This window comes from Dryas octopetala, chromosome 3 (genome assembly GCF_963921425.1).
Source record: "Dryas octopetala chromosome 3, drDryOcto1.1, whole genome shotgun sequence".
Lineage (NCBI taxonomy): Eukaryota > Viridiplantae > Streptophyta > Magnoliopsida > Rosales > Rosaceae > Dryas > Dryas octopetala.
Window position 1 is genome coordinate 19,217,283 of NC_141368.1, and position 143,371 is coordinate 19,360,653.

Here is a 143,371-nt window from a genome sequence, read left to right on the forward strand (position 1 = left end):
AGCCAATCTAAATACCCAAGACGTGTAACCCGATTCCTTCGGCGCAATGTCTCATGTCATGTTGTCTCATTAGGAAACTACTAGGAATTTAATTAAGTGGCCAATTCTAAATCCCGGCCGCACAACAACAACGTTGACTTAAGTGGCCAAAAAAAAAAAAAATCAACAACAACAACGTTGACTTCATTTACTACAGTAGAAGGTAAAGCAGAAGGAAATTAAGCTCCCAAGTCCCAAGTTTTGTGGTCAGGAAACAAAGTGATAATTCCATTTATTTATTTGTAGATTGCATTTAGTATACGTTTCCGCACACTACAACAAATATGGCCAAAGACCTCTATTTTTTGCACCCATAAATGTGAGGGTGCCTATTGACGAATGAGGTGTCACTAATATCAGTTGAACACCAATATCTTTAATCTTTTAAATTTGATATTTATACAGGTATATACATCGAAATAACAAATAAAATCGATATCTAATGTGTACATTTATGGTTAAGAAGCTTCACAGTGCTGATGGTCATGATCCACCGGCCTTTTTTGATATAATGATTCATTTAATGATACATTTACCGCAAGAGGCAATTCTTGCTGGGCCGGTCAGTTATCGGTGGATGTACCCAATAGAAAGGTAACAATTTCTAAACTATTTCATTACTATTCTCCAAGTTCAGCTCTATGTTATTCATAAAAGTTTTCTCACTATGTAATTACATTTGCAGAATGTTGGGTAATTACAAAAGGTACGTCTGAAACCGGGCACGCCCCGAAGGCTCCATAGCAGAGACATACATTGCAAATGAATCCATCACGTACTGTGCAATGTACCTCAGCAGTGTTGAGACGTCATTCAATCGCCCCCAACGCAACGACGACGGTGGTGAAAAAAATGAGACACTTTCTGTCTTTTCTCAAATTACACGACCATTTGGCGAAGCCCCTAAATCAGCTGTTGAATTCTCGAAACACGATATGGAGGTGGCTCATTGGTTCATACTCAACAATTGCGAAGAAGTTGACTCTTTACGCATTGAGCATGAGGAACTAATGAAGCGCGACTATCCATGATGGGACATGGAACGTGTACAGAAAAAGCATCGGGAATTGTTTCCTAAATGGTTTAAGGAACATGTAAGTGATTACTGACAATAATGATCAGTTCGTTCATGTGTTTGTAAATTTTTTGTAATATATTAATTCCATTGTCTTTTAACAGATGGAAAAGCTGACTGATGATAATTCGCCGTTATACAAGGAGTTAATGAGTTTGGCGAGTGGTATTCAATGGGTTGAAACGTTTTCCGGATGTAATGTGAATGGAGTCAAGTTTTTAACTGTAGAACGAGATGCCATCTTGAGCACTCAAAATAGCGGGGTTTGTGTAGAGAACTTGGACACTGGCACGGTTGATTTCTACGGCAAGCTGACGAGTGTACATCAAGTCTTGTACTCGCATCGCTTTCAAGTTGTGTTATTTAAGTGTGATTGGTTTAATACAGACCCGAATAGGAACAACAATATTAAACTCGATTACGACTTAATATCTGTGAATACAAACACTCGATGGTATGAGAATGATCCATTTATTCTTGCCACAATGGCAAAACCAGTATGTTATCTGGATGACCCTAAGGCGGGTGTGGGTTGGAAAGTAGCTCAGATGATTCAGAATCGAAATATATGGGATATTCCAGAAAAAGAAAATCAGGATGACGTGGCCTATCAAGAGGATTCATCTTCGACCATACCTAATCCATACAACAATGATGTTATCATACAACAAGTCGAGATACATGACGTTCCTCCAATTGAGATCGATGCCTTATCAATTGATCTTGGGCCACTTCCCCGAATTGATGTTAATGATTTCATCGATGATGATGATGATGATGATGAAGATGATGAAGATGAAGATGAAAATGAAGATGAAGATGAAGATGAATATGAAGATGATGATGTTGATGGTATCGATGATGATGATGATGAAATGAGTATTTCTAGTGGTGATTCAGATTAGTAATTGATAATGATGATTCATATTAGTAAGTGATAATGATGATTCAGATTAGTAAGTTATTACTTTAGTTTTCTTTTTTACTAACATAAATATTTATTGAATTGTGCAGATGAGTTTGATCTCGAACAGGGGTGGATCTCGGAGGTCCACTTTAGCATCTATGTCCGCCCCTGCAGCCCAGCCCGACCTCATAGCCCAGGGCGACTCGACCCCGGCGATATCCCCAGATCTCTCATCTAGTACTGGGTCTGGGATTCAGTCGGCACGGAGGGCCCGACGGGGTCACCGTTATGGTGCATATGATAATGTTGCATCATCCACTCGTACTGCCTCATCATCAGAGAGTAAGAAAAATGTTTTCACATCACTTGTGTTAAATGTTTTCACATCACTTGTGTTTATGTTTAATTTTATTTAGATGTTATAAGATTACTGTGAAATTAATATGTTATATTTGCTTTTCTAGGTACCAAAACCACGAGGGGGATAAGTAGAGGGTTGAAGGCGTCGCGAATCACTCGCACGACGAACGAGAGGATTCGAATCGTTATTGAGCAAGGTCACCTACGACCGAGCAAGGAGGTCCATAGTACTTTCGCTTCCTTTGTCGGATCGATTATCCGTGGTGAATGCCCCATGCTTTTTCCCAGTTGGGAAAAGGTTGATGACGCCATCAAGAGGAGCATTATGGGCTCCATTTCTGTGAGTATATTTCGATTAATATAAAATAATTAATTTGATCATTCCTAACAATTTGATAATTGCATTTTTTTCAGGTAAACTATGACATTTGGATGGAGGATCCGGATGTAGCTAGGTATATGGAGAAGTTATTGAGAAAAGTGTACGCACAATGGAAGCACGAGCTGCACAAAGAATATAACATGTTTGGATCGGCAGATGAGGCATTGGCCAGCCCTCCTCCGGAGATGGCAGCTCGGCTTGATCAGTGGCAGTGGTTGTGCACTCATTTTCAGAGTCCGGAATTTTTGGTATGTTATATCATTTTAGGACTTCAAAATTATTTTTTCTTATGTTATTCCTTTATTGTGTATACACTAATATGTGCATTTCCAATTTGCTTCATATTTAACAGAGGAAGTCGAATGCCAATCTTCAGAACCGGAAAGCGCCCGCAAGGATTGATCATCATGGTGGTTCCATGCCCTTCTCATACCGGGTGGAGTCATATCGTCAGATGCGCTATTATTTAATTTAATATATATATATATTCCTTAGTATTGTTTGAGTTTTTGTCAACATTACATTCTTTTTCAGGCTGGTTCGCAATTTCCGGAGGTCGACAACTACGGAGATGTTTATGCCCGACCCGGCAACGACAAGGGCAAGGCGAAGCACGTTAGTTTTTTATATTTTAGTTTTATTTCACAAATTTAAATTTTTGTATTTGATTTCTTAATTCCTAACTTGTGTATAATATTTTGAAGGCTGAGATGCTCGCCAAGAAGGCGAGTTATTTGGAGGAGGTGGCCAGCCAGTACCCTCCGGACACTCCGTTGGAGACGATCTCAGTCCCCGATCCCGATGCCGGTCTTCGTATTATGACGGAGACACTGGGTGTTAGGCGTGGTAGGGAGATACGCGGAATGGGAGCGGGTTGGGTTCGTGATCTCAGCGCCGGGTCTTCATCTCAGCCATCTGCAGATATAGTCAACCTGACCACTGAAGTGCAGTTGTTGAAGGGTCAGCTAGAAGAATCGAGAGCGGCATATGCGGAGCAGACGAGTAAGGTGCAGCAGATGCAGCAGATGTTTGGCCAGTTGGCCAGGATTGTACCTGGGTTTGTGCTGCCGCCCAACATTGACCAGTGCATGCCAGACTCCTCCACCGGTGTCGATGATGCTACTGACCTAGGGGGCCATTAGTTATTTGTATGTATGTATTAATTAAATTGTTTCTACTTTGTATGGATATTTTGGATATATAAATTTATTAATTTTGTTTTATATAATTTTTGAATAAAGATTTTTTTTTAATATTAAATTTATATATATAATTTAAATAAAAATTTTTTTTTAAATAAAATACGTTTGGGCGACGGACAAATTTCGTCGCCCAAAGCATGTTTAGGCGACGGAAAAATTTCGTCGCCCAAAGAGGGTTTGGGCGACGAACACCCTTATTCGTCGCCCAAAGATGGTTTGGGTGACGACATTTATCCGTCGCCCAAACCCTTTTTGGGCGACGAATAAGGGTGTTCGTCGCCCAAAGCACGTTCCAGCGAGGAAATTAGCTATTCCTCTCCCAAATCTTGTTTAGGCGACGGATAATTTCGTCGCCCAAAGAGGGTTTGGGCGACGAATATGTGTGTTCGTCGCCCAAACCCTCTTTGGGCGACGAAATTTTTCCGTCGCCTAAACATGCTTTGGGCGACGAATTTTATGTTTTGGGAGACAAAAAAATTCGTCGCCCCAGGTGTCTTTGGGCGACGAAATTTATGGGTTCGTCGCTCAAACTCTTGGGCGACACATTTTGGGCGAATAATTTCTCGACGAACCAATTTCGTCGCCCAAAAGTTTGGGCGACGAATTCCGTTCCTCTCCCAAACCCTTTTTTCTTGTAGTGTTTGCATTGCAAGCTACACTGTATAAGCCAATAACTACAAGGACTATGCATATTGGTGCCGGAAAGGGTACTCTCCCTGCAAACATGGTGAGAGAGAGAGAGAGAGGGCGTTCCACAAAAGAGAATAGAGAAATTTTGTTCCACCCAAGGATATGGAGAAATTTTGTGGTCAGGAATTAAGCAACATTGTCAACTTCATTTAATTATCAATGCGGAAAAGAGAATTTATTTCTCTTAACTTGTAGAATACTGCAACTGGCCGGGACCATTTCATTTGGAAAAAAGAGTCATTAGAGTTGGGCCCAATTTAATTTTATCGGTTACTTGAAAAAGTGAAGAAAAAGTGTTTGTGGGAAATTAAGACCATATATCGTATTTAGATAAGACTAGCATATATCTAGATCAAGAGAAAACAAAATTCAAGATGATTCCCAAGGAATAAGATCAAAATAAGGGCTAGTTATATAAATAAATCACTAAATATTTTCATATTTACAAATTACACCATCTACCTTTTTGTAATTTTATTTTAGTCACCATTAACTAAAATGGAAAAAGATAAATTATGATACATTAATAAACATACACTACTATGCAAATTTAGAATTGTACTAGATTTGTAATGGGCTGCTACGTATGTAGCACAATTACTTATGATTTAGCTCTCGGGTCCGTTCAAAACCAATGACCTAAACCCCCTGAGGATTTCCGTGTTTTTATATACACCCCATGAGGTTTCTAAAATTACAGCGAGACCCCTTGAGGTTTTTAATCGTTTTCACATAACACCTTTGATCTGTTAAAATTCTGTCAAAAAAGTATGTCCAAATAACAAATTTGACCTTAGGGTTCATTTACACTAACACCCCCTAAGGTTTATGTGAAAACGATTTAAAACCTTAGGGGGTCTTGCTGTAATTTTTTAAATTTCAAGGGGTGTATGTGAAAACACGAAAATCCTCTAGAGGTGTTAATTTGTGAAATTAAAATTATAGAAAATTTGGACTTAACACCAAATACCAATAGTTTTCAACCAAACAGTAAGACACTAATTTTTTTAGTTTAGGTGGTAATTTAGTGCAAGACATTTGGATTAGGTCACAAACTTGTACAAAATGTGAAATTTTTGACACCAATCGATCGACCAAAGTGTCGAGATCTTGGTGGTTTTTCGTTGGTTTTTTTTTTTTTTTTTTGGTTTGCTATATAGCTGTGACTATCAAACAGTATGAAATTCATAAAAATTCAATGTTTATAACTGTATGAAATTCATAAAAATTCAATGTTTATAAGGGATTAATGCTATTGATTTAGGCTTAAGTGATGAAGTCCTACAACCTAGAGATTAAACATTAATGTTTAAGCCTAGCATACACTAAAAAAAGAATAAATCAATAAAAAAGTTGAGACTGTTGTACAGTCACAGTTGAGTGTGTTAAAAAATAAAAAGTTCTCTCGAGCGGTCGGTGATCGAACAATGCCGAGTTCTTGGTGGAAGCACGTTTTTTAAAGTTGGTAGCTAAACTAAAATGTAGTATCTAGAGTGAAATAATCACATAAAATTTTTAGTAGTTAAAATGAAAACACATTGAAATTTGGTACCTAAAATTTGGAGCTAGAATTTTGATCTTGGGGGCTCATTCTTAGATAATCATTATCACTCCAAAATTATATTCATTATGCATGGAATATACACAAGTCAGTTTCATACAATTCAATTGAGCCTAGCGTGAACACAACCCTAGCCGCCGAAAAAAAATCTCTTTTCTCTCTCCTCAACTGTAAGACCCCGAAAGTTTTGCGTATTTTATTTTTCAGTTTGTTAAGTTTTATTCTTAGAATTGACAAATTTTTCTAAAGACCAAATGACTAAGGTTAGACCTTAGTAGTGTAGAGATCATTTTTCTGAGTTTAACGATGTGTGGTTCGTTGAAATTGGAGTTCAGATGAAGGAGTTACGAATTTTTGAAGTTGGATAATTATTTTAGGCCATTATTTGATTTTTTGGAATATTATTTGGAGAAGTTGGATTTTTCATAAAAATTCTAGAGATAAAAATAATGTTTTCATGTCATAGATAATTAGTACTCAGTCTTACGAATCCGTAGGAATTTTTGAAGCTCGTTTGTATTTTTTGTGAATTTTTGAAGTTGGGAGAATTTAGAAAAATTTGAATTGCTGACGAGGCGCTGACACGGACCGACACGCTGACGTGGCGAGATGCTATTCGTGAGAGACGCTGATGGTGGGCCTACTCAGCGCTGACGCCCTAAAACGGCCCCAAAACGGCGTTGTTTTGATGCGAGGATCCCACTAAGGATCTGGACGCGACTGAACCCGTGCGCGACCTAACCCATCCGCCCCACTTCGTTTCTTCTCACATTCTGACTCGTGCGTCTACCCACGGGTACCGCATGACCCGGTTTGGATTTAACCCTTTTGTTAGTGCTTTTTAGTGTATTTTGTCTCACATTGAAGGTTTAGAGAAACTTCCCAATCCCTTGTGCCTATAAATAAAGACCCTTTATCCTTTTTTTCTCTTCACACCTTAAGCTTTCCAAAGCTTTCTTGAGACAAGTCACTTGTTGAGAGTCTCTTAATTAAGTTTAAAATATTTATTTGGTTGTTTTCTTGAGTGCCTAGAGGATTTAATTTGCACCTAGGAACATCACCATCTAATGATTTTGGAAATTTGTGGGGAAACTCTGCCAAGTTTTCTGCTCGCTTAGGTAAGGTCTTTAGGTAAGACTCTTGAGCTTGATTAAGTTATTTTAATTTAAGGTTAATTACTTATTAGGCTTTAATTTTTGTTTTAACAATTCTATTTGTGGAGATTAAGCTAAGGAGATCTATAACTAAGTATTTAATATCTACTTTCTCTTTAAGAATGCATGAATAATTAGTTAAGTTAGATTTATACTTGTGAGAATCAAGCCGAGCTTTGGACTCCAGGTAGGGAGAAGCTCACATCCTGCTAGAGACCCTTTTATTGCATGTATTATGCTAAGTAAATATTGATGCATGTAAAAGTTGCATTAATTGTTTTTGGTTACCATCTATTGCATGGCTTTTATCCGTTATATATTGTGATAAATGATTTGTTAGATGACGTAAGAGTAAAGGGTCACATTATTGATGACCTTGGATTTTGATCCCTAAACCTTCGGAGGTGGTTTTACAATTAGGCTGGTAGATATCAGTTTTGGCTTCCGATCTAAAGTTGTTATAGCCAGGAATGAATACTCTTACTACCAGTTTAGTTTTTACTGATAAACCAGGTAGGTTGGTAGTTGGCCTGTGACGCTCCAAAACCCGAGTTTATTACAGCAGCATCTACCTTGAGAATACTGGAAACTACAATACTCAAACCTCGGGTATTATACTCCCAAAAATTCTCAAAGTAGGTAAGCCATATTAATTATAAATAAAACAGGTTGGATTAGAGTTAAATTGCCAGTGGAAATGCAAAATGTAAATAAAGTGTTTACATTTAAACTAACTCGCCAAGGTTACAGATAAGTTCAAAAGTAACCTTGAGGAACAATCAAACATAGATGTTCGATAATTTGCAGAAGTACCAACTTGAAGATAGTTGTTTGATAATTTACAAAACAAACCAAAAGATAACAACACGCTAATTTACAAGGAAAAAATGATCCACAATGATCATAACCGACCTGCCCAGAAAGAAAGGATCAAAATCCGACAAAACGGAGAGTTGACAAGTAGCAAGGCCGCACCCTCAGTCAAAGTCTTCAACTAGTACGTTCTCTGCACTCAAAGAGCACAATAGGGGGTAAGCATTACATACGATAATAGCTTCCCCTCATGTGACCCTGGCTAACTTTTAAAATAGTACGAACATATTTACTACTAAATAGCCAGTAAAATATATTAAAATAGCACATTGCATAACCAGAGAACCAATATCAGTTTGAAATCATTTACTTGCTCAAACAATGATTCAAAACATTTAGGAACATTCCTAATACTTTACCTGATGACCGAACTCATAATTGGTCAACTACCACCCTATTTGGATTATCAGTAAAAACTGATTTGGTAACAGAGTATTCATTCCTGGTTACTACAACCTTAGACTAGATGCCAAAATAAATTGACTGCTACTAGCCTAACTGCATAACCCCTCCGGAGATTTAAGGGATCGAAATCCAAGGTCAACACTATAGTGACCTCTTACTCTCAAGTCATCCTAACAATTCAGTTATCACAATATCGAATAAAAACTACGCCACAGATGACAATATCGAATAAAAACTACGCCACAGATGACAATCACAAAATTATGCAAATTTCTCATGCATTCAATATATACTAGCATAATACATGCAGTAAAATAGGGCTACTAGCAGGGTGTGAGTTTCCCCCTATCTGAAATCCTTCGCTCAATTTGATTCCCACAACAAAATGTCCAATATACAGCTTCTCTTACTTCACCGGGTCCATTTATTGGGAAATTGGAGTAATCCTTAGTTAACCTCCACTAAGGAATAAATTAAAAACTAATTAAAATTAGAACTTATCAGAAATCATAAACTAAACCGAAATAATATTAAAACCTTAATTAGAAACTAATATAGCTAAAATAAGATGTAGTTTCTTACCAAGGATTGAATAATCAATCCAAGTCCTAACCAACATCCTCTACCGAATTCTCTTAAGGTAAGGAAAGATAAGGGTTAATCAAAGTGAATAAATTAATTCAAGCTTTAGTCGAATTCTCTTTAACAAGAGAGAAATGATTAATCAAATACCCATCTATTTCCGAATTCTCCTTTACCCAAAGAAGTGATTAATCAAAAAATAGATTAATCAAAGTGTACAACCCAAAGTTTCAGCCGAAACTTCCTTGACAAAAGAGAGATGATTAATTAAAATGGAGAGATGAGTTGGCTTTGTGGATGAAAAGGTAAGAGAGTTTGTGATTAATATAAGGATGGTTGGAGTTTGTGGAAGAGAAAAGAGAGTTACGGAAGTGAGAGAAATGGAAGAGATGAAATGAAATGAAAGTGAGAGAAATGAGAGAGGTTTCGGATGCATGCAGGTGAGAGAGAGTTACAAAAATCTGAAATGAAAAAGTAACCAAGCCAAATGATTAATCAAACTTGACTTTGATTAATCCACCGCGCGCCTCCCACCTATCTCACTAACCTTCCACAAGCTTCTTTTCTTCACGTGTCGGTCTCTTTTTCCCTCTGCTGGAAACTTTCCAACTATGAGATTAAAATCATTAAATCCAAATTAATGGCCAAGATTAATCCACATGTTCATCTCCCAATTTTCAACTTTAACAATTCATCAAAAATATATTCGGGTTCCAAAAAATGTCCCGAAAAATACTACGTACTTGTAGCGATGAATACTAATTTCCTATAAATTCAAAACAAACTTTTTGATTTCTAGAATTTCTATTAAAAATCTTAACACTTCCAAAAAAGAAATTCAAAGTAACCTCAGAAAAATAAATAACTCAAGAAATAAAATATAAAACAATAATGCTAGTTATCCCACATTTTTTTTCTCACATTTGTATCCCACCTGATGTGTCATTACTTTACTGGAAGAGTATTTCCTTTTTCTTTTTTAGGTTTTATTTTTTAATTTGTAGTGTCCAATGTATGAATGTCATGTAAGATGATATGAGATTGTGGTATAAAAATGTGGTAAGTGTAGCATTACTGAATATAAAAAAGTGCACTCTATCCCCAAGAAATCTACCTTGTCACCTCTTCTTTAGAAGATCCTAAAATTCCTTTCCAACCAAATCGCCTAAAACACAGCCAACAGAGCATGGGTCACAAAACTTTCACCTTTTGCCAAAAGCACAAAAATTCTCAATATTTAGAGAAACACAAGCCAGAATCACCCAACTTAACCTTGCCAGAAGCTTTTTATGCAGATTGAATACCTAATATTTTTTAGGGAGACTTAGAGTTCAGTCCATTTTATGAGTCTTTATTAGACTAAAATCGGTAGTGATTTAGAGTTTTTAATCAATTCCTTTTATTTTTCTTTTTTGACGGCTTTATGTTAGGTTTTAACTCCAGTTCCGGAGTTAAAATATAACATGCAACCTTTTCAAAGCCCATTCTACACCTTACGAGAGGAAATACCTTTCAAATCAAGGGAGGACTTTATTATAAATTAAAAGGATTTTCTTATAAATTAAAATGACTTTATTATGAATTAAAAAAATTTTCTTATAAATTAAAGGACTTTATTATGAATTAAAAAGATTTTTTTATAAATTTTAAAATACCACCAGTCTCCATCTAAAAACTATTTTTTTTAAAAACCCGAGCATAATTATCTCTATTTTATATCTCCTGAAGAACCTCACTGAAAACTAAGATTATCTACTTACCCTTTTAGCACACTCAACTGTGTTGTGTTTATGTAGTTGCATTTTTTTGTCAAAAAAAAAAAAAGGTTTGTACCAGATGCAATTGCCAAATATCATGTGGCCCCAATTATCAGTTATCAAAAGTCAAATCTAATTGGTCTAATTTTTTAATATTTATGCAAAAGTAGTATGCCTGATTCCATTGTAAGTACATTGACCAAGGGATGTTTAAAATCATATACCAGCTTTAATTTTGGTCTTGCTTTTAGTCCTAAAGGAAAGAAAATACAAAAAATTAAAAGGATATGGGCTTGCTCTATATTTATAATAAATTCCTATTGGTTAGTTGTCATGCACAATGTATGTGAACTTCTGGAACATCAACTATCTCGTGCAAAATTACACGTCTTTTTAGGCAAAATTACTCGTCTTTTTAAACCAAATAATATAAGCCCTGGAGCGGTAGTGGATGATGTTTCCGAGTCAAAAGAGTTATTGAAGGAAAGTATCAATGCCCCTGTTGAATCTGATGCAGCAGTTCGAAATTTTGACCTGAATGCCAATGTAAATGAGAATGAGGACACAAAAGCTGCCGCAACAGCAGCCCAAGCCTCAGCAACAGCAGCCCAAGCCTCATCAACAACAGCTAAAGCCTCATCAGCTGGACCTACTTCTGAGACTAAACATGAAGAATACCCTGGATGGTCTCTTTCTGATGTGGACAAAATGGCCATTGACCCTCTTCAACTCGCACATCTGAGCACAAGGCTAGATGAGGATGAGGAGGACTACGACGAAGAGGGCTAAATTCCAGTTGGTGGAGGCTTATTGTCCCAAAATAAGCTACTGAGATCAAGATCAATGGGAAGCTGTTGAAGGAAACTTAAATGAAAGTGTACAAAAGCTGGAGTAGTGACCTATTCATTGGAGATGAAATGGCCTATGCACTTGTCCCAATGAGGACTTGGAATTTCTTTTCCGATCAAATGTTACTATCCTAGCATTTGCTAACATCCGTTCCAGAGGTAGCTTTTCCTGACAATGGCAGAGAGGTTAGTCTCTGCACTTGACTCTTTGATCAGTGTATGAAGAATATGGCACCCTGGGATAGTGGTGGATTGCCCTATGAGTGGTTTTCCTTTTTAATTTATTATTTTGTAGACTTTAGTACAAGTAGGTAATCTTATGGCAGTTCTCTTATGGAAGGTAATAGTTCTGTGGGGCTTTCTAATTTATATTCTGACCTCTTTATGGGTTATTAATGATTTCCGTAAATTCAATGAAATTGGATGGGGATGGAATGACTGCAATGATGTCTGATTGAGTGGGAATTGTTCTGTGTGCATGACATTCTTGATTCTTCCATGGCTGATTGAGTTTCTTTACATCAAAGGAAATTTCGGGAGACTCCTTGTGGGCTTAGTACGAATAATGACACAGAAGTGCATACCTTAAGGACCTATATTGAGACAAGTGATGGATATTGTATTGCTTGACAAGGAGAGTTTAGAATTTCTCCAAATTCATCCAAGTTTGCTCACATATTTCCTTTTGAAACGATACATATATTTAGGATACTAAGATACCAATTATATTTAGGATTAATTACAAATATCACCTCTAAACCATACCATGATTGACAGTTTGTCCTTAGATTAAAATTTTTGAGACTTTAGTTCCCAAATTTAATTCTCCAATAAACACTTTATCCTAAAATCATTAAAAAAAAATCAATTTCTCCATTATCTATGCACATCTGGTGCCACATGACATTCTGAAGCTAAATATGACAAAAGACATTGCATAACATAAGGCAAAAGTATCGTCCTGCATGCATATCCACATTTCTTTTTTGGGTGAGCAAATCCACGTTCATATTATTGCAATCCCAACGTGTGGATTGTCTTGTAACTAATGCATATTGCACAATAGCACTATATAAACACTTTTCAAACGTACTATAGAAATCATAGAATAAAGTTACATAAAGTTACTCTTAAATATTACAAGATTGATATTTGTCCTACCAAATAGGAAAGAACAATTCCTCGCACAGAGTGGCAATGTTAGCTTTCCCTTGTACATAACAGACTAACTAGTGGTACATATCTCTTCACCTGCTTTTTCAATTAAAATAATCGACTCTTCAACATCATCATTTGATGTTGATGACCATGTTGTTTTTGAATTGTCTTCATCAACTGCCACTGCATTCTCTCGTGGATATAGGAAAGGCTTTGGAGGCATATGAAGGCATTCAATTTCTCCTTCAAGCATCTTTACCACTTTGTGCATTGAAATAGGACGGTCACTAGGCTTCATTTGTATGCACCATAACGCAACTATAAGCATCTTCTTTGTCATTTTATTTTCATCCACTGTGGCATCTTCTATTTCTATTTCATTTCCTTCACTGAATTGATCATAAACCCATGAAGGAAAGTAAATTTGGCTCGAGTGGGCAGCGATTGCATTCAAATTCTTCCTTTTGCCTGCAATTTCCATCAACAACATCCCGTAACTATAAATGTCAGCTTTGTATGACACACCTCCAATACTTTTGTAAAACAATTCTGGAGCTATGTATCCAATGGTTCCCCTTGCTGCAGTCAAAATCAAACTTCTATCATCTAATGGGCATAATCTTGCCAGCCCAAAGTCAGAAATTTTTGGAACAAAATTCTCATCAAGAAGAATGTTGTGAGGCTTGATATCAAAATGCAAAATTCGCATGTCACATCCTTTATGTAGATAGTCAATACCACATGCCACTCCTAGGGAAATTTCAAATGATTTCTTGCAACTTAAGGAGGTGGGTCCTTCTTTAGAAAATAGGTATTTATCAAGAGATCCATTTGACATAAACTCGTATACAAGAGCACGCTTTGATCCCTCAGCACAATAGCCAATTAGTTGCACCACGTTCACATGATGTATCCTTCCAATCGTGGCAACTTCATTGATAAAATCTTGCCCATTAGCTTTGGACTTATCCAACATCTTAATTGCTACAAAGCGGCCGCTTCGAAGCTTTCCTCTATATACAGAGCCATAACCTCCTTCACCCAATTTTTCCTTGAATCCTTTTGTCATTTTCTTGATATGTGAGTAGGAGTACCTTATTGGCATGAGGTTGTTGTGACTTTGTAAAAATTCTTCAATAAGGCCATACATTGATAAGTGTCGCCTCTTCAATTTATAGATTAGAAGCACAATCACACATGGAATCCCGATTACAGGTTTTATTGCAACCCACGCCATTACTGTAAAGGAAATAAAAAAAATAAAAAATTATGACAATTGTATTTTACTATTTTTTTGATGCGGCTATTTGAAACTGTGTTTTTTATATTAGACCATGTATGTGATTTTCATCTCGTGGAAAGAGCCAAATTATTTTATCACATCATGCAAACTATATAACCTGAAACTCACCTGTTAAGCGAACTATCTCAAGGGAAACTGCAAGAAACGAAAAAAAAAAACAAAATACAGAGAGTTAAAAAAAAGTTGATTTAGATATTTTGGGCAGGAATATTGGATCACTGAAAAGACAAATGAAAACGATCCTCACACAATCGAGAGCCGTACGAGTAACTAAATAAAATGAAAATTATAAGATAAGAGAGTCCTCACTTTTTAGAGTCCAGGATAGAAAAGATTCTTCTGCATGATGAAAGACATAATAATTAATATCAACTCATCTTGACATGTCTGAATTCGATCAAATAAATGTAAAGAGGGAGAGAGAGTAACGCTACCACAAATTGATTTGTTGGTTTCATCATCGATGTAGGATTCTATATAATGAAACCATCTTCGATTTCTCTCGTAGCTCTGCAACCATGAAAGTTCAAATCCATAGAGCAGCTCATTATGGATGTCTATGTAGGAAAGGTTCATATTCTTCGTACCCGGGCGCGATGTGATCAAAACCATAAGCTCTATACGGCACGAATCCCTCAATTCCGAGACATTTAAATGGCCAACCTTAACGAAAGAATGGCCACTGGAATGGGATGAAACAGAACTTGAACTACTCATAGAATCATTGATGCAAGGAGCAGTATCCACATAGAGAGGCGAATTCACTGGCGTTTCAGTACAGGTGATGAAAATTACAGGCTTTGACAAATATTCAAGGTCACAATCAAAGTAAACATACGTCCTGTTATGAAATCTTTTTTTTTGATAAATGCGATATGGATCATCCCTCAGAAAACTGAAGTTATAGTTTGCCAGCGAATAACGGGGGATTGAAGAGCAGTTACCCTTTTGAAGATTGGCATCCGCAACCCGGATTGTGCAGTTATCATAATTGATTGACTGTACGTAGAAAATTCCAGAATACAAGTGTAGTACTGTGCGGTTGTTCTCACAAGACAGTTCATATTTCGGGTCACCGCAGTTGACTGGATCCTGTTTTAGTCGAAAAGGGTAACTTATGTTACGGATGTTGCCACAGGAAGAAGCTTCACACTGATGATGATCCTTAGCATTGCAAGTTCCACAACATAAGACAACAACTACAAGGACGACTATGCATAATCGTCCTACAACAACAGGAACTCTTCCAGCTGCAACCATGGTGAGAGAGAGAGAGAGAGAGAGAGAGAGAGAGAGAGAGAGAGAGAGAGAGAGAGAGAGAGAGGGCTAGGGTGTTCAACACAAGTGCAGCTTCCTCAGTTCCACACAAGGATATAGAAAAAATATTTAGAGAGAGAGAGAGAGGGTGTTGAACACAAGTGCACCTTCCTCAGTTCCACACAAGGATATAGAAAAAATATTTTGTGGTGAGGAAGGAAAACGTGCAGATTTAATTTTCATTTTTAAAAATGGAAAAAGAGAATTTATTTGTCTTAACTTGTAGAATACTGCAACTCTGTCCTATCATTTGGAAAAGAAAAGTCATTAACACTGGGGCCCTAATTTGAAAAATGTGAAAAAAGAAAGGATTTGGAGAACTCTTGTAGTCTTGTGTAATATTATAGTCAAAGTTCTCAGGAAGTATCTCAGGAAGTACATATGTGACGAACACCGAGATAGGAAAAGAAAGAAATAGAGAGAATATTTGATGAATTAGTCATCACCACTAAAAGATATTTCATCAATAAAAAAAAAAAAACTTACAATGCATGAACTCTATTTATATATTCTCAAAAAAATCTACTAAAAAAAATAACAACACATAATATCAAGAAATGCTAAAAGTGTTAGCTAGCTAGCTGGCAAGGCAGGAGCAGCTACTATAAACTCTCAAGCCATCTTATTTGCCAAAAGGCCCAGTAAAACTATCATAGCCCACTCCAAAGCATATCCAAGACCCTTTCAATAAGCCCAAAGAATTACCCATTGGGTCTTTAATATGATCCAATCCCATGCCTTACTGGGACTAGAGCCACCGAATGTTTCAGATGTTTCCATTGACAGATTTCTTATTTCCTATTGAACCAAAATGTATGGTATAAATTGATAAGGTGAATAGTAATTTCCTTTGGGGAATTTTGGGGAGATTACGAAACCCCATTTGGTGTGTTGGGTATCAAGAAGGCTGTCCTTGCTAAATTAACAAAGGTTGGGTTGGAAATCTGCTTGTATGAAGAGTGCTTACTCACTCAACTTCCCAACTGATGAATTTCCTGACATCAGTTGGTCTTGTATATGGACAGTCAGAATTCCCCGTAAAGTCAGGTATTTCCTTTGGATTTTCTCACCTATAAGGCAAGCTTTTGACCAATGACCAAAGAATAAGAAGGCATATGATCCTTGTAGAATACTGCAACTGGGTCCTTTCATTTGGAAAAGAAAAGTCATTATAACACTGGGGTTCTGATTTAATTTTATGGGTTTATTTCATATTTAGTACCTAAACTTTGACCCTTGTCTTAATGTGGTACCTAAACTTTTATTTGTCCCAATTGAGTACCTAAACTTTTATTTTGTGTCTAATAGGTACCAAAATGAATTTTTGTTAAAATTGTCAATAAAAATTAGGGGCAATATAGTCAAAGTATATTTTAATTATTTTCTTTATATGTTTAAAATTATTAAAAAAAAACACACAACAAACAAAAAAAATTAAAAATTAAAATTAAAATATAAATTTTTTGAAGTGACTATATTGCCCCTAACTTTTGTTGATAATTTTAACAGAAATTCATTTTGGTACCTATTAGACACAAAATAAAAGTTTAGGTACTCAATTGGGACAAATAAAAGTTTAGGTACCACATTAAGACAATGGTCAAAGTTCAGGTACTAAATATGAAAAAAAAACCTAATTTTATTGTATGATTCCTTCAAAAATGTGAAAAAAGAAAGGCTACGGAGAACTCTTGAGATTTGACAGTGAGAGGACTCTTGTGTAATATTGTAGTCAAAGCTTTCAGGAAGTACATATGTGATGAACACCGAAATAGGAAAAGAGGGAAATAGAGAGAATATTTGATGAATTAGTCATCACCACTAAAAGATATTTCATTAATAAAAAATAAAAAAAAAACTTACAATGCGTGACCTCAATATTTATATATTCTCAAAAAAATCTACAAAAAAAAATAAATAACAACTCATAATATCAAGAAATGTTAAAAGTGTTAGGATAATTTAATTAAATAGTCCAATTTAATCACTGTTAAGTTTTTTTGACCCCTTAGCCCCTTAGGTCCAAAATTTACTTTAATAGCTCTTTTTAATGTGAAATGTCCATAACACCCCTTATATAAAACTATTAAAAAGTTTTTATTATTATCTTTTAAATCTATTATAGCCCACTTCAAAGCATATCCAAGACCCTTTCAATTAGCCGAAAGAATTACCCATCGGTTCATGGGGAAACCAGGTATTCATGATCATCAATATGATCCAATCCCATGCCTTATTGGCCGGGACTAGAGCCACCAAATGTTTCAGATGTTTCCATTGACAGATTTCCCATTTCATATATATTGAACCAAAATGTATGATATTGTTATGGACAAAAATGTTTCAGATGTTTCCATTGACAGATTTCCCATTTCATATATATTGAACCAAAATGTATGATATTGTTATGGACAAAAATGTTTCACTCATGGATTGGGCTAAGATTGGATCTATATCACTTAGTTAGTCTGGGCTAAAGGGCGTGCCACCAAGTAATAATGTATTTGGAACAGTTTAAAAATGAAATAGAAAATAAAGTAAGAGCGAATTGGATCAAATGATTGTGCTAATTATTTTTATGCCTGGACATTCCAGGACTTGAGTGCTAAAGGTTCTAAAGTGCTAAACTTATTTGTTTCAAGATGTGTTCATGTTGCTCTCGGCGAGTGGTTAAATAAGGTAAGTAAATAAATAAACAAAAAATTTCAGAAATTAACTATCTTAGGATCCATATCCGACAAAAGTGCCCATTGGAATCACAAGTCATGAATATAAATTATAAGATTCAAGCAAAGAAAGGAAAATGGGCTGATAGTAAATACTCAATGATTGAGAAAATAAATACTTCCTTGATTAATTCTCAATTTCCAAAGGAGAATACTTTAAATTCCAGAAATAAATACAAGAAGAGAGTAGTAAATAAGGCTATTAAATATGGAAGAACAAAAGGTTGCAATAAAAGAAATGAGATCAACACATTAAAATTAACGCAAGCATAACGAGCAAAAAAAATGAATGATCAAGTCATTTGACAAAGAATTTTTAGAAATATATCTGGGTTTTGTGTGTTGTCTCCCAAAACCCTAGGTAGTCTTCCCTTGGATAGTTGACACGTGTATGGCTTTGAACAAACCTAAGATTCTGGTGCTTATCCCCTTGACAACTACAACCCAATTTTTGACTACTTTATGAGTCCACATGGCATTGCACTACTGGCCTTATGCTCCATTAACCCTGAATACATGGTATAGCTGAAAGGGTTGTTTGCCGGGGTGCTTTCGTTCACTTAGGCCATCCTGGGCTTGCACATGATGGGCCATTGAATTGGGACGACTGTCCAACCTTTCTCATTGGGCCTGAGTCTTTGTGGATCAATGCTAGGTGGCATCCCTTAAAAGTCTGTTACAAACATATATAAATTGATAAGGTGAACATGAATTTCCTTGGGGGAATTTTAGGGAGATCAAAAAACCCCATTTGGTGCGTTGGGTAACAACAAGGTTGTCCTTGCTAAATTAACAAAGAGTGGGTTGGAAATCTGCTTGTATGAAGAGTGCTTACTTAGTGGGGTGTATTGTATATAGATTTTAAAAGACTTTTGTGAAGTTTAAAAGTCATGTTGTATTCAATTAAGATTTTTAAAGACTTTAAAAAAGTTCGTAAAAATCTATATGTATTCAATTAAGAATTTTAAGGAGTCTATAAAAGTCATGTTGTATTCAATTAAAACTTTTAAAGACTTTTAAAAAGTCTGTAAAAATCTATGTGTATTTAAAAAGTCATTGACTTTTATGGAATTCATTTAATGATGGATTTTAATAGACTTTGAAAGACTTATATTGAGGAAATTACAGATTTGGTCCACTTATTTTATACCTAGTTCAATTTTGGTCCACGATCTTTTTTAAGTTCTGTTTTGGTCCATTAATTGTTTCATTTGTTCAATAAAAGTCCAGATTTGTGACTTTAAATCTTTTGGGTTGTGTTTTCTTCAATTATAATTGAAGTATAAGTTATATTTTATCATTTCTTAGTTATAAAAACAAATTTGGAGTATTATAATCTAAGAGAATTGAGATTTGGTGAAATTTGAAAAATTGGCAGTTTTGGGTACCCTACTTTAGGGTCAATTATCTTGAGTTTTAGAACTCCAATTTGAATGATCTTTATATGATTGTAAAGAAGAAATGCATAGCTTTAAAACAAGTATATATTTGCTGAATTTGGGTGAGATTTGATAGGGTAAAAAGCAGGCCAAATTTGAGAAAACAAATCTGGACCTTTATTGAACAAGTCAAACAATTAGTGGACCAAAACAGAACTTAAAAAAGATTGTGGACCAAAATTGAACTAGATATAAAATAACTGGACTAAATCTGTAATTTTCTCTTTATGTATATTTCAAAGTCATTATAAATCCGACCTCTCCCCTGCAGATTTTTAAGGATTTCTATAGACTCTATAGAACTTAATAGAACTCTGTGAAAATTTGTAAATTCTGTAAAAGTCTATCACTTAAAAAAAGTCTACAAAAGTCTTTATAAATCTATATATACTACACCCCCTTTTGTCAACTTCCATGGAAAGTCAGAATTTCCCATAAAGTAAGGTATTTCCTTTGGATTTTCTTTTTAAAGTCAGGTATTTCCTTTGAAATTTCTCACCTATAAGGCAAGCTTTTGACCAATAACCAAAGAATAAGAAGGCATATGATCCTATTTGCTCCATCAGCAATCCATTTCCAAGCCTTTGCATCTTCAATACAACCAGTTCAATGTATTTTCCTTGTGGCTTCACTGTAATTACTTAAAATTGAAAGAACTTTTAGACTGGCATCCTCCATTACATATAACTCATTAGGTACAAACAACCGAACTGAGGCATATAATTCCAACACTTTGTTAAAGTTAATGCCCTTTTACTTAACTGACCTTATTTTAGTTGTTAAGCCTTTTGTTAGAGTTTAGTATTTTAATATTACTTTGACTTTTGGTGTATGGTTAATATTAAACCACATGAGTCTTTTGTGTGTGGCTAGTATATATTATCACTGCAGTTGTTCAAGTCTTTGCAGATGTACTAAGTAATTTGATATATATGAAATATTAAGTGGTGTGAGCTGCGTCAGTTCAGCCCCCAAAACACTCTCTCTAATTTTTCTCTTCCCCTGCAACTCTTCTTCAATCTATTGTTTATATTCTTGAGTGTTTGAGTGCAGGTGAGTTAAAGTTAAATCCAACAGTTGGTATCAGAGCTTTAGTCTGATCATATCAGTTTCGGCGTTGTGAATCTGAAAGGGAAAAACAATTCCTCACCAAAAAAAAAAAAAAAATGGCAAACTCAAATAGCAACAACGATCGAAACTTATCTTCTCCAATCTTTGATGGTGATCACTATGACTACTGGAGGGTCAAGATGAGAACTCTTTTTGTCTCTCATGGTCTTTGGAAATTTGTAGATGTTGGGTTTGAAGAACCTGATGCAGAGAAGACCTTGTCTGTGGCTGAGAAGGTGCTACTAGAAGACTCTATCAAGAAAGATGCCAGAGCTCTTCATCTTATTCAATTGGGGCTATCATATGATATCTTTCCAAAGATCAATAATGTTATCAATCAAATAAAGTCTTATGTGGAAAACTATTAAAAGTCCTAAGAAGTGACAGAGGGGGAGAATATAACTCAAATGAGTTTGGGAAATTCTGTGAAGACATAGGACTTGAAAGGCAATTGACTGTTGGCTACACTCCACAACAAAATGGAGTAGCTGAGAGGAGAACAAGACAATTGTAGAAATGGCAAAGTCTATGCTACATGAAAAAGGGGATGCCTCAATCTTTTTGGGCTGAAGCAGTGCATACTGCAATTTATGTGTTAAATAGATGCCCAACAAAAGCTGTGGAAGGCATGCCACCCTTTGAAGCATTGAGTAGCAAAAAACCCTACAATTTGTTTTGCTCTTGTTCCAAAGGAGCTGAGACAAAAACTTGATGAATAAAGTGACAAATGTGTGTTTGTGGGTTATAGCAATCAAACAAAGGGCTATAGACTCTACAATCTTAAGAAAAAGAAGATTGTGATCTTTGATGGGAAAGCCTCCTAGCATTGGAAACAAAAGTCAATCCAAGGACAATCTGCATAATTCAGAGAAGATGGAGAAAATTCATATGAGGTAGAGCAAGAAACTCCCTTGCAGCAGTCCCTAACTACTAGCCCTCAATCAAACTCTCCTACAGCCTCAACTCCTAGTTCAACACCAATAAGAATGAGGAGTTTGAGTGATGTCTATGCAAGCTGCAACTTCTGTGTTGCTGAACCAGAAAACTTTGAAGAAGCAATCAAAAGTGAAGCCTGGAAGAAATCTATGGAGGAAGAAATCTATGGAATTGACTACAATGAGACCTTTGCTCCAGTGACTAGACTTGATACAATCAGGGCATTAATCTCCTTAGCAGCTCAAAAGGGTTGGTTTCTATACCAAATGGATGTGAAGTCTGCCTTCTTAAATGGAGTCTTGAGTGAAGAGGTCTTTGTACACCAACCTCAAGGTTTTGTTGTAAGAGGAGAAGATATGAAGGTGTACAAGCTAAGGAAGGCTCTCTATGGCTTGAAACAAGCACCTCGAGTATGGTATGGGAAGATTGATTCCTATTTCATCAAGAAAGGATTTCAAAGAAGCAAAAATAAGCCAACTCTGTACACAAAGATTGAAGGTAATACTGATATGCTTATTGTCTCTCTTTATGTTGATGATTTAGTATTTACTGGAAGTAATAAGAAGTTGATCATGCAATTTAAGAAGGAGATGATGGAAAAATATGAAATGAGTGACTTGGGATTGTTGCATCATTTTTTGGGGATTGGAATCAGTGAAAATGAGAATGGAACTTTTATCTCTCAAAAGAAATATGCAAAAGTTCTACTTGAAAAATTCAAAATGGGAGGCTGCAATCCAGTAGCTACTCCTTTGGTATTCAATGTGAAACTTCAAAAAGAAGATGGAAGTAAGGAAGAAGATGGAAGTAAGGAAGAAGATGCAACTCTATATAGAAGCTTAGTTGGAAGCCTTCTCTACTTAACTGCTACAAGGCCAGACATCATGTATGCTGCTAGTCTATTATCAGGATTTATTCACATGCCTACTCAGATACATCTTGGTACTACAAAGAGAGTCTTGAGATATATTCAAGGTTCAATTGATTTTGGCATTATGTATGAGAAAAATATTGAGCCAAAGTACGTTATTTGGATTTTGTGACAGTGATTGGGGAGGTAGTGTAGATGATTTGAAGAGCACGTACTTCTGGATATGCATTCTATTTTGGCACAGGTGTATTCTCTTGGGCATCCAAAAAGCAACAAACTGTTGCTCAGTCTACTACAAAGGCAGAGTATGTATCTGCATCTTTGGCAACTTCTCAAGCAATGTGGCTGAGAAGAATCCTAGAAGATTTTGGTGAAAAACAAGGAGAAGCAACTCCAATCTTATGTGATAACAAATCTGCAATAGCTATGACTAAAAATCCTGTCTACCATAGTCGATCCATGGAAAACAAACACTTCTATGAACCTGCATGAGATGCTGGATCAGGAGGCCGAGCATAAGATCGATTCCTGGATTACACAGCTCTATTCAAAAAACTAAGAATACAAGGAGCAAGTTGAATAAGTTTCTTTGAATAATGACATGAAACAGAATGCATGGTTTTGAACGGTAGATTGGATCCCCTGCCTCATAATTTTTGCCAATCTAAAGTAAAATGTAATATTCATAAACCCTCTTTAAGGAATGCCTACATACATATACATGACAATATATACATATCAAAACCATCTAAATGCATATCTTACATACACAATACTTACTTTTAGGATTACCAAATTGCAATTCACGATATATATATATACTCATAATTTAGGTAGCAACACACAAATGTACCTGAATTATACCATTTATCCTCCAAAAATGCAGATCATCGGGTTGAAGTGCTTCAATCTCCTTCCTGACCTCCTGAACTCCCACATTGTGATCAGTGGACAAGCGTTCTGCCACCACCAGATTGTGAAACACTCTCTGGTTGACGACTGCTCGGGAGTCCCCAAGATTCTCCGCATACAAAACTACATTTCAAATTTCAGAAATTGTTGTTGTTGAGGCTTTAATGGCATTTGTAATCGTTTCTGTTGTTGTGGAGATTTTAGTGTTTTGAAAGATTTCTGAAGCCTTTTTTAGAGTGCATCCTATTTAACCCAGATTTTTCTCATTTTCTCCAAGCATCATGATACATTTTCCAAGAAGTATTTTCCATGCAATGCTTCAAATTTACAATCTATATATGGAAGGAAACTGAAGCAGCAAGGCAATAGTAATTAAAATAACCAGTAATGGTATGAACATATGGAGAGACAAGTTGCAACACATAACCAGGATGAACAGAGGAGATAATTTTGGACATTTGGATAGCTTTTAATGTTGGTCTTACAACAATTTCAAGTGCATTTTTGGAGCCAGCCAAAGTAGACCATTCCAGGTAACTAACTAGTGAAAGAATGGTTACAGTTCAAATCCTGAAAAGTTTCATGTTTAGATAAAGAAAGAAGTTCATGAACATCAATTTTTCTTTATCTTTTTAATTTAAATGAATAATAATTTAAATGATTAATAACTAAGTATCTTCGCTTGACAAAATTTGTCAAAAATAGTTTTTTAAAATTTATGGTCAGAATAATCATAAAAAAAAAATATAGTTGTCTTTCAAGTTGAAAATAGTTCTTGATGAATTTCCACCAAGATAATCTCCAAAAGCCCTCAATATTATTGTTGAATCCGAATGTGCGGATGTCTTGTATCTAATACATATTGCACAATAGCACTATATAAATACTTCTCAAACGTATTATAGAAATCATAGAATAAAGTTACATCTCTCAAATATTACATGACTGATATTTGTCCTACCATATAGGAAAGAACAATTCCTTGCACAGAGTGGCAATGTTAGCCTATTCCCTTGTACATAACAGACTAACTGGTGGTACATATCTCTTCATCTACAGTTTCAATTAAACTAATGGACTCTTCAACATCATCATTTGATGGTGTTGATGACCATGTTGTTTTTGAATTGTCTTCATCAACTGCCACTGCATTCTCTTGTGGATATAGGAAAGGCTTTGGAGGCATATGAAGGCATTCAATTTCTCCTTCAAGCATGTTTACCACTTTGTGCATCGAAATAGGACGGTCACTAGGCTTCATTTGTATGCACCATAATGCAACTATAAGCATCTTCTCTGTCATTTTCTTTTCATCCTCTGAGGCATCTTCCATTTCTATTTCTTTTCTTTCACTAAATTGGTCATAAACCCATGAAGGAAAGTAAATTTGGCTTGAATGGGCTGCAACTGCATTCAAATTCTTTCTTTTGCCTGCAATTTCCATCAACAACATTCCAAAACTATAGATGTCGGCTCTGAATGACACACCTCCAATATTTTTGTAAAACAATTCTGGAGCTATGTATCCCATTGTTCCTCTTGCTGCAGTCAAAGTCAAACTGCTATCATCTAATGGGCATAATCTTGCTAGTCCAAAGTCAGAAATTTTTGGAACAAAATTCTCATCAAGAAGAATGTTGTGAGGCTTGATATCAAAGTGCAAAATTTGCATGTTACATCCGTTATGTAAATAGTCAATACCACAAGCCACTCCTAGGGAAATTTCAAATGATTTTTTGCAACTTAAGGAGGTGGGTCCTTCTTTACAAAATAGGCTTTTATCAAGAGATCCATTTGACATAAACTCGTATACAAGAGCACGCTTTGATCCCTCAGCACAATAGCCAATTAGTTGCACCACATTCACATGATGTATCCTTCCAATCGTAGCAACTTCATTGATAAAATCCTGCCCATTAGCTTTGGACTTATCCAACATTTTAATTGCTACAAAGCGGCCGCTTCGAAGCTTTCCTCTATATACAAAGCCATAACCTCCTTCACCCAATTTTTCCTTGAATCCTTTTGTCATTTTCTTGATATGTGAGTAGGAGTACCTTATTGGCATGAGGTTGTTGTGACTTTGTAAAAATTCTTCAATATGGCCATACATTGATAAGTGTCACCTCTTCAATTTATAGATTAGAAGCACAATCACACATTGAATCCCGAGTACAATTTTTGTTGCAACCCACGCTATTACTGTAAAGGAAATAAAAAAAATAAAAAATTATGACAACTGTATTTTTGGATGCGGCTATTTGAAACTTTGTTTTCTATATTAGACCATGTATGTGATTTTTATCTCCTGGAAAGAGCCATATTATTCTATCACATCAAACTATATAACCAAGGTCGCAGGCGAAGAAAAAAAGAATAAGAAAAAAAGAAAAACTCACCTGTTAAGCAAGATATCCAAAGGACAACTGCAAGAAACCAAAAAAAAAAACAAAATACAGAGAGTTAAAAAAAAGTTGATTTAGATATTTTGGACAGGAATATTGGATCACTGAAAAAACAAATGAAAACGATCCTCACACAATCGAGAGCTGTACGAGTAACTAAATAAAATGAAAATTATAAGATAAGAGAGTCCTCACCTATTAGATCCCAGAAAACAGGAAGAGAATCTTCTGCATAATGAAAGACATAATAATCAATATCAACTCATCTTGACATGTCTGAATTCGATCAAATAAATGTAAAGAGGGAGAGAGAGTAACGCTACCACAAATTGATTTGTTGGTTTCATCATCGATGTAACATTTTATATACTGACCCCATCTTCGATTTCCGTCGTAGCGCTGCAACCATGAAAGTTCAAACCCATAGAGCAGCTCATTATGGATGTCCATGTAGGAAAGGTTCATATTCTTTGTACCGGGGCGCGATGTGATCAAAACCATAAGCTCTATACGGCACGAATCCCTCAATTCCGAGACATTTAAAGCGCCAATCTTAACGAAAGAATGACCACTGGAATGGGATGAAACAGAAGTTGAACTACTCATAGCATTATTAATGCAAGGAGCAGCATCCACATAGAGAGGCGAATTCACTGGGGTTTCAGTACAGCTGATGAAAATTACAGGCTTTGAAAATTCAAAGTCATAATCATATGTCCCGTTATGAAATTTCCTTCTTTGATAAATGCTATATGGATCATCCCGAAAACTGAAGTTATATTTTGCCAGCGAATAACGGGGGAGTGAAGAGCAGTTACCCTTTTGAAGATTGGCATCCGCAACTCGGATTGTGCAGTTATCATAATTGATTGACTGTACATAGAAAATTCCAGAATACAAGTGTAGTACTGTGCGGTCGTTCTCACAAGACAGTTCATACTTCGGGTCACCGCAGTTGACTGGATCCTGTTTTAGTCGGAAAGGGTAACTTATGTTACGGATGTTGCCACAGGAAGAAGCTTCACACTGATGATGATCCTTAGCATTGCAAGTTCCACAGCATAAGACAACAACTACAAGGACGACTATGCATAATCGTCCTACAACAACAGCAACTCTTCCAGCTGCAACCATGGTGAGAGAGAGAGAGAGAGAGAGAGAGAGGGTGTTCAACACAAGTGCAGCTTCCTCAGTTCCACACAAGGATATAGAAAAAATATTTTGTGGTGAGGAAGGAACAACGTGCGTGCAGATTTAATTTTCAATATGGAAAAAGATAATCTATTTGTCTTAACTTGTAGAATACTGCAACTGTGTCCTTTCATTTGGAAAAGAAAAGTCATTATACTGCAACTGGGTTCTAATTTAGTTTTATTGTTTGATTCCTTGAAAAATGTGAAAAAAGAAAGGCTACGGAGAACTCTTGAGATTTGACAGTAAGAGGACTCTTGTGTAATATTGTAGTCAAAGCTCTGAGGAAGTACATATGTGATGAACACCAAAATAGGAAAAGAGGGAAATAGGGAGAATATTTGATGAATTAGTCATCACCACTAAAAGATATTTCATTAATAAAAAATAAAAACTTACAATGCGTGACCCCAATATTTATATATTCTCAAAAAAATCTACAAAAAAAAAAAAATAAATAACAACTCATAATATCAAGAAAGGTTAAAAGTGTTAGGATAATTTAATTAAATAGTCCAATTTAATCACTGTTAAGCTTTTTTGACCCCTTAGCCCCTTAGGCCCAAAATTTACTTTAATAGCTCTTTTTAATGTGAAATGTCCATAACGCCCCTTATATAAAAACTCAAATTTTTGTACTATAATTTCTCTCTCTCTCTCTCTCTCTCTCTCTCTCTCTCTCTCTCTCTCCTTCCCTCCTTGATCGAAGGCTGGAAGAAAATAAAAAAAGAGCAAATTATCCGTAAATACTTCAATTATACACTAATTTTCAACTTAGTACCCCAACTTTGAAAACTTGACAAAAAGTATCTTAACTTTTATTTTGTGTCAAAATAGTATCTCCATTAGTTTTTCTGTCAAATAAACTGTTATCTGCTGACGTGGCAGGGGTATTTTCGTCTTTTTTCCCTCATTTAAAAGATAATAATATTTTTAAAAGAGCAAATTACAATTTAGTACATTAACTATACACTGACTTTCAATTTAGTACCCCAACTTTGAAAACTTGACAAAAAAATAACTCAACTTTCATTTTGTGTCAAAATAGTATCTCCGTTAGTTTTTCTGTCAAATGAACCGTTATCTGTTGACGTGACAGTGGTATTTTCATCTTTTTCCTCACATTTAAAAGATAATAATATTTTTAAAAACTTTTGAATAAAAAAAAATCTTAAAAAGTTAAAACTTTTAAAATTAAAAAAATTTTGGGGGATGGGTAAGGAGGGTCGGGGTTGGGTAAGGGGGGATGAGGGGGCTGGGTTGGGGTTGGGGTGGGTCGGGGAGGGGCTGGGGGTTGGGGGGAGGGGTGCGACGGGACTGAGGATGGGTCGAGCAGGGAGAGGTGGGAGGATGGGTGGGGGCTGGGGTGGGGTGAGAGGGTGGGTTGGGCAGGGAGAGCTGGGAGGATGGGTGAGGGCTGGGGTGGGGGGCAGAGGGTGGGTTAGGCAGGGAGTGGTGGGAGGATGGGTAGGGGAGGGGAGGGGAGGGGAGGGGATGGGTGGGGGCGGGAAGGGGAGAGGATGGGTGGGGGAGGGCTGGGGTAGGAGGGAGAGGGTGGGTCGGGCAAGGAGAGGGGCTGGCTGGGGGAAGGGGGTGCGATAGGGTTGGGTGCGACGGGACTGGGGTAGGGGGAGAGGGTGGGTCGGGCAGGGAGAGGGGCTGGTGTGGGGGCTGGCTGGGGTAGGGGAGGGGAAGGGAGGGGGACGAGGCTGGGGCTGAGAGGTGATGCTGTATGGGGCAAGGTTGGGGAAGGGGGAGGGGGAAAGGTTTTTATTTTAAGAAATTTTTTTATTTTAATTTTTTTAAGAAATTTGTTTATCAAAAAGTTTTTTAAAATAATATTATCTTTTAAATGTATGGAAAAAAACAAAAATACCTCTGCCACGTCAGCAGATAACGGTTCATTTGACAAAAAAACTAACGGATATACTATTTTGACACAAAATGAAAGTTGAGGTACTTTTTTGTCAGGTTTTCAAAGTTGGGGTACTAAGTTAAAAGTCAGTATATAGTTAAGGTACTAAATTGTAATTTGCTCTTTTAAAAATATTATTATCTTTTAAATGTGGGAAAAAAGACAAAAATACTTTTGCCACGTCAGCAGATAACGGTTTATTTGACAGAAAAACTAACGGAGGTACTATTTTGACACAAAATGAAAGTTAAAGTACTTTTTGTCAAGTTTTCAAAGTTGGGATACTAAGTTGAAAATCAGTGTATAATTGAGGAACTTACGGATAATTTGCTCATAAAAAAATCAGGAGAATTGAAGATTTTCTGCAAACCTCTCTTAGTGTTTCTTCTCTTTCATCATTTTGTTTGTTAATTTTAAACAAAAAGGCTGCAACAAAATAGATCTTAATTGAACTAAAAAATCTGGGAAGAAGAAAATCTGGAGAATGATGAAGAAGAAGAAAAAGATCTGGATTTTAACACAAATTAATTTTCAAAAAGATCTGCTATCAAGATATATTAATTTTAACAGATGCAAAGAGATCTATTAATGTAATTACTACAAATAAATATGATAAAGCAAGCAATTGATCCTAGCTAGTTTATTGTTAATCGATCCCCATATTGCTTTTAATCAACGTACCCACAAATTGATGAATGAGTTTTTAATCAACCCATCGTAAAATAAGGGGAAAAAAATTGATGAATGTGTTTTTAATCAACCCACCGCTCACCGCTCACCGCCCACTGCTCGCCCAAAACCAAATTTGGATTCAATGGAGAAGAAGAAGATGCGATTGATGGTCGACACAATGCGGTGGAATTTTCTGTGGACACGATTTTTTGGTGAACTTTCTGGTCGACACGTAAAGTTTTTTCGGTGGAATTTTTGGTCGACACAAATGAAAGGAGAGGATTGATCTATTTGGACACACTGGATTGTATATTCGCTAGCTGTGATGGCTCACTCATTAATCAAATCAATGATCTATTGCAGATCTTTCAAATATCAATCTTGCTCAAACGAATTGCCCAAGCGATTATCTCATAAGTCATAATAAAAAGGTTAAAATTAATATATCTTGATGACAAAGGTATAGAACATTGCATATCAACATGATTATTATGAATGGATTGATTAAATCATATCCCATCAATTTAATAGATCCAATTATTTTCTCATAAGTCATAATAAAAAGGTTAAAATTAATAAATCTTGATGGCAAAGGTATAGAACATTGCATATCGAAATAGATCGATATATTCAATCACATCGAAAGTAGCGAAGATCTTTTCTTCTTTTTCTACTATGTCAAAGATCAATGATCTATCTATATCGAAATAGATCTGCAATTGCTTTAAGCCATGGGTTCCTAGCAGCAGCCTTCGATCAAGGAGGGAGGGAGAGAGAGAGAGAGAGAGAGAGAGAGAGAGAGAGAGAGAGAGAGAGATGAGATTAGGAAGAGAGAGAATTAAAGAAGGTGGACGTTCTGTTCTACTGGTGGAGTTCCCGGTCTATAAAGTATATATATAGAAGAATATTTTAGTCACTGAAAATACAAAAGAGATATAAAAGTAAGTTTTGGACCAAGGGGGTCAAAAAGCTTAACATGAATTAAAAGGGGCTAACCCTTTCAATAAGCCCAAAGAATTACCCATCGGTTCATGGAGAACCAGGTATTCATCAATATGATCCAATCCCATGCCTTATTGGTCGGGACTAGAGCCACCAAATGTTTCAGATATTTCCATTGACAGATTTCCCATTTCCTATATATTGAACCAAAATGTATGATATTGTTATGGACAAAAATGTTTCACTCATGGATTGGGCTAAGATTGTATCTATATCACTTAGTTAGTTTGAGGCTAAAGGGCGTGCCACCAAGTAATAATGTATTTGGAACAGTTTAAAAATGAAATAGAAAATAAAGTAACAGTGAATTGGATCAAACTATTGTGCTGATTATTTTTATGCCTGGGCATTCTAGGACTTGAGTGCTAAAGGTTCTAAAGTGCTAAACTTATTTGTTTCAAGATGTGTTCATGTTGCTCTCAGCGAGTGATTAAATAAGGTAAGTAAATAAATAAACAAAAAATTTCAGAAATTAACTATCTTAGGATCCAGATCCGACAAAAGTGCCCATTGGAATCACAAGTCATGGATATAAATTATAAGATTCAAGCAAAGAAAGGAAAATTGGCTGATAGTAAATACTCAATGATTGAGAAAATAAATGCTTCCTTGATTAATTCTCAATTTCCAAATGAGAATACTTTAAATTCCAGAAATAAATACAAGAAGAGAGTAGTAAATAAAGCTATTAAATATGGAAGAACAAAAGGTTGCAATAAAAGAAATGAGAGCAACACATTAAAATTAACGCAAGCGTAACGAGCAAAAAAAAATGAATGATCAAGTCATTTGATAGAGAATGTTTAGAAATAGATCTGGGTTTTGTGTGTTGTCTCCCAAAACCCTAGGTAGTCATCCCTTGGATAGTTGACACGTGTATGGCTTTGAACAAACCTAGGATTCTGGTACTTATCCCCTTGACAGCTACAACCCAATTTTTGATTGCTTTATGAGTCCACCTGACATTGCATTACTGGCCTTATGCTCCATTAACCCTGAATGCATGATATAGCAGAAAGGGTTGTTCGCCGGGGTGCTTTCGTTCACTTAGGCCATCCTGGGCTTGCACATGATGGGCCATTGAATTGGGCCTACGACTGTCCAACCTTTCTCATTGGGCTAGAGTCTTTGTGGATCAATGCCAGGTGGCATCCCTTAAAAGTCTGTTACAAACATATATAAATTAATAAGGTGAACATGAATTTCCTGGGGGGAATTTTAGGGAGATTAACAAACCCCATTTGGTGTGTTGGGTATGAAGAAGGTTGTCCTTGCTAAATTAACAAAGGGTGGGTTGGAAATCTGCTTGTATGAAAAATGCTTACTTAGTGGGGTGTATTGTATATAGATTTTAAAAGACTTTTGTGGAGTTTAAAAATCATGTGGTATTCAATTAAGACTTTTAAAGACTTTAAAAATGTCCATAAAAATCTATATATGTATTTAATTAAGAATTTTAAGGAATCTATAAAAGTCATGTGATATTCAATTAAGACTTTAAAAACTTTTAAAAAGTATGTAAAAATCTATGTGTATTTAAAAAGTCATTGACTTTTATGGAATTCATTTAATGATGGATTTTAATAGATTTTGAAAGACTTTGATGTGTATTTCAAAGTCATTATAAATCCAACCTCTTCCCTACAGATTTTTAAGGATTTCTATAGATTCTGTAGAACTCAATAGAACTCTGTGAAAATTTGTAAATTCTATAAAAGTCTATCTCTTAAAAAAAATCTACAAAAGTCTTTATAAATCTATATACACTACACCCCTCTTTGTCAACGAATTTCATGACAACAGTTTGTCTTATATGGAAAGTCAGAATTTCCCATGAAGTCAGGTATTTCCTTTGGATTTTCTCACCTATAAGGCAAGCTTTTGACCAATGACCAAAGAACAAGAAGGCAAATGATCCTATTTGCTCCATCAACAATCCATTTCCAAGCCTTTGCATCTTCAATACAACCAGTTCAATGTATTTTCCTTGTGGCTTCACTGTAATTACTTAAAATTGAAAGAACTTTTAGACTAGCATCCTCCATTACATATAACTCATTTGGTACAAACAACCGAACTGAGGCATATAATTCCAACACTTTGTTAAAGTTAAGAACAATACTTGGGTCACCCCTTGGGGGTACCCCAAGGTCACCCCATCCCCTCAAATTTTAATTTTAGCAATGTCGATGTATGATCAGAACCGTTCACTTTTTAGATAACATATTAAAGATCATCTCTGCAAAAAATTAAATCAATCGAAAATCATTTGATTATATAACTGTTGTTAATTAAATAGAAAAAATAAATGGTTTTCAATTAAACAATGATTTTTTTACTAAACTGTTGATTTTTTTTATTTAATCGACAACAATTATATAACTAAACGATTTTCGATTGAGTTAATTCTTTGTAGAGAAGATCTATAATAAGTTATCTAAAAAGTAAACAGTTCCGATTATGCGCCGGTATTGTCAAAATCAAAATTTGAAGGAGTAGGATGACCTTGTGGTACCCCCCAGAAGGTGACTCAAATATTGTTCTAAAGTTAATGCACTTTTACTTAACTGACCTTATTTTAGTTGTTAAGCTTTTGTTAGAGTTTAGTATTTTAATATTACTTTGACTTTTGGTGTATGGTTAATATTAAGCCACATGAGTCCTGGCCATAAAAATATTAAGCAATATGAGTTAATATTCAGTAGTGCTAGATATACCATATTTTTATACCATAATTTCATACCACCTTATGTGGCAACTTACATGGCATTCATACATTGGATACTAAAAAATAAAATGAAAAACCCAAAAAGAAAAAGAAAAACTTTGTCCAATAAAGTAATGACACGTGAGATGGTATAAGAATGTGGTATAAGAAATGTGGTAAGAATAGCATTATTCGTTAATATTATCACTGCAGTGTTCAAGTCTTTGCAGCTGTACTAAGTAATTTGATATATATGAAATATTAAGTGGTGTGAGCTGCGTCAGTTCAGCCCCCAAAACACTCTCTCTAATTTTTCTCTTCCCCTGCAACTCTTCTTCAATCTATTGTTTATATTCTTGAGTGTTTGAGTGCAGGTGAGTTAAAGTTAAATCCAACAGTTGGTATCAGAGCTTTAGTCTGATCATATCAGTTTCGGCGTTGTGAATCTGAAAGGGAAAAACAATTCCTCACAAAAAAAAAAAAAATGGCAAACTCAAATAGCAACAACGATCGAAACTTATCTTCTCCAATCTTTGATGGTGATCACTATGACTACTGGAGGGTCAAGATGAGAACTCTTTTTGTCTCTCATGGTCTTTGGAAATTTGTAGATGTTGGGTTTGAAGAACCTGATGTGGCTGAGAAGGTGCTACTAGAAGACTCTATCAAGAAAGATGCCAGAGCTCTTCATCTTATTCAATTGGGGCTATCATATGATATCTTTCCAAGGATCAGTAATGTTATCAATCAAATAAAGTCTTATGGTGAAGTGATTACAGATCAAAGAATTGTTGAGAAAATTCTGATTAGCTTACCTAAAAAATATGACTCTATTGTGAGTGTTATTGAGGAAACTAAGGATTTAGTTACATTGACTATTCAAGAATTAAAAGGATCAATTAAAGCTTTTGATCAAATATTGGATAGACATGTTGAAAACTCTACTAAGAGTGCCTTTCAATCTCTCAGTGTAGGTTCAAAAGAAAAGGAAAAAAAACAATCAAGCTTTTATCAAGCCAAATCGGAATCCTCTAAAGGTGGAAAGGATTGGAAAGAAAAAAATCAAAATGGAAAGGGAAGAATACCTTTGAGAGAAAGACAAATGCTGAGATTAGTACATCTTAAACAAAATGCAAGATTTGTGACAGGAAGAGTCATACAGAAGACGAGTGTTGGTTGAAGGGCAAGCCTAAATGCAATAATTGCAACAAGTTTGGGCATATTCATAAAGATTGTAGGCTCAAAGGCAATCAACAAGTAAATTTCACTGAAGAGCAGGGCAATGAAACAAATATGTTTTATGCTTGTCAAGCAGCAACGCGTTTGGTTTCTAGACAGTGGCTGCAGCAATCACATGACAGCAATTCTATTTGACATTGATACCTCAATGGTCTCCCAAGTTAAGATGGGAAATGGGGCATTAGTGGAAGCAAGAGGAAAAGGCACACTTGCAATTGAAACAGACAAAGGCAGAAAATTCATCAAGGATGCGTTGCTGGTTCCAGAACTTCAACAAAATCTCTTGAGTGTTGGGCAACTTCCTGAACATGGATACTATATCCACTTTGAAGAGAACTCCTGCAAGATTTTTGAGAAATGAGATACTTGTTAAGCTATCACAAAGATCAAAATGGAGAAAAACAAAAGCTTCCCTCTATCGTTTCAATACTCAAAACATATGGCATTGAAAGTGGATGTTTTGGACAACTCTTGGCTATGGCATAGGAGACTAGGACATTTGAACTTTCAAAGCTTCAAGGACCTACAGCAAAAAGAAATGGTGCATGGACTACCTACAATACAAGAAGTGACTGATGTATGTGAAGGTTGTGCACTGGGAAAGCAACATAGAGTTCCATTTCCAAAAGCTAGGCAAGGCTTGGAGGGCAAAATCACCTCTGGAACTAGCACACACAGATGTTTGTGGGCCTATGAAAACTCCTACTCAAGCTGGAAATAGGTACTTTCTTACCTTTATAGATGACTACACAAGACAAACTTTGGTTTATTTCCTAAGACAAAAGTCAGAAGTGTTTGTTGTATTTAAAAAGTTTCAAATGATGGCTGAAAGACAATGTGGAAAACTATTAAAAGTCCTAAGAAGTGACAGAGGGAGAGAATATAACTCAAATGAGTTTGGGAAATTCTATGAAGACATAGGACTTGAAAGGCAATTGACTGTTGGCTACAGTCCACAACAAAATGGAGTAGCTGAGACGAAGAACAAGACAATTGTAGAAATGGCAAAGTTTATGCTACATGAAAAAGGGGATGCCTCAATCTTTTTGTGCTGAAGCAGTGCATACTGCAATTTATGTGTTAAATAGATGCCCGACAAAAGCTGTGGAAGGCATGACACCCTGTGAAGCATGGAGTAGCAAAAAACCCTACAATTTGTTTTGCTCTTGTTCCAAAGGAGCTGAGACAAAAACTTGATGAATAAAGTGACAAATGTGTGTTTGTGGGTTATAGCAATCAAACAAAGGGCTATAGACTCTACAATCTTAAGAAAAAGAAGATTGTGATCTATGGAGATGTGATCTTTGATGAGAAAACCTCCTAGGATTGGAAACAAAAGTCAATCCAAGGACAATCTGCATAATTCAGAGAAGATGGAGAAAATTCATATAAGGTATGAGAAAAATATTGAGCCAAAGTTATTTGGATTTTGTGACAGTGATTGGGGAGGTAGTGTAGATGATTTGAAGAGCACGTACTTCTGGATATGCATTATATTTTGGCACAGGTGTATTCTCTTGGGCATCCAAGAAGCAACAAACTGTTGCTCAGTCTAGTACAGAGGCAGAGTATGTATCTGCATCTTTAGCAACTTCTCAAGCAATGTGGCTGAGAAGAATCCTAGAAGATTTTGGTGAAAAACAAGGAGAAGCAACTCCAATCTTATGTGATAACAAATCTGCAATAGCTACGACTAAAAATCCTGTCTTCCATAGTCGATCCAAGCACATAGTTATCAAGCATCACTTCACTAGAGATGCAGTGGAGGACAATGAGATTGAGGTTAAGTATTGCAGAACTGAAGATCAAGTTTCAGACATATTCACTAAAGCCTTGTCAAAATTCAAGTTTCAGTACCTCAAAGGACTTCTGGGAGCTAAGCAACAAGGCATTAAGGGGGAGTGTTAAAGTTAATGCCCTTTTACTTAACTGACCTTATTTTAGTTGTTAAGCCTTTTGTTAGAGTTTAGTATTTTAATATTACTTTGACTTTTGGTGTATGGTTAATATTAAACCACATGAGTCTTTTGTGTGTGGCTAGTATATATTATCACTGCAGTTGTTCAAGTCTTTGCAGCTGTACTAAGTAATTTGATATATATGAAATATTAAGTGCTGTGAGCTGCGTCAGTTCAGCCCCCAAAACACTCTCTCTAATTTTTCTCTTCCCCTGCAACTCTTCTTCAATCTATTGTTTCTATTCTTGAGTGTTTGAGTGCAGGTGAGTTAAAGTTAAATCCAGCACACTTTACACCAGAAGAAAGAAACCACATGTTCGCAATCTCAAAAAATTTACACAGAGTTAAATCAAAAGTAAATTCCCTATATGATTTTGGGAGTCTACATGTACATCTAATGCATGGAAAACAAACACTTCTATGAACCTGCATGAGATGCTGGATCAGGAGGCCGAGCATGAGATCGATTCCTGGATTACACAGCTCTATTCAAAAAACTAAGAATACAAGGAGCAAGTTGAATAAGTTTCTTTGAATAAAGACATGAAAAAGAATGCATGGTTTTAAACGGTAGATTGGATCCCCTGCCTCATAATTTTTGCCAATCTAAAGTAAAATGTAATATTCATAAACCCTCTTTAAGGAATGCCTACATACATATACATGACAATATATACATATCAAAACCATCTAAATGCATATCTTACATACACAATACTTACTTTTAGGATTACCAAATTGCAATTCACCATATATATATATATATATATATATATATATATACTCATAAGTTAGGTAGCAACACACAAATGTACCTGAATTATGCCATTTATCCTCCAAAAATGAAGATCATCGGGTTGAAGTGCTTCAATCTCCTTCCTGACCTCCTCAACTCCCACATTGTGATCAGTGGACAAGCGTTCTGCCACCACCAGATTGTGAAACACTCTCTGGTTGACGACTGCTCGGGAGTCCCCAAGATTCTCCGCATACAAAACTACATTTCAAATTTCAGAAATTGTTGTTGTTGAGGCTTTAATGGCATTTGTAATCGTTTCTGTTGTTGTTGTTGTTGCTGTGGAGATTTTAGTGTTTTGAAAGATTTCTGAAGCCTTTTTTAGAGTGCATCTTATTTAACCCAGATTTTTCTCATTTTCTCCAAGCATCATGATACATTTTCCAAGAAGTATTTTCCATGCAATGCTTCAAATTTACAATCTTTATATGGAAGGAAACTGAAGCAGCAAGGCAATAGTAATTAAAATAACCAGTAATGGTATGAACATATGGAGAGACAAGTTGCTACACATAACCAGGATGAACAGAGGAGATAATTTTGGACATTTGGATAGCTTTTAATGTTGGTCTTACAACAATTTCAAGTGCATTTTTGGAGCCAGCCAAAGTAGACCATTCCAGGTAACTAGTGAAAGAATGGTTACAAGTTCAAATCCTGAAAAGTTTCATGTTTAGATAAGGAAAGAAGTCCATGAACAGCAATCTTTCTTTATCTTTTTAATTTAAATGAATAATAATTTAAATGATTAATAACTAAGTATCTTCACTTGACAAAATTTGTCAAAAATAGTTTTTTAAAATTTATGGTCAGAATAATCATAATAAAAAAATATAGTTGTCTTTCTAGTTGAAAATAGTTCTTGATGAATTTCCACCAAGATAATCTCCAAAAGCCCTCAATATTATTGTTGAATCCGAATGTGCGGATGTCTTGTATCTAATACATATTGCACAATAGCACTATATAAATACTTCTCAAACGTACTATAGAAATCATAGAATAAAGTTACGTCTCTCAAATATTACATGACTGATATTTGTCCTACCATATAGGAAAGAACAATTCCTCGCACAAAGTGGCAATGTTAGCCTATTCCCTTGTACATAACAGACTAACTGGTGGTACATATCTCTTCATCTGCATTTTCAATTAAACTAATCGACTCTTCAACATCATCATTTGATGGTGTTGATGACCATGTTGTTTTTGAATTGTCTTCATCAACTGCCACTGCATTCTCTTGTGGATATAGGAAAGGCTTTGGAGGCATATGAAGGCATTCAATTTCTCCTTCAAGCATGTCTACCACTTTGTGCATCGAAATAGGACGGTCATTAGGCTTCATTTGTATGCACCATAACGCAACTATAAGCATCTTCTTTGTCATTTTCTTTTCATCCTCTGTGGCATCTTCCATTTCTATTTCATTTCCTTCACTGAATTGGTCAAAAACCCATGAAGGAAAGTAAATTTGGCTTGAATGGGCTGCAACTGCATTCAAATTCTTTCTCTTGCCTGCAATTTCCATCAACAACATTCCAAAACTATAGATGTCGGCTCTGAATGACACACCTCCAATATTTTTGTAAAACAATTCTGGAGCTATGTATCCCATGGTTCCTCTTGCTGCAGTCAAAGTCAAACTGCTATCATCTAATGGGCATAATCTTGCTAGTCCAAAGTCAGAAATTTTTGGAACAAAATTCTCATCAAGAAGAATGTTGTGAGGCTTAATATCAAAATGCAAAATTTGCATGTCACATCCTTTATGTAGATAGTCAATACCATGAGCCACTCCAAGTGAAATTTCAAATGATTTTTCACAACTTAGGGCGATAGACTCTTCTTTAGGAAATATGTATTTATCAAGAGACCCATTTGGCATGAACTCGTATACAAGAGCACGCTTTGATCCCTCAGAACAGTAACCTATTAGTTTCACCACATTTACATGATGAATCCTCCCAATGGTGGCAACTTCATTGATAAAATCTTGTCCATTAGCTTTGGAGTTACCCAACATCTTAATTGCTACAAGGTGGCCGCTACGAAGCTTTCCTCTATATACAGTGCCATAACCTCCTTCTCCTAATTTATCCTTAAATCCTTTTGTCATAGTCTTGACATTTGAGTAAGAGTACCTTATTGGCATGAGGTTGTTGTGACTTTGTAAGAATTCTTCTATAGGGCCATACATTGACAAGTGTCGCCTTTTCAATTTATAGATCAAAAGTACAATGACACATGGAATTCCCAGTATAGGTTTTGCTGCAATCCACGCCATTACTGCAATGGATCAAATAGGAAATCATGACTATAATTTAGGCTGTTCCTACTTGAAACTATAAAGATTAATTGTTTACCACAAGAGATCTGAACTGTTTGGCCCCTGTATGATTTTTATATATTGGAAAGAGCCATATTATTCGCTCACGTACATTAAAAGGAAAAAAAACTCACCAGGGTGGCCAAAGATAAGTAAAATCCCTGCAAGTAACAAAAAAAATAAAATTAACAGAGAGTTAAGACTGAGAGTTGATTAAGTTGTTTTGGAAATTAAGCATAACTGAAAAAAGTGAAAACGATAAGATTGAGAGACTCCTCACAATATAATACGTCAGTCAGAAGGGGGAAGTTCCTGGTGCCTGCATCATCCAAGACAACAATAATATCAACTCATACATCTTGACACGTTTAATCTGAAACGAATAGTGGAGAGAGAGAGAGAGAGAGAGAGAGAGGGAGACTAATGCATGCTAATAAAGAGGGAGATTGAGTCTTCCCATGTAAAGAAGTACGTACCACAATAAGGTTTGTTGATTTCAACTGGGACGTAGCAATAAGAATTATTCCACCTAATAGGATCTCTCTCGTAGCTGGTCAAAAATGAAAGTTCAAACCCGTAGACCAGCTCATTGTAGATGTCTATGTACGACACGATCTTGTCCTTTGTAGCGGCGCGCGATGTGATCATAACCATAACCTCTATACGGCACAAGTCCCTCAAATCTGAGGCATTTAAATGACCAATCTTAACAAACGAATGCCTACCGGAACTGCTCATAGCATCAATAATGCAAGGACTAGTATCCACATAAAGATGAGGAGAATTCACTGGGGTTTTGGTACAGGTCATGAAAATTATAGGCTTTGTCAGTTGAGAGAACTCGACCGTCCCATTATGAAGTTTCCTGAATTGATAAATGCTATATGGATCCCGATCACTGAAGTTATAGCTTGCCAACGAATAACGGGGGATTGAAGAGCAGTTACCCTTATGGACGACATTAGGATCCACAACTCGGATTGTGTAGTTATTATAATTAATTGACTGTACATAGAATTTTCCAGAATGCAAGTTGAGTAGTGTACGGTTGTTCTCACAAGACAGTTCATACCTTGGGTGACCGCAGTTGACTGGATCCTGTTTTAGTCGGAAAGGGTAACTTATGTTACGGATGTTGCCGCAGGAAGAAGCTTCACAGTGCTGATGGTGATCCTTTGCATTGCAAGTTCCGCAGCATAAGACAGCAACTACAAGGACGACTGTGCATAATCGTCCTACAACAACAGGAACTCTTCCAGCTGAAACCATGGTGAAAGAGAGAGAGAGATCGAGATCGAGAGAGAGAGAGAGAGAGAGGGTGTTCAACACAAGTGCACCTTCCTCAGTTCCACACAAGGATATAGAAAAAATATATGGGGAGCTTCGCTTAATTTTGTGGTCAGGAAGCAACATATATGGGGAACTTCGCTTAATTGTCAACATGGAAAAAAGAATATATTGGTATCAAGACGTGTAACCCGATTCCTTCGGCGCAATGTCTCATGTCATGTTGTCTCATTAGGAAACTACTAGGAATTTAATTAAGTGGCCAATTCTAAATCCCGACCGCACAACAACAACGTTGACTTAAGTGGCCAAAAAAAAAAAAAAATCAACAACAACAACGTTGACTTCATTTACTACAGTAGAAGGTAAAGCAGAAGGAAATTAAGCTCCCAAGTCCCAAGTTTTGTGGTCAGGAAACAAAGTGATAATTCCATTTATTTATTTGTAGATTGCATTTAGTATACGTTTCCGCACACTACAACAAATATGGCCAAAGACCTCTATTTTTTGCACCCATAAATGTGAGGGTGCCTATTGACGAATGAGGTGTCACTAATATCAGTTGAACACCAATATCTTTAATCTTTTAAATTTGATATTTATACAGGTATATACATCGAAATAACAAATAAAATCGATATCTAATGTGTACATTTATGGTTAAAAAGATTCACAGTGCTGATGGTCATGATCCTTTGCATTGCAAGCTACACTGTATAAGCCAATAACTACAAGGACTATGCATATTGGTGCCGGAAAGGGTACTCTCCCTGCAAACATGGTGAGAGAGAGAGAGAGGGCGTTCCACAAAAGAGAATAGAGAAATTTTGTTCCACCCAAGGATATGGAGAAATTTTGTGGTCAGGAATTAAGCAACATTGTCAACTTCATTTAATTATCAATGCGGAAAAGAGAATTTATTTCTCTTAACTTGTAGAATACTGCAACTGGCCGGGACCATTTCATTTGGAAAAAAGAGTCATTAGAGTTGGGCCCAATTTAATTTTATCGGTTAGTTGAAAAAGTGAAGAAAAGTGTTTGTGGGAAATTAAGACCATATATCGTATTTAGATAAGACTAGCATATATCTAGATCAAGAGAAAACAAAATTCAAGATGATTCCCAAGGAATAAGATCAAAATAAGGGCTAGTTATATAAATAAATCACTAAATATTTTCATATTTACAAATTACACCATCTACCTTTTTGTAATTTTATTTTAGTCACCATTAACTAAAATGGAAAAAGATAAATTATGATACATTAATAAACATACACTACTATGCAAATTTAGAATTGTACTAGATTTGTAATGGGCTGCTACGTATGTAGCACAATTACTTATGATTTAGCTCTCGGGTCCGTTCAAAACCAATGACCTAAACCCCCTGAGGATTTCCGTGTTTTTATATACACCCCATGAGGTTTCTAAAATTACAGCGAGACCCCTTGAGGTTTTTAATCGTTTTCACATAACACCTTTGATCTGTTAAAATTCTGTCAAAAAAGTATGTCCAAATAACAAATTTGACCTTAGGGTTCATTTACACTAACACCCCCTAAGGTTTATGTGAAAACGATTTAAAACCTTAGGGGGTCTTGCTGTAATTTTTTAAATTTCAAGGGGTGTATGTGAAAACACGAAAATCCTCTAGAGGTGTTAATTTGTGAAATTAAAATTATAGAAAATTTGGACTTAACACCAAATACCAATAGTTTTCAACCAAACAGTAAGACACTAATTTTTTTAGTTTAGGTGGTAATTTAGTGCAAGACATTTGGATTAGGTCACAAACTTGTACAAAATGTGAAATTTTTGACACCAATCGATCGGCCAAAGTGTCGAGATCTTGGTGGTTTTTCGTTGGTTTTTTTTTTTTTTGGTTTGCTATATAGCTGTGACTGTCAAACAGTATGAAATTCATAAAAATTCAATGTTTATAAGGGATTAATGCTATTGATTTAGGCTTAAGTGATGAAGTCCTACAACCTAGAGATTAAACATTAATGTTTAAGCCTAGCATACACTAAAAAAAGAATAAATCAATAAAAAAGTTGAGACTGTTGTACAGTCACAGTTGAGTGTGTTAAAAAATAAAAAGTTCTCTCGAGCGGTCGGTGATCGAACAATGCCGAGTTCTTGGTGGAAGCACGTTTTTTAAAGTTGGTAGCTAAACTAAAATGTAGTATCTAGAGTGAAATAATCACATAAAATTTTTAGTAGTTAAAATGAAAACACATTGAAATTTGGTACTTAAAATTTGGAGCTAGAATTTTGATCTTGGGGGCTCATTCTTAGATAATCATTATCACTCCAAAATTATATTCATTATGCATGGAATATACACAAGTCAGTTTCATACAATTCAATTGAGCCTAGCGTGAACACAACCCTAGCCGCCGAAAAAAAATCTCTTTTCTCTCTCCTCAACTGTAAGACCCCGAAAGTTTTGCGTATTTTATTTTTCAGTTTGTTAAGTTTTATTCTTAGAATTGACAAATTTTTCTAAAGACCAAATGACTAAGGTTAGACCTTAGTAGTGTAGAGATCATTTTTCTGAGTTTAACGATGTGTGGTTCGTTGAAATTGGAGTTCAGATGAAGGAGTTACGAATTTTTGAAGTTGGATAATTATTTTAGGCCATTATTTGATTTTTTGGAATATTATTTGGAGAAGTTGGATTTTTCATAAAAATTCTAGAGATAAAAATAATGTTTTCATGTCATAGATAATTAGTACTCAGTCTTACGAATCCGTAGGAATTTTTGAAGCTCGTTTGTATTTTTTGTGAATTTTTGAAGTTGGGAGAATTTAGAAAAATTTGAATTGCTGACGAGGCGCTGACACGGACCGACACGCTGACGTGGCGAGATGCTATTCGTGAGAGACGCTGATGGTGGGCCTACTCAGCGCTGACGCCCTAAAACGGCCCCAAAACGGCGTTGTTTTGATGCGAGGATCCCACTAAGGATCTGGACGCGACTGAACCCGTGCGCGACCTAACCCATCCGCCCCACTTCGTTTCTTCTCACATTCTGACTCGTGCGTCTACCCACGGGTACCGCATGACCCGGTTTGGATTTAACCCTTTTGTTAGTGCTTTTTAGTGTATTTTGTCTCACATTGAAGGTTTAGAGAAACTTCCCAATCCCTTGTGCCTATAAATAAAGACCCTTTATCCTTTTTTTCTCTTCACACCTTAAGCTTTCCAAAGCTTTCTTGAGACAAGTCACTTGTTGAGAGTCTCTTAATTAAGTTTAAAATATTTATTTGGTTGTTTTCTTGAGTGCCTAGAGGATTTAATTTGCACCTAGGAACATCACCATCTAATGATTTTGGCAATTTGTGGGGAAACTCTGCCAAGTTTTCTGCTCGCTTAAGTAAGGTCTTTAGGTAAGACTCTTGAGCTTGATTAAGTTATTTTAATTTAAGGTTAATTACTTATTAGGCTTTAATTTTTGTTTTAACAATTCTATTTGTGGAGATTAAGCTAAGGAGATCTATAACTAAGTATTTAATATCTACTTTCTCTTTAAGAATGCATGAATAATTAGTTAAGTTAGATTTATACTTGTGAGAATCAAGCCGAGCTTTGGACTCCAGATAGGGAGAAGCTCACATCCTGCTAGAGACCCTTTTATTGCATGTATTATGCTAAGTAAATATTGATGCATGTAAAAGTTGCATTAATTGTTTTTGGTTACCATCTATTGCATGGCTTTTATCCGTTATATATTGTGATAAATGATTTGTTAGATGACGTAAGAGTAAAGGGTCACATTATTGATGACCTTGGATTTTGATCCCTAAACCTTCGGAGGTGGTTTTACAATTAGGCTGGTAGATATCAGTTTTGGCTTCCGATCTAAAGTTGTTATAACCAGGAATGAATACTCTTACTACCAGTTTAGTTTTTACTGATAAACCAGGTAGGTTGGTAGTTGGCCTGTGACGCTCCAAAACCCGAGTTTATTACAGCAGCATCTACCTTGAGAATACTGGAAACTACAATACTCAAACCTCGGGTATTATACTCCCAAAAATTCTCAAAGTAGGTAAGCCATATTAATTATAAATAAAACAAGTTGGATCAGAGTTAAATTGCCAGTGGAAATACAAAATGTAAATAAAGTGTTTACATTTAAACTAACTCGCCAAGGTTATAGATAAGTTCAAAAGTAACCTTGAGGAACAATCAAACATAGATGTTCGATAATTTGCAGAAGTACCAACTTGAAGATAGTTGTTTGATAATTTACAAAACAAACCAAAAGATAACAACACGCTAATTTACAAAGAAAAAATGATCCACAATGATCATAACCGACCTGCCCAGAAAGAAAGGATCAAAATCCGACAAAACGGAGAGTTGACAAGTAGCAAGGCTGCACCCTCAGTCAAAGTCTTCAACCAGTACGTTCTCTGCACTCAAAGAGCACAATAGGGGGTAAGCATTACATACGATAATAGCTTCCCCTCATGTGACCCTGGCTAACTTTTAAAATAGTACGAACATATTTACTACTAAATAGCCAGTAAAATATATTAAAATAGCACATTGCATAACCAGAGAACCAATATCAGTTTGAAATCATTTACTTGCTCAAACAATGATTCAAAACATTTAGGAACATTCCTAATACTTTACCTGATGACCGAACTCATAATTGGTCAACTACCACCCTACTTGGATTATCAGTAAAAACTGATTTGGTAACAGAGTATTCATTCCTGGTTACTACAACCTTAGACTAGATGCCAAAATAAATTGACTGCTACTAGCCTAACTGCATAACCCCTCCGGAAATTTAAGGGATCGAAATCCAAGGTCAACACTATAGTGACCTCTTACTCTCAAGTCATCCTAACAATTCAGTTATCACAATATCGAATAAAAACTACGCTACAGATGACAATCACAAAATTATGCAAATTTCTCATGCATTCAATATATACTAGCATAATACATGCAGTAAAATAGGGCTACTAGCAGGGTGTGAGTTTCCCCCTACCTGAAATCCTTCGCTCAATTTGATTCCCACAACAAAATGTCCAATATACAGCTTCTCTTACTTCACCGGGTCCACTTATTGGGAAATTGGAGTAATCCTTAGTTAACCTCTACTAAGGAATAAATTAAAAACTAATTAAAATTAGAACTTATCAGAAATCATAAACTAAACCGAAATAATATTAAAACCTTAATTAGAAACTAATATAGCTAAAATAAGATGTAGTTTCTTACCAAGGATTGAATAATCAATCCAAGTCCTAACCAACATCCTCTACCGAATTCTCTTAAGGTAAGGAAAGCAATAATGCTAGTTGTCCCACATTTTTTTTCCCACATTTGTATCCCACCTGATGTGTCATTACTTTATTGGAAGGGTATTTCCTTTTTCTTTTTTAGGTTTTATTTTTTAATTTGTAGTGTCCAATGTATGAATGCCATGTAAGATGGTATGAAATTGTGGTATAAAAATGTGGTAAGTGTAGCATTACTGTAAGGAAAGATAAGGATTAATCAAAGTGAATAAATTAATTCAAGCTTTAGTCGAATTCTCTTTAACAAGAGAGAAATGATTAATCAAATACCCATCTATTTCCGAATTCTCCTTTACCCAAAGAAGTGATTAATCAAAAAATAGATTAATCAAAGTGTACAACCCAAAGTTTCAGCCGAAACTTCCTTGACAAAAGAGAGATGATTAATTAAAATGGAGAGATGAGTTGGCTTTGTGGATGAAAAGGTAAGAGAGTTTGTGATTAATATAAGGATGGTTGGAGTTTGTGGAAGAGAAAAGAGAGTTACGGAAGTGAGAGAAATGGAAGAGATGAAATGAAATGAAAGTGAGAGAAATGAGAGAGGTTTCGGATGCATGCAGGTGAGAGAGAGTTACAAAAATCTGAAATGAAAAAGTAACCAAGCCAAATGATTAATCAAACTTGACTTTGATTAATCCACCACGCGCCTCCCACCTATCTCACTAACCTTCCACAAGCTTCTTTTCTTCACGTGTCGGTCTCTTTTTCCCTCTGCTGGAAACTTTCCAACTATGAGATTAAAATCATTAAATCAGAATTAATGGCCAAGATTAATCCACATGTTCATCTCTCAATTTTCAACTTTAACAATTCGTCAAAAATATATTCGGGTTTCAAAAAATGTCCCGAAAAATACTACGTACTTGTAGCGATGAATACTAATTTCTTATAAATTCAAAACAAACTTTTTGATTTCTAGAATTTATCTTAAAAATCTTATCAGTTCCAAAAAAGAAATTCAAAGTAACCTTAGAAAAATAAATAACTCAAGAAATAAAATATAAAACAATAATGCTAGTTATCCCACATGTTTTTTCTCACATTTGTATCCCACCTGATGTGTCATTACTTTACTGGAAGAGTATTTCCTTTTTTTTTTTAGGTTTTATTTTTTAATTTGTAGTGTCCAATGTATGAATGTCATGTAAGATGATATGAGATTGTGGTATAAAAATGTGGTAAGTGTAGCATTACTGAATATAAAAAAGTGCACTCTATCCCCAAGAAATCTACCTTGTCACCTCTTCTTTCAAAGATCCTAAAATTCCTTTCCAACCAAATCGCCTAAAACACAGCCAACAGAGCATGGGTCACAAAACTTTCACCTTTTGCCAAAAGCACAAAAATTCTCAATATTTAGAGAAACACAAGCCAGAATCACCCAACTTAACCTTGCCAGAAGCTTTTTATGCAGATTGAATACCTAATATTTTTTAGGGAGACTTAGAGTTCAGTCCATTTTATGAGTCTTTATTAGATTAAAATCGGTAGTGATTTAGAGTTTTTAATCAATTCCTTTTATTTTTCTTTTTTGACGGCTTTATGTTAGGTTTTAACTCCAGTCTCGGAGTTAAAACATAACATGCAACCTTTTCAAAACCCATTCTACACCTTACGAGAGGAAATACCTTTCAAATCAAGGGAGGACTTTATTATGAATTAAAAGGATTTTCTTATAAATTAAAATGACTTTATTATGAATTAAAAAAATTTTCTTATAAATTAAAGGACTTTATTATGAATTAAAAAGATTTTTTTATAAATTTTAAAATACCACAAGTCTCCATCTAAAAACTATTTTTTTAAAAAACCCGAGCATAATTATCTCTATTTTATATCTCCTGAAGAACCTCACTGAAAACTAAGATTATCTACTTACCCTTTTAGCACACTCAAATGTGTTGTGTTTATGTAGTTGCATTTTTTTGTCAAAAAAAAAAAAAAAAAGGTTTGTACCAGATGCAATTGCCAAATATCATGTGGCCCCAATTATCAGTTATCAAAAGTCAAATCTAATTGGTCTAATTTTTTAATATTTATGCAAAAGTAGTATGCCTGATTCCATTGTAAGTACATTGACCAAGGGATGTTTAAAATCATATACCAGCTTTAATTTTGGTCTTGCTTTTAGTCCTAAAGGAAAGAAAATACAAAAAATTAAAAGGATATGGGCTTGCTCTATATTTATAATAAATTCCTATTGGTTAGTTGTCATGCACAATGTATGTGAACTTCTGGAACATCAACTATCTCGTGCAAAATTACACGTCTTTTTAGGCAAAATTACTCGTCTTTTTAAACCAAATAATATAAGCCCTGGAGCAGTAGTGGATGATGTTTCCGAGTCAAAAGAGTTATTGAAGGAAAGTATCAATGCCCCTGTTGAATCTGATGCAGCAGTTCGAAATTTTGACCTGAATGCCAATGTAAATGAGAATGAGGACACAAAAGCTGCCGCAACAGCAGCCCAAGCCTCAGCAACAGCAGCCCAAGCCCAAGCCTCATCAACAGCAGCTAAAGCCTCATCAGCTGGACCTACTTCTGAGACTAAACATGAAGAATACCCTGGATGGTCTCTTTCTGATGTGGACAAAATGGCCATTGACCCTCTTCAACTCGCACATCTGAGCACAAGGCTAGATGAGGATGAGGAGGACTACGACGAAGAGGGCTAAATTCCAGTTGGTGGAGGCTTATTGTCCCAAAATAAGCTACTGAGATCAAGATCAATGGGAAGCTGTTGAAGGAAACTTAAATAAAAGTGTACAAAAGCTGGAGTAGTGACCTATTCATTGGAGATGAAATGGCCTATGCACTTGTCCCAATGAGGACTTGGAATTTCTTTTCCGATCAAATGTTACTATCCTAGCATTTGCTAACATCCGTTCCAGAGGTAGCTTTTCCTGACAATGGCAGAGAGGTTAGTCTCTGCACTTGACTCTTTGATCAGTGTATGAAGAATATGGCACCCTGGGATAGTGGTGGATTGCCCTATGAGTGGTTTTCCTTTTTAATTTATTATTTTATAGACTTTAGTACAAGTAGGTAATCTTATGGCAGTTCTCTTGTGGAAGGTAATAGTTCTGTGGGGCTTTCTAATTTATATTCTGACCTCTTTTTTTGGGTTATTAATGATTTCCGTAAATTCAATGAAATTGGATGGGGATGGAATGACTGCAATGATGTCTGATTGAGTGGGAATTGTTCTGTGTGCATGACATTCTTGATTCTTCCATGGCTGATTGAGTTTCTTTACATCAAAGGAAATTTCGGCAGACTCCTTGTGGGCTTAGTACGAATAATGACACAGAAGTGCATACCTTAAGGACCTATATTGTATTGCTTGACAAGGAGAGTTTAGAATTTCTCCAAATTCATCCAAGTTTGCTCACATGTTTCCTTTTGAAACGACACATATATTTAGGATACTAAGATACCAATTATATTTAGGATTAATTACAAATATCTCCTCTAAACCATACCATGATTGACAGTTTGTCCTTAGATTAAATTTTTTGAGACTTTAGTTCCCAAATTTAATTCTCCAATAAACACTTTATCCTAAAATCATTAAAAAAAATCAATTTCTCCATTATCTATGCACATCTGGTGCCACATGACATTCTGAAGCTAAATATGGCAAAAGACATTGCATAACATAAGGCAAAAGTATCGTACTGCATGCATATCCACATTTCTTTTTTGGGTGAGCAAATCCACGTTCATATTATTGTTTCAATCCCAACGTGTGGATTGTCTTGTAACTAATGCATATTGCACAATAGCACTATATAAACACTTCTCAAACGTACTATAGAAATCATAGAATAAAGTTACATAAAGTTACTCTTAAATATTACAAAGATTGATATTTGTCCTACCAAATAGGAAAGAACAATTCCTCGCACAGAGTGGCAATGTTAGCTTTCCCTTGTACATAACAGACTAACTAGTGGTACATATCTCTTCACCTGCTTTTTCAATTAAAATAATCGACTATTCAACATCATCATTTGATGTTGATGACCATGTTGTTTTTGAATTGTCTTCATCAACTGCCACTGCATTCTCTTGTGGATATAGGAAAGGCTTTGGAGGCATATGAAGGCATTCAATTTCTCCTTCAAGCATCTTTACCACTTTGTGCATAGAAATAGGACGGTCACTAGGCTTCATTTGTATGCACCATAACGCAACTATAAGCATCTTCTTTGTCATTTTATTTTCATCCTCTGTGGCATCTTCGATTTCTATTTCATTTCCTTCACTGAATTGGTCATAAACCCACGAAGGAAAGTAAATTTGGCTTGAATGGGCTGCAACTGCGTTCAAATTCTTTCTTTTGCCTGCAATTTCCATCAACAACATTCCAAAACTATAGATGTCGGCTCTGAATGACACACCTCCAATATTTTTGTAAAACAATTCTGGAGCTATGTATCCCATGGTTCCTCTTGCTGCAGTCAAAGTCAAACTGTTATCATCTAATGGGCATAATCTTGCTAGTCCAAAGTCAGAAATTTTTGGAACAAAATTCTCATCAAGAAGAATGTTGTGAGGCTTGATATCAAAATGCAAAATTTGCATGTCACATCCTTTATGTAGATAGTCAATACCACATGCCACTCCTAGGGAAATTTCAAATGATTTCTTGCAACTTAAGGAGGTGGGTCCTTCTTTAGAAAATAGGTATTTATCAAGAGATCCATTTGACATAAACTCGTATACAAGAGCACGCTTTGATCCCTCAGCACAATAGCCAATTAGTTGCACCACGTTCACATGATGTATCCTTCCAATCGTGGCAACCTCATTGATAAAATCCTGCCCATTAGCTTTGGACTTATCCAACATCTTAATTGCTACAAAGCGGCTGCTTCGAAGCTTTCCTCTATATACAGAGCCATAACCTCCTTCACCCAATTTTTCCTTGAATCCTTTTGTCATTTTCTTGATATGTGAGTAGGAGTACCTTATTGGCATGAGGTTGTTGTGATTTTGTAAAAATTCTTCAATAAGGCCATACATTGATATGTGTCGCCTCTTCAATTTACAGATTAGAAGCACAATCACACATGGAATCCCGAGTACAGTTTTTATTGCAACCCATGCCATTACTGTAAAGGAAATAAAAAAAATAAAAAATTATGACAACTGTATTTTACTATTTTTTGATGCGGCTATTTGAAACTGTGTTTTTTATATTAGACCATGTATGTGATTTTCATCTCGTGGAAAGAGCCAAATTATTTTATCACATCAAACTATATAACCTGAAACTCACCTGTGAAGCAAACTATCCCAAGGGAAACTGCAAGAAACGAAAACAAAAAAAAAAACAAAATACAGAGAGTTAAAAAAAAGTTGATTTAGATATTTTGGGCAGGAATATTGGATCACTGAAAAAACAAATGAAAACGATCCTCACACAATCGAGAGCCGTATGAGTAACTAAATAAAATGAAAATTATAAGATAAGAGAGTCCTCACTTGTTAGAGGCCTGAAAACAAGAAGAGAATCTTCTGCATGATGAAAGACATAATAATTAATATTAACTCATCTTGACATGTCTGAATTCGATCAAATAAATGTAAAGAGGGAGAGAGAGAGAGTAACGCTACCACAAATTGATTTGTTGGTTTCATCATCGATGTAGCAATATTTGCGATTTCTCTCGGAGCTCTGCAACCATGAAAGTTCAAACCCATAGAGCAGCTCATTATGGATGTCTATGTAGGAAAGGTTCATATTCTTTGTACCGGGGCGCGATGTGATCAAAACCATAAGCTCTATACGGCACGAATCCCTCAATTCCGAGACATTTAAATGGCCAACCTTAACGAAAGAATGGCCACTGGAATGGGATGAAACAGAACTTGAACTACTCATAGAATCATTGATGCAAGGAGCAGTATCCACATAGAGGGGCGAATTCACTGGCGTTTCAGTACAGCTGATGAAAATTACAGGCTTTGGCAATTCAAAGTGATAATCAAAGTAATCATACGTCCCGTTATGAAATTTCCTTCTTTGAGAAATGCGATATGGATCATCCCCAAAACTGAAGTTATATTTTGAGAGCGAATAACGAGGGAGTGAAGAGCAGTTACCCTTTTGAAGATTGGCATCCGCAACTCGGATTGTGCAGTTATCATAATTGATTGACTGTACATAGAAAATTCCAGAATACAAGTGTAGTACTGTGCGGTCGTTCTCACAAGACAGTTCATACTTCGGGTCACCGCAGTTGACTGGATCATGTTTTAGTCGGAAAGGGTAACTTATGTTACGGATGTTGCCACAGGAAGAAGCTTCACAATGATGATGATCCTTAGCATTGCAAGTTCCACAGCATAAGACAACAACTACAAGGACGACTATGCATAATCGTCCTACAACAACAGCAACTCTTCCAGCTGCAACCATGGTGAGAGAGAGAGAGAGAGAGAGAGAGAGAGAGAGAGAGAGAGAGAGGGGCTAGGGTGTTCAACACAAGTGCAGCTTCCTCAGTTCCACACAAGGATATAGAAAAAATATTTTGTGGTGAGGAAGGAACAACGTGCGTGCAGATTTAATTTTCAATATGGAAAAAGATAATCTATTTGTCTTAACTTGTAGAATACTGCAACTGGGTCCTTTCATTTGGAAAAGAAAAGTCATTATACTGCAACTGGGTTCTAATTTAGTTTTATTGTTTGATTCCTTGAAAAATGTGAAAAAAGAAAGGCTACGGAGAACTCTTGAGATTTGACAGTAAGAGGACTCTTGTGTAATATTGTAGTCAAAGCTCTGAGGACTCTTGTGATGAACACCAAAATAGGAAAAGAGGGAAATAGGGAGAATATTTGATGAATTAGTCATCACCACTAAAAGATATTTCATTAATAAAAAATAAAAACTTACAATGCGTGACCCCAATATTTATATATTCTCAAAAAAATCTACAAAAAAAAATAAATAAATAACAACTCATAATATCAAGAAATGTTAAAAGTGTTAGGATAATTTAATTAAATAGTCCAATTTAATCACTGTTAAGCTTCTTTGACCCCTTAGCCCCTTAGGCCCAAAATTTACTTTAATAGCTCTTTTTAATGTGAAATGTCCATAACACCCCTTATATAAAACTATTAAAAAGTTTTTTAATTTTAAAAGTTTTAATTTTTTTAAGAAATTTGTTTATTAAAAAGTTTTTTAAAATATTATTATCTTTTAAATGTGGGGAAAAAACACGAAAATACCTCTGCCACGTCAGCAGATAACGGTTCGTTTGACAGAAAAACTAACGGAGATACTATTTTAACACAAGATGAAAGTTGAGGTACTTTTTTGTCAAGTTTTCAAAGTTGGGGTACTAAGTTGAAAGTTAGTGTATAGTTAAGGTACTAAATTGTAATTTGCTCTTTTAAAAATATTATTATCTTTTAAATGTGAGGAAAAAGACGAAAATACTCATGCCACGTCAGCAGATAACGGTTTATTTGACAGAAAAACTAACGGAGGTACTATTTTAACACAAAATGAAAGTTGAGGTACTTTTTGTCAAGTTTTCAAAGTTTAGATACTAAGTTGAAAATCAGTGTATAATTGAGTTAGGTACTTATGGATAATTTGCTCATAAAAAAATCAAGAGAATTGAAGATTTTCTGCAAACCTCTCTTACTGTTTCTTCTCTTTCATCATTCTGTTTGTTAATTTTAAACAAAAAGGCTGCAAGCCTGCAACAAAATAGATCTTAATAGATCTTAAAAAATCTGGGAAGAAGAAGATCTAGAGAATGATGAAGAAGAAGAAGATCTAGATTTTAACACAAATAAATGATCTATTGCAGATCTTTCAACGATCAATCTTGCTCAAACGAATTGCCCAAGCGAATTATCTCATAAGGCATAATAAAAAGGTTAAAATTAATAGATCTTGATGACAAAGGTATAGAACATTGCATATCAACATGATTATTATGGATGGATTGATTAAATCATATCCCATCAATTTAATAGATCCAATTATTATCTCATAAGTTATAATAAAAAGGTTAAAATTAATAAATCTTGATGGCAAAGGTATAGAACATTGCATATCGAAATAGATTGATATATTCAATCACATCGAAAGTAGCGAAGATCTTTTCTTCTTTTTCTACTATGTCAAAGATCAATGATCGATCTATCCATATCGAAATAGATCTGCAATTGCTTTAAGCCATGGGTTCCTAGCAGCAGCCTTCGATCAAGGAGAGAGAGAGAGAGAGAGAGAGAGAGAGAGAGAGAGAGAGAGAGAGAGAGAGAGAATTAAAGAAGGTGGACGTTCTGTTTTACTGGTGAAGTTCCCGGTCTATAAAGTATATGTATATAGAAGAATATTTTAGTCACTGAAAATACAAAAGAGCTATAAAAGTAAGTTTTGGACTAAAGGGATCAAAAAGCTTAACATGAATTAAAAGGGGCTATTAATTTAATTAAAGGCTTAATTGTGTTTTTACCACCCAAAGTTTACATTGATTCCCACTTTACCACCCAGAACTTTATTTGTCCCACTTTACCACCCAAAGTTTACATTGATTTCCACTTTACCACAAAAAACTATTTTTCGTGTCCCAGTTAACATTTTTCCGTCTATTCTGTCACTCTAGATTCAGGGGGTAAAGTAGGAATCAATGTAAATTTTGGGTGGTAAAGTGGGAATCAATGTAAACTTTGGGTAGTAAAGTGGGACAGATAAAGTTCTGGGTGGTAAAGTGAGAATCAATGTAAACTTTGGGTGGTAAAGTGAGACAAATAAAGTTCTGGGTGGTAAAGTGGGAATCACCCCAAACTTTGAGTGGTAAAAACACAATTAAGCCTTAATTAAATTACCCAAAGTGTTAACTAGCTAGTTGGCAAGGCAGAGCAGCTACTATAAACTCTCAAGCCATCTTATTTGTCAAAACGCCAAGTAAATCTATTATAGCCCACTTCAAAGCATATCCAAGACCCTTTCAATAAGCCCAAAGAATTACCAATCGGTTCATGGGGAAACCAGGTATTCATCAATATGATCCAATCCCATGCCTTATTGGCCGGGACTAGAGCCACCAAATGTTTCAGATGTTTCCATTGACAGATTTCCCATTTCCTATATATTGAACCAAAATGTATGATATTGTTATGGACAAAAATGTTTCACTCATGGATTGGACTAAGATTGGATCTATATCACTTAGTTAGTCTAGGCTAAAGGGCGTACGTGCCACCAAGTAATAATGTATTTGGAACAGTTTAAAAATGAAATAGAAAATAGAGTGACAGTGAATTGGATCAAACGATTGTGCTAATTACTTTTATGCCTGGACATTCCAGGACTTGAGTGCTAAAGGTTCGAAAGTGCTAAACTTATTTGTTTCAAGATGTGTTCATGTTGCTATCGGCGAGTGGTTAAATAAGGTAAGTAAATAAATAAACAAAAAATTTCAGAAATTAACTATCTTAGGATCCATATCCGACAAAAGTGCCCATTGGAATCACAAGTCATGGATATAAATTATAAGATTCAAGCAAATTAAGAAAGGAAAATGGGGCTGATAGTAAATACTCAATGATTGAGAAAATAAATACTTCCTTGATTAATTCTCAATTTCCAAAGGAGAATACTTTAAATTCCAGAAATAAATATAAGAAGAGAGTAGTAAATAAGGCTATTAAATATGGAAGAACAAAAGGTTGCAATAAAAGAAATGAGATCAACACATTAAAATTAACGCAAGCATAACGAGCAAAAAAAATGAATGATCAAGTCATTTGACAGAGAATTTTTAGAAATATATCTGGGTTTTGTGTGTTGTCTCCCAAAACCCTAGGTAGTCTTCCCTTGGATAGTTGACACGTGTATGGCTTTGAACAAACCTAAGATTCTGGTGCTTATCCCCTTGACAGCTACAACCCAATTTTTGACTACTTTATGAGTCCACATGTTATTGCAATACTGGCCTTATGCTCCATTAACCCTGAATACATGGTATAGCTGAAAGGGTTGTTCGCCGGGGTGCTTTCGTTCACTTAGGCCATCCTGGGCTTGCACATGATGGGCCATTGAATTGGGCCTACGACTGTCCAACCTTTCTCATTGGGCTTGAGTCTTTGTGGATCAATGCTAGGTGGCATCCCTTAAAAGTCTGTTACAAACATATATAAATTGATAAGGTGAACATGAATTTCCTTGGGGGAATTTTAGGGAGATTAACAAACCCCATTTGGTGTGTTGGGTATCAACAAGGTTGTCCTTGCTAAATTAACAAAGGGTGGGTTGGAAATCTGCTTGTATGAAGAGTGCTTACTTAGTGGGGTGTATTGTATATAGATTTTAAAAGACTTTTGTGGAGTTTAAAAGTCATGTTGTATTCAATTAAGACTTTTAAAGACTTTAAAAAAGTCCGTAAAAATCTATATGTATTTCATTAAGAATTTTAAGGAGTCTATAAAAGTCATGTAGTATTCAATTAAAAATTTTAAAGACTTTTAAAAAGTCTGTAAAAATCTATGTGTATTTAAAAAGTCATTGACTTTTATAGAATTCATTTAATGATGGATTTTAATAGACTTTGAAAGACTTTTATGTGTATTTCAAAGTCATTATAAATCCGACCTCTCCCCTGCGGATTTTTAAGGATTTCTATAGACTCTGTAGAACTCAATAGAACTCTGTGAAAATTTGTAAATTCTGTAAAAGTCTATTACTTAAAAAAAGTCTACAAAAGTCTTTATAAATCTATATACACTACACCCCCCTTTGTCAACTTCCATGGAAAGTCAGAATTTCCCATAAAGTAAGGTATTTCCTTTGGATTTTCTTTTTAAAGTCAGGTATTTCCTTTGGAATTTCTCACCTATAAGGCAAGCTTTTGACCAATAACCAAAGAATAAGAAGGCATATGATCCTATTTGCTCCATCAGCAATCCATTTCCAAGCCTTTGCATCTTCATTACAACCAGTTCAATGTATTTTCCTTGTGGCTTCACTGTAATTACTTAAAATTGAAAGAACTTTTAGACTGGCATCCTCCATTACATATAACTCATTAGGTACAAACAACCGAACTGAGGCATATAATTCCAACACTTTGTTAAAGTTAATGCCCTTTTACTTCACTGACCTTATTTTAGTTGTTAAGCCTTTTGTTAGAGTTTAGTATTTTAATATTACTTTGACTTTTGGTGTATGGTTAATATTAAGCCACATGAGTTCTGGCCAAAAAAATATTAAGCCACATGAGTCTTTTGTGTGTGGCTGGTATATATTATCACTGCAGTTGTTCAAGTCTTTGCAGCTGTACTAAGTAATTTGATATATATGAAATATTAAGTGGTGTGAGCTGCGTCAGTTCAGCCCCCAAAAAACTCTCTCTAATTTTTCTCTTCCCCTGCAACTCTTCTTCAATCTATTGTTTCTATTCTTGAGTGTTTGAGTGCAGGTGAGTTAAAGTTAAATGCAGAACACTTTACACCAGAAGAAAGAAACCACATGTTCACAATCTCAAAAAATTTACACAGAGGTAAATCAAAAGTAAATTCCCTATATGATTTTGGGAGTCTACATGTACATCTAATGCATGGAAAACAAACACTTCTATGAACCTGCATGAGATGCTGGATCAGGAGGCCGAGCATAAGATCGATTCCTGGATTATACAGCTCTATTCAAAAAACTAAGAATACAAGGAGCAAGTTGAATAAGTTTCTTTGAATAAAGACATGAAACAGAATGCATGGTTTTAAACGGTAGATTGGATCCCCTGCCTCATAATTTTTGCCAATCTAAAGTAAAATGTAATATTCATAAACCCTCTTTAAGGAATGCCTACATACATATACATGACAATATATACATATCAAAACCATCTAAATGCATATCTTACATACACAATACTTACTTTTAGGATTACCAAATTGCAATTCACCATATATATATATATATATATATATACTCATAATTTAGGTAGCAACACACAAATGTACCTGAATTATGCCATTTATCCTCCAAAAATGCAGATCATCAGGTTGAAGTGCTTCAATCTCCTTCCTGACCTCCTCAACTCCCACATTGTGATCAGTGGACAAGCGTTCTGCCACCACCAGATTGTGAAACACTCTCTGGTTGACGACTGCTCGGGAGTCCCCAAGATTCTCCGCATACAAAACTACATTTCAAATTTCAGAAATTGTTGTTGTTGAGGCTTTAATGGCATTTGTAATCGTTTCTGTTGTTGTTGTTGTTGTTGTGGAGATTTTAGTGTTTTGAAAGATTTCTGAAGCCTTTTTTAGAGTGCATCCTATTTAACCCAGATTTTTCTCATTTTCTCCAAGCATCATGATACATTTTCCAAGAAGTATTTTCCATGCAATGCTTCAAATTTACAATCTATATATGGAAGGAAACTGAAGCAGCAAGGCAATAGTAATTAAAATAACCAGTAATGGTATGAACATATGGAGAGACAAGTTGCTACACATAACCAGGATGAACAGAGGAGATAATTTTGGACATTTGGATAGCTTTTAATGTTGGTCTTACAACAATTTCAAGTGCATTTTTGGAGCCAGCCAAAGTAGACCATTCCAGGTAACTAGTGAAAGAATGGTTACAAGTTCAAATCCTGAAAAGTTTCATGTTTAGATAAGGAAAGAAGTCCATGAACAGCAATCTTTCTTTATCTTTTTAATTTAAATGAATAATAATTTAAATGATTAATAACTAAGTATCTTCACTTGACAAAATTTGTCAAAAATAGTTTTTTAAAATTTATGGTCAGAATAATCATAATAAAAAAATATAGTTGTCTTTCTAGTTGAAAATAGTTCTTGATGAATTTCCACCAAGATAATCTCCAAAAGCCCTCAATATTATTGTTGAATCCGAATGTGCGGATGTCTTGTATCTAATACATATTGCACAATAGCACTATATAAATACTTCTCAAACGTACTATAGAAATCATAGAATAAAGTTACGTCTCTCAAATATTACATGACTGATATTTGTCCTACCATATAGGAAAGAACAATTCCTCGCACAGAGTGGCAATGTTAGCCTATTCCCTTGTACATAACAGACTAACTGGTGGTACATATCTCTTCATCTGCATTTTCAATTAAACTAATCGACTCTTCAACATCATCACTTGATGGTGTTGATGACCATGTTGTTTTTGAATTGTCTTCATCAACTGCCACTGCATTCTCTTGTGGATATAGGAAAGGCTTTGGAGGCATATGAAGGCATTCAATTTCTCCTTCAAGCATGTTTACCACTTTGTGCATCGAAATAGGACGGTCACTAGGCTTCATTTGTATGCACCATAACGCAACTATAAGCATCTTCTTTGTCATTTTCTTTTCATCCTCTGAGGCATCTTCCATTTCTATTTCATTTCCTTCACTGAATTGGTCATAAACCCATGAAGGAAAGTAAATTTGGCTCGAATGGGCTGCAACTGCATTCAAATTCTTTCTTTTGCCTGCAATTTCCATCAACAACATTCCAAAACTATAGATGTCGGCTCTGAATGACACACCTCCAATATTTTTGTAAAACAATTCTGGAGCTATGTATCCCATGGTTCCTCTTGCTGCAGTCAAAGTCAAACTGCTATCATCTAATGGGCATAATCTTGCTAGTCCAAAGTCAGAAATTTTTGGAACAAAATTCTCATCAAGAAGAATGTTGTGAGGCTTAATATCAAAATGCAAAATTTGCATGTCACATCCTTTATGTAGATAGTCAATACCATGAGCCACTCCAAGTGAAATTTCAAATGATTTTTCACAACTTAGGGCGATAGACTCTTCTTTAGGAAATATGTATTTATCAAGAGACCCATTTGGCATAAACTCGTATACAAGAGCACGCTTTGATCCCTCAGCACAGTAGCCTATTAGTTTCACCACATTTACATGATGAATCCTCCCAATGGTGGCAACTTCATTGATAAAATCTTGTCCATTAGCTTTGGAGTTACCCAACATCTTAATTGCTACAAGGTGGCCGCTACGAAGCTTTCCTCTATATACAGTGCCATAACCTCCTTCTCCTAATTTATCCTTAAATCCTTTTGTCATCGTCTTGACATTTGAGTAAGAGTACCTTATTGGCATGAGATTGTTGTGACTTTGTAAGAATTCTTCTATAGGGCCATACATTGACAAGTGTCGCCTTTTCAATTTATAGATCAAAAGTACAATGACACATGGAATTCCCAGAATAGGTTTTGCTGCAATCCACGCCATTACTGCAATGGATCAAATAGGAAATCATGACTCTAATTTAGGCTGTTCCTACTTGAAACTATAAAGATTAATTGTTTACCACAAGAGATCTGAATTGTTTGGCCCCTGTATGGTTTTTATATATTGGAAAGAGCCATATTATTCGCTCACGTACATTAAAAGGAAAAAAAAACTCACCAGGGTAGCCAAAGATAAGTGAAATCCCTGCAAGTAAAAAAAAAAAAAAATTAACAGAGTGAAGACTGAGAGTTGATTAAGTTGTTTTGGAAATTAAGCATAACTGAAAAAAGTGAAAACGATAAGATTGAGAGACTCCTCACAATCTAATATGATAGTCAGAAGGGGGAAGTTCCCAATCCTGGTCACTGCATCATCCAAGACAACACTAATATCAACTCATACATCTTGACACGTTTAATCTGAAACGAATAGTGGAGAGAGAGAGAGAGAGAGAGAGAGAGAGAGAGAGAGAGAGAGAGAGAGAGAGAGAGGAGACTAATGCATCCTAATAAAGAGGGAGATTGAGTCTTCCCATGTAAAGAAGTACGTACCACAATAAGGTTTGTTGATTTCAACTGGGACGTAGCAATAAGAATTATTCCACCTAATAGGATCTCTCTCGTAGCTGGTCAAAAATGAAAGTTCAAACCCGTAGACCAGCTCATTGTAGATGTCTATGTACGACACGTTCTTGTCCTTTGTAGCGGGGCGCGATGTGATCATAACCATAACCTCTATACGGCACAAGTCCCTCAAATCTGAGGCATTTAAATGACCAATCTTAACAAACGAATGCCTACCGGAACTGCTCATAGCATCAATAATGCAAGGACTAGTATCCACATAAAGATGAGGAGAATTCACTGGGGTTTTGGTGCAGGTCATGAAAATTATAGGCTTTGTCAGTTTCCTGAATTATAGAACTCGATCGTCCCATTATGAAGTTTCCTGAATTGATAAATGCTATAACTGAAGTTATAGCTTGCCAACGAATAACGGGGGATTGAAGAGCAGTTACCCTTATGGACGACATTAGGATCCACAACTCGGATTGTGTAGTTATTATAATTGATTGACAAGAATTTTCCAGAAAACAAGTTGGCTATTGGGTGACCGCAGTTGACTGGATCCTGTTTTAGTCGGAAAGGGTAACTTATGTTACGGATGCTGCCACAGGAAGAAGCTTCACAGTGCTGATGGTGATCCTTTGCATTGCAAGCTACACTGTATAAGCCAACAACTACAAGGACTATGCATATTGGTGCCGGAAAGGGTACTCTCCCTGCAAACATGGTGAGAGAGAGAAAGAGAGAGAGAGAGAGAGAGAGAGAGTGAGAGAGAGGGCGTTCCACAAAAGAGAACAGAGAAATTTTGTTCCACCCAAGGATATGGAGAAATTTTGTGGTCAGGAATTAAGCAACATTGTCAACTTCATTTAATTATCAATGCGGAAAAGAGAATTTATTTCTCTTAACTTGTAGAATACTGCAATTGGCCGGGACCATTTCATTTGGAAAAAAGAGTCATTAAAGTTGGGCCCAATTTAATTTTATCGGTTACTTGAAAAAGTGAAGAAAAAGTGTTTGTGGAAATTAAGACCATATATCGTATTTAGATAAGACTAGCATATATCTAGATCAAGAGAAAACAAAATTCAAGATGATTCCCAAGGAATAAGATCAAAATAAGGGCTAGTTATATAAATAAATCACTAAATATTTTCATATTTACAAATTACACGATCAACCTTTTTGTAGTTTTATTTTAGTCACCATTAACTAAAATGGAAAAAGATATGATACATTAATAAACATACACTACTATGCAAATTTAGAATTGTACTAGATTTGTAATGGGCTACTACGTATGCAGCACAATTACTTATGATTTAGCTCTCGGGTCCGTTCAAAACCCATGACCTAAACCCCTTGAGGATTTCCGTGTTTTTACATACACCTCATGAGGTTTCTAAAATTACAGCGAGACCCCTTGAGGTTTTTAATCGTTTTCACATAACCCCTTTGATCTGTTAAAATTCTGTCAAAAAGGTATCTCCAAATCACAAATTTGACCTTAGGGTTCATTTACACTAACACCCCTTAAGGTTTATGTGAAAACGATTTAAAACTTCAGGGGGTCTTGCTGTAATTTTTGAAATTTCAAGGGGTGTATGTGAAAACACGAAAATCCTCTAGAGGTGTTAATTTGTGAATTATAGAAAATTTGGATTTAATACTAAATACCAATAGCTTTCAGCCAAACAGTAAGACACTAATTTTTTTAGTTCAGGTGGTAATTTAGTGCAAGACATTTGGATTAGGTCACAAACTTGTACAAAATGTGAAATTTTTGACACCAATCGATCAGCCAAAGTGTCGAGATCTCGGTGGTTTTTCGTTGGTTTTTTTTTTTTTGGTTTGCTATATAGCTGTGACTGTCAAACAGTATGAAATTCATAAAAATTCAATGTTTTTAACTGTATGAAATTCATAAAAATGCAATGTTTATAAGGGATTAATGCTATTGATTTAGGCTTGGGCGATGAAGTCCTACAACCTAGAGATTAAACATTAATGTTTATGTCTAGCATACACTAAAAAATGAATAAATCAATAAAAAAGTTGAGACTGTTGTACAGTCACAATTGAGTGTGTTAAAAAAAAAAAGTTCTCTCGAGCAATCGGTGATCGAACAATGCCGAGTTCTTGGTGGAAGCACGTTTTTTAAAGTTGGTAGCTAAACTAAAATGTAGTATCTAGAGTGAAATCACATAAAATTTTTAGTAGTTAAAATGAAAACACATTGAAATTTGGTACCTAAAATTTGGAGCTAGAATTTTGATCGTGGGGGCTCATTCTTAGATAATCATTATCACTCCAAAATTATATTCATTCATTATGCATGGAATATACAGAAGTCAGTTTCATACAATTCAATTGAGCCTAGCTAGCGTGAACACAACCCTAGCCGCCAAAAAAAAATCTATTTTCTCTCTCCTCAACTGTAAGACCCCGAAAGTTTTGCGTATTTTATTTTTCAGTTTGTTAAGTTTTATTATTCTTAGAATTGACAAATTTTTCTAAAGACCAAATGACTAAGGTTAGACCTTAGTAGTGTAGAGATCATTTTTCTGAGTTTAACGATGTGTGGTTCATTGAAATTGGAGTTCGGATGAAGGAGTTACGAATTTTTGAAGTTCGATAATTATTTTAGGCCATTATTTGATTTTTTGGAATATTATTTGGAGAAGTTGGATTTTTCATAAAAATTCTAGAGATAAAAATAATGTTTTCATGTCATAGATAATTAGTACTCAGTCTTACGAATCCGTAGGAATTTTTGAAGATTGGTTGTATTTTTTGTGAATTTTTGAAGTTGGGAGAATTTAGAAAAATTCGAATTGTTGACGAGGCACTGACACGGACCAACACGCTGACGTGGCGAGATGCTATTCGTGAGAGACGCTGATGGTGTACCTACGCAGCGCTGACGCCCTAAAACGGCGTTGTTTTGATGCGAGGATCCCACTAAGGTTCTGGACGCGACTGGACCCATGCGCGACCTAACCCATCCGCCCCACTCCGTTTCTTCTCACATTCTGACTCGTGCGTCAACCCATGGGTACCGCATGACCCGGTTTGGATTTAACCCTTTTGTTAGTGCTTTTTAGTGTATTTTGTCTCACATTGAAGGTTTAGAGAAACTTCCCAATCCCTTGTGCCTATAAATAGAGACCCTTTATCCTTTTTTCTCTTCACACCTTAAGCTTTCCAAAGCTTTGTTGAGACAAGTCACTTGTTGAGAGTCTCTTAATTAAGTTTAAAATATTTATTTGGTTGTTTTCTTGAGTGCCTAAAGGATTTTATTTGCACCTAGGAACATCACCATTTAATGATTCTGGCAATTTGTGGGGAAACTCTGTCAAGTTTTCTGCTCGCTTAGGTAAGGTCTTTAGGTAAGACTCTTGAGCTTGGTTAAGTTATTTTAATTTAAGGTTAATTACTTATTAGGCTTTAATTTTTGTTTTAACAATTCTATTTGTGGAGATTAAGCTAACGAGATCTATAACTAAGTATTTAATCTCTACTTTCTCTTTAAGGTTTTAATGCATGAATAATTAGTTAAGTTAGATTTATACTTGTGAGAATCAAGCCGAGCTTTGGACTCCAGGTAGGGAGAAGCTCACACCCTGCTAGAGACCCTTTTATTGCATGTATTATGCTAAGTAAATATTGATGCATGTAAAAGTTGCATTAATTATTTTGGTTACCATCTATTGCATGACTTTTATCCGTTATTGTGATAAATGATTTGTTAGATGACGTAAGAGTAAGGGGTCACATTATTGATGACCTTGGATTTCGATCCCCTAAACCTTCGGAGGTGGTTTTACAGTTAGGCTGGTAGATGTCAGTTTTGGCTTCCGATCTAAAGTTGTTATAACCAGGAATGAATACTCCTTCTACCAGTTTAGTTTTTACTGATAAACCAGGTAGGTTGGTAGTTGGCCTGTGATGCTCCAAAACTCGCGTTTATCACAGCAGCATCTACCTTGAGAATACTGGAAACTACAATACTCAAACCTCGAGTATTATACTCCCAAACATTCTCAAAGTAGGTAAGGCATATTAATTATAAATAAAATAGGTTGAATCAGAGTTAAATTGCTAGTGGAAATACAAAATGTAAATAAAGTATTTACATTTAAACTAACTCGCCAAGGTTACAGATAAGTTCAAAAGTAACCTTGAGGAACAATCAAACATAGATGTTCGATAATTTGCAGAAGTAACCAACTTGAAGATAGTTGTTTGATAATTTACAAAACAAACCAAAAGATAATAACACGCTAATTTACATACAAAAAGTGATCCACAATGATCATAACCGACCTGCCCAGAAAGAAAGGATCAAAATCCGACAAAACGAAGAGTTGACAAGTAGCAAGGCCGCACCCTCAGTCCTAGTCTTCAACCAGTACGTTCTCTGCACTCAAAGAGCACAATAGGGGGGTAAGCATTACATACGATAATAGCTTCCCCTCATGTGACCCTGGCTAGCTTTTAAAATAGTACGAACATATTTACTACTAAATAGCCAGTAAAACATATTAAAATAGCACATTGCATAACCAAAGAACCAATATCAGTTTGAAATCATTTACTTGCTCAAACAATGATTCAAAACATTTGGGAACATTCCTAATACTTTACCTGATGACCGAACTCATAATTGGTCAACTACCACCCTACCTGGATTATCAGTAAAAACTGATTTGGTAACAAGAGTATACATTCCTGGTTACTACAACCTTAGACTAGACGCCAAAATAAATTGACTACTACTAGCCTAACTGCATAACCCCTCCGGAGATTTAAGGGTTCGAAATCCAAGGTCAACACTATAGTGACCTCTTACTCTCAAGTCATCCTAACAATTCAGTTATCACAATATCAAATAAAAACTACGCCACAGATGACAATCACAAAATTATGCAAATGTCTCATGCATTCAGTATATACTAGCATAATACATGCAGTAAAATAGGGCTACTAGCAGGGTGTGAGTTTCCCCCTACCTGAAATCCTTCGCTCAATTTGATTCCCACAACAAAATGTCCAATATACAGCTCCTCTTACTTCACCGGGTCCACTTATTGGGAAATTGGAGTAATCCTTAGTTAACCTCTACTAAGGAATAAATTAAGAACTAATTAAAATTAGAACTTATCAGAAATCATAAACTAAACCCAAATAATATTAAAACCTTAATTAGAAACTAATATAGCTAAAATAAGATGTAGTTTCTTACCAAGGATTGAATAATCAATCCAAGTCCTAACCAACATCCTCTACCGAATTCTCTTAAGGTAAGGAAAGATAAGGATTAATCAAAGTGAATAAATTAATTCAAGCTTTAGTCGAATTCTCTTTAAAAGAGAGAAATGATTAATCAAATACCCATCTATTTCCGAATTCTCCTTTACCCAAAGAAGTGATTAATCAAAAAATAGATTAATCAAAGTGTACAACCCAAAGTTTCAGCCGAAACTTCCTTGACAAAAGAGAGATGATTAATTAAAATGGAGAGATGAGTTCGCTTTGTGGATGAAAAAGTAAGAGAGTTTGTGATTAATATAAGGATGGTTGGAGTTTGTGGAAGAGAAAAGAGAGTTACGGAAGTGAGAGAAATGGAAGAGATGAAATGAAATGAAAGTGAGAGAAATGAGGGAGGTTTCGGATGAAATGAAATGAAAGTGAGAAAAATAAATAAGTCAAGAAATAAAATATAAAAAAGTGCACTCTATCCCCAAGAAATTTACCTTGTCACCTCTTCTTTCGAAGATCCTAAAATTCCTTTCCAACCAAATTGCCTAAAACACAACCAACAGAGCATGGGTCACAAAACTTTCACGTTTTGCCAAAAGCACAAAAATTCTCAATACATAGAGAAACACAAGCCAGAATCACCTAGCTTAACCTTGCCAGAAGCTTTTTATGTAGGTTGAATACCTATATTTCTTAAGGAGACTTAGAGTTCAGTCCATTTTATGAGTCTTTCTTAGACTAAAATCGGTAGTGATTTAGGGTTTTTAATCAATTCCTTTTATTTTTCTTCTTTGACGGCTTCTTGTTAGGTTTTAACTTCAGTCCCGGAGTTAAAACATAATATGCAACCTCTACAGGGAAAATACCCTTCAAATCAAGGGAGAACTTTATTATGAATTAAAAGGATTTTCTTATAAATTAAAATGACTTTATTATGAATTAAAAAAAATTTCTTATAAATTAAAGGAACTTTATTATGAATTAAAAAGATTTTTTTATAAATTTTAAAATACTACCAGTCTCCATCTAAAAACTGTTTTTTAAAAAAACCCGAGCATAATTATCTCTATTTTATATCTCCTGAAGAACCTCACTGAAAACTAAGATTATCTACTTACCCTTTTAGCACACTCAAATGTGTTGTGTTTATGTAGTTGCATTTTTTTGCCAAAAAAAAAAAAAAGGTTTGTACCAGATGCAATTGCCAAATATCATGTGGCCCCAATTATCAGTTATCAAAAGTCAAATCTAATTGGTCTAATTTTTTAATATTTATGCAAAAGTAGTATGCCTGATTCCATTGTAAGTACATTGACCAAGGGATGTTTAAAATCATATACCAGCTTTAATTTTGGTCTTGCTTTTAGTCCTAAAGGAAAGAAAAAACTAAAAATTAAAAGGATATGGGCTTGCTCTATATTTATAAATTCCTATTGGTTAGTTGTCATACACAATGTATGTGAACTTCTGGAACATTAACTATCTTGTGCAAAATTACACAATGTATGTGGGCTAAATTCCAGTTGGAGGCTTATTGTCCCAAAATAAGCTACTGAGATCAAGATCAATGGGAAGCTGTTGAAGGAAACTTAAATAAAAGTGTACAAAAGCTGGAGTAGTGACCTATTCATTGGAGATGAAATGGCCTATGCACTTGTCCCAATGGGATTTGGAATTTCTTTTCCGATCAAATGTTACTATCCTAGCATTTTCTAACATCCATTCCAGAGGTAGCTTTTCCTGACAATGGCAGAGATGTATTTGTTCTGTCAGGAAACCACCGGGTGATGAATGCATTGACAGTGATGAAGAGTTGAAGAGGAGCAAGATGGTAACTGTAGTAGCTCCCAACAAAAGTCATTCCTTTTATGTTCTTAATTTTTTTCATATAACAATATGCCAAGTTTTATATGTCTCCATAACATACAACCAACTTCTGTGCTCGTTAAATCACTTGAGTTATAGAGATCTCTCTGATTTCTCTGGTTCACTATTTGTGCTATTTCATGGCCGGAACACTTTCTGTGACGATTTTTCTGGCTTCGTTAGGATGTTTGAGTTGAGGCTGGACTTGAATATATCTTCTGACTATCTGAAACAAGTTTGTTATCAGCCTATCAAAAAAAGAAAGTTTGTTATGCGGATTTTGGTGTTGCTTTCTTGTTACTTGGATTGAATGAGCTGATAACTTATTATTATATATATGGAATGCAAAGAGTTTGACTGATGGTGAAACTTCTTTTTACTTCTTCCCTGCAGCTTGAGTTGAACCATGGCAGCAGCAGTGGCAGAGGAAGAGGCCGGGGCCGAGGACGAGGCCGTGGACGTGGTGTTCGAACAACTGAAAGAGAGACTTTGCGCCATGAGACTGAATCTGAACCCTGCACATCTCTTCAGCACAGCACCAAACCAAATAATATAAGCCCTGGAGCGGTGGTGGATGATGTTTCCGAGTCAAAAGAGTTATTGAAGGAAAGTATCAATGCCTCTGATGAATCTGATGCAGCAGTTCGAAATTTTGACCTGAATGCCGATGTAAATGAGAATGAGGACACAAAAGCCTCAGCAACAGCAGCCCAAGCCTCATCAACAGCTGCCCAAGCCTCATCAACAGCAGCTCAAGCCTCATCAGCTGGACCTACTTCTGAGACTAAACATGAAGAATACCCTGGATGGTCTCTTTCTGATGTGGACAAAATGGCCATTGACCCTCTTCAACTCGCACATCTGAGCACAAGGCTAGATGAGGATGAGGAGGACTACGATGAAGAGGGCTAAATTCCAGTTGGTGGAGGCTTATTGTCCCAAAATAAGCTACTGAGATCAAGATCAATGGGAAGCTGTTGAAGGAAACTTAAATAAAAGTGTACAAAAGCTGGAGTAGTGACCTATTCATTGGAGATGAAATGGCCTATGCACTTGTCCCAATGAGGACTTGGAATTTCTTTTCCGATCAAATGTTACTATCCTTGCATTTGCTAACATCCAGTCCAGAGGTAGCTTTTCCTGACAATGGCAGAGAGGTTAGTCTCTGCACTTGACTCTTTGATCAGTGTATGAAGAATATGGCACCCTGGGATAGTGGTGGATTGCCGGTTTTCCTTTTTAATTTATTATTTTGTAGACTTTAGTACAAGTAGTTCCCTTGTGGAAGGTAATAGTTCTGTGGGGCTTTCTAATTTATATTCTGACCTCTTTATGGGTTATTAATGATTTCCGTAAATTCAATGAAATTCGATGGGGATGGAATGACTGCAATGATGTCTGATTGAGTGGGAATTGTTCTGTGTGCATGACATTCTTGATTCTTCCATGGCTGATTGAGTTTCTTTGCATCAAAGGAAATTTCGGCAGACTCCTTGTGGGCTTAGTACGAATAATGACACAGAAGTGCATACCTTAAGGACCTATATTGAGACAAGTGATGGATATTGTATTGCTTGACAAGGAGAGTTTAGAATTTCTCCAAATTCATCCAAGTTTGCTCACATATTTCCTTTTGAAACGACACATATATTTAGGATACTAAGATACCAATTATATTTAGGATTAATTACAAATATCTCCTCTAAACCATACCATGATTGACAGTTTGTCCTTAGATTAAATTTTTTGAGACTTTAGTTCCCAAATTTAATTCTCCAATAAACACTTTATCCTAAAATCATTAAAAAAAATCAATTTCTCCATTATCTATGCACATCTGGTGCCACATGACATTCTGAAGTTAAATATGGCAAAAGACATTGCATAACATAAGGCAAAAGTATCGTACTGCATGCATATCCACATTTCTTTTTTGGGTGAGCAAATCCACGTTCATATTATTGTTTCAATCCCAACGTGTGGATTGTCTTGTAACTAATGCATATTGCATAATAGCACTATATAAACACTTCTCAAACGTATTATAGAAATCATAGAATAAAGTTACTCTTAAATATTACAAATTTTAATATTTGTCCTACCAAATAGGAAAGAACAATTCCTCGCACAGAGTGGCAATGTTAGCTTTCCCTTGTACATAACAGACTAACTAGTGGTACATATCTCTTCACCTGCTTTTTCAATTAAAATAATCGACTCTTCAACATCATCATTTGATGTTGATGACTATGTTGTTTTTGAATTGTCTTCATCAACTGCCACTGCATTCTCTTGTGGATATAGGAAAGGCTTTGGAGGCATATGAAGGCATTCAATTTCTCCTTCAAGCATCTTTACCACTTTGTGCATAGAAATAGGACGGTCACTAGGCTTCATTTGTATGCACCATAACGCAACTATAAGCATCTTCTTTGTCATTTTATTTTCATCCTCTGTGGCATCTTCGATTTCTATTTCATTTCCTTCACTGAATTGGTCATAAACCCACGAAGGAAAGTAAATTTGGCTTGAATGGGCTGCAACTGCGTTCAAATTCTTTCTTTTGCCTGCAATTTCCATTAACAACATTCCAAAACTATAGATGTCGGCTCTGAATGACACACCTCCAATATTTTTGTAAAACAATTCTGGAGCTATGTATCCCATGGTTCCTCTTGCTGCAGTCAAAGTCAAACTGCTATCATCTAATGGGCATAATCTTGCTAGTCCAAAGTCAGAAATTTTTGGAACAAAATTCTCATCAAGAAGAATGTTGTGAGGCTTGATATCAAAATGCAAAATTTGCATGTCACATCCTTTATGTAGATAGTCAATACCACATGCCACTCCTAGGGAAATTTCAAATGATTTCTTGCAACTCAAGGAGGTGGGTCCTTCTTTAGAAAATAGGTATTTATCAAGAGATCCATTTGACATAAACTCGTATACAAGAGCACGCTTTGATCCCTCAGCACAATAGCCAATTAGTTGCACCACGTTCACATGATGTATCCTTCCAATCGTGGCAACTTCATTGATAAAATCTTGCCCATTAGCTTTAGACTTATCCAACATCTTAATTGCTACAAAGCGGCCGCTTCGAAGCTTTCCTCTATATACAGAGCCATAACCTCCTTCACCCAATTTTTCCTTGAATCCTTTTGTCATTTTCTTGATATGTGAGTACGAGTACCTTATTGGCATGAGGTTGTTGTGACTTTGTAAAAATTCTTCAATAAGGCCATACATTGATAAGTGTCGCCTCTTCAATTTATAGATTAGAAGCACAATCACACATGGAATCCCGATTACAGGTTTTATTGCAACCCACGCCATTACTGTAAAGGAAATAAAAAAAATAAAAAATTATGACAACTGTATTTTACTATTTTTTTGATGCGGCTATTTGAAACTGTGTTTTTTATATTAGACCATGTATGTGATTTTCATCTCGTGGAAAGAGCCAAATTATTTTATCACATCATGCAAACTATATAACCTGAAACTCACCTGTTAAGAAAACTATCTGAAGGGAAACTGCAAGAAACGAAAAAAAAAAAAAAAAAACAAAATACAGAGAGTTAAAAAAAAGTTGATTTAGATATTTTGGGCAGGAATATTGGATCACTGAAAAAACAAATGAAAACGATCCTCACACAATCGAGAGCCGTACGAGTAACTAAATAAAATGAAAATTATAAGATAAGAGAGTCCTCACTTGTTAGATACCAGAAAACAGGAAGAGAATGTTCTGCATGATGAAAGACATAATAATTAATATCAACTCATCTTGACATGTCTGAATTCGATCAAATAAATGCAAAGAGGGAGAGAGAGTAGCATTTTATACCATGTAACCATGCAAGTTCAAATCCATAGAGCAGCTCATTATGGATGTCTATGTAGGAATAAAGGTTCATATTCTTTGTACCGGGGCGATTTGTGATCAAAACCATAAGCTCTATACGGCACGAATCCCTCAATTCCGAGACATTTAAATGGCCAACCTTAACGAAAGAATGGCCACTGGAATGGGATGAAACAGAACTTGAACTACTCATAGAATCATTGATGCAAGGAGCAGTATCCACATAGAAAGGCGAATTCACTGGCGTTTCAGTACAGCTTATGAAAATTACAGGCTTTGACAATTCATAAATGCGATATGGATCATCCCGCAGAAAACTGAAGTTAAAGTTTGAGAGCGAATAACGAGGGAGTGAAGAGCAGTTACCCTTTTGAAGATTGGCATCCGCAACTCGGATTGTGCAGTTATCATAATTGATTGACTGTACATAGAAAATTCCAGAATACAAGTGTAGTACTGTGCGGTCGTTCTCACAAGACAGTTCATACTTCGGGTCACCGCAGTTGACTGGATCCTGTTTTAGTCGGAAAGGGTAACTTATGTTACGGATGTTGCCACAGGAAGAAGCTTCACAATGATGATGATCCTTAGCATTGCAAGTTCCACAGCATAAGACAACAACTACAAGGACGACCATGCATAATCGTCCTACAACAACAGGAACTCTTCCAGCTGCAACCATGGTGAGGGTGTTCAACACAAGTGCAGTTTCCTCAGTTCCACACAAGGATATAAATATTTTGTGGTGAGGAAGGAACAACGTGCGTGCAGATTTAATTTTCAATATGGAAAAAGATAATCTATTTGTCTTAACTTGTAGAATACTGCAACTGGGTCCTTTCATTTGGAAAAGAAAAGTCATTATAACACTGGGGTTCTAATTTAGTTTTATTGTTTGATTCCTTGAAAAATGTGAAAAAAGAAAGGCTACGGAGAACTCTTGAGATTTGACAGTGAGAGGACTCTTGTGTAATATTGTAGTCAAAGCTCTCAGGAAGTACATATGTGATGAACACCAAAATAGGAAAAGAGGGAAATAGAGAGAATATTTGATGAATTAGTCATCACCAATTCACCACTAAAAGATATTTCATTAATAAAAACAAAAAAACTTACAATGCGTGACCCCCAATATTTATATATTCTCAAAAAAATCTAAAAAAAAAAAAAAATAACAACTCATAATATCAAGAAATGTTAAAAGTGTTAGGATAATTTAATTAAATAGTCCAATTTGATCACTGTTAAGCTTTTTTGACCCCTTAGCCCCTTAGGCCCAAAATTTACTTTAATAGCTCTTTTTAATGTGAAATGTCCATAACACCCCTTATATAAAACTATTAAAAAGTTTTTTAATTTTAAAAGTCTTAATTTCTTTAAGAAATTTGTTTATTAAAAAGTTTTTAAAAATATTATTATCTTTTAAATGTGGGGAAAAAAGACGAAAATACCTCTGCCACGTCAGCAGATAACGGTTTATTTGACAGAAAAACTAACGGAGATACTATTTTGACACAAGATGAAAGTTGAGAGAGGCTAGGGAACACAAGTGCAGCTTCCTCAGTTCCACACAAGGATATAGAAAAAATATTTTGTGGTGAGGAAGGAACAATGCGTGCAGATTTAATTTTCAATATGGAAAAAGATAATTTATTTGTCTTAACTTGTAGAATACTGCAACTGGGTCCTTTCATTTGGAAAAGAAAAGTCATTATAACACTGGGGTTCTAATTTAGTTTTATTGTTTGATTCCTTGAAAAATGTGAAAAAAGAAAGGCTACGGAGAACTCTTGAGATTTGACAGTGAGAGGACTCTTGTGTAATATTGTAGTCAAAGCTCTTAGGAAAAGAGGGAAATAGAGAGAATATTTGATGAATTAGTCATCACCGGTAAAAGATATTTCATTAATAAAAAAAAAAAAAAAACTTACAATGCGTGACCCCAATATTTATATATTTTCAAAAAAATCTACAAAAAAATTAATAAATAACAACTCATAATATCAAGAAATGCTAAAAGTGTTAGGATAATTTAATTAAATAGTCCAATTTAATCACTGTTAAGCTTTTTGACCCCTTAGCCCCTTAGGCCCAAAATTTACTTTAATAGCTTTTTTAATGTTAAATGTCCATAACGCCCCTTATATAAAAACTCAAATTTTTGTACTATAATTTCTCTCTCTCTCTCTCTCTCTCTCTCTCTCTCTCTCCTTCTCTCCTTGATCGAAGGCTGCAAGAAAATAAAAAAAGAGCAAATTACCCGTAAATACTTCAATTATACACTAATTTTCAACTTAGTACCCCAACTTTGAAAACTTGACAAAAAATATCTTAACTTTTATTTTGTGTCAAAATAGTACCTCCATTAGTTTTTCTGTCAAATGAACCGTTATCTGTTGACGTGACAGTGGTATTTTCGTCTTTTTCCTCACATTTAAAAGATAATAATATTTTTAAAAACTTTTGAATAAAAAAAAATCTTAAAAAGTTAAAACTTTTAAAATTAAAAAAATTTTGGGGGATGGGTAAGGAGGGTCGGGGTTGGGTAAGGGGGAATGAGGGGGCTGGGTTGGGGTTGGGGTGGGTCGGGGAGGGGCTGGGGGTTGGGGGGAGGGGTGCGACGGGACTGAGGGTGGGTCGAGCAGGGAGAGGTGGGAGGATGGGTGGGGGCTGGGGTGGGGTGAGAGAGTGGGTTGGGCAGGGAGAGGTGGGAGGATGGGTGAGGGCTGGGGTGGGGGGCAGAGGGTGGGTTAGGCAGGGAGTGGTGGGAGGATGGGTAGGGGAGGGGAGGGGAGGGGAGGGGAGGGGATGGGTGGGGGCGGGAAGGGGAGAGGATGGGTGGGGGAGGGCTGGGGTAGGAGGGAGAGGGTGGGTCGGGCAAGGAGAGGGGCTGGCTGGGGGAAGGGGGTGCGATAGGGTTGGGTGCGACGGGACTGGGGTAGGGGGAGAGGGTGGGTCGGGCAGGGAGAGGGGCTGGTGTGGGGGCTGGCTGGGGTAGGGGAGGGGAAGGGAGGGGGACGAGGCTGGGGCTGAGGGGTGATGCTGTATGGGGCAAGGTTGGGGAAGGGGGAGGGGGAAAGGTTTTTATTTTAAGAAATTTTTTTATTTTAATTTTTTTAAGAAATTTGTTTATCAAAAAGTTTTTTAAAATAATATTATCTTTTAAATGTATGGAAAAAAACAAAAATACCTCTGCCATGTCAGCAGATAACGGTTCATTTGACAAAAAAACTAACGGAGATACTATTTTGACACAAAATGAAAGTTGAGGTACTTTTTTGTCAGGTTTTCAAAGTTGGGGTACTAAGTTAAAAGTCAGTGTATAGTTAAGGTACTAAATTGTAATTTGCTCTTTTAAAAATATTATTATCTTTTAAATGTGGGAAAAAAGACAAAAATACTTTTGCCACGTCAGCAGATAACGGTTTATTTGACAGAAAAACTAACGGAGGTACTATTTTGACACAAAATGAAAGTTAAGGTACTTTTTGTCAAGTTTTCAAAGTTGGGATACTAAGTTGAAAATCAGTGTATAATTGAGGAACTTACGGATAATTTGCTCATAAAAAAATCAGGAGAATTGAAGATTTTCTGCAAACCTCTCTTAGTGTTTCTTCTCTTTCATCATTTTGTTTGTTAATTTTAAACAAAAAGGCTGCAACAAAATAGATCTTAATTGAACTAAAAAATCTGGGAAGAAGAAAATCTGGAGAATGATGAAGAAGAAGAAAAAGATCTGGATTTTAACACAAATTAATTTTCAAAAAGATCTGCTATCAAGATATATTAATTTTAACAGATGCAAAGAGATCTATTAATGTAATTACTACAAATAAATATGATAAAGCAAGCAATTGATCCTAGCTAGTTTATTGTTAATCGATCCCCATATTGCTTTTAATCAACGTACCCACAAATTGATGAATGAGTTTTTAATCAACCCATCGTAAAATAAGGGGAAAAAAATTGATGAATGTGTTTTTAATCAACCCACCGCTCACCGCTCACCGCCCACTGCTCGCCCAAAACCAAATTTGGATTCAATGGAGAAGAAGAAGATGCGATTGATGGTCGACACAATGCGGTGGAATTTTCTGTGGACACGATTTTTTGGTGAACTTTCTGGTCGACACGTAAAGTTTTTTCGGTGGAATTTTTGGTCGACACAAATGAAGGGAGAGGATTGATCTATTTGGACACACTGGATTGTATATTCGCTAGCTGTGATGGCTCACTCATTAATCAAATCAATGATCTATTGCAGATCTTTCAAATATCAATCTTGCTCAAACGAATTGCCCAAGCGATTATCTCATAAGTCATAATAAAAAGGTTAAAATTAATATATCTTGATGACAAAGGTATAGAATATTGCATATCAACATGATTATTATGAATGGATTGATTAAATCATATCCCATCAATTTAATAGATCCAATTATTTTCTCATAAGTCATAATAAAAAGGTTAAAATTAATAAATCTTGATGGCAAAGGTATAGAACATTGCATATCAAAATAGATCGATATATTCAATCACATCGAAAGTAGCGAAGATCTTTTCTTCTTTTTCTACTATGTCAAAGATCAATGATCTATCTATATCGAAATAGATCTTCAATTGCTTTAAGCCATGGGTTCCTAGCAGCAGCCTTCGATCAAGGAGGGAGAGAGAGAGAGAGAGAGAGAGAGAGAGAGATGAGATTAGGAAGAGAGAGAATTAAAGAAGGTGGACGTTCTGTTCTACTGGTGGAGTTCCCGGTCTATAAAGTATATATATAGAAGAATATTTTAGTCACTGAAAATACAAAAGAGATATAAAAGTAAGTTTTGGACCAAGGGGGTCAAAAAGCTTAACATGAATTAAAAGGGGCTAACCCTTTCAATAAGCCCAAAGAATTACCCATCGGTTCATGGGGAACCAGGTATTCATCAATATGATCCAATCCCATGCCTTATTGCCCGGGACTAGAGCCACCAAATGTTTCAGATATTTCCATTGACAGATTTCCCATTTCCTATATATTGAACCAAAATGTATGATATTGTTATGGACAAAAATGTTTCACTCAAGGATTGGGCTAAGATTGTATCTATATCACTTAGTTAGTTTGAGGCTAAAGGGCGTGCCACCAAGTAATAATGTATTTGGAACAGTTTAAAAATGAAATAGAAAATAAAGTAACAGTGAATTGGATCAAACGATTGTGCTAATTATTTTATGCCTGGGCATTCTAGGACTTGAGTGCTAAAGGTTCTAAAGTGCTAAACTTATTTGTTTCAAGATGTGTTCATGTTGCTCTCAGCGAGTGATTAAATAAGGTAAGTAAATAAATAAACAAAAAATTTCAGAAATTAACTATCTTAGGATCCAGATCCGACAAAAGTGCCCATTGGAATCACAAGTCATGGATATAAATTATAAGATTCAAGCAAAGAAAGGAAAATTGGCTGATAGTAAATACTCAATGATTGAGAAAATAAATACTTCCTTGATTAATTCTCAATTTCCAAATGAGAATACTTTAAATTCCAGAAATAAATACAAGAAGAGAGTAGTAAATAAAGCTATTAAATATGGAAGAACAAAAGGTTGCAATAAAAGAAATGAGAGCAACACATTAAAATTAACGCAAGCGTAACGAGCAAAAAAAAATGAATGATCAAGTCATTTGATAGAGAATTTTTAGAAATAGATCTGGGTTTTGTGTGTTGTCTCCCAAAACCATAGGTAGTCATCCCTTGGATAGTTGACACGTGTATGGCTTTGAACAAACCTAGGATTCTGGTACTTATCCCCTTGACAGCTACAACCCAATTTTTGATTGCTTTATGAGTCCACCTGACATTGCATTACTGGCCTTATGCTCCATTAACCCTGAATGCATGATATAGCTGAAAGGGTTGTTCGCCGGGGTGCTTTCGTTCACTTAGGCCATCCTGGGCTTGCACATGATGGGCCATTGAATTGGGCCTACGACTGTCCAACCTTTCTCATTGGGCTAGAGTCTTTGTGGATCAATGCCAGGTGGCATCCCTTAAAAGTCTGTTACAAACATATATAAATTAATAAGGTGAACATGAATTTCCTGGGGGGAATTTTAGGGAGATTAACAAACCCCATTTGGTGTGTTGGGTATGAAGAAGGTTGTCCTTGCTAAATTAACAAAGGGTGGGTTGGAAATCTGCTTGTATGAAAAGTGCTTACTTAGTGGGGTGTATTGTATATAGATTTTAAAAGACTTTTGTGGAGTTTAAAAATTATGTGGTATTCAATTAAGACTTTTAAAGACTTTAAAAATGTCCATAAAAATCTATATATGTATTTAATTAAGAATTTTAAGAAATCTATAAAAGTCATGTGATATTCAATTAAGACTTTTAAAGACTTTTAAAAAGTCTGTAAAAATCTATGTGTATTTAAAAAGTCATTGACTTTTATGGAATTCATTTAATGATGGATTTTAATAGATTTTGAAAGACTTTGATGTGTATTTCAAAGTCATTATAAATCCAACCTCTTCCCTACAGATTTTTAAGGATTTCTATAGATTCTGTAGAACTCAGTGAAAATTTGTAAATTCTGTAAAAGTCTATCTCTTAAAAAAAATCTACAAAAGTCTTTATAAATCTATATACACTACACCCCTCTTTGTCAACGAATTTCATGACAACAGTTTGTCTTGTATATGGAAAGTCAGAATTTCCCATAAAGTCAGGTATTTCCTTTGGATTTTCTCACCTATAAGGCAAGCTTTTGACCAATGACCAAAGAATAAGAAGGCATATGATCCTATTTGCTCCATCAGCAATCCATTTCCAAGCTTTTGCATCTTCAATACAACCAGTTCAATGTATTTTCCTTGTGGCTTCACTGTAATTACTTAAAATTGAAAGAACTTTTAGACTGGCATCCTCCATTACATATAACTCATTTGGTACAAACGACCGAACTGAGGCATATAATTCCAACACTTTGTTAAAGTTAAGAACAATACTTGGGTCACCCCTTGGGGGTACCCCAAGGTCACCCCATCCCCTCAAATTTTAATTTTAGCAATGTCGATGTATGATCAGAACCGTTCACTTTTTAGATAACATATTAAAGATCATCTCTGCAAAAAATCAAATCAATCGAAAATCATTTGATTATATAACTGTTGTTAATTAAATAGAAAAAATAAATGGTTTTCAATTAAACAATGATTTTTTTACCAAACTGTTGATTTTTTTTATTTAATCGACAACAGTTATATAACTAAACGATTTTTGATTGAGTTAATTTTTTGTAAAGAAGATCTATAATAGGTTATCTAAAAAGTAAACAGTTCCGATTATGCGCCGGTATTGTCAAAATCAAAATTTGAAGGAGTAGGGTGACCTTGAGGTACCCCACAGGGTGACTCAAATATTGTTCTAAAGTTAATGCACTTTTACTTAACTGACCTTATTTTAGTTGTTAAGCTTTTGTTAGAGTTTAGTATTTTAATATTACTTTGACTTTTGGTGTATGGTTAATATTAAGCCACATGAGTCCTGGCCATAAAAATATTAAGCAATATGAGTCTTTTGTGTGTAGCTGGTATATATTATCACTGCAGTGTTCAAGTCTTTGCAGCTGTACTAAGTAATTTGATATATATGTTGTAAATATATTGTTTTATGTGGCTATCCCTGTAATTAGTTGTAGGGGCATACTAGTAAATATACAAAACCTAGTAAACCCTACTTCTATATAAGGATATTTATAACATGAATAAGATAGACTGATCATATTCTCTCTGCCTCCTCTCTTCCACAAACCCTAATTTTCACATACTTTTACAACACGTTATCAGCACGAAAAGCTCTTTGGATTGTGGATCGCCAAACAAAAGAGGATCATCATTCAATCCGTTCTTCAATCAATCAAGCACGAGAAGCTCTTTGGATTGTGGATTGTGGATCGATAAACGAAAGAGGATCATCCTTCAATTTGTTCTTCAACCAAGTAGGTTTTATAAAATAATTTTATGTTCATGGTTATTTAACCTTGATTGATTGAAAAATCCTCATGAAGCATGAACCCTAGATTTATGTGATTGATTTATGTGGGTTTATATATTTTATACATGCTTTCTTGGATTGAATGATTAAAATAAAAAGAGGAAGAATTTTTGGGTGATCGGGAAACCACCCCGAGCAGCAGCCCCGCGCTTCCAACTCCCGCTGCCTGCAGCAGCCCGCAGCAGCCTTGCTGCCCTCGCTGCCTGCAGCAGCCCGCAGCAGCCTTGCTGCCCTCGCTGCCCTCGCTGCCTGCAGCAGCCTTGCTGCCCTCGCTGCCCGCAGCAGCCTTGCTGCCCTCGCTGCCCGCAGCAGCCTTGCTGCCTGCAGCAGTCCCTCGCGCGCGTAGCACACCACCTCCTGTGCTGCCAGCAGCCAGCCAGCAGCCCCTCGCTGCCCACTAGGCAGCCCACGCAGGCGCAGCCTCGCTGCCATCGCAGTAGCCTCGCGCAGCAGGCCCTCTATCGCGCAGCCAGCCTTGCTGCTGCCTTGCAGCCCAGCAGGCCTTGTAGCCTTGCAGCAGCCCAGCAGGCCTTGCTGCAGCCCAATCAATCTGCTGCCAGCCCAGCAGGCCAGCAGCCTTGCTGCCCACCAGGCCCACGGCCCAACTGGCCAGCAGCCCAGGCCCGCCACGTCACTGCCACGCAGGCAGCCACGTCAGTCGCCACGCAGGCGCCATGTCAGCTCCACGCATGCGCCACCAAGCTGCCACGTCAGCGCCAATCCCACGCTGACACATGGCGAACCTCCTGAAACTTTGTAAAAAGGAAATGTTAATTCTTGCCATGCCTGAGATTTGAACCTAGGACCTCTTGTGCACCACCTTGCACCTTAACCACTGTGCTGTTGATGGTTTATTGTTAGTATGCAAACCATTTAATATATATACCCTAAATGTCAGAAACTTTTATTCAAATAATTTTGTGATATTTTTCTGTTCTACTTGGGTATATGAATATTTTACTTGTTTAAATTTTTGCACTAGAATATATGTGTAGAAATTGCAGGTAATTAATGAACCAGTAGTTCATACATAAATATTGAACTTGTAGTTTCAATAATGCCATATATGGAACCTGAAGTTTCCTTTATAAAATTCACCATACATGATAAAACCAGTAGATTTTACATGTCTATACCATGTTATAGAACTTGAAGTTCTTATTTGTTGCTTATGGATGTTATTGCCCAAAGCATTAATTATGGTTATTTGTTCCTTTCAACCAAAGAATGTCAAATCTCAATAAGCTTGATTTTGTGGTTTTGGAAGTTTCCGGAAGAAACTATCTAAAGTGGACTCAATATGTTAAGCTTCATTTGACTGCCAAGAAGATGAGGTCGACAATTAATGCTGACAATGTTGTCGCAGAGTCCCTTAAGGAAAGTGCCATGATCTTCATTAGGAAACATATGAAGGAAGCACTCCAAGTTGAGTACCTCGCTGAAGAGGATCCACGAGCTCTTTGGGTTGCTCTGGAAGAGCGGTTTGACCATCAGAAGACCATTTTCTTGCCTGAAGCAAGATATGATTGGCAGAACATCCGTTTCCAGGATTTCAAATCCGTGAATGAGTATAATTCGGAGATCTGCCGGATCCGGTCACTCCCTAAATTTTGTGGGGAGAAGCTCACTGAAGCTGACCTATTGGAGAAGACTTTCTCCACCTTCCCTACCTCCTGTTTGGTCCTGCAGTAACAATACAGGGAGATGAATTTTACTAAGTTCTCGGCATTGATCACTATTTTATTGTTCGCTGAAAAGAACAACAACTTATTAATGAGAAATGATCAAGCCCGACCTGTCGGTACTAAAGCAGCACCATTGCCTGAAGCAAACGCTGTTACTTATCGCGATTCAAACCGCGAAAGAGGATACCGAGGTCATGGAAAGGGCACAAAGTCTGACCGCCCGAGATATGGAAGGAAAGGTTCTCAGAGGAATGGCCTGTATGACGGAGGCCAATGTGGCCATGGCCCACGTGGTAGAAACCACGGTCCCTCGGCCCTAAGAACTCGAAATGAGAGGAACACTGGTCCAGTCCGTCGCGACCAGAATCAGAATCAGAATGATCTCTGTTACCGATGTGGAGGAACTGATCACTGGTCCCGCACCTGCCGTGCATCAGCGCAAGCTGTAAATGAGTATCATGCCAGTCGCGGAACTCGAGAGACCAACCTCATTGAGGGATCATTTCCTATGGATACCACCTTAGAGGTCACTGATTTCCAGACTGCTACTGGACACTTCGAGGACTAGAAACTCGATGACATGGATATGATCGGCGCTTGTGCCGTATTTATTTTCTGAATAATGTTTTTCTTATTCGGATTATTTTGGTGATTTATGATTTGGATTATTTGTTTTGAAAATTTGGTTATGCTCGAATATTATTTAATTCAATCAAGTTATTTTCATACATGTGATCTATTGAATTAAATTTATGAATAAGCATGTTTAGTGGGGAAGTTTGTTGTCTGGCAGACAGTGCTACTACGCACACCATACTTCAAGATCGGAAGTATTTTTCAAACTTATTGCTTACTCATACCTCTGTGACAACCATATCAGGCCAATCCAACCTGATAGAGGGCCATGGCAAAGCCCATTTTTATGTTGTCCAATGGTACTGAATTACCATTAATGAGGCCTTATATTCTCCAAGTTCCAGAAGAACGTTGTTGAGTTATAAGGATATTCGAGCCAACGGTTATCACGTTGAAACCACTGAGGAAGATGGAGTGGAATATCTTTGCATAACCTCCAATTTGTATGGCCAGAAGCGTACATTGGAGAAATTGAAATGCCTATCGAGCGGTCTCTATATGACCACCATTAGATCGATTGAGGCAAATCACATAGTTAACCAGAAGTTAACCAATTTGAGCAGTTTCTTTCTATGGCATGACCGGTTGGGATACCCAGGTCAAAGTATGATGCGCCGTATCCTCAATTCATCACACGGGCATCCCCTTACTAATAAGGATCTTGTGTTTAGTGACACATTATGCCAAACTTGCTCGCTCAGAAAGTTGAATACTAGACCATCATATGCAAAGACTGGTAAAGACTCCATCCTTTTCCTGCAAATGATACAAGGGAATATTTGTGGACTTATCCAACCACCATGCGGACCATTTAAATATTTCATGGTTTTGGTTGATGCATCGACAAAGTGATCACATGTTACACTATTGTCCACAAGAAACGCTGCTTTTGCTAAACTTCTCGCCCAGAAGGCTCACCACACGGATTATCCTATAAAGTCCAGAAGATTTGATAATGCCGGAGAGTTTACATCGAAAACTTTCGATGATTATTGCATGCCCCTTGGGATTAATGCTGAACATCGAGTTCCCCATGTTCACACCCAGAATGGTCTCGCAGAAGCGTTCATTAAAAGATTACAAATGATCGCACGAACCTTGGTTATGCGCACCAAGCTTCCAATTTCTGCGTGGGGCTATGCAATCTTGCATGCAGCCATGTTGGTCCGGTTGAGGCCCACTGCTACCCAACCTTACTCCGCGTTACAGCTGGTGACTGGGTACGAACCTGACGTTTCGTACTTACGCGTATTTGGGTATGCAATTTACGTGCCAGTTGCGCCGCTACAACGTACCGAAATAGGTCCTCAACGAACGATGGGCATATATGTCGGTTATGAATCCCCATCCATTATATGCTTTTTAGAGCCCTTGACAGGCGATCTCTTTACCGCCAGATTTGCGGATTGTCACTTTGATGAGACAGTCTTCCCGCCGTTAGGGGGAGATAAGAACGTCACCGTTCCAGAAGAACAACGTGAATTGACGTGGAATGTCCCCACTATGTCTCATCTCGATCCCTGAACCGCACAATGTGATAGCGAAGTGCGGAGAATTCTAGATCTACAGAGTATAACACATAATATGCCAGAAGCATTCTCTGATCTAGCTAAAGTGACGAGATCACATATACCTGCTGCAAACGTGCCTGCAAGGATATTCGTCCCCGAAGGACGTGTCGTCCCAGGAGGACGTGTCGTCCCAGATGGACGAGGTACAGCAATAGTGGCTAACCAGTCATATGTCCCTGCCCAGAAGTGAGGTTGACCACTAGGTTCGATGGACTCTTATCCCTGGAAGAGGATACATTTGGCACAAACGAGTCCCCTTGACATCGCGATCTCAATCGATCCATCTCACGAAATAGTTCCGGATTATGGGTCCGTCCCAGAAGAGACGGCGTTGGGGGACGCTCCAACGTTAGAACCTACTCCCGAGAACATAGAGATCTCTATAAATTATGCATGCTTAAGTGAGCTCTGGAATCGAAAAGAGATTATCATCGATGATATATTTGTATTCGCGGTAGCTACCGAAATCATAACTAGCGATGACATCGAACCTCACTCCGTTGATGAATGTCAACGTCGAGACGACTGGCCAAAATGGAAAGAAGCAATCCAGGTCGAATTAGATTCCTTGACAAAGAGAAAGGTGTTTGGGCCTGTCGTTCCTACACCTTCCCCATGTTAAACCTGTAGAATTTAAATGGGTATTTGTAAGGAAGCGTAATGAGAAAAACGAGATTGTGAGATACAAGGCTCGTCTAGTGGCGCAAGGATTTTCTCAACGCCCTGGGATTGATTACGAGGAAGAGTATTCTCCCGTAATGGACGTCATAACGTTCCACTACCTTATCAGTTTGGTAGTTTCCGAAAAACTGAGTATGCAGCTTATGGATGTGGTCACTGCTTATCTCTATGGGGATCTTGATACAGAGATATATATGAAAGTTCCCGTAGGACTTAAGACACTCGATGCAAATAGTTCCAGACCACGGAACACGCTCTCCATTAGTTTGAGGCGTTCACTTTATGGATTGAAACAATCCGGACGGAGGTGGTATAACCGTCTAAAGTGAGTATTTGATCGAGATGGGATATGTGAATAATGTTCTATGCCCTTGCGTGTTTATTAAGAACAAGTTCCGGTTTTACTATTGTAGTTGTTTATGTCGATGACATGAATCTAATTGGTACTTCTGAAGAGATCAAGGAAACAACTAAACACCTGAAGTTGAAATTCGAGATGAAAGATCTTGGGAGAACGAATTTCTGTCTCGGCCTGGAGCTCGAGCACCGTGCAGATGGAATTTTAGTCCATCAATCGAATTACATCCAGAAGATGTTAAGGCGCTTTAATGAGGATAAAGCGAAGCCTTCTAGCACGCCCATGATCGTCCGTAGTCTAAATCCTAAGAAGGATCCGTTTCGTCCCGCAGATGATAACGAAGAGATATTGGCACCAGAAGTCCCATATCTAAGTACAATAGGCGCATTATTGTACTTGTCTCAATTTACTAGACCGGACATCTCATTCGCTGTGAACTTGTTAGCTAGATGTAGCTCTGCGCCAACACGCCGCCACTGGAATGGCATAAAAGACATTTTCCGCTACCTTAGAGGTACGACGGATATGGGCTTATTCTATCCCTATGCATCAAGGAATGGATCGAACCCCCTCGATCCTCGGAATGATGCCCGCCTTTTTGGATATGCTGACGCAGGGTATCTATCAGACCCGCATAAGGCGCGTTCTCAAACTGGTTATGTCTTTACCATTGAGAATACAACAATATCTTGGAGGTCTACGAAACAGACCTTTGTTGCTACCTCTTCGAATCATGCTGAGATTCTAGCCCTTCACGAAGCAGTTCGTGAATGTATATGGCTAAGAGCAGTTTCCAAGCATGTTCGAACTACGTGTGGGCTGAATTCCACCACTGATGAACCAACGATTATCTATGAGGATAATGCCGCTTGCATCCAGCAGATGAAGACAGATTTCATCAAAGGAGACAACACCAAGCATATTGTACCGAAGTTCTTCTTCAGTCAACAGCAACAAGAGCATCAGATGATTGAAGTCAAGCAGATCCGATCTCAAGACAACCATGCAGACCTCTTTACCAAGTCACTGTCAAAGTCCACGTTCTTGATGCATGTTTGAGGTATTGGGTTGCGTAGATTGGCTGATTTACCTAATATGTAGTCTTCAGGGGGAGTCGACATTAGGGGGAGTATCCCGAAGCATACTCGCTTGACCATCGTGTACTCTTTTGTCCTTCGTCCAGGGTTATTTTGTCCCACTGGGTTTTGTTACCTGGCAAGGTTTTAATGAGGCACATCTTGGCATGGTCACCCTACTCATACTACATCCTGAAGATGTGTTGATCTGATATATATGCATTTGCTCATCTTTTCCCTTCGACCACGGGTTTTTCCCATTGGGTTTACCGGGCAAGGTTTTGGTGTAGCAACTCTAATGCACCCCGCTCCCATAGACATACTATCTGCTCATGATCCAGAAGATATGACTTCACCTACTTTCGAGGTTCTGATGCGACTACTCTACACTCACGCGCGTTGCACTCTTTTTCCTTCGACCAGGGTTGTTTTTGTTCCCACAGGGTTTTTATTACTTGGCAAGGTTTTAACGAGGCAACTTAGAAGCGCATAGCAGAGACAACACTAATGACATGGAATATCCAAGGGGGAGTGTTGTAAATATATTGTTTTATGTGGCTATCCCTGTAATTAGTTGTAGGGGCATACTAGTAAATATACAAAACCTAGTAAACCCTACTTCTATATAAGGATATTTATAACATGAATAAGATAGACTGATCATATTCTCTCTGCCTCCTCTCTTCCACAAACCCTAATTTTCACATACTTTTACAACAATATATGAAATATTAAGTGGTGTGAGCTGCGTCAGTTCAGCCCCCAAAACACTCTCTCTAATTTTTCTCTTCCCCTGAAACTCTTCTTCAATCTATTGTTTATATTCTTGAGTGTTTGAGTGCAGGTGAGTTAAAGTTAAATCCAACAGTTGGTATCAGAGCTTTAGTCTGATCATATCAGTTTCGGCGTTGTGAATCTGAAAGGGAAAAACAATTCCTCACAAAAAAAAAAAAAAATGGCAAACTCAAATAGCAACAACGATCGAAACTTATCTTCTCCAATCTTTGATAGTGATCACTATGACTACTGGAGGGTCAAGATGAGAACTCTTTTTGTCTCTCATGGTCTTTGGAAATTTGTAGATGTTGGGTTTGAAGAACCTGATGCAGAGAAGACCTTGTCTGTGGCTGAGAAGGTGCTACTAGAAGACTCTATCAAGAAAGATGCCAGAGCTCTTCATCTTATTCAATTGGGGCTATCATATGATATCTTTCCAAGGATCAGTAATCTTATCAATCAAAGGAAGTCTTATGGTGAAGTGATTACAGATTGAAGAATTGTTGAGAGAATTTTGATTAGCTTACCTAAAAAATATGACTCTATTGTGAGTGTTATTGAGGAAACTAAGGTTTTAACATTGACTATTCAAGAATTAAAAGGATCAATGAAAGCTTTTGATCAAATATTGGATAGACATGTTGAAACTCTACTGAGAGTGCCTTTCAAATGATTGGAAAGAAAAAAATCAAAATGGAAAGAGAAGAATACCTTTAAGAGAAAGACAAATGCTGAGATTAGTACTTCTCAAACAAAATGCAAGATATGTGACAGGAAGAGTCATACAGAAGACGAGTGTTGGTTGAAGGGCAAGCCTAAATGCAATAATTGCAACAAGTTTGGGCATATTCAGAAAGATTGTAGGCTCAAAGGCAATCAACAAGTAAATTTCACTGAAGAGCAGGGCAATGAAACAAATATGTCTTATGCTTGTCAAGCAGCAACGGTGCAGAACAATGACAATGTTTGGTTTCTAGACAGTGGCTGCAGCAATCACATGACAGCAAACAAGTCAATTCTATTTGACATTGATACCTCAATGGTCTCCCAAGTTAAGATGGGAAATGGGGCATTAGTGGAAGCAAGAGGAAAAGGCACACTTGCAATTGAAACAGACAAAGGCAGAAAATTCATCAAGGATGTGTTGCTGGTTCCAGAACTTCAACAAAATCTCTTGAGCGTTGGGCAACTTACTGAACATGGATACTATATCCACTTTGAAGAGAACTCCTGCAAGATTTTTGAGAAAGGAGATGCTTGTTAAGCTATCACAAAGATCAAAATGGAGAAAAACAAAAGCTTCCCTCTATCGTTTCAATACTCAAAACATATGGCATTGAAAGTGGATGTTTTGGACAACTCTTGGCTATGGCATAGGAGACTAGGACATTTGAACTTTCAAAGCTTCAAGGACCTACAGCAAAAAGAAATGGTGCATGGACTACCTACAATACAAGAAGTGACTGATGTATGTGAAGGTTGTGCACTAGGAAAGCAACATAGAGTTCCATTTCCAAAAGCTAGGCAAGGCTTGGAGGGCAAAATCACCTCTGGAACTAGCACACACAGATGTTTGTGGGCCTATGAAAACTCCTACTCAAGCTGGAAATAGGTACTTTCTTACCTTTATAGATGACTACCCAAGACAAACTTTGGTTTATTTCCTAAGACAAAAGTCAGAAGTGTTTGTTGTATTTAAAAAGTTTCAAATGATGGCTGAAAGACAATGTGGAAAACTATTAAAAGTCTTAAGAAGTGACAGAGGGGGAGAATATAACTCAAATGAGTTTGGGAAATTCTATGAAGACATAGGACTTGAAAGGCAATTGACTGTTGGCTACAGTCCACAACAAAATGGAGTAGCTGAGAGGAAGAACAAGACAATTGTAGAAATGGCAAAGTTTATGCTACATGAAAAAGGGGATGCCTCAATCTTTTTGTGCTGAAGCAGTGCATACTGCAATTTATGTGTTAAATAGATGCCCGACAAAAGCTGTGGAAGGCATGACACCCTGTGAAGCATGGAGTAGCAAAAAACCCTACAATTTGTTTTGCTCTTGTTCCAAAGGAGCTGAGACAAAAACTTGATGAATAAAGTGACAAATGTGTGTTTGTGGGTTATAGCAATCAAACAAAGGGCTATAGACTCTACAATCTTAAGAAAAAGAAGATTGTGATCTATGGAGATGTGATCTTTGATGAGAAAACCTCCTAGGATTGGAAACAAAAGTCAATCCAAGGACAATCTGCATAATTCAGAGAAAATTCATATAAGGTATGAGAAAAATATTGAGCCAAAGTTATTTGGATTTTGTGACAGTGATTGGGGAGGTAGTGTAGATGATTTGAAGAGCACGTACTTCTGGATATGCATTATATTTTGGCACAGGTGTATTCTCTTGGGCATCCAAGAAGCAACAAACTGTTGCTCAGTCTAGTACAGAGGCAGAGTATGTATCTGCATCTTTGGCAACTTCTCAAGCAATGTGGCTGAGAAGAATCCTAGAAGATTTTGGTGAAAAACAAGGAGAAGCAACTCCAATCTTATGTGATAACAAATCTGCAATAGCTACGACTAAAAATCCTGTCTACCATAGTCGATCCAAGCACATAGTTATCAAGCATCACTTCACTAGAGATGCAGTGGAGGACAATGAGATTGAGGTTAAGTATTGCAGAACTGAAGATCAAGTTTCAGACATATTCACTAAAGCCTTGTCAAAATTCAAGTTTCAGTACCTCAAAGGACTTCTGGGAGCTAAGCAACAAGGCATTAAGGGGGAGTGTTAAAGTTAATGCCCTTTTACTTAACTGACCTTATTTTAGTTGTTAAGCCTTTTGTTAGAGTTTAGTATTTTAATATTACTTTGACTTTTGGTGTATGGTTAATATTAAACCACATGAGTCTTCTGTGTGTGGCTAGTATATATTATCACTGCAGTTGTTCAAGTCTTTGCAGCTGTACTAAGTAATTTGATATATATGAAATATTAAGTGGTGTGAGCTGCGTCAGTTCAGCCCCCAAAACACTCTCTCTAATTTTTCTCTTCCCCTGCAACTCTTCTTCAATCTATTGTTTCTATTCTTGAGTGTTTGAGTGCAGGTGAGTTAAAGTTAAATCCAGCACACTTTACACCAGAAGAAAGAAACCACATGTTCGCAATCTCAAAAAATTTACACAGAGTTAAATCAAAAGTAAATTCCCTATATGATTTTGGGAGTCTACATGTACATCTAATGCATGGAAAACAAACACTTCTATGAACCTGCATGAGATGCTGGATCAGGAGGCCGAGCATGAGATCGATTCCTGGATTACACAGCTCTATTCAAAAAACTAAGAATACAAGGAGCAAGTTGAATAAGTTTCTTTGAATAAAGACATGAAAAAGAATGCATGGTTTTAAACGGTAGATTGGATCCCCTGCCTCATAATTTTTGCCAATCTAAAGTAAAATGTAATATTCATAAACCCTCTTTAAGGAATGCCTACATACATATACATGACAATATATACATATCAAAACCATCTAAATGCATATCTTACATACACAATACTTATTTTTAGGATTACCAAATTGCAATTCACCATATATATATATATATATATATACTCATAATTTAGGTAGCAACACACAAATGTACCTGAATTATGCCATTTATCTTCCAAAAATGCAGATCATCGGGTTGAACTGCTTCAATCTCCTTCCTGACCTCCTCAACTCCCACATTGTGATCAGTGGACAAGCGTTCTGCCACCACCAGACTGTGAAACACTCTCTGGTTGACGACTGCTCGGGAGTCCCCAAGATTCTCCGCATACAAAACTACATTTCAAATTTCAGAAATTGTTGTTGTTGAGGTTTTAATGGCATTTGTAATTGTTTCGGTTGTTGTTGTTGTTGTTGTGGAGATTTTAGTGTTTTGAAAGATTTTTGAAGCCTTTTTTAGAGTGCATCCTATTTAACCCAGATTTTTCTCATTTTCTCCAAGCATCATGATACATTTTCCAAGAAGTATTTTCCATGCAATGCTTCAAATTTACAATCTATATATGGAAGGAAACTGAAGCAGCAAGGCAATAGTAATTAAAATAACCAGTAATGGTATGAACATATGGAGAGACAAATTGCTACACATAACCAGGATGAACAGAGGAGAAAATTTTGGACATTTGGATAGCTTTTAATGTTGGTCTTACAACAATTTCAAGTGCATTTTTGGAGCCAGCCAAAGTAGACCATTCCAGGTAACTAGTGAAAGAATGGTTACAAGTTCAAATCCTGAAAAGTTTCATGTTTAGATAAAGAAAGAAGTCCATGAACAGCAATCTTTCTTTATCTTTTTAATTTAAATGACTAATAATTTAAATGATTAATAACTAAGTATCTTCGCTTGACAAAATTTGTCAAAAATAGTTTTTTTAATTTATGGTCAGAATAATCATAATAAAAAAATATAGTTGTCTTTCTAGTTGAAAATAGTTCTTGATGAATTTCCACCAAGATAATCTCCAAAAGCCCTCAATATTATTGTTGAATCCGAATGTGCGGATGTCTTGTATCTAATACATATTGCACAATAGCACTATATAAATACTTCTCAAACGTACTATATAAATCATAAAATAAAGTTACGTCTCTCAAATATTACATGACTGATATTTGTCCTACCATATAGGAAAGAACAATTCCTCGCACAGAGTGGCAATGTTAGCCTATTCCCTTGTACATAACAGACTAACTGGTGGTACATATCTCTTCATCTGCATTTTCAATTAAACTAATCGACTCTTCAACATCATCATTTGATGGTGTTGATGACCATGTTGTTTTTGAATTGTCTTCATCAACTGCCACTGCATTCTCTTGTGGATATAGGAAAGGCTTTGCAGGCATATGAAGGCATTCAATTTCTCCTTCAAGCATGTTTACCACTTTGTGCATCGAAATAGGACGGTCACTAGGCTTCATTTGTATGCACCATAACGCAACTATAAGCATCTTCTTTGTCATTTTCTTTTCATCCTCTGAGGCATCTTCCATTTCTATTTCATTTCCTTCACTGAATTGGTCATAAACCCATGAAGGAAAGTAAATTTGGCTTGAATGGGCTGCAACTGCATTCAAATTCTTTCTTTTGCCTGCAATTTCCATCAACAACATTCCAAAACTATAGATGTCGGCTCTGAATGACACACCTCCAATATTTTTGTAAAACAATTCTGGAGCTATGTATCCCATGGTTCCTCTTGCTGCAGTCAAAGTCAAACTGCTATCATCTAATGGGCATAATCTTGCTAGTCCAAAGTCAGAAATTTTTGGAACAAAATTCTCATCAAGAAGAATGTTGTGAGGCTTAATATCAAAATGCAAAATTTGCATGTCACATCCTTTATGTAGATAGTCAATACCATGAGCCACTCCAAGTGAAATTTCAAATGATTTTTCACAACTTAGGGCGATAGACTCTTCTTTAGGAAATATGTATTTATCAAGAGACCCATTTGGCATGAACTCGTATAAAAGAGCACGCTTTGATCCCTCAGAACAGTAACCTATTAGTTTCACCACATTTACATGATGAATCCTCCCAATGGTGGCAACTTCATTGATAAAATCTTGTCCATTAGCTTTGGAGTTACCCAACATCTTAATTGCTACAAGGTGGCCGCTACGAAGCTTTCCTCTATATACAGTGCCATAACCTCCTTCTCCTAATTTATCCTTAAATCCTTTTGTCATCGTCTTGACATTTGAGTAAGAGTACCTTATTGGCATGAGGTTGTTGTGACTTTGTAAGAATTCTTCTATAGGGCCATACATTGACAAGTGTCGCCTTTTCGATTTATAGATCAAAAGTACAATGACACATGGAATTCCCAGAATAGGTTTTGCTGCAATCCACGCCATTACTGCAATGGATCAAATAGGAAATCATGACTATAATTTAGGCTGTTCCTACTTGAAACTATAAAAATTAATTGTTTACCACAAGAGATCTGAACTGTTTGGCTCCTGTATGATTTTTATATATTGGAAAGAGCCATATTATTCGCTCACGTACATTAAAAGGAAAAAAAACTCACCAGGGTAGCCAAAGATAAGTAAAATCACTGCAAGTAACAAAAAAAAAAAAAAAAAAAAAATTAACAGAGAGTTAAGACTGAGAGTTGATTAAGTTGTTTTGGAAATTAAGCATAACTGAAAAAAGTGAAAACGATAAGATTGAGAGACTTCGCACAATCTAATACGATAGTCAGAAGGGGGAAGTTCCTGGTGCCTGCATCATCCAAGACAACAATAATATCAACTCATACATCTTGACACGTTTAATCTGAAACGAATAGTGGAGAGAGAGAGAGAGAGATCGAGGGAGACTAATGCATGCTAATAAAGAGGGAGATTGAGTCTTCCCATGAAAAGAAGTACGTACCACAATAAGCTTTGTTGATTTCAACTACGACGTAGCAATAATGATTATTCCACCTAATAGGATCTCTCTCGTAGCTGGGCAAAAATGAAAGTTCAAACCCGTAGACCAGCTCATTGTAGATGTCTATGTACGACACGTTCTTGTCCTTTGTAGCGGCGCGCGATGTGATCATAACCATAACCTCTATACGGCACAAGTCCCTCAAATCTGAGGCATTTAAATGACCAATCTTAACAAACGAATGCCTACCGGAACTGCTCATAGCATCAATAATGCAAGGACTAGTACCCACATAAAGATGAGGAGAATTCACTGGGGTTTTGGTACAGGTCATGAAAATTATAGGCTTTGTCAGTTGAGAGAACTCGACCGTCCCATTATGAAGTTTCCTGAATTGATAAATGCTATATGGATCCCGATAACTGAAGTTATAGCTTGCCAACGAATAACGGGGGATTGAAGAGCAGTTACCCTTATGGACGACATTAGGATCCACAACTCGGATTGTGTAGTTATTATAATTGATTGACTGTACATAGAATTTTCCAGAATACAAGTTGAGTAGTGTACGGTTGTTCTCACAAGACAGTTCATATTTCCGGTCACCGCAGTTGACTGGATCCTGTTTTAGTCGGAAGGGGTAACTTATGTTAGGGATGCTGCCACAGGAAGAAGCTTCACAATGATGATGATCCTTAGCATTGCAAGTTCCGCAGCATAAGACAACAACTAAAAGGACGACTATGCATAATCGTCCTACAACAACAGGAACTCTTCCAGCTGAAACCATGGTGAAAGAGAGAGAGAGATCGAGAGAGAGAGAGAGAGAGAGAGGGTGTTCAACACAAGTGCACCTTCCTCAGTTCCACACAAGGATATAGAAAAAATATATGGGGAACTTCGCTTAATTTTGTGGTCAGGAAGCAACATATATGGGGAACTTCGCTTAATTGTCAACATGGAAAAAAGAATATATTGGTCTCTTATTAACTTGTAGAATACTGCCACTGGATCCATTCCGTTTGAATTAAGAGTGACACATGGAGCGAATCTAAATACCCAAGACGTGTAACCCGATTCCTTCGGCGCAATGTCTCATTAGGAAACTACTAGGAATTTAATTAAGTGGCCAATTCTAAATCCCGGCCGCACAACAACAACGTTGACTTAAGTGGCCAAAAAAAATAAAAAAAATCAACAACAACAACGTTGACTTCATTTACTACTGTAGAAGGTAAAGCATAAGGAAATTAAGCTCCCAAGTCCCAAGTTTTGTGGTCAGGAAACAAAGTGATAATTCCATTTATTTATTTGTAGATTGCATTTAGTATACGTTTCTGCACACTACAACAAATATGGCCAAAGATCTCTATTTTTTGCACCTATAAATGTGAGGGTGCCTATTAACGAATGAGGTGTCACTAATATCAGTTGAACACCAATATCTTTAATCTTTTAAATTTGATATTTATACAGGTATATACATCGAAATAACAAATAAAATCGATATCTAATGTGTACATTTATATCATTTTTAGTTAAAAATGCGATGTGTTATAAATCTTACATATCGGTTTAATAAAAAAAAACGATATAACAACCTACCAAATATAGGTTTTGATGAGTTTACAATATCGAAAAATAAAACCAAACTAATATTTAAAGTATATTACATATCGGAATCCGTTCTTTTAGATATCAATTATTTGAAAAATCGATATATATTGTTTATTAATGATGTCAGATATTCAAGAAAAAAGATGTCTACTTTGTTATAGACATCGGTGGAAAACCGATATCTAAAATATGGTACATTAGATATCACGTCTCCCCTTATCGGTCGAAAACTTAATAGACATCAGTTTTCCACTGATATCTAATGGGGTATTTTCTTGTAGTGCACATACAGTATTGCATTATTGGTTGGTTTTGAAACCATGCCGTATAAATTTCACCGCCTAGAGCTCTTATCGAGCATCGAGGGCTTGCCTGAAGGAGGAAGCCATTTATAATGATAATGATGTGGATGTGCTGGCCTACTAGTTAAACCTTGGTATTTATAGGGGAAAAGAGCATAGCTTACTCATTAGATTCCCTAATGGATTCACATAAACTGGAATCCCACATGTGAACCAACATGAAAAATGAATCGGACGGAGTGTGGAGTTAGTGTATGGTCTTGTCATTGGCTAGGTTGTGTCATGTCAAGTCAAATATTTGAATCCAATACCTTTATTTCATTTCACTAAACATAAAACAAGAAATCAAACACAACACGATTTATTTCATTTCACGATACGATACAAACGACAAATACAAACATGCACACAAAGGTGTTTTACCAGAAACTCAAAATCAAAACAAAATGCAACACATATAAACGACAAACACAAAGACACATAAAACGTCGACGTTCAATGTTGGCGTTGTGCGTGAGCGTGACTTCCTTGGCGCATCCAGAGGTGCTTTATCAAATTTTTCTTTAAACGATCGTGGAGTGGCCTTGACCTAATCAACCTCAACCGAGAAAGTCTTTTCAGCACATGACGTGAATGATAACCTTCATCTCTATCATATGGTGAAGTGTCATATCATGACACAGCTCAGGCCATCCTTTCCTGAACATGGTTGATGTCATCATCCGATTCATTATCTTCATTTTCTGGCCGCTCGTTTTCAACGATCATATTGTGCATAATTATGTACGTCTTCATAATATAACCCAGATTATTAATGCTCCATCCTTTAGCGGGTTTTTTAAGAATCTCTCATCTCACCCTTAGAATCCCGAAAGCCTTCTCAACATCTTTCATGTATGACTCTTGATACTTTGCAAATAGTTTATTAGCATCTCATATCAAATTCGATATTGTTTCGATCAACATGGCCCATTTGGGGTAAATCTGATCCATTAGACAATACCTCATTGTGTAGCTGTTTCCATTGACTTTGTATCTGACTTGAGTAATGCTCACTAGAACAAAAAGTACATATTATAGCACTTTAGTATAGCATTTTTTTCAAACTGCTATTATAAGTAATAAAATTATAGCACTTTAATTAAAAATGCTGTAAACTATTTTAAGGCCCACAATCTTTAGGCGTCTGTTCAGAAACCCAACATTTTGTTTACGCGGTTTATTTCCCTCCCACTTGATCTGGGATAGTTTTAACTTTTGCTCTCTCTGTCTCTCTCTCTCTCATCTTCCTCTAATTTATCTTCCGATCGAGCACTTGGCTGAGAAACGCTCACTCACTCCCGCTCACTTTCGCTCGCTCACTCAGTCTCCCTTACCCACTCTCTGTCATGTCCATAGGTAAGTCTCTTCTCATGATTTTCTACAATTTTGATTTTAGGGTTAGTGGGTTTTGGGGAAAATTGTGTGGGGAAGAATCAATTTTTCATGTGCTTGAACTATGGGCAGCATAAAATTTATTCATATGTTTTTTTCTCTCTAAATTTTCATGTTCCATGAAGGACGAGAGCGACGAGGACAAGCACAAGGCCGAGCTCTGGTTCGACTCCACTCTCGCATATGCCCCTTTAAGTACGTTCCCTATCTATCCCTCTTCTAACTTCTCTGTGTTTTTCATTGTGGTTGAATTTCTTCAATTCATTTGCTTAGTGCTTCTTCTTTGTTAGGTTTTCTCTCAGATATATCTTTCTTGCATTGCATTTGGTGTCGATTTTAGGGTTCTAGCTTGGCTTTCTTCTTTGAATTCCGTTACCTCTCTTGGAAGTTTAGGGTTTCAATTTTCGTTTCTGCGATGAATTTTGTTCCAATTGAAGCGATTGGTGTCTCGATGCTTGCTCTGTTTTATGGTATTTGATTGCTAAGAAAATTAGTTTGGTTGTCTTTGGATGCTAAGAGTTTAGGGACTAGAAAAGAAAATTCAGTTTATTTATTTTTTGTTAGTGATTTCATTTTCACAATTGAAAAACTAAACTCAATTGTGGGGTTCCAAATTCTTGAAAGCATGATTTTGTTCTTTACTTCTATTTTTGGTTAATCTATTTTCAGAAATTAAATAAGAGGTTATGGGTGTTCTTCAATTAAGCCATTGATTTGCCTGTTTTTATTTGGCTTTCTTTGATTTTCTTTGCAGTTTTCATTAGAGCTTCAATGTCATTTTGTCTACAAAAGAAGCAGAAATTAGAAGCCAAAGCAGGTATTGCAGTACAGTTTCTAGGTTGTAGTTATAAAGTATTTTGGCTTTTGATATTTAATGTTTTTTATTTGAACACTATGGGGTGTAGTGTTCAAATCAAAAACATTAAATATTTGTTACAGTTTCTAGGTTGTAGTTCATAATTAAATATTTGTTTGTGTACTTAGGTGTAGTCCCCTTGATGTTCTATCTATAAATTTCATACTTGTATATGAAAAATTGAGTCTTATAATTACTTGGAACCTGAGACAACAAAACTAATTAATTGCCTAAACCATTTCAATTGAAAGCTTGGTTTGATCATGGATGTAGGATTTAAACGAAGGTATAGAATCATAATTCATGGGATTGGTTGTTTTTGTATGACACTGTAGATACCCTATTTGTGTTAAGTGTATGTATGTAACTAATCATTTTGATGGGTAATAATTACCAAGGAAAATGTACTGCTATCCAAGTTTGGCGAACTTGTAACATAATGATGAGACCTTAAAAGAAATGTGGAAGCAAATATGCTCTTTTGTGGTAAGCTTGTTTTTCCCACTTAGAAGTCATCAAGAGTACAAGCTCTTATCAAAAAAAGGTAAGGTTGGTATTCTTTGGACGAACAAAGCTTCCCTTATTTATTTAAAATTTACCTAGTAGGTTATACAGCAGTTTTGCGCTGCATTGAGTTAATAAGAAACCCTCTAAGCTTGACTTATTGGTGGTTTGGAACAGCTCTGCACTTATATGTAACTTGATTGTAAGTTTTGTTTCTCGTTTGCTTAATCTAAGATTAATTCTTATTTTCTATAAAGGTGAAACTTATAGTATTGCAGGTCCATGGTTGTACTAACTTAAACTCTCTTTTAATTTTATTTGGAATGCAGATAATCATAGTGTGTGAATGCCTTGACACAGTTTAGATCAGAGAATGAGTTAATTTTTGCTAGTAATAAGGTAATGTATACTTATAGTTATTTGCTCAAATGGTCAAATTTTCAAAATATGGAGATATATACTCTGAGAAATGGGTAAATAGAGAGGAAGAATTTTTTAATTTGTTCTTTACTTTGCTACCTGTCTAAGTAGCTACTTTGTCACTGGTTGAAGTGTATCTTGATTATCTACATTTGAGTGGATTTACAGATGTGATAATTATTTTCATTTTCTCTATATATAAGAATAAAAAATGGAAAAGGTGATGCATACTGTGATTATCTCAACACTGGTTTTGGTTCTCATTTGGGGGAGGGGCATGTGAAAATGAATTTTTAACCTAATTTTTAACACTAATTTTGGTTTTGTGAAACTTGGACTGTTATTTTAAAGACTCTTCTAAATACTAGAACCTGAAAACACGCTATCCTCACTTGGGTCCTAAATACTACCCTCCTTTTCTATTTTGGGTTTTTTTTTTCTATTTGTTTTTTTTATGATTGTTTATCTCTTATTACTCTATAATATGCTAACATTCAGTATTAATTTTATTATTTTTCACAGATCTTGCTCGGAAGCTGATACATAAGGTGACTTTTCTTGTGATTATTGTTTCAATTCACGATTTTGGGGCAAAACTGTATATTTATAGGCTTCTGAAATGTAATCACCTATGTGGAATCTTATTCAGATGACAAACTTCAGGAAGCATTGTCATTTTAGAAATAGAAGTGTATCCTTGTACATAGATGTCTTTCAATCTAGGATGTCAAGGTGGGTTTGTATTTGTAGAATCTGTAAACTATTCCCCTTTTTTTAAGTTGAAGTGAAATAGGGCCAAAAGCAAAAGTTTTATTTTTTTGAGCTACAGAAAGACCAAGTTTAAGTAATAAATATCAAACATACTACACTCAGGTGATGTAAAATACATGCTTTTGTGGATATTGTTATAGGTTAGCATTTTTGTTCTTAACTTGAGGATTTGCAGAATCCCTTATCAATTGACTGGTTGGAGTGGTCAGAGAAAGCCATAAAGGAAGCTTGGAGAGGTACGTTATTTGATTCTCTTCTTTAACTACCTTCTAGAAATTGGTTAGCATAATTTTTTTGCATTAGTTTCCCTAAGGCATGTTTTTTGTTTGTACATCCAAAAAGAAAGAAAAAGGCAAAATGTTGAAAGAAAGGCTACTATACATATCAGAAGTCCTGCACATAAATTCTTTCCAAAGATGAATAGATACCTTCCCAACTTATCCTTATTTGAGGTCTCTGCTTTCATATGCTCTTTCCCATTTCTTTAAACAGGAAGATAAGAAAGAATTCCACCCTTGAGATTATGTAGATATATGTTCTACCCTTGATTAATCATTCAAGTAGCACTCAAACCTTTTATACAAATAAACTTGATGCATATATGTACATCAATTTTTATTGGTTAGCATACGTATTTTTTATTTGTTTTGGTTCTAACTAGTAATTACCATTCTTTTATGTCAAATAATCTTGCATGCACATAGGGATTTATATCTATTGTCTTTGGTTTATGAGAATTTGAGATACGGCAGTCTTGTGTTGAATATGATCAATAGAACGCTTGACACATTATTTTTTCCCATAGGTATTGCCAAATATTTCATTCATTTAGCTATTGATGTTGTTCAAAAGAAAAACAAGAATATGTCAAATCTCCTGGTGAAGTCTTTGAGAGGTTGTGAAGTGCTGGTAGTTTTAGTGCAGATGAGGTTAGTTTTTCTTTTATTTTATATGACAATTAATTCCTATAGTTTGGTGAATATGCAAATAATATTTGTTTTCTGACATGCAATCTAATTATAAGTTCCACTATTTTCTTTGCTTTCCACTTGATGGCTCTATGTTATAAATCAATGAGGTGACCCATCATCGTTCAAAGCATATGTTGTTGTAGTTCATAGGAAACAAGACACAAGGTATTTATGGTTATAATATTGATTAAAGGAGAAAAAGGCTTTTAGTCAGTTATTTAAGATCATATATAAATAATTTCCCCATTACATTAAGCAGTTCTTCTCTGCTTTAAGAATCATATACATCTCTTTTTTGTCTTTGTTTTATAGAGAAGTCAAAAGTTACGCATTTTTTATTATTTTTGTTGTTGCTTGGTGAGTTCTGAACGGATAATATATATGTAGTGACAAGCTTTGTGAATTGTATAGTTTTCTGTTCTTTGAGTTCTGCATGTAGGCTTGGTGTTGTGAAGTGCTATTTGCCTCTAATACATGTATTAATTTATTTTGTTATTTACTTTCCGTTTGTGGTTCTTTGGTTAAATTTTTAGTATTCTTTTTAACTATGAAAAGAAATCTGAATCAAAAGAAACAGCTATATGATTGATATTGTGGTGGACTTGATATAGGTGGGAAGATGAAGCGGGGTATTGAAGCATAAAACTAAGATAAAAAAATATTAAGAATTGGGACATGGAAGTTCAGTTTTTTTTTATTTTTTATATGTTTGGCAGAATGAAGTTAAGGTTTGGAGCTAGAAGATACTGTATTAAGTGCTAATTGTCAAACTCATCATTTTGTTCATATAACATATCATCTAAGCATATGAGACCTTAAAATGTACTTTAGCAGCGCATTTTGTATAGATCGAGGTTTATAAAAATGTACCTTAAAATGTTCTTTGGTTTGTGATATAGGAAAAGTAGACTTTGAGTTTTAATTTATTAGTAACTCTGAAAACTTAGATCAATCTGTGAAAAGCTAATTTGAAATTTTTTTTTCATTTTTAGTTGTGGTTTTGTGTTGGAATTGGTTAATTCAATATTAATCCAAACTTTTGATTGCTTTGTTTTCATAGTAGTAGTATATTAATGTGAATATATAAACTTCTGAGTGAGTGGACATTCATTGGCATATATAGGATTTGTTTTCAGTTTTCTTTTTTTCTTATACCATTTGATACATCACAAATTCGTTGGTCTTTAAGAGGGTCACATATATACATGTTTTTATTTGGTACATTATAAAGGTAGTCCTTCCTTATTAGCACTACAACCTTTAGTAGATTGGGGACACTAATGAAACCTATTGTTGACTATTCTTTTTGGCAGTTTGGAGGCACTTGGATATAATTGGATGTTTGCGTTTTGGCAGTTTGTAGTCTCTTGGCTATTTGATGCTTTATTTTGAAGAGAGTTAACAAGTTAGGCTTGTTTTTGTTACTATAGGACCTACATATTAGTGTTTTTTAAAGGCCAATTTGAAACTATGACAGTTGTGAAACTATTATGCTTATGCAGCCTTAACATTGGTATTTGAAGTAACTTGTATATATTGTATTTCAGGACCAATATATTTAATGATGTGTTTTAGTTCCAATTGTTTCTTTTAATTTATATATATACTTGATAGCACATAAGTTTCATACTTAATGCTATATATAAAAAATTTCTAGTAGCAATCTAAAAAGCCTAAAAAAATAATTTCGGAGGCACCAAAATATGTAATCAATAATTATTATATATTTGCAAAAATTAACGATAGCATTTTAAAATTCTATAGTAATAATTATTATAGCTTCTTTAAAATGCTACGAAAGATCGTTACATATTCTAGCATTTTTAAAACGCTATTAAATACCACAATAATAGCATTTTAAAAATGCTATTGCATATCTTTCTATAGCATTTTAAAAACGCTATTATATAGATTTTTTATAGCGTTTCAAAAACGCTATAGAAAGGAATTTTTTTATAGCGTTCTAAAAACGCTATAATAAGTCTTGGGTCTATTATAACGTCGGCTGACATAGCGTTTTCAATAACGCTATAAAAGGGCTTATATAGCGTTTTTTGAGTGCTATAAAAGTCCTTTTGTGTTCTAGTGGCTCTTCAGCATAAAAAGATGCAAGTCATCCAAGACGTTAATGTCATTGTTGCTCCCAGGCCAACCAAAGTTGGCATGCCAAATCCACGTGTCATACCCGGCTTAAATGTTTTAAAATTAGACTTAAATTATAATTAGAAAATCATGTCACGTACATTCTAAAGTTAATCTTATGAAAGTCCTTAAATGTAGAAACGTACCCCTAAAAAAACATGTTGTACGTCTTTGAGGTTTGTACACTACAAGTATAGTTCTTGATAAATGTCGACAATGGCTAATATCCAAAGCACTCAATTTTGTTTCAATCTAACCTTGCAGTGTCTTGTAATAACTGATGCATATTGAAAACTATGAACCGTGCTAGAAAGAGCAACCTTGGCCACAAGAGAGAGAGAGAGATAGAGACAGAGACAGAGATAATACTCTTGTACACAGAACTGTAAATTCCTAAATTTTACACAAGGCCGGATATAAAGAAATCTTGTGGTGGTTGAGGAAGGAAACAATGTCAACTTCAGTGAATTGTCAACAAAGAAAAGACAATTCAATTATTTGTGTAAACTTGTAGAATATCACTGAAACTGGGTCCATTTCTTTTGGAAAAAACAGTCTATGGGAAATCAAAATTTGAAATGATGACTGGATCGAGCTGGACCATCAATCCCTTCCATGTAACAATCCGAGACCTAAACCCTAAGTCATAAGCTTCGGAACCCTAATTCTAAACCATAAACCTCATTTTTAAACCCTAAACCTTATTTATATACCCTGCACCCCATTTATATATCCTAGACTAAATTATGTACAAGTATAATGTCATAATTTCATGTCCATAAGTAATGAAAAAAAGGAATGGGCAAATTTGTATTTTTCAATGCACAAAAGAGAGAGAGAGAGAGAGAGAGAGAGAGAGAGAGAGAGAGAGAGAGAGAGAGAGAGAGAGAGAGAGAGAGAGAGAGAGAGGGGCGTTCCACAAAAGAGAATAGAGAAATTTTGTTCCACCTAAGGATATGGAGAAATTTTGTGGTCAGGAACTAAGCAACAATTGTCAACTTCATTTAATTATCAATGCGGAAAAGAGAATTTATTTCTCTTAACTTCTAGAATACTGCAACTGGGACCATTTCATTTGGAAAAAAGAGTCATTAGAGTTGGGCCCAATTTAATTTTATCGGTTACTTGAAAAAGTGATCGAAGAAAAAGTGTTTGTGGAAATTAAGACCATATATCGTATTTAGATAAGACTAGCATATATCTAGATCAAGAGAAAACAAAATTCAAGATGATTCCCAAGGAATAAGATCAAAAGAAGGGCTAGTTATATAAATAAATCACTAAATATTTTCATATTTACAAATTACACGATCAACCTTTTTGTAATTTTATTTTAGTCACCATTAACGAAAATGGAAAAAGATAAATTAAGATATATTAATAAACATACACTACTATGCAAATTTAGAATTGTACTAGATTTGTAATGGGCTGCTACGTATGCAGCACAATTACTTACGATTTAGCTCTCGGGTCCGTTCAAAACCCATGACCTAAACCCCCTGAGGATTTCCGTGTTTTTACATACACCCCATGAGGTTTCTAAAATTACAGCGAGACCCCTTGAGGTTTTTAATCGTTTTCACATAACCCCTTTGATCTGTTAAAATTCTGTCAAAAATATATCTCCAAATCACAAATTTGACCTTAGGGTTCATTTACACTAACACCCCCTAAGGTTTATGTGAAAACGATTTAAAACCTCAGGGGGTCTTGCTGTAATTTTTGAAAGTTCAAGGGGTCTATGTGAAAACACGAAAATCTTCTTGAGGTGTTAATTTGTGAAATTAAAATTATAGAAAATTTGGATTTAACACCAAATACCAATAGTTTTGAGCCAAACAGTAAGACACTAATTTTTTTTAGTTTAGGTGGTAATTTAGTGCAAGACATTTGGATTAGGTCACAAACTTGTACAAAATGTGAAATTTTTGACACCAATCGATTGGCCAAAGTGTCGAGATCTCGGTGGTTTTTCGTTGGTTTTTTTTTTTTGGTTTGCTATATAGCTGTGACTGTCAAACAGTATGAAATTCATAAAAATTCAATGTTTATAACTGTGTGAAATTCATAAAAATTCAATGTTTATAAGGGATTAATGCTATTGATTTAGGCTTGGGTGATGAAGTCCTATAACCTAGAGATTAAACATTAATGTTTAAGCCTAGCATACACTAAAAAAAGAATAAATCAATAAAAAAGTTGAGACTGTTGTACAGTCACAGTTGAGTGTGTTAAAAAATAAAAAGTTCTCTCGAGCGGTCGGTGATCGAACAATGCCGAGTTCTTGGTGGAAGCACGTTTTTAAAAGTTGGTAGCTAAACTAAAATGTAGTATCTAGAGTGAAATCACATAAATTTTTTAGTAGTTAAAATGAAAACACATTGAAATTTGGTACCTAAAATTTGGAGCTAGAATTTTGATCTTGGGGGCTCATTCTTAGATAATCATTATCACTCTAAAATTATATTCATTATGCATGGAATATACACAAGTCAGTTTCATACAATTCAATTGAGCCTAGCGTGAACACAACCCTAGCCGCCAAAAAAAAAATCTCTTTTCTCTCTCCTCAACTGTAAGACCCCGAAAATTTTGCGTATTTTATTTTTCAGTTTGTTAAGTTTTATTCTTGGAATTGACAAATTTTTGTAAAGACCAAATGACTAAGGTTAGACCTTAGTAGTGTAGAGATCATTTTTCTGAGTTTAACGATGTGTGGTTCATTGAAATTGGAGTTCGGATGAAGGAGTTACGAATTTTTGAAGTTGGATAATTATTTTAGGCCATTATTTGATGTTTTGGAATATTATTTGGAGAAGTTGGATTTTTCATAAAAATTCTAGAGATAAAAATAATGTTTTCATGTCATAGATAATTAGTACCCAGTCTTACGAATCCGTAGGAATTTTTGAAGCTCGGTTGTATTTTTTGTGAATTTTTGAAGTTGGGAGAATTTAGAAAAATTCGAATTGCTGACGAGGCGCTGACACGGACTGACACGTTGACGTGGCGAGATGCTATTCGTGAGAGACGCTGATGGTGTGCCTACGCAGCGCTGACGCCCTAAAATGGCCCCAAAACGGCATTGTTTTGATGCGAGGATCCCACTAAGGATCTGGACGCGACTGGACCCGTGCGCGACCTAACCCATCCGCCCCACTCCGTTTCTTCTCACATTCTGACTTGTGTGTCGACCCACGGGTACCGCATGACGCGGTTTGGATTTAACCCTTTTGTTAGTGCTTTTTAGTGTATTTTGTCTCACATTGAAGGTTTAGAGAAACTTCCCAATCCCTTGTGCCTATAAATAGAGACCCTTTATCCTTTTTTCTCTTCACACCTTAAGCTTTCCAAAGCTTTCTTGAGACAAGTCACTTGTTGAGAGTCTCTTAATTAAGTTTAAAATATTTATTTGGTTGTTTTCTTGAGTGCCTAAAGGATTTAATTTGCACCTAGGAACATCACCATCTAATGATTTTGGCAATTTGTGGGGAAACTCTGCCAAGCTTTCTGCTCGCTTAGGTAAGGTCTTTAGGTAAGACTCTTGAGCTTGGTTAAGTTATTTTAATTTAAGGTTAATTACTTATTAGGCTTTAATTTTTGTTTTAACAATTCTATTTGTGGAGATTAAGCTAAGGAGATCTATAACTAAGTATTTAATCTCTACTTTTTCTTTAAGGTTTTAATGCATGAATAATTAGTTAAGTTAGATTTATACTTGTGAGAATCAAGCTGAGCTTTGGACTCCAGGTAGGGAGAAGCTCACACCCTGCTAGAGATCCTTTTATTGCATGTATTATGCTAAGTAAATATTGATGCATGTAAAAGTTGCATTAATTGTTTTTGGTTACCATCTATTGCATGGCTTTTATCCGTTATTGTGATAAATGATTTGTTAGATGACATAAGAGTAAAGGGTCACATTATTGATGACCTTGGATTTTGATCCCTAAACCTTCAGAGGTGGTTTTACAATTAGGCTGGTAGATGTCAGTTTTGGCTTCCGATCTAAAGTTTTTATAACCAGGAATGAATACTCTTGCTACCAGTTTAGTTTTTATTGATAAACCAGGTAGGTTGGTAGTTGGCCTGTGACGCTCCAAAACCCGAGTTTATCACAGCAGCATCTACCTTGAGAATACTGGAAACTACAATACTCAAACCTCGAGTATTATACTCCCAAACATTCTCAAAGTAGGTAAGCCATATTAATTATAAATAAAACAGGTTGGATCAGAGTTAAATTGCCAGTGGAAATACAAAATGTAAATAAAGTGTTTACATTTAAACTAACCCGCCAAGGTTACAGATAAGTTCAAAAGTAACCTTGAGGAACAATCAAACATAGATGTTCGATAATTTGCAGAAGTACCAACTTGAAGATAGTTGTTTGATAATTTACAAAACAAACCAAAAGATAACACGCTAATTTACAAAGAAAAAGTGATCCACAATGATCATAACCGACCTGCCCAAAAAGAAAGAATCAAAATCCGACAAAACGAAGAGTTGACAAGTAGCAAGGCCGCACCCTCAGTCCAAGTCTTCAACCAGTACGTTCTCTGCACGCAAAGAGCACAATAGGGGGGTAAGCATTACATACAATAATAGCTTCCCCTCATGTGACCCTGGCTAACTTTTAAAATATTACGAACATATTTACTACTAAATAGCCAGTAAAATGATTAATCAAACTTGACTTTGATTAATCCACCGCGCGCCTCCCACCTATCTCACTAACCTTCCACAAGCTTCTTTTCTTCACGTGTCCATCTTTTTTTCCCTCTGCTGGAAACTTTCCAACCATGAGATTAAAATCATTAAATCCAAATTAATGGCCAAGATTAATCCACATGTTCATCTCCCAATTTTCAACTTTAACAATTCATCAAAAATATATTCGGGTTCCAAAAAATGTCCCGAAAAATACTACATGTTTGTAGCGATGAATACTAATTTCCTATAAATTTAAAACAAACTTTTTGATTTCTAGGATTTATATTAAAAATCTTAACACTTCCAAAAAAGAAATTCAAAATAACCTCAGAAAAATAAATAACTCAAGAAATAAAATATAAAAAAGTGCACTCTATCCCCAAGAAATCTACCTTGTCACCTCTTCTTTCGAAGATCCTAAAATTCCTTTCCAACCAAATCGCCTAAAACACAGCCAACAGAGCATGGGTCACAAAACTTTCACCTTTTGCCAAATGCACAAAAATTCTCAATACTTAGAGAAAGACAAGCCAGAATCACCTAGCTTAACCTTGCCAGAAGCTTTTTATGCAGGTTGAATACCTAATATTTTCTAAGGAGACTTAGAGTTCAGTCCATTTTATAAGTCTTTCTTAGACTAAAATCGGTAATGATTTAGGGTTTTTAATCAATTCCTTTTATTTTTCTTCTTTGATGACTTTATGTTAGGTTTTAACTCCAGTCGTGGAGTTAAAACATAACATGCAACCTCTACAAAGCCCACTCTACACCTTACGAGGGGAAATACCATTCAAATCAAGGGAGAACTTTATTATGAATTAAAAGGATTTTCTTATAAATTAAAATGACTTTATTATGAATTAAAAAAAATTTCTTATAAATTAAAGGACTTTATTATGAATTTAAAAGATTTTTTTATAAATTTTAAAATACCACCAGTCTCCATCTAAAAACTATTTTTTTTAAAAACCCGAGCATAATTATCTCTATTTTATATCTCCTGAAGAACCTCACTGAAAACTAAGATTATCTACTTACCCTTTTAGCACACTCAAATGTGTTGTGTTTATGTAGTTGCATTTTTTGTCAAAAAAAAAAAAAAACAAAAAAGGTTTGTACCAGAATCAATTGCCAAATATCATGTGGCCCCAATTATCAGTTATCAAAAGTCAAATCTAATTGGTCTAATTTTTTAATATTTATGCAAAAGTAGTATGCCTGATTCCATTGTAAGTACATTGACCAAGGGGTGTTTAAAATCATATACCAGCTTTAATTTTGGTCTTGCTTTTAGTCCTAAAGGAAAGAAAAAACAAAAAATTAAAAGGATATGGGCTTGCTCTATATTTATAAATTTCTATTGGTTAGTTGTCATGCACAATGTATGTGAATTTATGGAACATCAACTATCTCGTGCAAAATTACACGTCTTTTTAGGCAAAATTACTCGTCTTTTTAAGCCAAATAATATAAGCTCTGGAGCGGTGGTGGATGATGTTTCCGAGTCAAAAGAGTTATTGAAGGAAAGTATCAATGCCCCTGATGAATCTGATGCAGCAATTCGAAATTTTGACCTGAATGCCAATGTAAATGAGAATGAGGACAGAAAAGCTGCAGCAACAGCAGCCCAAGCCTCAGCAACAGCAGCTTAAGCCTCATCGGCTGGACACAAGTGCACCTTCCTCAGTTCCACACAAGGATATAGAAAAAATATTTAGAGAGAGAGAGAGAGGGTGTTGAACACAAGTGCACCTTCCTCAGTTCCACACAAGGATATAGAAAAAATATTTAGAGAGAGAGAGAGAGGGTGTTGAACACAAGTGCACCTTCCTCAGTGCCACACAACGTATAGAAAACATATTTAGAGAGACAGAGAGAGAGGGGGTTGAACACAAGTGCACCTTCCTCAGTTCCACACAAGGATATAGAAAAAATATTTAGAGAGAGAGAGAGAGAGAGAGAGAGAGAGAGAGAGAGAGGGTGTTGAACACAAGTGCACCTTCCTCAGTTCCACACAACGTATAGAAAACATATTTAGAGAGACAGAGAGAGAGGGTGTTGAACACAAGTGCACCTTCCTCAGTTCCACACAAGGATATAGAAAAAATATTTAGAGAGAGAGAGAGAGGGTGTTGAACACAGGTGCAGCTTCCTCAGTTCCACACAAGGATATAGAAAACATATTTAGAGAGAAAGAGAGAGAGAGGGTGTTGAACACAAGTGCAGCTTCCTCAGTTCCACACAAGGATATAGAAAAAATATTTAGAGAGCGAGAGAGAGAGAGGGTGTTGAACACAAGTGCACCTTCCTCAGTTCCACACAAGGATATAGAAAAAATATTTTGTGGTGAGGAAGGAACAACGTGCGTGCACATTTAATTTTCAATATGGAAATAGTGAATTTGTTTGTTTAAACTTGTTGAATACTGCAACTGGGTCCTTTCATTTGGAAAAGAAAAGTCATTATAACACTGGGGGTCCTAATTTAGTTTTATTGTTTGATTCCTTGAAAAATATGAAAAGAAAAAGGCTCGGAGAACTTTTGAGATTTGACAGTGAGAGGACTCGTGTAATATTGTAGTCAAAGCTCTCAGGAAGTACATATGTGATGAACACCGAAATAGAAAAAGAGGGAAATAGAGAGAATATTTGATGAATTAGTACTAAAAGATATTTCATTAAAAAAAAAAAAAAAAAAACCTTACAATGCGTGACCCCAGTATTTATATATTCTCAAAAAAATCTACAAAAATAATAATAATAATAATAACAACACATAATATCAAGAATGTCAAAACTGTTAGGATAATTTAATTAAATAGTCCAATTTAATCACTGTTAAGCTTTTTTGACCCCTTAGGCCCAAAATTTACTTTAATAGCTCTGTTTAATGTGAAATGTCCATAACGTCTCTCATATAAAAATCCAAATTTTTGTATTGTAGTTTTTTTTTCTCTCTCTCTCTCTCTCTCTCCATCTCCCTCCTTCCCTCCTTGATCAAGGGCTGCCACAAAATAAAAAAATCAGGAGAATTTAATAGATCCAATTATTATCTCATAAGTCATAATAAAAATGTTAAAATTAATAAATCTTGATGGCAAAGGTATAGAACATTGCATATCGAAATAGATCTATTCAATCAAATCGAAAGTAGCAAAGATCTTTTCTTCTTTTTCTACTATGTCAAAGATCAATGATCTATCCATATCGAAATAGATTTGCAATTGCTTTAAGCCATGGGTTCCTAGCAGCAGCCTTCGATCAAGGAGAGAGAGAGAGAGAGAGATTAGGAAGAGAGAATTAAAGAAGGTGGACGTTCTGTTCTACTGGTGGAGTTCCCGGTCTATAAAATAATATACATATATAGAAGAATATTTTAGTCACTGATAATACAAAAGAGCTATAAAAGCTAGTAAGTTTTGGGCCAAGGGGGTCAAAAAGCTTAACATGAATTAAAAGGGGCTATTAATTTAATTAAATTACCCAAAGTGTTAACTAGCTAGCTGGCAAGGCAGAGCAGCTACTATAAACTCTCAAGCCATCTTATTTGTCAAAAGGCCAAGTAAATCTATTATAGCCCACTTCAAAGCATATACAAGACCCTTTCAATAAGCCCAAAGAATTACCCATCGGTTCATGGGGAAACCAGGTATTCATCAATATGATCCAATCCCATGCCTTATTGGCCGGGACTAGAGCCACCAAATGTTTCAGATGTTTCCATTGAAGATTTCCCATTTCCTATATATTGAACCAGAATGTATGACATTGTTATGGACAAAAATGCTTCGCTCATGGATAAGATTGGATCTATATCACTTAGTTAGTCTGGGCTAAAGGGCGTGCCACCAAGTAATAATGTACTTGGAACAGTTTAAAAATGAAATAGAAAATAAAGTAACAGTGAATTGGATCAAACGATTGTGCTAATTATTTTTATGCCTGGGCATTCCAGGACTTGGTGCTAAAGGTTCTAAAGTGCTAAACTTTTTTGTTTCAAGATGTGTTCATGTTGCTCTCGGCGAGTGATTAAATAAGGTAAGTAAATAAATAAACAAAAAATTTCAGAACTTAACTATCTTAGGATCCAGATCCGACAAAAGTGCCCATTGGAATCACAGGTCATGGATGTAAATTATAAGATTCAAGCAAAAAAAGAAAAATGGGCTGATAGTAAATACTCAATGATTGAGAAAATAAATGCTTCCTTGATTAATTCTCAATTTCCAAAGCAGAATACTTTAAATTTCAGAAATAAATACAAAAAGAGAGTAGTAAATAAGGCTATTAAATATGGAAGAACAAAATGTTGCAATAAAAGAAATGAGATCAACATATTAAAATTAACGCAAGCGTAACGAGCAGAAAAAATTAATGATCAAGTCATTTGACAGAGAATTTTTAGAAATAGATTTGGGTTTTGTGTGTTGTCTCCCAAAACCCTAGGTAGTCCTCTCTTGGATAGTTGACACGTGTATGGCTTTGAACAAACCTAGGATTCTGGTACTTATCCCCTGAACAAACCCTGACTGCATGGTATAGCTGAAAGGGTTGTTCGCCGGGGTGCTTTCGTTCACTGAGGCCATCCTGGGCTTGCACATGATGGGCCATTGAATTGGTCCTACGACTGTCCAGCCCTTCTCATTGGGCTTGAGTCTTGGTGGATCAATGCCAGGTGGCATCCCTAAAAGTCTGTTACAGACATATATAAATTGATAAGGTGAACATGAATTTCCTTGGGGGAATTTTGGGGAGATTAACAAACCCCATTTGGTGTGTTGGGTAAGAAGGCTGTCCTTGCTAAATTAACAAAGGGTGGGTTGGAAATCTGCTTGTATGAAGAGTGCTTACTTAGTCAACTTCCCAACAGATGAATTTCATGACAGCAGTTCGTCTTGTATATGGAAAGTCAGAATTTCCCATAAAGTCACACTACTACAAAAAAGCTCATACATATCACTACATTAATATAAGTTTTAAAGGTATTCGATATAATAGGGTTTTTAATATCGCTTATGTGTTTTTTTTTTCAAAAACTGATATATATAATATTTTATAAATCACCAAGTTTTTCAATATGATATCTTAAGTTTCTCAATTTACTTAACTATTCATTAAAAGTGATATCTAAAATAAAAAACTGATCGCAAGCTTAGTGCCAAGAAAAAAGGCGCTACTGTTCATAGAACTTAATTTCTTTTTTTTGCCTAAAACAGAACTCAAAACACGACCTACACTCACTTCTGTGACTCTGATAGAGCCACATCCAGACACACTCACACTCTCTCTTTCATCGCGACCTCCTTCATCTCGACGATCTCCTTCATCGCTAGGTACTCCTTTCATCGATCTCCTTCTACTCTCTATCTCTCTCTTTTGTTTCTCACTCAAGCCCTTACTCCTCTCATCTCTCTCAGCAAAACCTAGGTCATCCTGATATCAGCTCGTCTCTTTTCTCTGCGAATCCTTGGGGTTAGATTTCTTCCATCTCTCTCTCTCTCTCTCTTCTCTCTTTCTCTTCTTCTTTCACCGTTTCTTTACTTCCCTCCATATCTCTCCTTTTCGCAATCCTTATCTCTCTTTCTGAAAACCTAGTCAAATCTATATTGCAAGAATTTGAAGCCCTGGTACCTGAGAATAACCTGGAAAGAAAGTGTCGTTCATCATCTCCGGTACCTGCGCCGTCACCCTGAGCTTCAGGTTACTCATCTATTAATTTCTTATTTATTTTCTTTTAGGTTTTGTTGATACGGCCGGGAACATTGGGGTTTTTCTTTGGGGTTTCCATACTTCATTTGTTTTTTATTTTTGTGATTCAATTTGGTTTGTGATTTTATTAGTTAATTTTTCTATTTAATACATTTGAGATTACTTTAGGGTTTATGACTCTAGGCGTGGGAGGACAGAGGTGGTTCCTGTTGAGATTACTTGCATCCTGTAATTGTTTGATCAATGTTCAGCGGGAACAAGCCAAGTTGAAGACAGCATTCACAATGGTTATTACAAGTTGAACAATGCCAAGTTGAAGACTGAAAGTTGGCATTGTTGTCTTCACAGGTAAGCTTACATTTTGTTTAATATAAAATGTCTTGTTAGATCTAGATTGCTGGGATGATATTTTCATATGTTAATTGTGTAAACTCAAAGTTTAATAATCCTCCACTGGTCCATCTTGCCAAGTTCCCATGTTCCTAAGAGGTTGCTTTTACTTTTTGAAGCATTATTCAAATATCCAATGCTACAGCACCAATCAAGTTGTTATGGATCTATTGATATACTCAAGTTGTTATGGACGTAGAATGAAATCAATTTGGTATTTGTTCATGTCATAGAAAGCATTTGGAGCTAATTTGTTTGGTAAATCAACCCCATGCTATGTAGTGTTTAAGCTAGAAAGTACTTCATCATCCTAGATTCCAGCGGTAAATCCATTTCTTATTCTTTGCTAGTAAGATAATTATTTGTGAATGATTTTCCAGTCTGACCTACAAGTTGAATTCCCATGAAAACAAAATAGCATAATTAATTGGGTAGTAATGACTAGTTCTGTTGTTTGTCTCGTACTTCCCCTAACCAAAATAGGAGTGAAAAACAAAAGATAAATGTATTATGTATTTTTTTTTTTGTTCAGGTTAGGAATAACCCTGTTGCATTGCTTGCTTTATGCTGGTAGTATTGGGGTTCTGATGGGTTAGGATCCAATGTAGTATTTGCTCACTCTATTTATACTCTCTAAATTGTGTCGTATTTCACCTATTTCTTTATGGTAGGTTTTTCCTTTTTAAATTGTTGAACATTCCCTGTTTGGCTTTCCTCAGGATATGGTTGTTCTTCCTTACAAGGATAGGATTTGACCTTGATGGTAATCGGGTATGTGTAACAATCTGTAGACCATTTTTTTGTTGTTTACTTGGGTTCAAGTAGGAAAAATGACATGGTTATTATTCATCAGAAAATACAATCTCATATTGTGTATTGTTGTATATAACCTTTTAAGTTATATAGGTTAATTGTCTTGTCTGCCGCCTATTGCTGTTACTGTTGCCACTGTGTTCTAGAAAGCTACAAAGTGGTCAGAGCGAAAGGAGGAGGCTGTTGCAGAGCTAACCAAGCTTGCTACAACTAAAAGAATATCCCCTGGTGATTTTACAGAAATATGTCGGACGTTAAAGAAGGTACTTATTTATTTTTAGTTGAACAAACTATTTTCATCTTCCAACCTCAACATTGTCCTTTGTCAATTGCATTTCCAATGTAACAGTACAGCTGATCTACCACATAAATGATTTTTTTATCCTCTACAATCCCTTTCTCTCAATGCCTATCTTTTTCCCGCAGCTCATAACAGATGTGAACATAGCTATTGCAGTTGAAGCCATCTAAGCTATTGGAAATCTTGACAAGGGTTTAAGAACTCATTTTTTTGGGAGTTCACATTTCTATTGCCAGGTTTACTTGTAAGTTTGTTTGCTTACTTTTTACCTTAGGAAAGGAAGGAGCATTTATTGGTATAATTTGTTCTAAGAATTGTATTACAAATTTTAAACCCTCTCCAATGTTTCAACTGTAAAATCAAAGCTCCTATAAAAATCTGTACAAATCAAAGTGATTAAATAAATTGGTGTGTGGTAATTAAAGCATATGGTTACCTTTTTTTCAACTAATTTCCTAATCATTTTTGAGGTAGATGGTTCTTTACATGTTGAGTTGAGGTTTTGTTTAAGCCCCGATTTGAAAGAATCCATTGAGAGTATGTATAAAGGTCAACTATGATTTTTCTTCCTGATGCTATTACTTACATGGTTTCTTTTATATGATATTTTGTAATTTTGATCTATCTGAAGTAATGAATATAGTCCTCTCCCCTGAGGTTGGAGTCTCCACAACCAAGAAATTAAGAAACAATATGTTGAGAAAGAAATAACTAAATTCTTTTTACTTTATTCTACATTCTCTTAAGGAGGCCCTTAGAAATTATTATAGAAGCCTAGTGCTTTATCTAATGACATAACCAAATTCAAAATTTTTGATGTTTAATGATTTATTTTTTCTTATGTTTGTGTAGCAGACAGTTCTCATTCAAGTGGGTAGTTGTCCTATGAATCAGTTCATTGTGCTGATATAACTTTATTTCTCACATATTATATTTTCTGTTTACTTAATGCAGGGATTAAATATGCAACAAGGTTTTCAAGAAACTTTCGAAGATGTTTGGTGTTGTCAATACTTTAGGGAAAAAGAACTCTCAAAACATACACATTCAGATTTCTCCTTGTGGTAAAAGTGCTACTCGGAGTTGTAGGATGAAACCCAATTTAAAAGCAGCTCTAAACCACCCATCTTCTCATTGTATCTCAAATTCTGATACTCAGCTTTTCCACCGAGTCACTGGTACACTACCTTTCTTAGCTTCTTTTACTCATTCTGAATTTTTTTTTCTTCTTCTTTTTCTTTATGGAATTACTTGTTTATGGACTATGGTCATCTATATTTTGTGTGTGTGTGTGTGTGTGTTTTCATAACCAATACATGAATGATGTTGCTTATGTTTTCCTCCCCTGTTAAAAAAATATGCTTGAAAGTGGCATTTAGATTTGGTTATTTATTTATTGTTTTCAGCCTTGTATTTTACTAACAAGTTCAGTGCCTGAATGTAACCACTCTTTGATATAAGTCCACTCTTTGATCAACCTACATGGCAACTCGTTTTCAGCAAGGAAAAAGCAATCGTGTTTTCTTGGTGCCTTACAATTCTGGGTAAAGGTGTTTAGATGATTAACTGATTTTCTTGAACCTTTTTTATGCCTGCCATTTTTTCATGCATGCTAATTATAGTGATACCCTTTTTGAAAGGTCGCATTGGATGTTGACCATAATTACTGAAGATAAACATTGTACTGTTTGCATAAATGTTTACTGAAGATAAACATTGTTTATATGTACTCTGAGTCACATTTGGGCAAGAGAATGCCGGCCTATGATGGCAGGAAAAGCTTATATACAGCTGGGTCATTGCCATTTGATTCAAAGGATTTTTTGGTTAAGTTACCTGAAAAAGATGGTCGTGCTGGGCCATCAGGTTCAAAGAGGTATTTTCCCAGTGAGGTGTCACCGTGTCACTGCTTGTTTGTCTTTTTGTTTTTCTTTACGTATTTTTTTATAGTTCTTTCTGGGTTTTGAACTTCATTGTATTTGATTGCTCTACTCATTTAAACCTGCAGGAAGGATAGAGAGTTTAAGGTGGCTGTCAAATTGGCATCTCTTGTTTCTCCTTGCTTAATCAAATTATAAGATTAAGCACTATACTTTCTGTTTGCCATCTCTTGTTTCTCCTTGCAGTAAAGAAGGGTTCCATCTGAACCTGCCTTAAAAAACTGGTCAGTACCAAAACCACACTTGGCCATTATCATGGTTGTCAAAATTCTGTTTTCTACATGCTATATATTGTTCCTTTCTTATGTAAGCATTCAACTTGTACTAAGTTCTCTTTTGTTTGTCACTAATAATACATCAAACTTAACCATTCTACTGCATGTCTAATTTCTCTTAACCTTTGAAAAGTTGTCTAGCATTTATTTCCCATGGTGTTAGTTATGTGAATTTGCAAAAGCTAGCTGCAAGCATTATTTTAGTATGAGCAAGCTTTAAGCTACCTTACTATTGAGCTAATGCAATTTTCCTTTGTGTTTTCAGTGGAGCAAATCAAATTAAGATCAAGCGATGCAGTTACACCAAAGACCAAATTGATGATGTTCGAGAAGAATGGGGTGACTTTGTTAACTTGAATTATGTGTAGGCTTAGGTATATGTGGTGATGGCTGGATGTGCCATTTTGTGGATATTATAGAACTTAGATCAATTAATTTAAATGCTGCCATGCCCATATTTTGTAAAGGGAAATAGGGAATTGCATGCCTACTGCCTAGTTTTTTGGAAAAATGCATGCCTAGCCTACTGCCTAATAGTTTTTGTAAAGGGTAGTTTTAAGTGATGCCTAGCCTAGCTAGCTTAGACATATTTGAAGGAAGGGGTAGTTAGAGATGATGAGATCTCCCCCTAATTTTTGTGATATGACAACTTTTGGGTCCTTTGAAATATATGACATTTGATGAATGGAATGGATTGTTGAATGAAATGAATCAGTTTAGCTTATCTATGCAGGTAAAATTGGCCACTAAATAAATATGCTCTAGATGGTTCAATGGTGTTAACCAATTATATCAGTTTTTTGAAAATAAACCCGATATCAAAACAGGTCACATAACCCTAATTTCGAAATATATTAGATCAATTCTAATATAAAAACTGAAATGCTATAGAGAATAGATATCTATTTTGGGAAAATAAACTGATACCAATCATAGCTTCGTAATCAATTATACAATAAAAACACATATAATAGATGTCTACGATATCATTTTTTATCACCAATACCGATATCTATAAAAATATTTATACCAGTTCCATACTTTTTAAACATATAATTCAAATATACGATATCATTTTTAATCACCAATACCGATATCTATAAAAATATTTATACCAGTTCCATACTCATAAAACATTTAATTCACATATACGATATCAGTTATTATAAAAAGAACGATATCTATGAGAATATAAATATCATTTTTATATCTTAAACACATATAATTCACATATCAGATATCATTTATGAGAACTAATACCGATGTCTATGATACAGTCTATACCAGTTCCGTAATTTAGGAACATATAAGTCTGATCTAAGATATCTGTTCTTATATACAATACAGATGTCTATGGAAATAATTATACCAGTTATACGACTAAAACCCATATTATTAATATATATGATATCAGTTATAAATATAATACTGATATAATATATTATAAATATATCATTTATTGCATTTTTAACCATCCAGGAAGGGAAAATATATCGTATTTAAAAAAGGAACTGATTTAAAAACCTCTATAGAGATCAGTTCAAAACTGATATGTAAACCAATGAGAATAGATATCACGCTTTCCTATATCGAATTTTAGGGGCCTTAGATATCGGTAAATTACTGATATGTATGAGCTTTTTTGTAGTAGTGTCAGGTATTTCCTTTGGATTTTCTCACCTATAAGGCAAGCTTTTGACCAATGACCAAAGAATAAGAAGGCATAGGATCCTATGTTCTCCATCAGCAGTCCATTTCCAAGCCTTTGCATCTTCAATACAACCAGTTCAATGTATTTTCCTTGTGGCTTCACTGTAATTACTTAAAATTGAAAGAACTTTTAGACTGGCATCCTCCATTACATATAACTCAATAGGTACAAACAACCGAACTGAGGCATATAATTCAAACACTTTGTTAAAGTTAATGCCCTTTTACTTAACTGACCTTATTTTAGTTGTTAAGCCTTTTGTTAGAGTTTAGTATTTTAATATTACTTTGACTTTTGGTGTATGGTTAATATTAAGCCACATGAGTCCTGGCCATAAAAATATTAAGCCATATGAGTCTTTTGTGTGTGGCTGGTATATATTATCACTGCAGTTGTTCAAGTCTTTGCAGTTGTGCTAAGTAATTTGATATATATGAAATATTAAGTGGTGTGAGCTGCGTCAGTTCAGCCCCCAAAACACTCTAATTTTTCTCTTCCCCTGCAACTCTTCTTCAATCTATTGTTTCTATTCTTGAGTGTTTGAAGGGCAAACCTAAATGCAATATTCAGAAAGATTGTAGGCTCAAAGGCAATCAACAAGTAAATTTCACTGAAGAGCAGGGCAATGAAACAAATATGTTTTATGCTTGTCAAGCAGCAACGGTGCAAAACAATGACAATGTTTGGTTTCTAGACAGTGGCTGCAACAATCACATGACAGCAAACAAGTCAATTCTATTTGACATTGATACCTCAATGGTCTCCCAAGTTAAGATGGGAAATGGGGCATAGTGGAAGCAAGAGGAAAAGGCACACTTGCAATTGAAACAGACAAAGGCATAAAATTCATCAAGGATCTGTGGCTGGTTCCATAACTTCAACAAAATCTCGAGTGTTGGGCAACTTACTGAACATGGATACTATATCCACTTTGAAGAGAACTCCTGCAAGATTTTTGAGAAAGGAGGTACTTGTTAAGCTGTCACAAAGATCAAAATGCAGAAAAACAAAAGCTTCCCTCTATCGTTTCAATACTCTAAACATATGGCATTGAAAGTGGATGTTTTGGACAACTCTGGGCTATGGCATAGGAGACTAGGACATTTGAACTTTCAAAGCTTGAAGGACCTATAGCAAAAAGAAATGGTGCATGGACTACCTGCAATACAAGAAGTGACTGATGTATGTGAAGGTTGTGCACTAGGAAAGCAACATACAGTTCCATTTCCAAAAGGCAAGGCTTGGAGGGCAAAATCACCTCTGGAACTAGTACACACAGATGTTTGTGGGCCTATGAAAACTCCTACTCAAGCTAGAAATTAATAGGTACTTTCTTACCTTTATAGATGACTACACAAGACAAACATGGGTTTATTTCCTAAGACAAAAGTCAGAAGTGTTTGTTGTATTTAAAAAGTTTCAAATGATGGCTGAAAGACAATGTGGAAAAGTATTAAAAGTCCTAAGAAGTGACAGAGGGGGAGAATATAACTCAAATGAGTTTGGGAAATTCTCTGAAGACATAGGACTTGAAAGGCAATTGACTGTTGGCTACACTCCACAGCAAAATGGAGTAGCTGAGAGGAGAACAAGACAATTGTAGAAATGGCAAAGTCTATGCTACATGAAAAAGGGGATGCCTCAATCTTTTTGGGCTGAAGCAGTGCATACTGCAATTTATGTGTTAAATAGATGCCCAACAAAAGCTGTGGAAGGCATGGCACCCTTTGAAGCATGGAGTAGCAAGAAACCCTACAATTTGTTTTGCTCTTGTTCCAAAGGAGCTGAGACAAAAACTTGATGAATAAAGTGACAAATGTGTGTTTGTGGGTTATAGCAATCAAACAAAGGGCTATAGACTCTACAATCTTAAGAAAAAGAAGATTGTGATCTATAGAGATGTGATCTTTGATGGGAAAGCCTCCTAGCATTGGAAACAAAAGTCAATCCAAGGACAATCTGCATAATTCAGAGAAGATGGAGAAAATTCATATGAGGTAGAGCAAGAAACTCCCTTGCAGCAGTCCCTAACTACTAGCCCTCAATCAAACTCTCCTACAGCCTCAACTCCTAGTTCAACACCAATAAGAATGAGGAGTTTGAGTGATGTCTATGCAAGCTGCAACTTCTGTGTTGCTGAACCAGAAAACTTTGAAGAAGCAATCAAAAGTGAAGCCTGGAAGAAATCTATGGAGGAAGAAATCTTTGTTATTGAGAAAAACTCAACTTGGGAATTAGTGGACAGACCTAAAGACAATGAAGTCATAGGAGTGAAATGGATTTATAAGACAAAGCTCAACACCTTGATGGTTCCATTCAAAGGAACAAAGCAAGACTTGTAGCAAAAAGGTACTCGCAACAACCTGGAATTGACTACAATGAGACCTTTGCTTCAGTGACTAGACTTGATACAATCAGGGCATTAATCTCCTTAGCAGCTCAAAAGGGTTGGTTTCTATACCAAATGGATGTGAAGTCTGCCTTCTTAAATGGAGTCTTGAGTGAAGAGGTCTTTGTACACCAACCTCAAGGTTTTGTTGTAAGAGGAGAAGATATGAAGGTGTACAAGCTAAGGAAGGCTCTCTATGGCTTGAAACAAGCACCTCGAGTATGGTATGGGAAGATTGATTCCTATTTCATCAAGAAAGGATTTCAAAGAAGCAAAAATAAGCCAACTCTGTACACAAAGATTGAAGGTAATACTGATATGCTTATTGTCTCTCTTTATGTTGATGATTTAGTATTTACTGGAAGTAATAAGAAGTTGATCATGCAATTTAAGAAAGAGATGATGGAAAAATATGAAATGAGTGACTTGGGATTGTTGCATCATTTTTTGGGGATTGGAATCAGTGAAAATGAGAATGGAACTTTTATCTCTCAAAAGAGAGTCTTGAGATATATTCAAGGTTCAATTGATTTTGGCATTATGTATGAGAAAAATATTGAGCCAAAGTACGTTATTTGGATTTTGTGACAGTGATTGGGGAGGTAGTGTAGATGATTTGAAGAGCACGTACTTCTGGATATGCATTCTATTTTGGCACAGGTGTATTCTCTTGGGCATCCAAAAAGCAACAAACTGTTGCTCAGTCTACTACAAAGGCAGAGTATGTATCTGCATCTTTGGCAACTTCTCAAGCAATGTGGCTGAGAAGAATCCTAGAAGATTTTGGTGAAAAACAAGGAGAAGCAACTCCAATCTTATGTGATAACAAATCTGCAATAGCTATGACTAAAGATCCTGTCTACCATAGTCGATCCAAGCACATAGTTATCAAGCATCACTTCACTAGAGATGGAGTGGAGGACAATGAGATTGGTTAAGTATTGCAGAACTGAAGATCAAGTTTCAGACATATTCACTAAAGCCTTGTCAAAAGACAAGTTTCAGTACCTCAGAGGACTTCTGGGAGTTAAGCAACAAGGCATTAAGGGGGAGTGTTAAAGTTAATGCCCTTTTACTTAACCGACCTTATTTTAGTTGTTAAGCCTTTTGTTAGAGTTTAGTATTTTAATATTACTTTGACTTTTGGTGTATGGTTAATATTAAACCACATGAGTCTTTTGTGTGTGGCTAGTATATATTATCACTGCAGTTGTTCAAGTCTTTGCAGCTGTACTAAGTAATTTGATATATATGAAATATTAAGTGGTGTGAGCTGCGTCAGTTCAGCCCCCAAAACACTCTCTCTAATTTTTCTCTTCCCCTGCAACTCTTCTTCAATCTATTGTTTCTATTCTTGAGTGTTTGAGTGCAGGTGAGTTAAAGTTAAATCCAGCACACTTTACACCAGAAGAAAGAAACCACATGTTCACAATCTCAAAAAATTTAAACAGAGGTAAATCAAAAGTAAATTCCCTATATGATTTTGGGAGTCTACATGTACATCTAATGCATGGAAAACAAACACTTCTATGAACCTGCATGAGATGCTGGATCAGGAGGCCGAGCATAAGATCGATTCCTGGATTACACAGCTCTATTTAAAAAACTAAGAATACAAGGAGCAAGTTGAATAAGTTTCTTTGAATAAAGACATGAAACAGAATGCATGGTTTTAAACGGTAGATTGGATCCCCTGCCTCATAATTTTTGCCAATCTAAAGTAAAATGTAATATTCATAAACCCTCTTTAAGGAATGCCTACATACATATACATGACAATATATACATATCAAAACCATCTAAATGCATATCTTACATACACAATACTTACTTTTAGGATTACCAAATTGCAATTCACCATATATATATACTCATAATTTAGGTAGCAACACACAAATGTACCTGAATTATGCCATTTATCCTCCAAAAATGCAGATCATCGGGTTGAAGTGCTTCAATCTCCTTCCTGACCTCCTTAACTCCCACATTGTGATCAGTGGACAAGCGTTCTGCCACCACCAGATTGTGAAACACTCTCTGGTTGACGACTGCTTGGGAGTCCCCAAGATTCTCCGCATACAAAACTACATTTCAAATTTCAGAAATTGTTGTTGTTGAGGCTTTAATGGCATTTGTAATCGTTTCTGTTGTTGTTGTTGTTGTTGTTGTGGAGATTTTAGTGTTTTGAAAGATTTCTGAAGCCTTTTTTAGAGTGCATCCTATTTAACCCAGATTTTTCTCATTTTCTCCAAGCATCATGATACATTTTCCAAGAAGTATTTTCCATGCAATGCTTCAAATTTACAATCTATATATGGAAGGAAACTGAAGCAGCAAGGCAATAGTAATTAAAATAACCAGTAATGGTATGAACATATGGAGAGACAAGTTGCTACACATAACCAGGATGAACAGAGGAGATAATTTTGGACATTTGGATAGCTTTTAATGTTGGTCTTACAACAATTTCAAGTGCATTTTTGGAGCCAGCCAAAGTAGACCATTCCAGGTAACTAGTGAAAGAATGGTTACAAGTTCAAATCCTGAAAAGTTTCATGTTTAGATAAGGAAAGAAGTCCATGAACAGCAATCTTTCTCTATCTTTTTAATTTAAATGAATAATAATTTAAATGATTAATAACTAAGTATCTTCGCTTGACAAAATTTGTCAAAAATAGCTTTTTAAAATTTATGGTCAGAATAATCATAATAAAAAAATATAGTTGTCTTTCTAGTTGAAAATAGTTCTTGATGAATTTCCACCAAGATAATCTCCAAAAGCCCTCAATATTATTGTTGAATCCGAATGTGCGGATGTCTTGTATCTAATACATATTGCACAATAGCACTATATAAATACTTCTCAAACGTATTATAGAAATCATAGAATAAAGTTACGTCTCTCAAATATTACATGACTGATATTTGTCCTACCATATAGGAAAGAACAATTCCTCGCAGAGAGTGGCAATGTTAGCCTATTCCCTTGTACATAACAGACTAACTGGTGGTACATATCTCTTCATCTGCAGTTTCAATTAAACTAATGGACTCTTCAACATCATCATTTGATGGTGTTGATGACCATATTGTTTTTGAATTGTCTTCATCAACTGCCACTGCATTCTCTTGTGGATATAGGAAAGGCTTTGGAGGCATATGAAGGCATTCAATTTCTCCTTCAAGCATGTTTACCACTTTGTGCATCGAAATAGGACGGTCACTAGGCTTCATTTGTATGCACCATAACGCAACTATAAGCATCTTCTTTGTCATTTTCTTTTCATCCTCTGAGGCATCTTCCATTTCTATTTCTTTTCCTTCACTAAATTGGTCATAAACCCATGAAGGAAAGTAAATTTGGCTTGAATGGGGTGCAACATCATTCAAATTCTTTCTTTTGCCTGCAATTTCCATCAACAACATTCCAAAACTATAGATGTCGGCTCTGAATGACACACCTCCAATATTTTTGTAAAACAATTCTGGAGCTATGTATCCCATTGTTCCTCTTGCTGCAGTCAAAGTCAAACTGCTATCATCTAATGGGCATAATCTTGCTAGTCCAAAGTCAGAAATTTTTGGAACAAAATTCTCATCAAGAAGAATGTTGTGAGGCTTGATATCAAAGTACCCCAACTTTGAAAACTTGACAAAAAGTATCTTAACTTTTATTTTGTGTCAAAATAGTACCTCCATTAGTTTTTCTGTCAAATAAACTGTTATCTGCTGACGTGGCAGGGATATTTTTGTCTCTTTTTTCCTAATTTAAAAGATAATAATATTTTTAAAAGAGCAAATTACAATTTAGTACCTTAACTATACACTGACTTTCAACTTAGTACCCCAACTTTGAAAACTTGACAAAAAAGTAACTCAACTTTCATTTTGTGTCAAAATAGTATCTCTGTTAGTTTTTCTGGTTCATTTGACAAAAAAACTAACGGAGATACTATTTTGACACAAAATGAAAGTTGAGGTACTTTTTTGTCAGGTTTTCAAAGTTGGGGTACTAAGTTGAAAGTCAGTGTATAGTTAAGGTACTAAATTGTAATTTGCTCTTTTAAAAATATTATTATCTTTTAAATGTGGGAAAAAAGACAAAAATACTTCTGCCACATCAGCAGATAACGGTTTATTTGACAGAAAAACTAACGGAGGTACTATTTTGACACAAAATGAAAGTTGAGGTACTTTTTGTCAAGTTTTCAAAGTTGGGGTACTAAGTTGAAAATCAGTGTATAATTGAGGAACTTACGGATAATTTGCTCATAAAAAAATCAGGAGAATTGAAGATTTTCTGCAAACCTCTCTTAGTGTTTCGTCTCTTTCATCATTTTGTTTGTTAATTTTAAACAAAAAGGCTGCAACAAAATAGATCTTAATTGAACTAAAAAATCTGGGAAGAAGAAAATCTGGAGAATGATGAAGAAGAAGAAAAAGATCTGGATTTTAACACAAATTAATTTTCAAAAAGATCTGTTATCAAGATATATTAATTTTAACAGATGCAAAGAGATCTATTAATGTAATTACTACAAATAAATATGATAAAGCAAGCAATTGATCCTAGCTAGTTTATTGTTAATCGATCCCCATATTGCTTTTAATCAACGTACCCACAAATTGATGAATGAGTTTTTAATCAACCCATCGTAAAATAAGGGGAAAAAATTGATGAATGTGTTTTTAATCAACCCACCGCTCACCGCCCACTGCTCGCCCAAAACCAAATTTGGATTCAATGGAGAAGAAGAAGATGTGATTGATGGTCGACACAATGCGGTGGAATTTTCGGTGGACACAATTTTTTGGTGAACTTTCTGGTCAACACGTAAAGTTTTTTCGGTGGAATTTTTGGTCGACACGAATGAAGGGAGAGGATTGATCTATTTGGACACACTGGATTGTATATTCGCTAGCTATGATGGCTCACTCATTAATCAAATCAATGATCTATTGCAGATCTTTCAAATATCAATCTTGCTCAAACGAATTGCCCAAGCGATTATCTCATAAGTCATAATAAAAAGGTTAAAATTAATATATCTTGATGACAAAGGTATAGAACATTGCATATCAACATGATTATTATGAACGGATTGATTAAATCATATCCCATCAATTTAATAGATCCAATTATTTTCTCATAAGTCATAATAAAAAGGTTAAAATTAATAAATATTGATGGCAAAGGTATAGAACATTGCATATCCATATAGATCGATATATTCAATCACATCGAAAGTAGCGAAGATCTTTTCTTCTTTTTCTACTATGTCAAAGATCAATGATCTATCCATATCGAAATAGATCTGCAATTGCTTTAAGCCATGGGTTCCTAGCAACAGCCTTCGATCAAGGAGAGAGAGAGAGAGAGAGAGAGAGAGAGAGAGAGAGAGAGAGAGAGAGAGAGAGAGAGAGATCAGATTAGGAAGAGAGAGAATTAAAGAAGGTGGATGTTCTGTTCTACTGGTGGAGTTCCCGGTTTATAAAGTATATATATAGAAGAATATTTTAGTCACTGAAAATACAAAAGAGATATAAAAGTAAGTTTTGGACCAAGGGGGTCAAAAAGCTTAACATGAATTAAAAGGGGCTAACCCTTTCAATAAGCCCAAAGAATTACCCATCGGTTCATGGGGAACCAGGTATTCATCAATATGATCCAATCCCATGCCTTATTGGCCGGGACTAGAGCCACCAAATGTTTCAGATATTTCCATTGACAGATTTCCCATTTCCTATATATTGAACCAAAATGTATGATATTGTTATGGACAAAAATGTTTCACTCATGGATTGGGCTAAGATTGTATCTATATCACTTAGTTAGTCTGAGGCTAAAGGGCGTGCCACCAAGTAATAATGTATTTGGAACAGTTTAAAAATGAAATATAAAATAAAGTAACAGTAAATTGGATCAAACGATTGTGCTAATTATTTTTATGCCTGGGCATTCTAGGACTTGAGTGCTAAAGGTTCTAAAGTGCTAAACTTATTTGTTTCAAGATGTGTTCATGTTGCTCTCAGCGAGTGATTAAATAAGGTAAGTAAATAAATAAACAAAAAATTTCAGAAATTAACTATCTTAGGATCCAGATCCGACAAAAGTGCCCATTGGAATCACAAGTCATGAATATAAATTATAAGATTCAAGCAAAGAAAGGAAAATTGGCTGATAGTAAATACTCAATGATTGAGAAAATAAATGCTTCCTTGATTAATTCTCAATTTCCAAATGAGAATACTTTAAATTCCAGAAATAAATACAAGAAGAGAGTAGTAAATAAAGCTATTAAATATGGAAGAACAAAAGGTTGCAATAAAAGAAATGAGAGCAACACATTAAAATTAACGCAAGCGTAATGAGCAAAAAAAAATGAATGATCAAGTCATTTGACAGAGAATTTTTAGAAATAGATCTGGGTTTTGTGTGTTGTCTCCCAAAACCCTAGCCTAGGTAGTCCTCCCTTGGATAGTTGACACGTGTATGGCTTTGAACAAACCTAGGATTCTGGTACTTATCCCCTTGACAGCTACAACCCAATTTTTGATTGCTTTATGAGTCCACCTGGCATTGCATTACTGGCCTTATGCTCCATTAACCCTGAATGCATGATATAGCTGAAAGGGTTGTTCGCCGGGGTGCTTTCGTTCACTTAGGCCATCCTGGGCTTGCACATGATGGGCCATTGAATTGGGCCTACGACTGTCCAACCTTTCTCATTGGGCTAGAGTCTTTGTGGATCAATGCCAGCTGGCATCCCTTAAAAGTCTGTTACAAACATATATAAATTAATAAGGTGAACATGAATTTCCTTGGGGGAATTTTAGGGAGATTAACAAACCCCATTTGGTGTGTTGGGTATGAAGAAGGTTGTCCTTGCTAAATTAACAAAGGGTGGGTTGGAAATCTGCTTGTATGAAAAGTGCTTACTTAGTGGGGTGTATTGTATATAGATTTTAAAAGACTTTTGTGGAGTTTAAAAGTCATGTGGTATTCAATTAAGACTTTTAAAGACTTTAAAAATGTCCATAAAAATCTATATATGTATTCAATTAAGAATTTTAAGGAATCTATAAAAGTCATGTGATATTCAATTAAGACTTTTAAAGACTTTTAAAAAGTCTATAAAAATCTATATATGTATTCAATTAAGAATTTTAAGGAATCTATAAAAGTCATGTGATATTCAATTAAGACTTTTAAAGACTTTTAAAAAGTCTGTTAAAATCTATGTGTATTTAAAAAGTCATTGACTTTTATGGAATTCATTTAATGATGGATTTTAATAGATTTTGAAAGACTTTGATGTGTATTTCAAAGTCATTATAAATCCAACCTCTTCCCTACATATTTTAAGGATTTCTATAGATTCTGTAGAACTCAATAGAACTCTGTGAAAATTTGTAAATTCTGTAAAAGTCTATCTCTTAGAAAAAATCTACAAAAGTCTTTATAAATCTATATACACTACACCCCTCTTTGTCAACGAATTTCATGACAACAGTTTGTCTTGTTTATGGAAAGTCAGAATTTCCCATAAAGTCAGGTATTTCCTTTGGATTTTCTCACCTATAAGGCAAGCTTTTGACCAATGACCAAAGAATAAGAAGGCATATGATCCTATTTGCTCCATCAGCAATCCATTTCCAAGCCTTTGCATCTTCAATACAACCAGTTCAATGTATTTTCCTTGTGGCTTCACTGTAATTACTTAAAATTGAAAGAACTTTTAGACTGGCATCCTCCATTACATATAACTCATTTGGTCCAAACAACCGAATTGAGGCATATAATTCCAACACTTTGTTAAAGTTAAGAACAATACTTGGGTCACCCCTTGGGGGTACCCCAAGGTCACCCCATCCCCTCAAATTTTAATTTTAGCAATGTCGATGTATGATCAGAACCGTTCACTTTTTAGATAACATATTAAAGATCATCTCTGCAAAAAATCAAATCAATCGAAAATCATTTGATTATATAACTGTTGTTAATTAAATAGAAAAAATAAATGGTTTTCAATTAAACAATGATTTTTTTACTAAACTGTTGATTTTTTTTATTTAATCGACAACAGTTATATAACTAAACGATTTTCGATTGAGTTAATTTTTTGTAGAAAAGATCTATAATAGGTTATCTAAAAAGTAAACAGTTCCGATTATGCGCCGGTATTGTCAAAATCAAAATTTGAAGGAGTAGGGTGACCTTGAGGTACCCCACAGGGTGACTCAAATATTGTTATAAAGTTAATGCACTTTTACTTAACTGACCTTATTTTAGTTGTTAAGCTTTTGTTAGAGTTTAGTATTTTAATATTACTTTGACTTTTGGTGAATGGTTAATGTTAAGCCACATGAGTCCTGGCCATAAAAATATTAAGCAATATGAGTCTTTTGTGTGTAGCTGGTATATATTATCACTGCAGTGTTCAAGTCTTTGCAGCTGTACTAAGTAATTTGATATATATGAAATATTAAGTGGTGTGAGCTGCGTCAGTTCAGCCCCCAAAACACTCTCTCTAATTTTTCTCTTCCCCTGCAACTCTTCTTCAATCGATCTATTGTTTATATTCTTGAGTGTTTGAGTGCAGGTGAGTTAAAGTTAAATCCAACAGTTGGTATCAGAGCTTTAGTCTGATCATATCAGTTTGGGCGTTGTGAATCTGAAAGGGAAAAACAATTCCTCACAAAAAAAAAAAAGGGCAAACTCAAATAGCAACAACGATCGAAACTTATCTTCTCCAATCTTTGATGGTGATCACGTACTATGACTACTGGAGGGTCAAGATGAGAACTCTTTTTGTCTCTCATGGTCTTTGGAAATTTGTAGATGTTGGGTTTGAAGAACCTGATGCAGAGAAGACCTTGTCTGTGGCTGAGAAGGTGCTAGTAGAAGACTCTATCAAGAAAGATGCCAGAGCTCTTCATCTTATTCAATTGGGGCTATCATATGATATCTTTCCAAGGATCAGTAATCTTATCAATCAAAGGAAGTCTTATGGTGAAGTGATTACAGATTGAAGAATTGTTGAGAACATTTTGATTAGCTTACCTAAAAAGTATGACTCTATTGTGAGTGTTATTGAGGAAACTAAGGATTTAGTTACATTGACTATTCAAGAATTAAAAGGATCAATTAAAGCTTTTGATCAAATATTGGATAGACATGTTGAAAACTCTACTGAGAGTGCCTTTCAATCTCTCAGTGTAGGTTCAAAAGAAAAGGAAAAAAAACAATCAAGCTTTTATCAAGCCAAATCGGAATCCTCTAAAGGTGGAAATGATTGGAAAGAAAAAAATCAAAATGGAAAGGGAAGAATACCTTTGAGAGAAAGACAAATGCTGAGATTAGTACATCTTAAACAAAATGCAAGATTTGTGACAGGAAGAGTCATACAGAAGACGAGTGTTGGTTGAAGGGCAAGCCTAAATGCAATAATTGCAACAAGTTTGGGCATATTCATAAAGATTGTAGGCTCCAAGGCAATCAACAAGTAAATTTCACTGAAGAGCAGGGCAATGAAACAAATATGTTTTATGCTTGTCAAGCAGCAACGGTGCAGAACAATGACAATGTTTGGTTTCTAGACAGTGGCTGCAGCAATCACATGACAGCAAACAAGTCAATTCTATTTGACATTGATACCTCAATGGTCTCCCAAGTTAAGATGGGAAATAGGGCATTAGTGGAAGCAAGAGGAAAAGGCACACTTGCAATTGAAACAAACAAAGGCAGAAAATTCATCAAGGATGTGTTGCTGGTTCCAGAACTTCAACAAAATCTCTTAAGTGTTGGGCAACTTGCTGAACATGGATACTATATCCACTTTGAAGAGAACTCCTGCAAGATTTTTGAGAAAGGAGATACTTGTCAAGCTGTCACAAAGATCAAAATGGAGAAAAACAAAAGCTTCCCTCTATCGTTTCAGTGCTCAAAACATATGGCATTGAAAGTGGATGTTTTGGACAACTCTGGGCTATGGCATAGGAGACAAGGACAGTTGAACTTTCAAAGCTTGAAGGACCTATAGCAAAAAGAAATGGTGCATGGACTACCTACAATACAAGAAGTGACTGATGTATGTGAAGGTTGTGCACTAGGAAAGCAACATACAGTTCCATTTCCAAAAGGCAAGGCTTGTAGGGCAAAATCACCTCTGGAACTAGTACACACAGATGTTTGTGGGCGTATGAAAACTCCTACTCAAGCTAGAAATTAATAGGTACTTTCTTACCTTTATAGATGACTACACAAGACAAACTTGGGTTTATTTCCTAAGACAAAAGTCAGAAGTGTTTGTTGTATTTAAAAAGTTTCAAATGATGGCTGAAAGACAATGTGGAAAACTATTAAAAGTCCTAATAAGTGACAGAGGGGGAGAATATAACTCAAATGAGTTTGGGAAATTCTGTGAAGACATAGGACTTGAAAGGCAATTGACTGTTGGCTACACTCCACAACAAAATGGAGTAGCTGAGAGGAGAACAAGACAATTGTAGAAATGGCAAAGTCTATGCTACATGAAAAGGGGATGCCTCAATCTTTTTGGGCTGAAGCAGTGCATACTGCAATTTATGTGTTAAATAGATGCCCAACAAAAGCTGTGGAAGGCATGCCACCCTTTGAAGCATGGAGTAGCAAAAAACCCTACAATTTGTTTTGCTCTTGTTCCAAAGGAGCTGAGACAAAAACTTGATGAATAAAGTGACAAATGTGTGTTTGTGGGTTATAGCAATCAAACAAAGGGCTATAGACTCTACAATCTTAAGAAAAAGAAGATTATGATCTATGGAGATGTGATCTTTGATGGGAAAGCCTCCTAGCATTGGAAACAAAAGTCAATCCAAGGACAATCTGCATAATTCAGAGAAGATGGAGAAAATTCATATGAGGTAGAGCAAGAAACTCCCTTGCAGCAGTCCCTAACTACTAGCCCTCAATCAAACTCTCCTACAGCCTCAACTCCTAGTTCAACACCAATAAGAATGAGGAGTTTGAGTAATGTCTATGCAAGCTGCAACTTCTGTGTTGCTGAACCAGAAAACTTTGAAGAAGCAATCAAAAGTGAAGCCTGGAAGAAATCTATGGAGGAAGAAATCTTTGTTATTGAGAAAAACTCAACTTGGGAATTAGTGGACAGACCTAAAGACAATGAAGTCATAGGAGTGAAATGGATTTATAAGACAAAGCTCAACACCTTGATGGTTCCATTCAAAGGAACAATGCAAGACTTGTAGCAAAAAGGTACGCGCAACAACCTGGAATTGACTACAATGAGACCTTTGCTCCAGTGACTAGACTTGATACAATCAGGGCATTAATCTCCTTAGTAGCTCAAAAGGGTTGGTTTCTATACCAAATGGATGTGAAGTCTGCCTTCTTAAATGGAGTCTTGAGTGAAGAGGTCTTTGTACACCAACCTCAAGGTTTTGTTGTAAGAGGAGAAGATATGAAGGTGTACAAGCTAAGGAAGGCTCTCTATGGCTTGAAACAAGCACCTCGAGTATGGTATGGGAAGATTGATTCCTATTTCATCAAGAAAGGATTTCAAAGAAGCAAAAATAAGCCAACTCTGTACACAAAGATTGAAGGTAATACTAATATGCTTATTGTCTCTCTTTATGTTGATGATTTAGTATTTACTGGAAGTAATAAGAAGTTGATCATGCAATTTAAGAAGGAGATGATGGAAAAATATGAAATGAGTGACTTGGGATTGTTGCATCATTTTTTGGGGATTGGAATCAGTGAAAATGAGAATGGAACTTTTATCTCTCAAAAGAAATATGCAAAAGTTCTACTTGAAAAATTCAAAATGGGAGGCTGCAATCCAGTAGCTACTCCTTTGGTATTCAATGTGAAACTTCAAAAAGAAGATGGAAGTAAGGAAGAAGATGCAACTCTATATAGAAGCTTAGTTGGAAGCCTTCTCTACTTAACTGCTACAAGGCCAGACATCATGTATGCTGCTAGTCTATTATCAAGATTTATTCACATGCCTACTCAGATACATCTTGGTACTACAAAGAGAGTCTTGAGATATATTCAAGGTTCAATTGATTTTGGCATTATGTATGAGAAAAATATTGAGCCAAAGTACGTTATTTGGATTTTGTGACAGTGATTGGGGAGGTAGTGTAGATGATTTGAAGAGCACGTACTTCTGGATATGCATTCTATTTTGGCACAGGTGTATTCTCTTGGGCATCCAAAAAGCAAAAAACTGTTGCTCAGTCTACTACAAAGGCAGAGTATGTATCTGCATCTTTTGCAACTTCTCAAGCAATGTGGCTGAGAAGAATCCTAGAAGATTTTGGTGAAAAACAAGGAGAAGCAACTCCAATCTTATGTGATAACAAATCTGCAATAGCTATGACTAAAAATCCTGTCTACCATAGTCGATCCAAGCACATAGTTATCAAGCATCACTTCACTAGAGATGGAGTGGAGGACAATGAGATTGGTTAAGTATTGCAGAACTGAAGATCAAGTTTCAGACATATTCACTAAAGCCTTGTCAAAAGACAAGTTTCAGTACCTCAGAGGACTTCTGGGAGTTAAGCAACAAGGCATTAAGGGGGAGTGTTAAAGTTAATGCCCTTTTACTTAACTGACCTTATTTTAGTTGTTAAGCCTTTTGTTAGAGTTTAGTATTTTAATATTACTTTGACTTTTGGTGTATGGTTAATATTAAACCACATGAGTCTTTTGTGTGTGGCTAGTATATATTATCACTGCAGTTGTTCAAGTCTTTGCAGCTGTACTAAGTAATTTGATATATATGAAATATTAAGTGGTGTGAGCTGCGTCAGTTCAGCCCCCAAAACACTCTCTCTAATTTTTCTCTTCCCCTGCAACTCTTCTTCAATCTATTGTTTCTATTCTTGAGTGTTTGAGTGCAGGTGAGTTAAAGTTAAATCCAGCACACTTTACACCAGAAGAAAGAAACCACATGTTCGCAATCTCAAAAAATTTACACAGAGTTAAATCAAAAGTAAATTCCCTATATGATTTTGGGAGTCTACATGTACATCTAATGCATGGAAAACAAACACTTCTATGAACCGGCCTGCAAGAGATGCTGGATCAGGAGGCCGAGCATAAGATCGATTCCTGGATTCCTCTATTCAAAAAACTAAGAATACAAGGAGCAAGTTGAATAAGTTTCTTTGAATAAAGACATGAAACAGAATGCATGGTTTTAAACGGTAGATTGGATCCCCTGCCTCATAATTTTTGCCAATCTAAAGTAAAATGTAATATTCATAAACCCTCTTTAAGGAATGCCTACATACATATACATGACAATATATACATATCAAAACCATTTAAATGCATATCTTACATACACAATACTTACTTTTAGGATTACTAAATTGCAATTCACCATATATATATATATATATATACTCATAATTTAGGTAGCAACACACAGATGTACCTGAATTATGCCATTTATCCCCATAAAATGCAGATCATCGGGTTGAAGTGCTTCAATCTCCTTCCTGACCTCCTCAACTCCCACATTGTGATCAGTGGACAAGCGTTCTGCCACCACCAGATTGTGAAACACTCTCTGGTTGACGACTGCTCGGGAGTCCCCAAGATTCTCCGCATACAAAACTACATTTCAAATTTCAGAAATTGTTGTTGTTGAGGTTTTAATGGCATTTGTAATCGTTTCTGTTGTTGTTGTTGTTGTTGTGGAGATTTTAGTGTTTTGAAAGATTTTTGAAGCCTTTTTTAGAGTGCATCCTATTTAACCCAGATTTTTCTCATTTTCTCCAAGCATCATGATACATTTTCCAAGAAGTATTTTCCATGCAATGCTTCAAATTTACAATCTATATATGGAAGGAAACTGAAGCAGCAAGGCAATAGTAATTAAAATAACCAGTAATGGTATGAACATATGGAGAGACAAGTTGCTAAACATAACCAGGATGAACAGAGGAGATAATTTTGGACATTTGGATAGCTTTTAATGTTGGTCTTATAACAATTTCAAGTGCATTTTTGGAGCCAGCCAAAGTAGACCATTCCAGGTAACTAACTAGTGAAAGAATGGTTACAGTTCAAATCCTGAAAAGTTTCATGTTTAGATAAAGAAAGAAGTCCATGAACAGCAATTTTTCTTTATCTTTTTAATTTAAATGAATAATAATTTAAATGATTAATAACTAAGTATCTTCGCTTGACAAAATTTGTCAAAAATAGTTTTTTAAAATTTATGGTCAGAATAATCATAAAAAAAAAATATAGTTGTCTTTCTAGTTGAAAATAGTTCTTGATGAATTTCCACCAAGATAATCTCCAAAAGCCCTCAATATTATTGTTGAATCCGAATGTGCGGATGTCTTGTATCTAATACATATTGCACAATAGAACTATATAAATACTTCTCAAACTTATTATAGAAATCATAGAATAAAGTTACGTCTCTCAAATATTACATGACTGATATTTGTCCTACCATATAGGAAAGAACAATTCCTCGCACAGAGTGGCAATGTTAGCCTATTCCCTTGTACATAACAGACTAACTGGTGGTACATATCTCTTCATCTGCATTTTCAATTAAACTAATCGACTCTTCAACATCATCATTTGATGGTGTTGATGACCTTGTTGTTTTTGAATTGTCTTCATCGACTGCCACTGCTTTCTCTTGTGGATATAGGAAAGGCTTTGGAGGCATATGAAGGCATTCAATTTCTCCTTCAAGCATCTTTACCACTTTGTGCATCGAAATAGGACGGTCACTAGGCTTCATTTGTATGCACCATAATGCAACTATAAGCATCTTCTTTGTCATTTTCTTTTCATCCTCTGTGGCATCTTCCATTTCTATTTCATTTCCTTCACTGAATTGGTCATAAACCCATGAAGGAAAGTAAATTTGGCTTGAATGGGGTGCAACTGCATTCAAATTCTTTCTTTTGCCTGCAATTTCCATCAACAACATTCCAAAACTATAGATGTCGGCTTTGAATGACACACCTCCAATATTTTTGTAAAACAATTCTGAAGCTATGTATCCCATGGTTCCTCTTGCTGCAGTCAAAGTCAAACTGCTATCATCTAATGGGCATAATCTTGCTAGTCCAAAGTCAGAAATTTTTGGAACAAAATTCTCATCAAGAAGAATGTTGTGAGGCTTAATATCAAAATGCAAAATTTGCATGTCACATCCTTTATGTAGATAGTCAATACCATGAGCCACTCCAAGTGAAATTTCAAATGATTTTTCACAACTTAGGGCGATAGACTCTTCTTTAGGAAATATGTATTTATCAAGAGACCCATTTGGCATGAACTCGTATACAAGAGCACGCTTTGATCCCTCAGAACAGTAACCTATTAGTTTCACCACATTTACATGATGAATCCTCCCAATGGTGGCAACTTCATTGATAAAATCTTGTCCATTAGCTTTGGAGTTACCCAACATCTTAATTGCTACAAGGTGGCCGCTACGAAGCTTTCCTCTATATACAGTGCCATAACCTCCTTCTCCTAATTTATCTTTAAATCCTTTTGTCATCGTCTTGACATTTGAGTAAGAGTACCTTATTGGCATGAGGTTGTTGTGACTTTGTAAGAATTCTTCTATAGGGCCATACATTGACAAGTGTCGCCTTTTCAATTTATAGATCAAAAGTACAATGACACATGGAATTCCCAAAATAGGTTTTGCTGCAATCCACGCCATTACTGCAATGGATCAAATAGGAAATCATGACTATAATTTAGGCTGTTCCTACTTGGAACTATAAAGATTAATTGTTTACCACAAGAGATCTGAACTGTTTGGCCCCTGTATGTTTTTTATATATTGGAAAGAGCCATATTATTCGCTCACGTACATTAAAAGGAAAAAAAACTCACCAGGGTAGTAAAAGATAATTAAAATCCCTGCAAGTAACAAAAAAAAAAAAAAATTAACAGAGAGTTAAGACTGAGAGTTGATTAAGTTGTTTTGGAAATTAAGCATAACTGAAAAAAGTGAAAACGATAAGATTGAGAGACTCCTCAATCTATGTACGACACGTTCTTGTTCTTATGTTAGGGATGTTGCCACAGGAAGAAGCTTCACAGTGCTGATGGTGATCCTTTGCATTGCAAGCTACACTGTATGACTAAGCCAATAACTACAAGGACGACTATGCATATTGGTGCCGGAAAGGGTACTCTCCCTGCAAACAGAGGGCGTTCCACAAAAGAGAATAGAGAAATTTTGTTCCACCCAAGGATATGGAGAAATTTTGTGGTCAGGAATTAAGCAACATTGTCAACTTCATTTAATTATCAATGCGGAAAAGAGAATTTATTTCTCTTAACTTGTAGAATACTGCAACTGGCCGGGACCATTTCATTTGGAAAAAAGAGTCATTAGAGTTGGGCCCAATTTAATTTTATCGGTTACTTGAAAAAGTGAAGAAAAAGTGTTTGTGGAAATTAAGACCATATATCGTATTTAGATAAGACTAGCATATATCTAGATCAAGAAAAAACAAAATTCAAGATGATTCCCAAGGAAGAAGATCAAAATAAGGGTTAGTTATAAATAAATCACTAAATATTTTCATATTTACAAATTACTCGATCAACCTTTTTGTAATTTTATTTTAGTCACCATTAACTAAAATGGAAAAAGATAAATTATGATAAATTAATAAACATATATACACTACTATATATGCAAATTTAGAATTGTACTAGATTTGTAATGGGTTGCTACGTATGCAGCACAATTACTTATGATTTAGCTCTCGGGTTCGTTCAAAACCCATGACCTAAACCCCCTGAGGATTTCCGTGTTTTTACATACACCCCATGAGGTTTCTAAAATTACAGCGAGACCCCTTGAGGTTTTTAATCGTTTAACATAACCCCTTTGATCTGTTAAAATTTTGTCAAAAAAGTATCTCCAAATCACAAATTTGACCTTAGGGTTCATTTACACTAACACCCACTAAGGTTTATGTGAGAACGATTTAAAACCTCAGGGGGTCTTGCTGTAATTTTTGAAATTTCAAGAGGTGTATGTGAAAACATGAAAATCCTCCAGAGGTGTTAATTTGTGAAATTAAAATTATAGAAAATTTGAATTTAATACCAAATACCAAATACCAATAGTTTTCAGTCAAACAGTAAGACACTAATTTTTTTTAGTTTAGGTGGTAATTTAGTGCAAGACATTTGGATTAGGTCACAAACTTGTACAAAATGTGAAATTTTTGACACCAATCGATCGGCCAAAGTGTCGAGATCTCGGTGGTTTTTTTTTTTTTTTTTTGCTATATAGCTGTGACTGTCAAATAGTATGAAATTCATAAAAATTCAATGTTTATAAGGGATTAATGTATTGATTTAGGCTTGGGCGATGAAGTCCTACAACCTAGAGATTAAACATTAATGTTTAAGCCTAGCATACACTAAAAAAAGAATAAATCAATAAAAAAGTTGAGACTGTTGTACAGTCACAGTTGAGTGTGTTAAAAAAAAAAAGTCCTCTTGAGCGGTCGATTATCGAACAATGTTGAGTTCTTGGTGGAAGCACGTTTTTTAAAGTTGGTAGCTAAACTAAAATGTAGTATCTAGAGTGAAATCATATAAAATTTTTAGTAGTTAAAATGAAAACACATTGAAATTTGGTACCTAAAACTTGGAGCTAGAATTTTGATCTTGGGGGCTCATTCTTAGATAATCATTATCACTCCAAAATTATATTCATTATGCATGGACTATAAACAAGTCAGTTTCATACAATTCAATTGAACCTAGCGTGAACACAATCCTAGCCTCCAAAAAAAAATCTCTTTTCTCTCTTCTCAACTGTAAGACCCCGAAAGTTTTGCGTATTTTATTTTTCATTTTGTTAAGTTTTATTCTTAGAATTGACAAATTTTTCTAAAGACCAAATGACTAAGGTTAGACCTTAGTAGTGTAGAGATCATTTTTCTGAGTTTAACGATGTGTGGTTCGTTGAAATTGGAGTTCAGATGAAGGAGTTACGAATTTTTGAAGTTGGATAATTATTTTAGGCCATTATTTGATTTTTTGGAATATTATTTGGAGAAGTTGGATTTTTCATAAAAATTCTAGAGATAAAAATAATGTTTTCATGTCATAGATAATTAGTACTCAGTCTTACGAATCCGTAGAAATTTTTGAAGCTCGGTTGTATTTTTTGTGAATTTTTGAAGTTGGGAGAATTTAGAAAAATTCGAATTGCTGACACGGACCGACACACTGACGTGGCGAGATGCTATTGGCGAGAGACGCTGATGGTGCGCCTATGCAGCGCTGACACCCTAAAACGGCCCCAAAACGGCGTTGTTTTGATGCGAGGATCCTACTAAGGATCTGGACGCGACTGGACCCGTGCACGACCTAACCCATCCGCCCACTACAACAAAGGTGGTTTTTAGCGACTAAACTTTTAGCGAGGAATAATTTTTCCTCACTGTAAAGCATTTTTTACGAGGAATAGTTTAATTTGTCGCTCCTAGTATGATGAATTTGGTCTCTAAAGTTGTCTAACAATTAGCGAGGAAATGGTGGATTTGGCGACGACATATATACTCGCTAAATGATCCATTGCGCGAGGAAATCTTGTTTCCTCACTAAAAGATTGGCGGGAATTTTTCCCGCAACCGCCAATGTTTCAGCGAGGAAATAATTTTAATTCGTCGCTAATTAAATATTTCTGCGACAATCTCAATTCCTCGCCATATATTTTGGAAATTATTTTCGAAAGTTTTTAGATGTACCGCCCTTTTTTTTCTCATTTAAAAAATAATGTTAAATATCCACGACAAAAATTTATGGTTCCTCGCTAAAAATTACCATATAGCGAGGAACATATTAGTTTTGTTGGTATGCATATGTGGCGAGGAAAATTGGTGCGTCGCAGTATGATGTGTTCACCGAGGAATTTTAAATTTCCTCGCTAATGGTTTTAATTTTATGAACAAAAAAATTGAAAAGAAACTTCTGATGGTTTTAACTTTTTTTTTTGTGGACTGAGATTGAGATGGTTTTAACTTTTAATAACATTTCAGAATTGAAAAGACTACCTCACCTACTGCCTCCACCGCCTCACACTCTCTCTCACTCTCTCTCTCTATCTGGTTCTCTCTACTCCATCGACTGCACCGACGCCATCGACGACACCTCCATCACCTGCAGTAAGTTCTACTGTGACTCCTAGCTCCCTTTTTTTGGTTTTTTTTTTTTTTTGTTTTTCACCTCCCCAGCAAAAGAAAATTATGATTCCCCTTTAGTTCTATTGTTTTGTCTTTATGTTCTGTTTTGTCTTTGCCTTGTCTTTATGTTCTGTTTTCTTTGCTGCAATTGAGTTTTCATGGTCTTGTCTTTTTGTTTTGTTTTTTCTTTGCTGCTTCCTCTCTGGACCACCATTTGTTGCTTTTTGAGTTATGTGATTGTAGTGAACTCCATTAATTTAATAAGGTATATGGAATGGAATTGAAAGGGATTCAATCTCCATGTAATTAGTTTAACTTTTTTTTTTTTCCAATTTCATTCTATACTTAGCTGCAATTTAACTCCATTATTGTTCCCTGTACTTACATTCGCACCTAATAGCTCTACCTTACTTAGATTATAATTCACACCCTCTGATTTCATCTCTTCTCTATTAGTACTAGTACTTTTACTGCCACTGCACAACAATACCAAACTAATACAAGAAATAAACTGTAATAATGCAGTCGTCATGATCATCAATGAATTATATGGCCACACCCACATAGCCATACTCTTACTGCAACCCAGAGAGTGATTCTGAGAGAGTACTACTTCTGGACCCTGCAATTTATATATATATATAGCACAATATTTATTTCAAGAAGTTAATGGATACAAAATTGGGCTGAGGCTATACATATACTATTGGGCTATCACATGTAATACAATTGCCAAAGTTTAGTTTTAGTTTCTTTCTTTCTCTGCAACTCATTCCCTACACATTGTTTTACGTATTGATTTATTTCAAGGTGGCTCTTTAAGGTGATTAGAAGTAGGTGAGATGTATATTAACATTTTTGCTAATTTTTCAAGGTGGCTCTGCTTATTCCTTACTTTTTGTTTTCTTTTCTTTTTGTTATTTCTATTAACATTTTAAATTATGTTATACTAATGAAATCTATTCTCAATTTTGTGTAGGTGAGACGTATTCATTAGCTGGAGAGTTAAAGTTACTATAGCTTTGAAGCATACTCACTTATTGGAAACACAGATAGAGTAAGTTATATTGTTTTAATTTATCAAAATGTGCAATACTTTTGTATTGTTTTAGATGCACACATTAAAATCCACTTAACTCAATTTAGTAACAAAAGAAGTAAAAAATCTAATTGCATGTTCCGGTGAGAGTATGTACACTATTTTTTTTTAAAGTTAAATCTTTATATGATGGAAATTGTTTAATTTGTGCCATGAATGAAAAATACTCTGTCATTTTGACCTTTTTTTTTTTTTTTTAATAGTTCTTTAACTTTAGGTTGTAAAAAATAGTCAAAAATAGGTTTCAAGCAATAAATAAAATACATTTAGCCTTAGTCATTCACTCCCTTTTCATTTTTTCTTACAGTTGTATATATTTATTTTATATTTGATGATTGTTTGTGATAATTTTGCTGAGGTATTGTTAATGCTTCGTATTAAATTTGATGGTACTTATTTGTTAGGATGGATCGGAGTTGGATGTTCTTACCAAATAAGTTGTGTAAGGAATATATTAATGGAGTCAATTTATTCATTAATGTTGCCAAAGAACATTTGAATAGAGAAAGTAAGACACGATGTCCTTGTCGTAACTGTCAAAATGGAAGTTTTCATACTTTAGATGTAGTTCGTCGTCATCTACGTGTTAATGGCTTTGCACGCAATTATGAAGAATGGATATTTCATGGTGACCCTGTTGATGATGCATCTAATAACCAAGGAGAAGATTACACTGGAACTGATAATGAAGATGATGATGGTAATAATGATGAGATTATTTCTTTGTTAAATGATGTGCGAGGGCCTATTGATATGGAAACAGATGTAGAGGAGACCAGCGGTAAGGATTTACCTGATCATGCTCAAAAATTTGATTATTTATATGGTGAAGCTAAACAAGAGCTGTATCCAGGTTGTAGGAAGTTTTCTGTATTTTCTTTTGTTGTAAAGTTGATGCATATTAAGGTCCTCGGTCGTTGGACTAATAAATCCTTCAATATGTTGCTTCAAGTTTTGAAAGATTCTCATCCAAAAGAAGCAATTATCCCGGCATCAACATATGAGGCAAAAAAAATGCTGCGAGAATTGGGTTTGGGGTATGAATCTATTCATGCATGCAAGTACGATTGTGCATTGTTTTGGAAAAATAATGAAACTCTTGATAAATGTCCTGAGTGTGATGAACCGAGATACAAACCGTGTAATGATAAGCGGAAGAAGATTCCACAAAAAGTATTGCGCTATTTCCCGTTAAAGCCGAGGTTGCAGAGGTTATTTATGTCTAGGCATACTGCTACTGACATGAAATGGCATAAAGAAAAAAGATTAAATGAAGATGGTGTTTTCAGACATCCTGCAGATACACAAGAGTGGAAGGAGTTTGATAAGAATTATCCCTGGTTTGCACAAGACTCTCGAAATGTCAGGTTAGGCCTTGCAACAGATGGATTTAATCCATTTGGAAATATGAGCAGCAACTACAGTATGTGGCCTGTTATACTTGTGCCGTACAATTTGCCACCTTGGAAATGTATGAAGCAGGTTTTTTCTATGATGGCATTGCTTATTCCAGGACCAAAAGCACCTGGAAAGGACATTGATGTGTACCTTCGACCATTAGTGGATGAGTTAAGAGAATTGTGGGAGGATGGTGTTCAAACTTTTGATGTGTCTGTTGGGAAAAGTTTTCGTATGCATGCATGTGTATTATGGACTATTAACGATTTCCCTGCTTATGGGAACATATCTGGTTGGAGCACAAAAGGCTATAAGGCATGTCCTGTTTGTAATGAAGATATAACATCAGATGGTTTGAGGGGTAAAATATGTTACATGGGTCACCGCCGATTTTTAACAAAAAATCATTCATGGAGAAAAAGTAAAGAATATAATGGTAAAACTGAGAATCGACCAGCTCCAAGGGTGTTTTCCGGTGATGATATATTAAAGCAATTAGATCGGATTCGAAGTTCTAAGCCCGGTAAACATCCAGACAATGTGGATAGGAAGCGAAAACGAAAGCCGGAGGAGTTGAATTGGACAAAGAAGAGTATTTTTTTTGAGTTAGAGTATTGGTCGAAGCTTAAGGTGAGACATAATATTGATGTTATGCATGTAGAAAAAAATATTTGTGATAGTGTCCTTGGGACATTGTTGAACATTGAAGGAAAAACGAAAGACACAGATAAGGCTCGGCTTGACTTGGCTGATATGGAAATAAGGGAAGAACTACATCTTAATAGTGAAGAGAATAATAAATTAAGAAAACCTCCTGCTAGGTATACATTGAAAGCAGATCAGCGCAAAGATTTTTGTAAGTTTTTA

General features: G+C 35.6%; 13 protein-coding genes, 2 long non-coding RNA genes and 4 pseudogenes across 18 annotated transcripts; 9 read left to right on the forward strand and 10 right to left on the reverse strand.

The window, feature by feature from the left end:
- Positions 1-3,299: 3,299 nt before the first annotated feature.
- LOC147291602 (uncharacterized) lies at positions 3,300-3,991 on the forward strand. Its single transcript, XM_086238681.1, has 2 exons — positions 3,300-3,378; positions 3,468-3,991. The coding sequence occupies exon 2, from the start codon at positions 3,474-3,476 to the stop codon at positions 3,903-3,905; it is 432 nt and encodes a 143-aa protein (XP_086094807.1). The 5' UTR covers positions 3,300-3,378; positions 3,468-3,473; the 3' UTR covers positions 3,906-3,991.
- A 7,329-nt stretch (positions 3,992-11,320) lies between these two features.
- LOC147291603 (uncharacterized) lies at positions 11,321-11,776 on the forward strand. The gene has a single exon (XM_086235985.1). The coding sequence runs from the start codon at positions 11,321-11,323 to the stop codon at positions 11,774-11,776; it is 456 nt and encodes a 151-aa protein (XP_086092111.1).
- A 1,206-nt stretch (positions 11,777-12,982) lies between these two features.
- LOC147291604 (LEAF RUST 10 DISEASE-RESISTANCE LOCUS RECEPTOR-LIKE PROTEIN KINASE-like 2.4) lies at positions 12,983-15,564 on the reverse strand. Its single transcript, XM_086234824.1, has 3 exons — positions 14,731-15,564; positions 14,405-14,431; positions 12,983-14,232 (listed from the first exon to the last, which is right to left on the reverse strand). Exons 1-3 carry the CDS (start codon positions 15,554-15,556, stop codon positions 13,061-13,063), a joined length of 2,025 nt encoding a protein of 674 aa, XP_086090950.1. The 5' UTR covers positions 15,557-15,564; the 3' UTR covers positions 12,983-13,060.
- Positions 15,565-23,378: 7,814 nt separating this feature from the next.
- On the reverse strand, positions 23,379-25,720 carry LOC147291605 (rust resistance kinase Lr10 pseudogene; annotated as a pseudogene).
- Positions 25,710-27,194, reverse strand: LOC147291606 (uncharacterized). Its single transcript, XM_086235087.1, has 4 exons — positions 26,336-27,194; positions 26,208-26,240; positions 26,007-26,033; positions 25,710-25,809 (listed from the first exon to the last, which is right to left on the reverse strand). The coding sequence occupies exons 1-4, from the start codon at positions 27,144-27,146 to the stop codon at positions 25,730-25,732; spliced, it is 951 nt and encodes a 316-aa protein (XP_086091213.1). The 5' UTR covers positions 27,147-27,194; the 3' UTR covers positions 25,710-25,729.
- A 6,789-nt stretch (positions 27,195-33,983) lies between these two features.
- LOC147291607 (uncharacterized) lies at positions 33,984-35,099 on the forward strand. The gene is made up of 2 exons (XM_086235986.1): positions 33,984-34,469; positions 34,815-35,099. The coding sequence occupies exons 1-2, from the start codon at positions 33,984-33,986 to the stop codon at positions 35,097-35,099; spliced, it is 771 nt and encodes a 256-aa protein (XP_086092112.1).
- A 3,296-nt stretch (positions 35,100-38,395) lies between these two features.
- Positions 38,396-41,184, reverse strand: LOC147291608 (LEAF RUST 10 DISEASE-RESISTANCE LOCUS RECEPTOR-LIKE PROTEIN KINASE-like 2.4). The gene is made up of 4 exons (XM_086234839.1): positions 40,298-41,184; positions 40,102-40,140; positions 39,956-39,982; positions 38,396-39,781 (listed from the first exon to the last, which is right to left on the reverse strand). Exons 1-4 carry the CDS (start codon positions 41,088-41,090, stop codon positions 38,607-38,609), a joined length of 2,034 nt encoding a protein of 677 aa, XP_086090965.1. The 5' UTR covers positions 41,091-41,184; the 3' UTR covers positions 38,396-38,606.
- Positions 41,185-50,223: 9,039 nt separating this feature from the next.
- LOC147291609 (LEAF RUST 10 DISEASE-RESISTANCE LOCUS RECEPTOR-LIKE PROTEIN KINASE-like 2.4) lies at positions 50,224-52,876 on the reverse strand. Its single transcript, XM_086234809.1, has 4 exons — positions 52,058-52,876; positions 51,926-51,958; positions 51,720-51,746; positions 50,224-51,552 (listed from the first exon to the last, which is right to left on the reverse strand). Exons 1-4 carry the CDS (start codon positions 52,860-52,862, stop codon positions 50,432-50,434), a joined length of 1,986 nt encoding a protein of 661 aa, XP_086090935.1. The 5' UTR covers positions 52,863-52,876; the 3' UTR covers positions 50,224-50,431.
- A 6,416-nt stretch (positions 52,877-59,292) lies between these two features.
- Positions 59,293-61,684, reverse strand: LOC147291610 (rust resistance kinase Lr10-like). Its single transcript, XM_086234805.1, has 4 exons — positions 61,246-61,684; positions 61,015-61,059; positions 60,872-60,898; positions 59,293-60,696 (listed from the first exon to the last, which is right to left on the reverse strand). Exons 1-4 carry the CDS (start codon positions 61,577-61,579, stop codon positions 59,522-59,524), a joined length of 1,581 nt encoding a protein of 526 aa, XP_086090931.1. The 5' UTR covers positions 61,580-61,684; the 3' UTR covers positions 59,293-59,521.
- Positions 61,685-67,975: 6,291 nt separating this feature from the next.
- LOC147291611 (uncharacterized) lies at positions 67,976-69,610 on the forward strand. Its single transcript, XM_086234732.1, has 3 exons — positions 67,976-68,025; positions 68,296-68,353; positions 68,782-69,610. The coding sequence occupies exons 1-3, from the start codon at positions 67,976-67,978 to the stop codon at positions 69,298-69,300; spliced, it is 627 nt and encodes a 208-aa protein (XP_086090858.1). The 3' UTR covers positions 69,301-69,610.
- A 771-nt stretch (positions 69,611-70,381) lies between these two features.
- Positions 70,382-71,937, reverse strand: LOC147291612 (rust resistance kinase Lr10 pseudogene; annotated as a pseudogene).
- On the reverse strand, positions 71,931-72,938 carry LOC147291613 (uncharacterized). Its single transcript, XM_086235987.1, has one exon. The coding sequence runs from the start codon at positions 72,936-72,938 to the stop codon at positions 72,198-72,200; it is 741 nt and encodes a 246-aa protein (XP_086092113.1). The 3' UTR covers positions 71,931-72,197.
- Positions 72,939-81,630: 8,692 nt separating this feature from the next.
- On the forward strand, positions 81,631-81,993 carry LOC147291614 (uncharacterized). The gene has a single exon (XM_086235988.1). It carries the CDS (start codon positions 81,631-81,633, stop codon positions 81,991-81,993), a length of 363 nt encoding a protein of 120 aa, XP_086092114.1.
- Positions 81,994-87,263: 5,270 nt separating this feature from the next.
- On the forward strand, positions 87,264-88,349 carry LOC147291615 (uncharacterized). The gene is made up of 2 exons (XM_086235989.1): positions 87,264-87,566; positions 87,939-88,349. The coding sequence occupies exons 1-2, from the start codon at positions 87,264-87,266 to the stop codon at positions 88,347-88,349; spliced, it is 714 nt and encodes a 237-aa protein (XP_086092115.1).
- A 3,385-nt stretch (positions 88,350-91,734) lies between these two features.
- LOC147291616 (LEAF RUST 10 DISEASE-RESISTANCE LOCUS RECEPTOR-LIKE PROTEIN KINASE-like 2.4) lies at positions 91,735-94,310 on the reverse strand. Its single transcript, XM_086235990.1, has 2 exons — positions 93,476-94,310; positions 91,735-92,999 (listed from the first exon to the last, which is right to left on the reverse strand). Exons 1-2 carry the CDS (start codon positions 94,308-94,310, stop codon positions 91,825-91,827), a joined length of 2,010 nt encoding a protein of 669 aa, XP_086092116.1. The 3' UTR covers positions 91,735-91,824.
- An 18,016-nt stretch (positions 94,311-112,326) lies between these two features.
- On the forward strand, positions 112,327-114,411 carry LOC147291617 (uncharacterized). Of its 2 annotated transcripts, XR_015121300.1 has the most exons (5): positions 112,327-112,955; positions 113,133-113,312; positions 113,887-113,958; positions 114,074-114,125; positions 114,314-114,411. It is a non-coding gene; the product is annotated as an uncharacterized LOC147291617 (long non-coding RNA). The 2 variants fall into 2 exon arrangements; XR_015121299.1 differs by lacking the exon at positions 112,327-112,955 and having other exon boundaries at positions 112,969-113,312.
- A 25-nt stretch (positions 114,412-114,436) lies between these two features.
- LOC147291618 (uncharacterized) lies at positions 114,437-116,962 on the forward strand. Of its 2 annotated transcripts, none has more exons than XR_015121302.1 (6): positions 114,437-114,712; positions 115,423-115,646; positions 115,930-116,012; positions 116,109-116,344; positions 116,477-116,632; positions 116,949-116,962. It is a non-coding gene; the product is annotated as an uncharacterized LOC147291618 (long non-coding RNA). The 2 variants fall into 2 exon arrangements; XR_015121301.1 differs by having other exon boundaries at positions 114,439-114,712; positions 115,969-116,012.
- An 18,283-nt stretch (positions 116,963-135,245) lies between these two features.
- Positions 135,246-136,907, reverse strand: LOC147291619 (rust resistance kinase Lr10 pseudogene; annotated as a pseudogene). The gene is made up of 2 exons (XR_015121026.1): positions 136,685-136,907; positions 135,246-136,510 (listed from the first exon to the last, which is right to left on the reverse strand). The product of XR_015121026.1 is annotated as a rust resistance kinase Lr10 pseudogene (transcript).
- A 4,604-nt stretch (positions 136,908-141,511) lies between these two features.
- The window catches only part of LOC147291620 (uncharacterized), a 3,604-nt pseudogene continuing 1,744 nt past the window's right edge, over positions 141,512-143,371 (forward strand).

Bases quoted from the DNA above. Each gene is read 5' to 3' on its own strand.
- LOC147291602 (XM_086238681.1), top strand. From the start codon at position 3,474: ATGCTCGCCAAGAAGGCGAGTTATTTGGAGGAGGTGGCCAGCCAGTAC.
- LOC147291603 (XM_086235985.1), top strand. From the start codon at position 11,321: ATGCACAATGTATGTGAACTTCTGGAACATCAACTATCTCGTGCAAAA.
- LOC147291604 (XM_086234824.1), bottom strand. From the start codon at position 15,556: ATGGTTGCAGCTGGAAGAGTTCCTGTTGTTGTAGGACGATTATGCATA. The intron at 14,432-14,730 runs GTAGCGTTACTC...CGTTTCTTGCAG, and splicing joins AACCAACAAATCAATTTGTG to TTTCCCTTGAGATAGTTCGC. The intron at 14,233-14,404 runs GTGAGTTTCAGG...TTTCCTTTACAG, and splicing joins TGAGATAGTTCGCTTAACAG to TAATGGCGTGGGTTGCAATA.
- LOC147291606 (XM_086235087.1), bottom strand. From the start codon at position 27,146: ATGGTTGCAGCTGGAAGAGTTGCTGTTGTTGTAGGACGATTATGCATA. The intron at 26,241-26,335 runs GTAGCGTTACTC...TTCATTATGCAG, and splicing joins AACCAACAAATCAATTTGTG to AAGATTCTCTTCCTGTTTTC. The intron at 25,810-26,006 runs GTGAGTTTTTCT...TTTCCTTTACAG, and splicing joins TTGGATATCTTGCTTAACAG to TAATAGCGTGGGTTGCAACA.
- LOC147291607 (XM_086235986.1), top strand. From the start codon at position 33,984: ATGGCAAACTCAAATAGCAACAACGATCGAAACTTATCTTCTCCAATC. The intron at 34,470-34,814 runs GTAGGTTCAAAA...CTTGTCAAGCAG, and splicing joins GTGCCTTTCAATCTCTCAGT to CAACGCGTTTGGTTTCTAGA.
- LOC147291608 (XM_086234839.1), bottom strand. From the start codon at position 41,090: ATGGTTTCAGCTGGAAGAGTTCCTGTTGTTGTAGGACGATTATGCACA. The intron at 39,983-40,101 runs GTGAGGAGTCTC...TGTTACTTGCAG, and splicing joins TCTGACTGACGTATTATATT to GGATTTTACTTATCTTTGGC. The intron at 39,782-39,955 runs GTGAGTTTTTTT...GATCCATTGCAG, and splicing joins ACTTATCTTTGGCCACCCTG to TAATGGCGTGGATTGCAGCA.
- LOC147291609 (XM_086234809.1), bottom strand. From the start codon at position 52,862: ATGGTTGCAGCTGGAAGAGTTGCTGTTGTTGTAGGACGATTATGCATA. The intron at 51,959-52,057 runs GTAGCGTTACTC...TTCATCATGCAG, and splicing joins AACCAACAAATCAATTTGTG to AAGATTCTCTTCTTGTTTTC. The intron at 51,747-51,925 runs GTGAGGACTCTC...CGTTTCTTGCAG, and splicing joins TGTTTTCAGGCCTCTAACAA to TTTCCCTTGGGATAGTTTGC.
- LOC147291610 (XM_086234805.1), bottom strand. From the start codon at position 61,579: ATGACCTGCACCAAAACCCCAGTGAATTCTCCTCATCTTTATGTGGAT. The intron at 61,060-61,245 runs GTACGTACTTCT...TGGATGATGCAG, and splicing joins AATCAACAAACCTTATTGTG to TGACCAGGATTGGGAACTTC. The intron at 60,697-60,871 runs GTGAGTTTTTTT...GATCCATTGCAG, and splicing joins ACTTATCTTTGGCTACCCTG to TAATGGCGTGGATTGCAGCA.
- LOC147291611 (XM_086234732.1), top strand. From the start codon at position 67,976: ATGTATGTGAACTTCTGGAACATTAACTATCTTGTGCAAAATTACACA. The intron at 68,026-68,295 runs GTATGTGGGCTA...TTGTTCTGTCAG, and splicing joins CTTGTGCAAAATTACACAAT to GAAACCACCGGGTGATGAAT. The intron at 68,354-68,781 runs GTAACTGTAGTA...TCTTCCCTGCAG, and splicing joins AGTTGAAGAGGAGCAAGATG to CTTGAGTTGAACCATGGCAG.
- LOC147291613 (XM_086235987.1), bottom strand. From the start codon at position 72,938: ATGGTTGCAGCTGGAAGAGTTCCTGTTGTTGTAGGACGATTATGCATG.
- LOC147291614 (XM_086235988.1), top strand. From the start codon at position 81,631: ATGAGGTCGACAATTAATGCTGACAATGTTGTCGCAGAGTCCCTTAAG.
- LOC147291615 (XM_086235989.1), top strand. From the start codon at position 87,264: ATGGCAAACTCAAATAGCAACAACGATCGAAACTTATCTTCTCCAATC. The intron at 87,567-87,938 runs GTGATTACAGAT...GGGCATATTCAG, and splicing joins AAAGGAAGTCTTATGGTGAA to AAAGATTGTAGGCTCAAAGG.
- LOC147291616 (XM_086235990.1), bottom strand. From the start codon at position 94,310: ATGGTTTCAGCTGGAAGAGTTCCTGTTGTTGTAGGACGATTATGCATA. The intron at 93,000-93,475 runs GCATGCATTAGT...GATCCATTGCAG, and splicing joins CTCAATCTCCCTCTTTATTA to TAATGGCGTGGATTGCAGCA.